This window comes from Pinus tabuliformis, chromosome 8, assembly GCF_031772625.1.
Source record: "Pinus tabuliformis cultivar Carrire ecotype Pingquan chromosome 8, CPIR1, whole genome shotgun sequence".
In the NCBI taxonomy this organism is placed as follows: Eukaryota; Viridiplantae; Streptophyta; class Pinopsida; order Pinales; family Pinaceae; genus Pinus; species Pinus tabuliformis.
In genome coordinates this window covers 1,318,657,328-1,318,801,506 of record NC_142294.1, presented here as the reverse complement: position 1 = coordinate 1,318,801,506, position 144,179 = coordinate 1,318,657,328, and positions in this window count along the sequence as shown.

Genomic DNA, 144,179 nt, shown 5'->3' with positions numbered 1-144,179 from the left:
TCGAACAACAAGGATAAAGATCAACCTAGTAATTTGACAACAACTTCGATCGAAGTTGTGCTGCCCATCACTCCAGAGCTAACAATAAAGCCGCCAAAGGGAGTAGTACACAAATCAACGTTTAATCCTCATGCCAGAGTAGCACAACATTATAATATAGTGGAGGATCTGGCCCAAGCACTGTCTGCTATGTCGACACTTGAGGTACTGCAAAGTTGCCCCTCCCAAAAGCAGGCTTTATTATCAGCAATAGATAGGATAGACCCAACGGATTCCAATCTTGTGTCCTTTAATCACAAAGGATATGATCCTCAGTTACCATCTCAACTAGCTTTCCTTATTCAAGTGAAAGCCCTCAAAGAAACTATTCATCGAACAATTATTGATGAGGGGGCATCTACATGTTTTATGTCGATGAGTTGTTGGAAAAATTTAGGCTCACCACCCTTGTCGCGATCGTCAACGACGTTAAAAGCATTTGATGGACGAACATACACCCCATATGGGATATTAAGTAACTTGCAAGTTGAACTAGGGGGAAAAATAATAGAAATTGATGCTGAAGTTATTGACGGAAACCTCGACTATAACATCCTACTAGGAAGGCCCTGGATATATGCCATGGCCGCCATTGTGTCGACCTATTTCAGGAAGATTCCATTTCCCTTCCAAGGAGGAATTATAATCGTCGACCAACAAACATTTCTCCCCAACATTTCACAAGTTATGGGAAGAATTCCAATGATCCATGGAAGTTCTCAATCGCTTCAAAATGTCAGAGTAGGCCTACTAAAAGACCCTACATTAATGGGGACATTTTCCCTACTGCCTCCAAACAATCTAGCGGAAGTGGCCACAGTGGAAACCTGCAATATGAAATCTTCTATATCTAATGGATTCGAAAGATTCCTAAACATTTTTTCAGCATGGATCATCACCATTTTAGAAATATTGTAGCAATCAATTTTCTTGGCTTGGGGGGCAAACCCAAATCAACGCTCATAGAGTGTTTGGATAGATAGGTCTAAGGAATATGGTACTTCTTCAGATCCTTGGTTGCATGTACATTCTACAGACAGAGGAATCATCCAGTCAATGATGTTAGGAAAGGCACCATGGGAATATTTCCACCATCGTTCCCATCTTCCAGATTACGACGAAGATTATTCCAGTGACCTTAATCATCCTTCAGTTTTTGATTTTCTATAAAATACTGTAAATACGGTGGATTTCGACGACAATTCTTATGTTGTGTCAACCTCATTAAAAATGAAAGAAGGAGTCATGAGGATAGTTCTTTTACTGTGTCAACCTCATTAAAAAATGAAACAACTCCCTTTCCAAATCGAGTCTTGGATTACGATCCCGTGAAATCCAGGTCGAGTCTTTCAAAGATCTCGAAGGTAAACCTTCATTCCAACCACCGCATTGAATGCAATGAATCTTGGGGGGCATGCACCTCGATTTGTGTTATTATGTTGGGGGCATGCAAACCCTCCACGAGTAGTGTTACCACAGGGTTCAAGCTCGTTAAAAAATAAACCCGCCACGTGAAGTTTTTTTGTTGAGTTCAAGCACGTTAAAAATTAAACATAAGCAATGAGCAAATGTTTCCCCCAAAGTTTAGGCTCATTAAAAAATGAACCGTTTTCTGGTAAATAACCATTATGAATGTATTATCGTCATCTTTTACCCCTTGGTCGTGTTCTCATCATCACCTCCACTCTATATTGGCCGATCATTCACCTCCATTTTATTTTTTACCCTTTTGAAGAATAGTTGCGAAAAGTGATACAGTTAGCCATCCTTGTGACACTGCCGTGATTGGAAAATTCCAAACCTTACCTAGAATCAGTTGCTATCCGAAATTATCACTCGTTCCTCAAAAGGTGAGCCTCCTTTAAGCTCTTTTCATCTGACTCGTAAAATATGAAAAGATTGCTAAGCAATTGGCCTCTCCAGCTCGTTAATGCGACCGAGAGTGCTATCCCTCCTTTAGATTTTTATCTTTTTGGACCCGAGGGATTATTACACAAAAATATCAAGCGCTTGTCTTGTTCGGCTCGTTAAAATTACCAAAAATTCAACCCTTTCGTATTGTTTTATACTTTTTTAGACCTAAGGGATTATATGAAGAAAAAGGGATTGTTGGAGTTTCCTTTACATCCCTTTCAAAATCTCTAAAATTGAAAAGGACCGAGTTATCTTTCTCGTTAAACTCGTTAAAACCTAATAGCGACAAACTTGTCCTTACAGGCAAGAACAAGTTTCACTATCGCTAGGCTCGTTAAAACATAGCGATGGGTTTTCCTGAAGGGCAGATTATAGAACAAACATATGCTATCCTCCTCAAGCTTGACAAAAATAAAGAGGTACTAGTCAGCAATGACTGGGGAAAATTGGGAAGAAAACTTGAAAAAACTATGTTGGTAGCAAGTCGCTCTTGAACATGACACTTTCACTCCGCATCCGAGTCGGGTTGGGTTGTTCTGTTCACCGGTCACATCACCATTGGTCAATCACACCATCCACATTTGGGGTTAATGCTACCAATCCATCATGTCAGTTTCACCAGTATGTTCAAGAGAAGTCACTCAGAGGATTCACCTGTGTCTCACCCACTGCAATACATTCACACTCCATCTTTTCATGACCGCCACCCTGAACCTTGTATCCTCAAATCGTTTTCACCTCCATTAAAATCATTTTCTCCATTCCGTGTCATAGATGTGGGATTCATTAAGGCCCTCTTGTGATGAATCACTTCTTGTCGACATCAGCTCAGTATCCAAGAAGTTGATTTAGGAACAACCCTTCCAGTACTTTGAAGCTTGCATGCCTCATTGGCAAGTTTCTAACTTCCGGCAACAGGTTTACATCACCGGCCTTCGACCGAAAGATTTTGCATGGTGTTCGATGCCAATTCCCTTTTTCACACCATGCGAATTGTACTACAGTACCTTGAGGGTCATCATCATTATCAGTGATTCCTCTCGTGCTTGTTAACAACTTACATCATTGGCTGGTAATCCGGCAATGTCTTTCCATGTTCGACTCCAGAACATCTCTCACATGGATTGACTTGTACTTCGAGTGAAGATCAAACAAGATTGAAGAACCTACATCTAGTTTCATCCATCTGGGCTGTGAGATAGATTCAGGGAAATAAAGACATCCAATGTACATCATTGCTGCATAGATAATCATCCAACCTAAGGTATGATGGCTCTACTGGGATCATGAGTCTGCACTCAGATGATTGTCTGTCCTATGTACATGAAAATGAATTTATAAAGATGAGCATGGGAATGCCCGACTCAGCCAAGAAATGAAAAATATTATGAAGATAATGTATTGTATTGTATCTTATTACAGGTCACCTTCTAGCTCAAAAAACTTCAGATCCTCATGATAAAGCATTTCACCCGACATCAAAAATTAATTAACGACCTCATGCTTTAGGGGGCAACTATTATAGACATTTTTGGGAACTTCAATCCCAATCCTAAATGTCCATAAACCAAGGGCTCCTAAGTCCCTAAAAGTGTTGTTCCAACCCCTAAAAGAACAAGGTCACTTGATCACAACATCTCCCAAAAGTTCTCCATGAAAAACTACTCTGAACTGGTCAAAACTGGACCATCTCACCTGCTCAATGGACAAAGTGCACTGCATCCCACCTAAATACACATAGAGGGTGTGATGCATACTGAAAATCCCTTCTATTGGGTGTGATGGGTGAGAATGGACAAATGGCAGAGGCAGTGTGCGAGGTGGAAAATCATGGAATCTTCTAGAAACTTCTCCTGTGACACTTGCCTCCCTAAATTTGCCCAGGGATGAGTAAGAGATCATCATCCTTCAAGTGGAATCAAGAACTATTAGAGAGAGGACACTAATCAAACCCCAGAAGCTGACTCACCCCCCTGTGCAAGCATCTATATATGGATCGCTCATCCCAGAGATCCAGGCACTGGAATTTTGTATCTTGTGAGGAAGTGTTGTTGGTTTCTTGTTGTAACATCATAGTGTTGGGTGATCTAAGCTTTTCATGAGGTGAAGAAGGGCTTCCTGCTGACAGGATGATGTTGGGTCAGAACAATTGGTTGTAATCCTCCCTGCTTTTTTCTTGATATCAATAAAGCTATTCAAGTTTTCCTCCATATTCTTGCATATTTTATGATATATGTTTGTGTGTGGTCAATATACATCTGGTCCAATATTGTTTATTCCAGTAGATCTCTGTTCTCAGATAGTATTGTGCTGCTTTGATTCCACAGGTGCTCTTTGAAGCTAGGCTGACGAGGAAGCAAGCGGCAAGGATCTATTAGAAGGGAGAGGAATCAAGTGAGGAACCAAGACCAAGATTGAGGTTGGTGCCCTCGTTCCCCTCTTATCTATTTGTCATAAAGGAATATGAAAGTAGCTTTACTTTGTTTGTTTCTAAGGTAGCTACCACCCTTGGTGGGACTAGTAGTTCTGCATAGACACTAGATTTCCCAGTAACAAAATGGCGACTCCACTGGGGAGCGACTAGATTGTTTGTCAGCCTATCTTTGTTTCTTTTATAAACTTACAGATGGAGCCTAAAGCCAAGCCAGCTAGCCTTCGAACTACATTTGTTTTACGAATGCAAAGTAGATCAATGCTGCTTCAATCAATCTCGGAGTTTTGTTTACGAATTAAACAATCAATCTACAAACAGACTAATTGCCCTGAGTGGTAGCTCTAGTAACCTCCTTAGGTCTACCTCTGTGATTTGCATATACTAAACATCATTTTCTTAGCTTAAATCCCCAAATTGGATTGCAAATTGTGAGAAAAGACTTGTTTAAAGTCTCGTACTGGTACCATTGCACCCTGCCTTGAAGGCAGTCTATATGCATCGCACTTCCCGAGTGCAGTAGGTGCGCTGCATACTCAGTTCACTGTGTAATAGGTGCGCTGATCAGAGAAGGTTAACTTTACCTTCAGGCTTTGGTTTTTCCCTCACTCTTTTCAGTCCTATTTTGGAGTTTAAATGTTTTTGGTCAGTGTATCTCTGTAAAAACCCCCTTCCTTTACATTATTCTGCCTCCATAGTGCAAAGAGCTGTAAGTGTTTTTATCTATTTTGCATCATTTTCGGTTCTCTTTTACAAAAAAGTAGCACAATCGAACTGTCGTTCTTTGATCTGAAAGTGTCATAGCTGTCGTTTTCAGCCATAGAAGATAATCCCATTGTTCTTGATAGTCAATTATACAGTTACTATTGTATATGATTTGAATTAGATGTTTTTAAAGTGTCAAAAAGAAATTTTCATTTCGAAATCGCAAAGTATCTCTCTTACTTTCACTTAATTTTGAAAAGAAATTTGTTGAGTATTTTCACTTTGGAAATAATTCAGATTTTCACTTAGCTTTCTTATCATCACATACACTGAGAAGGCTGAAAACAAATACATGCATGTGCATTTTCATTTAGACTGCTTGTTGGTTTGATTTAGGACAGTGCATATAGTGTGTGCTCTATGCTCTATGTTGAAAGAAAATCATCCCTCTTTCTTTAGTAGCTAGGATTTTCATTGCTAAAAGAAGATTAAATGATTGTTTATCATCTTAGACTTCATTTTAGGAATTGTACATGCACATCACGTGGTGAACCTAAAAGGAAAATTTCTTAAGCAATATCAACTATAAAATAAATTCAATGAATCTAAAAACACTTTGGAACCTAACGCACAACATTTATAAGTCTAGGCTAGAGACATGTTCCAGCGTCGTAAAATGTGGTAACTATTGTTTTCATTGTTGGTTGGGTGATTCCTCCACTTTGAGATGACAAGCGCCAATATGGACTTGTGCTCCCATGTACCGTCGAGTATATATTGGTAGACCACAATAGGCTTTATCCTTTATCCATAGGAAGCCGTGTCTGCCTCCCTATCGATCGCAATGCACTGAACACAACATTCGGGAGGATTGAATGCCGTACCGTCAAAAGTATTTTGTAGTTTTGCGATTGGTTTGGTAATCCCTCTGTCTAGATTTCCAGAGTAGTCTTTTTCGTTCCTTTTCAGACTCCTTAAAGGAAAAGGTCCATCTAAGCACTTGTCACTTCAGGCTCATTAAAAATCGAAGGCGACTAGAGTCATCTTTTGTTTTTTATAGACTCTCAAAAATTGAAAAAAAAAGTTGTGTCAAATTGTCATAAAATAGATTTTAATCGGAATAACGTCACTGTTCCCCCATTGGTCTTAGAAGTTAGTCTCCCTTCATCGCAAGTTCTTGTAGAATCGCTAGGAAATCTTTTGGATGGACTATATATGTTTGAACAACTGTCGACATCTAAGACTGTGCCATCCGACACAGCAGTGGTAGAGACTCCTGCTGCTACACCAACAATGTTCACTGGTATACCATATGTCCCGGCAAGTTATCAACAACAAGCCAGAGTCTAATCAGGGACTGTTTAGACAACATGGTTAGTTCCTATTTCTTCATCCGGATTCTCATTTGGTATTTCTTATGTTGAAACTCAACAAATTGATCCAATGTGTCTTCAAAGGCTAATATACCCTTTAAGTACTGGATTGCCACCATATGGAGGACAATATGCCTTTTCATTTTTCCCTCCCAAAGAACAACCATGTGGGAGTTTACAACAAAGTTCAAGTCAAACTAGAATGACATCCAGCGGTTGGGCACCAATATTGCCTCAGCAACCAAGGGTTGTCTATTCAATGCAACCAATCCATCATGTGTCGAATACTCCCACTATACCTGCTACTGTGACTACATCACAAGTACAAGCGTTGCCTGTTGTATGTCAACCCCAAGTTTCTTAGGTTGCAATACAACAGCCTCTCATATCAGCGACTCAATCACAACCTCAGGTTAGTACCTCCTTATCTGGAGCGACTCAGGCCCAAACAAGTGCTATGACTCCTCATCTTGGTCAATCGTCCAGTATTGTACAATAGAAAATGGTCCGACAACCATGGCTGGTTCAATCTCAACAACTGCAATTCCAACAATCATATCAAGGATCTGAGCAACAAGTCTTTGTCAATAATGGGCAACCAAATTTCCAAAGAAATTATCAACAACCATACTATAATGGTTATGCCCATCAACCTTATTATGGTTACCAGCATCAAATACATTATGCTGGTATGCAAAGACCCACTACTCAGGTGATTCCATATTATCCCGGTATGCTTCGCCTAGCCTAAATCAATAGTTGCCCTTTGTGGCAGCTCTAGAATTACCAAATCTAAACCGACTGATGAATGATCCAATTGCTTACGCCCCTTGGTGGCCGGCGATTCCACATAAACTTCAGTCAAATATTCCTAAATTTAATGGAAATCCAGGTGAAGACCCATCGAATCATGTGATGACATTTCATCCTTGGTGTTCATCTAACACTCTAAACGATGATTCAATTAGGCTTCACCTTTTTCAAATAACATTAACTGGTCCGGCAGCAAAATGGTATATCGAATTACCTAGAGCTTCGTTTGATAACTTTGGTACCCTAGCCACAACCTCTTTAACCCATTTTCAGTTACCTATAAGGGTAGAAATGGGAACAGAAATTTTTACCAATTTCAAGCAAACAACAACCACTCACATATCCGATCATATTCATGAGTGGCAACGTCGTCGTAGAATGGTAAAAACGTACGTTCCTAATCAGATTTTAGCTGAATGGTTTATTAAGTCATTATTACCTTCCATTACAGAAGATGTGGCAAAGGGAGGAGTCATCATTGAAGAGCAAGTTATTGCTCGTGCGAAATATTCAGACTTGATTTATACTCAGTCTGGCATTCTCTACGATAAAATCCCTGACGCTCCCAGACCGGAATTGTCCGTTCCTCCTCCTCCTAAATCGAACAATGACTCTCATGTCGGTGATGGTGTGGTTGGTACAACAGACACGAAATCAACGAAGGCTATGTCTAAAAATGCCTGTAAGATTTCTAGTCAAAATGCAAATAAGGAACTTCTTGCCTCAAAAGTAAATGCCGTCTCAAATGACAAAGGCAAAGAAACCAAGCAACCAAGAGGCAAGAAGAAAAAGAAATAAAAGAAGAAAAAATGAGAAGAGTTTTCTCCTGTAAAATCTTTTACAAACCCCTCCGGAAATAGGAAACCGAGTCATCCATGCTTTATATGTGATGAGGATCATTGGACAAGCGATTGTACACATAAATCTAAGCTTAAGAAATTCTTCAAGAGTTCAAAAACCTCGACGGTATTGACAGATCCATTTCTGAATCCAGGAACAAAACTTGTTGCTAGTAACAATGCTTCCCTGTCCCAAGTGCTAATGTTGTCTATTTCAAAGCAGCAACATGATGCTTTGATATCGACAAAGAATAAAGATTACGGGAATCCACAGCTGTCAAACAATAAGGATAAAGATCAACCTAGTAATTCGACAACAACTTCGACTGAATTTGTACTGCCCATCACTCCAGAGCTAACAATAAAGCCGCCAAAGGGAGTAGTGCACAAATCGATGTTTAGTCCTCGTGCCAGAGTAGCACAACATTATAATATAGTGGAGGATCTGGCCCAAGCACCATCCGCTATGTCGACACTTGAGGTACTACAAAGTTGCCCCTCCCAAAAGAAGGCTTTATTATCAGCAATAGATAGGCTAGACCCAACGGATTCCAATCTTGTGTCCTTTAATCACAAAGGATATGACCCTCAGTTACTAGCTCAACTAGCTTTCCTTATTCAATTGAAAGCCCTCAACAAAACTATTCATCGAACAATTATTGATGAGGGGGCATCTACATGTATTATGTCAATGAGTTGCTGGAAAAATTTAGGCTCACCACTCTTGTCGCGATCGTCAATGACTTTAAAAGCATTTGATGGACGAACATACAACCCATATGGGATATTAAGTAACTTGCAAGTCGAACTAGGGGGAAAAACAGTAGAAATTGATGTTGAAGTTATCGATGGAAACCTCGATTATAACATCCTACTAGGAAGGCCCTGGATATATGCCATGGCTGCCATTGTGTCGACCTATTTCAGGAAGATTGCATTTCCCTTCCAAGGAGGAATTACAATCATCAACAAACAAACATTTCTCCCCAACAGTTCACAAGTTATGGGAAGCATTCCAATGATCCATGGAAGTTCTCAATCGTTTCAAAATGTCGGAGTAGGCCTACTAAAAGACCCTACATTAATGGTGACTTTTTCCTTACCGCCTTCAAACAATCTGGCAGAAGTGGCCACATTGGAAACCTGCAATATGGAATCTTCTATATCTAATGGATTCAGAGGATTCCTAAACATTTTGTTAGCATGGATCATCACCATTTTAGAAATATTGTAGAAATCAATTTTCTTGGCCTTGGGGGTAAACGCAAATCAACGCTCATCGAGTGTTTGGATAGATAGGTATAAGGAATATGATACCTCTTCAGATCCTTGGTCGCACGTACATTCTAAAGACAGAGGAATCATTCAGTCAATGATGTTAGGAGAGGCACCATGGGAAGATTACCACCATTGTTCCCATCTTCCAGATTACCACGAAGATTATTCCTGTGACCTTAATCATCCTTCAGTTTTTTATTTTCCATCAAATACTGTAAATACAGTGGATTCCGAGGACAATTCTTATGTCATGTTGACCTCGTTAAAAAATGAAAGGAGTCATGAGGATAGTTCTTTTACTGTGTCAACCTCATTAAAAAATGAAACAACTCCCTTTCCAAATCGAGTCTTGGATTACGATCCCGTGAAATCCAGGTCGAGTCTTTCAAAGATCTCGAAGGTAAACATTCATTCCAACCATCGTGTTGAATGCAATGAAGCTTGGGGGGCATGCACCTCGATTTGTGTTATTATGCTGGGGGCATGCAAACCCTCCATGAGTAGTGTTACCACAGGATTCAAGCTCGTTAAAAAATAAACCCACCACGAGCAGTTTTTTCGTGGAGTTCAAGCTCATTAAAAATTAAACATAAGCAATGAGCAAATGTTTCCCCCAGAGTTTAATCTCATTAAAAAATGAACCGATTTCAGGTAAATAACCATTGTGAATGTATTATCATCAGCTTTTACGCCTTGGTCGTGTTCTCATCATCACCTCCACTCTATATTGGCCGATCATTCACCTCCATTTGATTTTTTACCCTTTTGAGGAACAGTTGCGAAAAGTGATATAGTTAGCCATCCTTGTGACACTGTCATGATTGGAAAATTCCAAACCTTACCTGGAATCAATTGCCATCCGAAATTATCACTCGTTCCTCAAAACGCGAGCCTCCTTTAAGCTATTTTCATATGACTCGTAAAATATGAAAAGATTGCTAAGCAATCGGCCTCTCCAGCTCGTTAAAGTGACCGGGAGTGCTATCCCTCTTTTAGATTTTAATCTTTTTGGACCCAAGGGATTATTACACAAAAATATTGAGCGCTTGTCTTGTTCGGCTCATTAAAATTACCAAAAATTCATCCCTTTCGTATTGTTTTATACTTTTTCGGACCTAAGGGATTATATGACGAAAAGGGGATTGTTGGAGTTTCCTTTACATCCCTCTCAGACTATCTAAAATTGAAAAGGACCGAGTTATCTTTGTCGTTAAACTCGTTAAAACCTAATAGCGACAAACTTGTCCTTAAAGGAAAGAACGAGTTTCACTATCACTAGGTTCGTTAAAACATAGTGATGGGTTTTCCAGAAGGGCAGATTATAGAACAAGCATATGTTATCCTCCTCAAGCTTGACAAAAATAAAGAGGTACTAGTCAACAATGACTGGGGAAAATTGGGAAGAAAACTTGAAAAAACTTTGTTGGTAGCAAGTCGCTCTTGAACATGACACTTTCACTCCGCATCCGAGTCGAGTTGGGTTGTTCCGTTCACCGGTCACATCACCATTGGTCCATCACACCATCCACATTTGGAGTTAACGCTACCAATCCATCATGTCAGTGTTGCCGATATGTTCAAGAGAAGTCGCTCAAAGGATTCACCTGTGTCTCACTTGCTGCAATACATTCACACTCCATCTTTAGATGACCGCCACCCTGAACCTTGCATCCTCAGATCATTTTCACCTCCATTAAAATCATTTTCTCCATTCCATGTCATATATGTGGGATTCATTAAGGCCCTCCTGTGACAAATCAGTTCTTGTTGACATCAGCTCATTATCCAAGAAGTCAATTTAGGAACAACCCTTCCAGTACTTTGAAGCTTGCATGCCTCAATGGCAAGTTTCTCACTTCCGGCGATAGGTTTACATCACCGGCCTTCGACCGAAAGATTTTGCATGGTGTTCGATGGCAAGTCCCTTTTTCACACCATGCGAATTCTACTGCAGTACCTTGAGGGTCATTATCGTTATCAGTGATTCCTCTCGTGCCTGTTAACAACTTACATCATTGGCTGGTAATCAGGCAATGTCTTTCCATGTTCGACTCCAGAACATCTCTCACATGGATTGACTTGTACTTCGAGTGAAGATCGAACGAAATTGAAGACCCCACATCTAGTTTCATCCATCCGGGTTGCGAGATAGATTCAGTGAAATAAAGACATCTAATGTACATCATTGCTACACAAATAATCATCCAACCTAAGGGATGGTGGCTCTACCGGGATCATGAGTATGCACTCAGATGATTGTTTGTTCTATGTACATGAAAATGAATTTATAAAGCTGAGCATGGGAATGCCCGACTCACCCAGGAAATGAAAAATAATATGAAGATAATGTATTGTATTGTATCTTATTACAGGTCGCCTTCCAGCTCGAAAAACTTCGGATCCTCATGATAAAGCATTTCACCCGACATCAAAAATTAATTAACGACCTCATGCTTTAGGGGGCAACTATTATAGACATTTTTGGGCACTGCAACCCCAATCCTAAATGTCCATAAACCAAGGGCTCCTAAGTCCCTAAAAGTGTTGTTCCAACCCCTAAAAGAACAAGGTCAGCTGATCACATCATCTCCCAGAAGTTCTCCATGAAAAACTACTCAGAACTGGTCAAAACTAGACCATCTCACCTGCTCCATGGACAAAGTGCGCTGCATCCCACCTAAATACACATAGAGGGTGTGATGCATACTGAAAATCCCTTCTATGGGGTGTGATGGGCGAGAATGGACAAATGGCAGAGGCAGTGTTTGAGGTGGAAAATCATGGAATCTTCTAGAAACTTGTCCTATGATACTTGCCTCCCTGAATTCGCCTAGGGATGAGTAAGAGATCATCATTCTCCAAGTGGAATCAAGAACTGTCAGAGAGACGACACTAATCAAACCCCAGAAGGTGACTCACCCCCCTTTGCAAGTATCTATATATGGATCCCTCATCCCAGAGATCCAGAGGCTGGAATTTTGTATCTTGTGAGGAAGTGTTGTTGGTTTCATGTTGTAACATCATAGTGTTGGGTGATCTAAGCTTTTCATGAGGTGAAGAAGGGCTTCCTGCTGAGAGGATGATGATGGGTCAGAATAACTGGTTGTAATCCTCCCTGCTTTTTTCTTAATATCAATAAAGCTATTCAAGTTTTCCTCCATATTCTTGCATATTTTATGATATATGTTTGTGTGTGGTCAATATACATCTAGTCCAATATTGTTTATGTCAGTAGATCTTTTTTCTCAGATAGTATTGTGCTGCTTTGATTGCACAGGTGCTCTTTGAAGCTGGGCTGACGAGGAAGCAAGCGACAAGGATCTATCAGAAGGGAGAGGAATCAAGTGAGGAACCAAGTGCGAGATTGAGGTTGGTGTCCTCATTCCCCTCTTATCTATTTGTCATAAAGGAATACGAAAGTAACTTTACTTTGTTTGTTTCTAAGGTAGTTACCACCCTTAGTGGGACTTGCAGTTCTACATAGACACTAGATTTCCCGATAACAGTCACTAGTGGTGAAGCTGAAGGCTTCGAAATCAGACGCAGGTTCCAAATCTAAATTAGAACCCAACAAGGGAATTGAAAATGGGAAAAAAATAATTGATACAAAGCCTAGTGCTATCATGGCCACCACCAAGATCCAGAATATTGAGCCTAAAGATCTAGAGGAGGGGGAATGCCTCTTCCACTCATTAATGTGGGCGAAGGGTTGTCCGCTACAGTTAATTATCAACAACAGGAGCCAAAAGAACCTCATATTAGTAGAGGTGATGAAGCAACTGGCCCTAAATACTATAACACATCCACAACCATACACCATTGGGTGGCTTCACCAAGGACGATATCTTCGCATCAACTAGCAATGCCACCTTTCCTACAACGTCAAGCCCTTCATGGATGAGGTACTGTGTGATGTTGCTCCTCTTGAAGTTTCTGATTTTTTGTTAGGAAAACCATACTTGTGGAAGAGACATATTGTATATGAGTTTAAACCTCGCTATGTGATTATTACTTTTTCCAATAAATTGTACAAGATACCGAAGGTATTAAAGAGGGAGTCCATACAGGTTGATAGAATTTTTATTATGAGGAAAAACCTGTGAACATTTTTGAAACCAACGTTTCAGACTAGCTTAGTGAGTCCATCTTCAGGGCAATGAGGTTTGTATTTGAGAAGAGAGAGCGTGAACATACGGATCTTATTAATAGTTATTTGGAAAATATTAGATTTTTATTTGTGGTCGGCTTATAAATTATAAATTAATTGATAATTTTATAATATATTTTTTTTTTTGATAATTATTTAATTTTTTTTTTTTTTTGGATAAGTATTTATTTTATTTGTTATATATTATTATTATTTATTTTTTAGCTTTAATTTTATTATATTCTTGTATATTTTATTATTTAAATTTTGAATTTATTTATTTATATATTTTTATCCTATTTATTTATTTATTTATCATGTGGATACATCTATGTTTATTGCTTTTTTATTTTATTTAGAAGGGGTTTCCAGGTGTCACTTAACTTTAGTCCGTCGTCTCTATTCATATTATTGGAGGATTTTTCGATTTCAATTTCTTCTTTTACCCTTATTTTTAAATAATGGTCTTCCTTATGAATTAATTTAGCTTGTTCCATGCAAATATAATGTGAGGAGGAACAAGCATGTTCATCTAGACTAGATTTTTCTGACCTATTTCTTGAAATGTCATTAATATGCTCCTTTAGCCTAATGCCAAAGGATCTTCCCGTTTCACCTATATATACTTTGCCATAAGAGCAAGGAACTGAGTAAACTCCTTTGTGATTTTTTGGGTCTATTGGGTCCTTGGCAGAATCTAGCATGTTTTTGATGGTGTTAGGGGGTGTGAAGGCAACCATAATGTTATGCTTGGTGAGAATTCTAGCAATTTTGTCAGTGGTTCCTTTGATATAGGGTAAGGAGATTCTAGGGTTTTCCAGATTTTTCCTTTTTTGGTTATTGGTTGTGGATTCTTTAAATATCTTTTGGATAATGTTTTTCTGATAGCCATTGTTGATGAAGACCTTGTAGAGATGGTTAAGTTCTTCTTCTAAATGTTCAGGGTCAGAGATTCTTGAAGCTCTGGTAGCTAGGGTTTTGATGACTCCTACTTTTTGCTTCGGATGGTGGTGGGAATTAGAGTGAAGATATCTGTCGGTGTGATTTTGTTTTCTGAAGACCTGGTGGCTTAGTTTGCCATTTTTCTTGGTAAGGAGGACATCTAGGAAGGGGAGCTGGTTGTCTTTTTCAATCTCAATAGTGAATTTAATGTGTTCTAAGAGGCTGTTTAAGTGGGATAAGAATTCATTAAGTTTATCTAAACCATGTCTCCATTTAGCGAAAATATCATCTACATATCTTTTCCATTCATCAGGGGTAAAGGGGAAAGATTTAAGGGCCATTTGTTCAAAATGTTCCATATATAAATTGGCAATCAGAGGAGATAAAGGAGAACCCATGGCGACTCCATGAGTTTGCTCATAGATTTTACCTTTGAAGCTGAAGTATGAAGATTTTAGGCAAAAGTCTACTAGTTCTACAGCTTCATGGTCTGTAATATTCTTCAAAACTTCTATGGCTTTATCTACTGGAATCATAGTGTAGAGAGACACTACGTCAAAGCTAACTAGAAGATCATTATCACTAATTTCTGGGTTTTTAATCCATTCTATGAAAGAAGCAGAATCTTTGATATAAGAGGGAGTGTTACCCGATAAAGGTCTAAGCTTGTTTGAAAGGTATTTTGCTAACCAGTAAGTGGGTGATCCTATGGTGTTCACAATGGGTCTAAGAGGAATTCCAGAATTATGGATTTTGGGAACCCCATAAATTCTAGGGATGATGGCACTATTTGGAATTAATCTGTTCTTAATAGTAGAATCAAGAGAGGAGTTTTTGATTTTGTTACTAACGAGGCGGAGAATTTTGTTGCTGGGGTCTTTGTTAAGCATTCTATAGCAGCCACTCTTATTCAGGTGTTCTTCCATCTTATTGTCATAATCTGTCCTATCCATAATAACAGTGGTATTTCCTTTGTCTGCTTTTAAAATTATGATGTCCTTGTTCTTCCTGATGTTTTTTAAAGCTATGGATTCTTCTTTGGAGATGGTTCTTGGAGGAGGTCTGGCATTTCTAAGAATTCTAGCCACATCTTATCTTATTTCTTCTGCAACATTTTGATTAGTGTTTCTGATGATGACCTCAATGTTACTAATGATATCATGCACAGGTATTTTTGCTGGAGGTAAAGCAAAATTAAGGCCTTTTTCTAGAAGCGCTTTCAAGTTGTCATCTAGTGCCAGATTTGACAGGTTGATAACTGTTTCTTTTTGCATATTATTTATTCCTTGCGCTGTCTGACTGTTTACTTGTGTGAGAGTATCTTCAACCTACTTCCATCTCTTTGATCATTGCAAAGCAATGCAATAAGATCATTTACCAGACCAGAAAATTTAGTTTCCTTATGATTCTCCCCCAGGGAAAGAAGAAGGTTGTGGCCATGGATTTCAAGTAGGGCTCCTTTGCACAACAATGGTATATGGACAAGGTTGTGGAGGAGTACAAGGATATTTTCGCCTCACCCATAGGTGTACCTCTGTACTGTCAATTCAAGCACTCCATCGATTTGACCTCGGGCATGCCACTACCCAATGGACCGATCTATAAATGCTCTGTTATAGAGAACGATGATATCAAGAGGAAGATTCAGGAACTAATGTAGAAAGGGCACATACGGCCAATCTTATCACCTTGTGGGAGCCCGATTGTATTGGTACAAAAGAAGGATGGGACCTAGAGGCTCTGTATTAACTATTGGGCACTGAACAAGATCACCGCCCCGAATAGGTACTTGATCCTACAGATTGATGATCTTCTAGACCAGATCAAGGGGGGGAAATATTTCAACAAGATTGACTTGAAGTTAGGTTATCACCAGGTGCTTATCGAACCCTCCAATGTGTGGAAGGTTGCCTTCAAATCCAAGGAGACCTCTTCGAATGGTTGATCATGCTATTTGAATTGATGAATGCCCCTGCAACCTTCATGAGACTGATGGATGACATCTTGCAACCCTTCACCAATGCATTCATGATGGTGTATTTGGATGACATCTTGATCTTCAACCAAATTTGGGAAGATCACCTCCACCATATTCGACAGGTCCTTCAAACCTTGGGACAATTCAATTTGTGTGCTAACTTGGAGAAATGCACCTTTGGCCTGACCCAAGTTCAATATATGGGGTACATCATTGATGAGAAGGGTGTACATGTGGACCCATCCAAAATATAAGTCATTCCGGATTGGGCAGCCCAAACCACTCTAATGGAGCTCCATAACTTTTTCTTTCTTTCCAATTTCTACTCTAGGTTCGTGTTGGTGTTCTCTCATATTGCTTGGCCTTTAAGTCAAGTCACCAAGGAAGAAGCAAAAGAAAAGTTATTTTGGTGGGAAATCCAACAACAAGCATTCTCTAAGTTGAAGAATCACCTTTGTTCTATAGGAGCGCTCACATTACCAGACATGCAACAACCATTTGAGATTGAGACAAATGCCTTTGACTATGCTATTGGTGTGGTTCTTACTCAACATGGGAATCCAGTGGCTTACCACCATGAGACACTTTCTGAAATAGTCCAAAAGTACCCCACATATGACAAAGAAATGTGTTCCATTGTGCAGGCCTACCATCAATGGAAGTAGTACATTCCGGGGAAGGAAATGGTCATCCACATAGACCACTGACCTCTACAGTTCATACAAACACAAGGGAAGTGTTAGAATGATCACCATCCGAAATGGTCCACTTATTTGAAAAAATTCCATTTGAACATTAAGTATAAGAACAATAGAACCAACAATGTCACTGATTGCCTCAGCCAACCACTGGTCATAACGTTGATTTCTATGCTCGACTCCTATGGGCACAAGACATTTGGGTGGCCGCATCTTTACAAGAGTGATCCAAAATTCAGTAGCATATACTAGACACTCCTGGAAGGGAAACAAGTTCCAAATTTTCACCTTCAGGATGCACTATTATTCCACATGGAACACATCTGTGTTCCTTCAAGTGAGCGTGCCAAGATGATCTGGGAGCTGCACTACAATCGGGTCGCCAAAGATTTCAGAGTAGAGAAAATATTGGTGGTATTACAAAAGTATTCTTATTGGACAAAACTTCATCAGGATGTTCGGAAGTACATTATATCCTACACCACGTGTGACATTTCCAAACCAACCATCAAGAAGAAAAACTTATACACTCCTCTACCTACTCTTAGCCAGCCTTGGGAATCTATCTCCATGGATTACATGTTGGGCCTTCCTTCTACTAAGCATGACATCAATTTCATTTCCGTGGTCGTTGACAGATTCTCTAAGATGGTCATCATGGTAGCCTGTGAGAAGAGTATCACAGTAGAGGCCACTGCTAAGCTCTTCTTTTATTATCACAGTCTGGGACAACAGATTCCTAAGTGCATTTTGGTCAAGTCTCTAGTTGATGTTGGATACAAAAATTACTAAGTCCATGAATGTCCATCCTCAAACTGATGGCCAAACAAAGGCTGTCAACAAGATGATTGTACACATTCTACGCATGTACAACTAGAATCATCCACGCATGTGGGATGAGAGTCTCCCCTATGTCCAACATAGTTATAACAAATCTCTCCACAACTCAACAAGCCACAACCCCTTTCATGTAGGGCTAGGATTTCAACCATTATGCCCCATTGATGTGGCCATACCATTTGTAGACACTCAGGTAGATTCAAATCGCATTTAGTCCAAATATGAAAGGGATAACAACTTCATTGAGTGCATTCCACACATCCATCAACTGGTCTATGATATATTGGAAAGAGCCAATGCTAAGCACAAGCAGTGCCATGATCAACATCGAGTGTTGCACAAGTTCCATGTCAGCAACGAAGTTTGCCTATATTTGCAGAAGGAGAATCTTGTTGAATCTGACCGCAAACTTTGCCCACTTCGATATGGTCCATACACCATCACCAAGGCCATTGGTGTTTTGAAGCGTCAAAAATAATTTCCTCAACATGGGGGAAAACCACCCGGTCCAGATCTTGGTTGGCAACTCCTTTTCCGTTTGGTGTAGTGGCTCCAACTAGGGATAATGGGACTACTTTCCCAATCTATTAATGCTTGTGCTAATGGGGTGATGTATGATGTTTTAAAGTAATGTCTAAGCTAAAAGTAATCTAATCTAAACTAATTAATCACAATTCATTTTATTCTAATTTAAGAAATATCTAATTATAAATATACCCAGAATTAACATGATATATGCAATCTATAATAATTTCTAAAAACAATTGGTAATAAAGATCATTTAATTGCGATTAGAAGTGAATCCATTATAAAAATAACCATTTATTATAAAAAGTTAGGTGAAACGATTGTGAAAGATATATTGCATAAAGAATTATTCATATATTCTACATAAAATAAAGATCATCATCATACAGAAGTGAAATAACGATAATCAAAATTCACATTTTCATACATAAACAATTTGAAAAGAAATGATTACTTAATACATAAGTAAAAAGGATTATGAGATAAACGTACCATTTATAATACGTCCTACTCATGTGTTTCTGCAATATTGATCTATCTTCAACCCATTCAACATCATCTAAGAGTACAAAAGTGCAATTTCAGTAGAAGATGCTAAGTCAGATAAAAATAAATCATGTTCCATATATTTCACCAAAACTTCCTCAAAGGGACAGAAATGCATGTTTTGAAGAGAGTTTCTATTAAAATTTCTATAAATTTTGAATAATAAACACTTATTCACAGAGATTATCCCGATTATACACTATTGTGAAATACATGCACAATACATAATCTCCTCTACGTTGATCATCAATTTAGCAACATAAAAAACAATGAAACATCAATCACATGCACACATTAACACAGTAGGTAACTCGGGGAAATCATACAGCTAAAAACCCCACACCATCTGTATATTATAATGATTGAGAACATGTAGCAATACATAGTACAATACTCCTCACAAGTATCCAGCACTATCTCCACCTGTTACACACAAAACTAGCTCAGATCCGAACAAGTCACGGGTTCAAATCTCCTCCGCTACTTTGCCTGCCTCTATTGCATAGGACCAAGTGAAAATCACTCACACTGAAAATCACGTGAGCACAGGCTATTTCACTGGGCATATACTGAGCAATCCTCATGGGCATACTCAATCCATTGACTGTGCAAGATCTCATGCACAACTATAGTCACAACTGATAGCAATATCAACCTCTAACACCTGTCTCCATTGAACTATACATGCACTGAGTTAACGAATGTATTCTTCAGTTGCATTATGAGTTAATAATTAGTGAATTAATTTAATCAATTAATTCACATCACTCATCACTAGTATATTTGCAATTAGACTAATTACAACTAGTTTAACCAAGTCAAATTGAACATAACTCCATCAACTCCACATCCAACTCCACAGAACTCACATGTGTGAGTTCTAACTGATGTCATGCATGCAATAGCTCAAATGACTCAGAAGAAAAGTGTATTTTATTCTGATAGCTGCATGTGCCACATGTGTAGCTCAAAATAAAGTGCTCTAAGAGGATAAGATAATGTTTATAGTCTAAATATTATTATGAGACAATAATATTTGACTTTTCTATTTTTAGCCTGGCAGTCTAAAAATAGACTTTGATCACTCTGTTGTGAACCAGAAATAGAAGTCCATATATTTTTCCCAACATGACCAATCATCCATAAAAAACATCCTGCAACTCATAGACCATGATCCATATGTCTGAAAATAGACATAGTCTAAAAATAGACTTTGCGCCAAAAATAGCCTACGGACCGACTTAGTGAAGGCGTCTCCTTTCCACTAAGCTCCATCATCTTGTTGCATTCTCAACAAAATTCCGGACCCTCTCTAAATGCATGAGAGGGGTTTAGATACTACAACCATAAAACTAAAAATAGATTATTACAAAAATAGTTGAGGAGGTTTAAATGACCTACCTCAATTTGTGCAAAAATAATGTCAGACCAAGTAGTAACTCCACAAATTTAATTCATATTATTCCTTCAGGTAGGTCTTTATTATATACATGAGGGAGATTGTTCACTTCATCTCCTGATGACTGTTCATGTTTCTTATTATTTATTTACATCAATTGTATTTATTCACCCAATCCTGATGATTAAGTATCAACATTCCCCCCCTTAATCTGAAGGGATGTTGGCGAGTCCAAGCATCATTCTGAATAGTTCAAGATTTTCTCTTCCAAGCGCTTTGGTGAAAATCTCTACAATTTTCTCATTAGTGGAACAATGATGGAGATGGATTGTCTTGGCCTCAACATGATGTCAAACCATATGATATTTTTTGGGTATGGAGCCTGATTATCTTCTATAGTACCGCCACATTGGACCCCAGTTCAAAATGGGGGCAGCAACGCTGCCCATAAAATATTCACTGCAAGGGGGGTCCGGGGGGGCCTGCAGCAAATTTTGGGAGCCCGCCCTGGCGGGGGGTTTCGAGGGCAGCGGCCCCGAAGCTAAAAACAACTGTAAAATTGCCTTGTAAAAGTATAGTAATTTCTAGTCAATCTGGGCCGTTCATTAGGCGGATGATCTAACGGTAGAACTTATGTTTAGTTTAGGGTTTTTTTTCCCTAGAAGGAAACCCCTCTCTTTATATGAGGGTATTGTATTTGAGGCTGTGATATAGGTGTGTATTTTGTGAGCGAGAAACAGAGAGGTGAGACTGTGAGAGAAAACAGAGGATATTACAACGGATTTGCTCTAGGTTGTGTCTCTTCATTTTGCTGGATAATAGAAAGGAAGGACTGGCTATTCGGGGTGGACGTAGCCCAAACTGGGTGAACCACGTATATCTGTGTCTCTCTTGTTGTGTGTGTTTTCTGTGTTTATATTTCTGCAATATTTTATGTGTTCCATTGCTCTGTAATATATAATAGTCTAACAACTGGTATCAGAGCTGAAGGTCTATTTGGCTGATAAACTCGCAGGAAACAAGGGTTCCTGGTTCAAGTGGGAGCAATGGCGGAAGATGGTAAGTTTAGGGTCGAGAAATTTAACGGCCAAAACTTCTCGCTATGGAAGATGCAGATGGAAGATTATCTGTATCAGAAAGATATATACCTACCATTGGGCGGAAAATCAAATATGCCGACGGGTATGAAAGACGAAGAATGGAACCTTATCGATAGAAAGGCACTCGGAACAATACGGTTGTGCCTTGCTACGTCAGTCGCCTTCAACATTTCGAAGGAAACCACGATAGAGGGTTTGATGGAGGCATTGTCGAAATTGTATGAAAAACCCTCGGCCTCAAACAAGGTATTTCTTATGAAACAGTTATTTAATATGAAGATGTTGGAAGGTGGATCTATTGTAGACCATTTAAATGATTTTAATACAGTTACAAGTCAGTTAAGTTTTATAGGGGTAAACTTTGATGATGAAATTAGAGCTATGTTATTCTTGTGCTCATTACTAGAAAGTTGGAATGGTTTGGTAATGGCCATTAGTAACTCCGTTTCTGGATCTAGTACTTTAAAGTTTGATGATGTTGTCGGTGCTATCCTTAGAGAGGAAATGCGACGGAAAAGCTCTGGTGAGACATCGAGAAATGCTTTGAGTGCAGAGTCTAGAGGAAGAAAAATGGAAAGAGAAAAGAGCTCAGGATATTGTAGTAAATCAAGGAAAGGCAGATCCAAGTCCAGATCGGGGATAGTGTGCTGGAAATGTTGAAAGAAAGGACACCTAAAGAAAGACTATAGATCTCGGAAGGGAAAAGAAGGAGATGCACAACAAGAAAACAATCATGAAGCAAATGTGACAGGTGAGGTGTTACAAGATGCTTTGATTCTTTCTTTCGAAAATATTACTGATTCCTGGGTGGTAGATTCAGGGGCCTCATTCCCTGCCACACCTGATAAGAAATACTTTCATGACTATGTTCAAGGAGATTTTGGACAAGTTCGTCTGGGTGATGATAAGCCTTGTAAAATTGTTGGAATGCGTAAGGTTCTTGTAAAACAACAGAATGGAAACCAGTGGCTACTAAATGAGGTAAGGCATGTTCCAGATCTAAAGAAAAAACTGATTTCAAAAGGGCAGTTAGGCAGTGAAGGTTGCGTGACAAATTTCAGAGATAAAGCTTGGAAGGTCACCAAAGGAGCCCTGGTAATAGCAAAAGGCGAAAAGGTTGGTACATTGTATTTATGAAATGGTATTTCTAACTCTGTTAATGCTTTGACTTCCAAAGGAGTAGATGCAGCATTATGGCATCATAGGCTCAGACACATGAGTGAAAAAGGGATGAAGATTCTTCACTCAAGGAATTTGTTGCCAGGTTTGAAGAATGTTGGTTTGGACTTCTGTGAGAACTACATTTATGGAAAATAGAAGAGAGTCAGATTTCTTAGAGTTGGGAAAGAAAAGAAGAGAGAAAAAATAGAGCTTGTGCATACAGACGTATGGGGACCTGCTCATGTATCATCTCTTAGTGGCTCTTGTTATTATGTTACTTTTATTGATGATGCAACTAGAAAAACTTGGATTTATTGTATTAAGAATAAATCTGATGTATTTGATACTTTCAAGAAATGGAAAGCTTTGGTTGAGATTGAGACATGAAAGAAATTAAAGTGTCTTAGATCAGACAATGGAGTTGAATATTGCAGCAAAGAGTTTGATAGATACTGTTCAGAGCATGGAATTCGCAGAGAGAAGACAGTTCCAAGAACACCAAAAGAAAATGGTGTGTCAGAAAGGATGAACAGAACAATCATGGAGCGTGCAAGGTGCATGAGATTGCATGCAGGATTGCCTTTACAGTTTTGGGCAGATGCTGTAGATACTACTGTTTATCTAATAAACAGAGGACCTTCAAGTTCCTTGGATGGTGGTGTTCCAGAGGAAGCATGGACAGGTAAAAAGGTAAACTACTCTATTTTAAAGCCTTTTGGTTGTGAGGCCTTTGTCCATATTGATAAAGAAAATAGAACAAAGCTTGAGTCAAAGTCAAAGAAATGTACCTTTATTGGATATGGTGTTAATGATTTTGGTTATCTCTTATATGATTATGAAAATCACAAAATCATTAGGAGCAGAGATGTAATATTCAATGAAAAGGTCTTGTATAAGAATCAGTTGCAGGAAAAGAAACAAGAAAAGGAAAATAAGGAATACGTAGTTCTTGATGAAATCACTGAAAAAGTAAAGGTGCCTGAAAATAATAATAATCAACAACCACAACAACAGGCACCCCAAGCACCTGAAAGTGGTGTTAGAAGATCTACCAGGATAAGTAGACCTCCTGAACAATACTCTCCTTCATTATACTATTTATTTTTGACTGATTTTGGTGAACCCGAATGTTATGAAGAAGCAATGCAGGTTCAAAGAAGGAAGAAGTGGGAGGTAGCCATGGAAGAAGAGATGGACTCCTTAATGCATAACCAGACTTGGGATTTAGTCAAGTTGCCTGCAGGAAAAACTACATTGAAGAATAAATGGGTTTACAGGTTGAAGGAAGAAGATGGAGGAAAACAGAGGTACAAAGCTAGACTTGTGGTGAAGGGGTTTGCACAGAAGAAAGGTATTGATTTTGATGAAATATTTTCTCCTGTTGTTAAAATGACTTCAATCAGAACTATTTTAAGTCTTGTAGCAGCTGAAGATTTGCATCTTGAGAAGTTAGATGTAAAGACAACCTTTCTCCATGGGGATTTGGAGGAAGATATATATATGCAGCAACCACAAGGATATGAGGTGAAAGGGAAGGAGAAACTAGTGTGCATGTTGAAGAAGAGCTTGTATGGCTTAAAACAGGCTCCAAGGCAGTGGTATCTAAAATTTGACAAGTTTATGTCTGAACAAGGTTATACTAGATGTCACTCTGATCATTGTCTTTATTTGAAAAAGGGAAATGATGGCAGCTATATTATATTGTTATTGTATGTAGATGACATGCTTGTTACAGGATCTAACATGCAGGAAATAAATGTGCTCAAAAGAAAACTGGCAAATTCATTTGCAATGAAGGATTTGGGAACTGCAAAACAAATCCTTGGTATGAGGATAACTAGAGACAGGAAAAATCATAAATTAACATTGTCTCAGAATGAGTACATACAAAAGGTGTTGAAATGATTTAACATTCAAAATGCAAAACCATTTAGTACACCTTTTGCTAGCCATTTCAAACTTAGCAAGGAAATGTGCCCAAAGACCCAAGAAGACATGGATTATATGTCTAAAGTTCCATATGCATCAGCAGTTGGAAGCTTAATGTATGCAATGGTCTGCACAAGGCCTGATATTGCACATGCAGTGGGAGTTGTAAGAAGGTACATGAACAATCCAGGAAAGGAACATTGGATGGCAGTGAAATGGATTCTCAGATATTTGAAAGGTACCACAAATCAAGCATTATGCTTTGGTGGTTCAAACATTTCTCTACAGGGATATGTTGATGCAGCTATGGCAGGTGACAGAGATAACAGGAGGAGCACTACAGGATATGTATTTACTGTTGGAGGAACAACTGTCAGTTGGCTTTCAAAAATCCAAAGTGTTGTTGCACTTTCAAAAATAGAAGCAGAGTATGTTGCTACTACAGAGGCTAGTAAAGAAATGATTTGGTTAAAAAGGTTTATGGGTGAATTGGGTAAGGAGCATGATATGGGCACGTTATATAGTGATATTCAAAGTGTCATTCATCTTGCAAAGAACTCAGCATTTCATTCCAGGACTAAACACATACAGCTCAAGTACCATTTCATACGATCAGTGTTGGAAGATGGAGAGTTGAAGCTGGAAAAGATACACACTAGCTAGAACCCTGCAGATATGCTAACAAAAGTTGTAACCAGGGAGAAACTGAGAATACGCTCAGTTTCAGTTGGTCTTCAAGGATGACGATGAAGATGAGAAATAGCCAGGTCCAAAGAGGAGTCATTGTCCAGCAAATGGAGCAGTGGTGGAGTTGCTACAATCAGTCTCCAAGTGGGAGATTGTTGGGTGTGGAGCCTGATTATATTCTATAGTATCGCCACATTGGACCCCAGTTCAAAATGGGGGTGGCAACGCCACCCGTAAAATATTCACTGCAAGGGGGGTCCAAGGGGGGCGGCAATGACTTTTGGGAGCCCCCCCTGGCAGGGGGTTTCGGGGGCAGCACCCCTGAAGCTAAAAACAACTGTAAAATTGCCTTGTAAAAGTATAGTAATTTCTAGTCAATCTAGGCCGTTCATTAGGCGGATGATCTGACGGTAGAACTTATGTTTAGTTTAGGGTTTTTTTCCCTAGAAGGCAACCCCTCTCTTTATATGAGGGTATTGTATTTGAGGTTGTGATATAGGTGTGTATTCTGTGAGTGAGAAACAGAGAGGTGAGACTGTGAGAGAAAACAGAGGATATTACAGCGGATTTGCTGTAGGTTGTGTCTCTTCATTTTGCTGGATAATAGAAAGGAAGGACTGGCTGTTTGGGGTGGATGTAGCCCAAACTGTGTGAACCATGTATATCTGTGTCTCTCTTGTTGTGTGTGTTTTCTGTGTTTATATTTCTGCAATATTTTATGTGTTCCGTTGCTTTGTAATATATAATATTATAACAATATTTAGTATTGATGTGCTTCGTTTGATCATGGAACTTTGGGTTCTTGGCCAAATTTAGTGCAGAGGTATTGTCAATCATGAGTGGGGTTGATTGTACTTGTTTTACCTGCAAATCTTCAAGAATTTTCCTGAGCCATACAATTTCTTTTGTTGCCTCAGCTGCTACCACATATTCTTCTTCTGTTGTGGAATCTGTTGGAACTGATTGTTTGTGTGATCTCCATGAGACAACTTCTTATCCAAGACTCATAGCATATCCTGAAGTAGATACCCCAGTTTCTTTGTCTTCATCGAAGTCTGAATCAGAGTATCCAATCAAACTAAAGTCGTCCACCTGTGTATACTTGGTTCCAAAGTCTTGAGTTCCCTTCAAGTACCTTAGAACTCTTTTTGTAACAGACCAATGTCCTTCACAAGGTTTTTGCATAAACTTGGAGAGGATTCCAACAACAAACAAAATGTCTGGTCTGGTAGTAGTTAGGTATTTGAGACTTCCTACAAGATGTCTATACTTTGTTGCATCCTCAAATTCTTTTCCTTCAATAGATGTGAGCTTTAAGTTTTTTTCCATTGGAGTAGTAAGAGGATTGCATTCTTTCATGCCAAACTTGTTCAACAAATCTCCAATGTATTTCTTTTTAGAAAGAAATATGGACTTTAGATGTTCGGTTACTTCAATACCAAGATAGTAATGAAAATAGCCCAAATCAGTCATTTCAAAACTTTTCCCCAATTCCTTCTTTATGGATGCAATGTAGCTTTCATTGTCCCCTGTCATCAAAACATCATCTACATATACCACAAGATATACAATTGTTTTTCCAACTTTCTTGACAAATAAAGTTTCATCATCAAGATCATAATGTTTGGAATTGAGTTTCAGAAGATGCTCAGTTAGTTTTTCATACCAGGTTTGCAGTGCTTGTTTGAGGCCATACAAGGATTTCACAAGTTTGCATACTTTTCGTTCATGTCCTTTCACAACAAATCCTTCAGGCTGGGACATAAAAACATTCTCTTTTAGATCTCCATTCAAGAAAGAAGTTTTTACATCCATTTGATGGACTTTCCAACCGTTCTGAGCTGTTAGGGCAAAGAGTGTCCAGATGGTAGCCCATTTTGCTGTGGGGGAAAAAGTCTCCTCATAATTTACCCCTTCCTTCTATGCAAAACCTTTTACCACAAGCCTAGCTTTGTGCTTTTCAAGTGAGCCGTTAGCTTTATACTTGTTCTTGTAGACCCACTTGCAACCAACTGGTTTGGTTCCTAATGGAGGATCAACCAGCATCCAAGTGCCATTTTTTATGAGGGCATCATACTTCTTTTGCATCATTTCTTTCCATTTATCATGAGAAGCAGCTTCTTTGAAGGAAGTTGGCTCAAAATCTGTAGACAAGTTCAATTCACAATCATAAGAAACATCCATATCATTAGGTGAATTAGAGTCATCTGCATCACCTCCATTTTGTCGGTTTGAATTTCTAGTTCCTGTCTTTCCAACCTCAACATGATGAAAACTTTCAAGTGTCTTTGTCAGCCACTTTGGGGGACCTTCGCAGATGGTCGAGGCTGCTTCGTTGATTGAGTTGGGACTGAATCAAGATTGAGTATCCCAATACTATCAATCACATCACTTAAAGCATCATCCGTTGTTGGAGTTTCATGCGAGGGAGAGAGTTCTTCAGAAGAAGATTCCACATGTTGATCTAGTATAGGAATCTCCCCATCAAGATGTGGAATCTAATTATCAAATTCTTGAAATGATTTTTCATTTGCGAATCTATCCAAGTGATCAAGTTGCCACTTAACAACATTGTTAGTTTTGGATGATTCAAGAAAAAATACATCTTTAGATATAACAAAATTTTTATTGACTTCATCATAGAGACGATATGCTTTGGAGGTGTTTGAATACCCTAGGAAGATACACTTACAACTTCTCGCACCAAGTTTGTTTCTATGTACCTTTGGGATCAAGGCATAACAAGTGGAACCAAAGACCCTGAGATGCTTTACTAAAGGAACATGCCCATACCACATTTCATATGGAGTCTTGTTTCTAATAGCATTAGATGGACATCTATTCTTTATCTATGTAGCACATAGAACAACATCAGCCCAAAACATTATCTTTACATTTTTGAAGAAGAGCATGGAGCGTGCCATATTTAAGATTTTCCTATTCATTCTTTTAGCTACACCATTTGTTGGGTATTATAAGGTACAGTTGTTTGATGTTTGATCCCATGTTGGCGAAGATAGTTTTAAGATTCATTTGATGTGTATTCTTTTCCATTATTAGTGCGAATAGATCCAATATGAGATTGTGCATCATTTTCAATCCATTTATGAAAGTTCTTAAATGTTTGAAAAGCATCAGGTTTGTTCTTCAATAAATAAACCCAACACATTCTGGTGTAGTCATCAATAAATTCCATCATATATTCATTTCCATTTGCAAAAGGAACACGCATTGGACCACATAAATCTGAATGAATGAGTTCAAGTTTTCTATGTGCTCTTGAATGTGAATCATGAAAAGACTATTTGCTATGCTTTCTAGAATGCAAGCATCACATTGCTTAGGTATTGTAGGAAAACCAACAACACCATTTTTCTTCAACAAGTAGAGGATGTCATAGTTCAAATGTCCAAATCTAGCATGCCATAATAAACTTGATGGAAGTGTACCTTCTTCATAATGATAATTGTATGAGAAATTTTGTGCATGAGCAGAGGTACCTTGCAGCTTGAGAATCCTTTCTTCTTCTATTCCCCTCATGACAAGTGAGTGGTCAGATGCTTTTCTCACCTCAAGCTTGCCATCAAACATATGAATGGAGTGACCTTGCTGGCGGATGTGAACCAAGGACAACAAGTTTTTCTTCAGCTGTGGGAGATAGAGAACATGATGGAGAAGAAAGTCTGGAAGACCAGGCAATTTAAGCCTGATTGTGCCAAGCTCTGATGGCTTGATTTTTTATTGGTATGCAAAGTATATTGCTCCATCAACATTGTTAGTAAATTCTTCAAAAATATATTTTCTATGAGTCATGTGGCAAGTTGCTCCTGAATCAAGCAACTAGTCATTTTTCCAAGTAGCAAGTGAAGAATTAAATAAATCTTCATTTACTCCAATATTACATTGTGCCACAACATAGTGAGCAGACTCAGGTGCTTTACCTTTGTCTGTGTCATTAGTTTTACCTTTATGTTGATTTATTTGCTGCTCAATTTTGTCCAATGGTAACTTGCATGTAGAGGCATCATATGGTCCATTTCTTTTGCAGCGTATGCATGCAGATCTGCCTTTTCTCCTTGAGAGTGTTTGCCCCCCTTGCCTCTGAAATATCTTCCTCTTCCTCTTCGACCACCTCTTCCTCTGGAAGAATCTTGAGCAGGATTATTTTCTTTATGAGCAAGGCACACAACCTCTTCAGAAGATTCAGGGGCTATCTTCTTTCCAAAATCTTTCTCTCTTTCAGAAATTTTTTTCACAAGAGAGTCAAAGGTAATATCTTTGAGATTTCCATTTTCTTGTAATGACTCAAGATAATTGGAGTAAGTAGGATAAAGTGCCTTGAGAAAAGCAATAAGAGGAATATTCAATTCAACCTTAGTGGATTTGATATCATGCATTATAGATTTTACTTCAGATGCAAGAGCAAGAGGATCATTATTTTGTAGTTCAAGAGTGAAGAGTTTAATCACGAGTTGAACAACTTTAAGTGCATAATGTGATTCATAGAGTTCTTTCAACTTTTGTAAGGCTTTGAAAGAAGTTGAAAATGGAAAAATATGGCAACTCACCTCTTCATTTACAGATGCTGCGATTAATGCATAAGCTTTGTTGTTATTATTTTCCCAAATGGCGAGCTCTTTGTCTAAGTTAGGCTGTTTTGGCTCTTTGTCTCCATCTCCAATGCACACTCCTTTCCATAACTCATTGAAAATGAGGGTGTTTTTTATCATCCGGGACCACTCAAGATAGTTCTCCTTGCCAGTGAGAACTATTCCCATAATGGATATGATTGAATGCATACTGTAACAAAAACATTATGCTGCAATTTTTTACTCCTAATGGGAAAAAATATAATTCTAATATGACGAGACAACGAACTCAGATGTCAATATACATTCAACTAGACAATGTTAAAGTATAGAATATATATGGTGAGTGGCAGCCTAAATATATTGTGGAGAAATTCCAATACATAAAAAAACTGTACAGCGCATTCAACAGAGGTATCATATCAGAGGTATATATCATCGGTATATATCAGTAGCGTATGGACAGCGTATTCAATAGAGGTATCATATCAGAGGTATATACCATATAGCGTGAGACCATAGCATTCACAACGCTTCATGCCATAGTGCTTTGATACCAACACATTTCATGGATTTGACCCACGACCTTGTTTTAAAAAGACTTTATTCAACACATGGCATTCAACGATTTTTATATGCCAAAAATACTTCAATGCATACACGAGTCTTGGACTACCAGTTCAACACAAACGAACTACTGGTTTAATGACTTCCAATTTTTTTATTTTTATTTTTGCAGAGATTGACCATAAAAAGAACTCACCGCAACATTTAATTAAACACAGTCATGCCCCCGTCACGTATACTTCATGCACAAGCCAATTTATAACCCAGGTTCAACATACTTCATGCAGAAGCATGTATGGTGGTCCTTCATGTAGCACAACCAGAGAAATGCACTTCAATAAGACACGTAGCACAACACCTTCACCTTGTAAGATGAGGGAAGATTTTCTGCTTTGCGACCATAGTCGATACCCACAATGACACCCCCAATAGAGACAACGATAGACAGAACCACCACAATTGCAATCAGCACCGAACTCGTCCAGAAGTTCATGTTGAGCAAAGAAACTATAACCGACCAAGCTTCTTTCTTTTCTCTTCAACTTCTTTTTGCATTGAACTTTTACTTGGAATTTCTTTTGCTTGGTGCAATTCTAACGTATGACCTCGTTTACTACGCTCAAGTGCTAACGCTTTGAGCTGTCACTTCTCACATACCAGCACCATTCATGGAGGTATGGTGTGTAGCACTCCCTCACACTTCAACAACACATCGGTCGCATGGGTTGGCTCACTTGTTTCTCCTTCGGGCCAGGCCAAGGAGAGGGGCAAGTAACGGGTAAAGAAAACGTTACGACAGAGGGCTATTACAACTGTACATAAATACCATGCCAACTATTAAGAGGGTGTAGACAAGGATTATGGCAGAGAGCCTAGAGAACGCAGAAAGGACAATTATGCACAACTCAAGGAGCAAAGAGAGCATAGTCAAGGAGTTACTACTAATTTTAGGAACTTGGCTCTGATACCATGTCAGACCAGGTAGTAACTCCAAAAATTTAATCCATATTATTCCTTTATGTAGGTCTTTATTATATACATGAGGGAGACTGTTCACTTCATCTTTCAATGACTGTTACATATTTCTTATTATTTATTTACATCAATTGTATTTATTCACCCAATCCTGATGATTAGGTGTCAACAAATAAAATCAAAATGGAAATAAACAAGGTGACTAATTATCCTGCATTTGATCCTTCAAATTACAAATATCCATCATGGGCTTCAGCTGTGTTGGTTCGCCGATTTCATCTTTCAATTGTCCAGCGAATATGACATCGATCAATGCTGGTGCCATTTTCTTGGTGGAAGTGGTTAGGCATCGCAGGGTCATCCATTGGCTATGAGGCTTGACCAAATGTTTCCAATATGCCTCCCAGTCTAACCTAGTCATTTTCCTTCTCACCTCTGCTTTTTCTTTCGCTTCTTGTTTCCATTTTTGTTCAAGCTGTTTCGGATCAGGAAGGGAACCTAGAATGGAATCTGCCACAAGATTGAAACTATTCAAATTTTCATTGATATTTTCTATGACACAGTTTGTTTCTGCCTCCATGTCTGTTGTTACCTTTTATGCTTCTTTAAGCCAAGAATCCCCTCTTGCAAATAACATTTCTTTATGTGATTCCTCTAGCTTGGGTAGGTTGAATTTTATCCCATCCTCTTTTTTTTGCCAGAAAATGAAATTAGAGACATTTTTAAAGATCTCATCATATTCAAGTCGCATTTCTATGAATTGACTTGTCAATTTATCGCTTGCTTTGCAATAAGATTTCCAATGTGAAATATTCTGGCACATCAATTCTTTCTGATGCATCAACTGGGGGTTAAGATCGAGTGCTTTGGTAACAAATTGATCAATTTTTGGATTGTATTTATGTAGATCAGTTATTGCCTACACCTATGCTTCCTTCTTAGCTAAGCTAGTTCGATGTTCTATTTGCATATGTTCAAATCCCTATTGAAGCTTAGCCAACTCTATCTCTTCTTGTTGGTCGGATTTGAATTGCTGTAGTTGTTCTCAAGTGATGCTACTTTATTTTCTTTTTCTCTAAGCAACATTTGGATTTATGTTGCTTTGTTTATGGTCATTGTACCATAAACACCTATAAACTACGAGAGTCGAGTAAGTTTGTTGCATGGATCAACAGGCGAGTCCTTCCATAGAACATCCATTGGTTCATTTCCAGGGGTAGTAGTAGCTATAGAGTCCAATTTCCTTTTACTTCTTTGCCTTTTCACCATGGCCTTATGTTGTGGGCTACAAAATACATCCAGAGGGGGTATTTCTTCAATTCTCAAAATTATTTCAGAAGTAGGGGTAACAGGGATATGCTTTACCTCTTGTGTATTTGCAGTTTCTTCCACTGTAATTTCCAGGGCTATTTTTTGTTATGGAATTTGCAACTCTGGAACTTGTTCCTCTACATTGAGACTTTTATTAAAATTGTCCCACTCTTCCTCTAAGTCAATTAGCATGGGTTTTATTGGCTGTGCAGAGGTAGCAGGGATTTCAGCTTGTTTGCTAGCTAAATATTCTTCAGCTATCTTCTATGTAGATTGGGTTGTATCCATCACTGACTCAATGTTTCTTCTTTTCCCATTTTGTGATGACTGTTTCGATTCCCCGATAGATTTCTCTTGAGATTCGACTCTAGAATTGAACTTGTAATTTTCTTTGGGGTCACCTTCTATAGTTACACAGGGAGTAGGCTCCTTTATTGGTTAAATCAATAATTGGTCCAATGGGACCGTTGCTAGCCTTCTTTCTCTGTAACTATAAAAAAATTCCAGGTCTTCATGGTCAAAAAGTAGTTATTCCATATGCTTCACCTCTGTTAAGGTGTTCTTCTACAAAAAGATGTCATCAAAAACATCCTCCTCATTACTTAATACTTTTATTTTCACCAAAGTAGTGAAATCCTTGACAATGTCAAACGAGTCATATTTTCGTCTAGGGAATTTAGGTAATCGAAGATATAGCATGTTCTATGCTTCTTTGAACACACACCCTAGGTCATGTAATGAAAATTATCCACACTGTACAAGGAATGTAGGCCAAATCACCTTTTTTGATTCTTTCATTATTTTTCTCATTCCTCCCTCACTAGTTGTTTGACAGGCTATATCTATAACCATTAATTTATCTAGAACATAGTATGGGAGGACAGGGGGGGAGATGATGTAGCCAAAAACTATAATGTATGTAAATTTTTCCTCCCCAAACCATTTGGCCACTGGGAGGATGTCAACTTTAGCTTCTTGGGAAAACCTGGGGGCATCTCACTTATAAAGCCACTTGTGAATAGGGAGCATAACTCTATGGAAAATCTTGAAAAAATGTGGTTCAAAACTTGATTCCCACATGTCCTTGTGGTATATGTGAATAACGAGTGGATTTCGGACAGTCCATTTCCACCCCATGATAGGGAATTTTTAACTAAAACAAATAGCATCCATGACATAGGCTCTCATAAAAAATGGACGGTAAACCTTCGACGCAACACTTCTTTTCCTTTAATAATCGATAATTGTTTTTGCTAAATTGTGTAACAAAATTTTTGCCCAATTCACTATAGTTGCGTTAACAACTGCATCTATTAACAACAACCACTATGGGGAGAACTTAGTACTATCAAGTCTGCCAAATAGTCTACAAAACATAGCCGCTGCAAAACTATAAGGGGGACAAATAGACGAAGTAGTGTACATACCATTTTTCTCTTTCTTGATTTTCTCTTCATTATTTGACCAGGCATGGGTGTAGTTTGTTGGGCCATCGTTCTCTTTAGCAAAATTCTCCATAAATTGCCTATTGAAATGACTTGGGGCTCTGGTAGGTGGTACATAAGTTGTAGGTTGTCTGGGGTAAAAGACCCCATAAACTCTTGGCTTATTGTCTTGAATTCTCTGTCTGAGATGTCAGCTTCATCGATGACCCATTTTACCATGTCGGTATAAGGGATTATCTTCAGCCGAGTGGCTATGCGGTGCAAAAACGAGCATGTCATTTCCAACATTGAAGCATCTGAGGAATCACACCCGTCAACTGTAACTTTTGTTTATGTAATCCTCAACTGTTCTTCCTCATAATCCCCAGTTGTTCTTCCTCCAGTACATTATACATAGCCTCCCATGTAGAGGTTCCTCCCTTTCTGTTGCATATGGTATCCATGAATAGGGGAGTCATCTCTGTCTTCTCAGAGGCAAAAACCTTGCCTTTCTTCACCATTGTTCTCAATGCTTTTCTCTACGGGTTTTTCCTAAAAATGGAGAACAACAACTATCAGATACACAAAGATGAATGTAAAAATGAAATAATGCAAATAGCTTGTAAAGGTGGCAAAAAGAGTTTCATTTGAACGTGTAGAAATTATGCAAATTCTTTACAAATCTCACTCTTAGACCGCTATAGAAAATCTGACTGTAGATTAACCTGATAATGCAATATAACCAAAGAAAAATACTATAACCTACTTCTACTATCAATTTTTGGAAGCTTAAAGATTGAGCAAGATCAAGCTGAGCACATATAAATAGAAGAAGAAGAATCAATGCACAATACACATGAAAATACTTTGGGGAAAGTCTCCCCCGAGATCAGTTTTTGGTTTACTCTATTGTCATAGGTAGAGCCTCTGCTGCTAGTAGGCATTCATAGCCTCAACAGGGTTACCTTTTAACCAACAATGGTCCAGTATCCCAGTTAAATCAGAATGCTATTTTAAATATAAGCTCGTAAGTATACTTATTGGTTTCTTTGTTTTCTAAAATAATTTGTTATTGCTTCAACCCTTCATCTTTAATTTCTTAAAGGATAAAGTCTTTGTTTGGTTACCAACATCGACAATGTCATTCACTTGAATTGTAACTTAACTGAACAAGTTGGCTCGTGATGAGACCCCTTGTCTTTTGATCAATATAATCCTATGCCATTACCCTGCTTTGATATGCAGTATTGGTAATGTCATTTAGTTATAATATTATGATCATGGTAAGTTGACTCTTGATGAGACCTCTTATCCTTTAAGTTTTAAGTATATTTTAGAATTACACTCTAAAAATGAAAACTGGTTAAGTGGAGAGGATCATTGGCTCCCTAAGAGCTTCTGGACGACAAATGTAGAGTTTTTTGAAGATGCCTTTTTGGAGAGGAACTTTGCTTTGTTATAGATACTTTTCTAGACTGATGTAAAGGAGCAATTTCTCTCTTAAAGCTAAGTTTGATAAAAAATCAGATAATTAAGAGGGAAGACAAGCAATTTAAGAGCAATCAAACTTAACTATACATTTCATATATGAAGATTACTTTCATAAAAATCTTTACTTATACAAGCAAAAAGTCAAAATAAAAAAGAGACTATCCTCTGTGAAACCATAAGTAAATTCTTTTGAATTGGTATTATTATTTGTAAAGGAAACTTTTAACTAAAGGAAATAATATATAGTGAACAAAAGAGATCATCTTCTATGGAAAGTATTTCTTTAGAACCTGTCCATTAAAAGGTAGATATTCTCTCTTACCTGATAAATCTTGTAGTAGAAAAGTCGATGGGCCTAATTGTTCCACAATTTGAAATGGACCAAGCCACATTTGTTGGAACTTGGTATGCTTACCTTTCTCTTCATGGGTTTTATCCCATTTTAATACTAGCTCTCTGAGTTGAAAATATTTTGAAGCTACAAAATTTGAATCAAACGAGGCTTTGACTAACTGCTAATGATGTGCATGCATGGTCCTGGCTTTTTCCCTTTCCTATTAAAGCTTAAGAATTTTTTAATAGTCTAACCTACATAGATGAAGAAGGAGTTTCTCCAATGAATTGAACTAAGGCTAAGGAGGGAATAATTACATTTGTTGATAAGACTGCTTCTTTCCCATAGACCAAATTAAAAGGAGAAGCTGCAATGGAGGCTTTCTGAGTTATTCGATCTGCCCATAGAGAAAATACTAAAGACTTATGCCAATTCTTTTGTCCTTGGTCAACGGTTTATTTAATAATCCTGATGAGATTTTTGTTTGTGGATTTTGCTAATCCATTTCCTTGCAGATAGTAATTGGCCAAATACTAAAGCTTAAAACCTCTTTTAAGAGAAAATTTTGCCATAGCGTGGCTTGAAAAATAAGACGCATTATCAAACATTAAAGTAGATGGTAAGCCAAATCTGGTGATGATAAATTGATCTATAAATTCAATAATATTTTCTTATGACTCAGTTACCAGAGAATCCACAGTATGAACCATTTTTCTATCAACGTTTCAAATCCCAACTGGGATCCATCATCCAGACTTATGAATAATGATATAAGAAGAGCTTATTTGAAGGAAATAAATAGTTATGAGGAAATAGAATTAAGGATCAGCTGAATGTCAGCTTGATTTTTAATATTTAATTGTAGATTTTTGAATAAATTATTTTTTTATTTTTACTGCTGAGTTTAATATACTGAAATGTTTATTTATTTATATATATATTAGTATTTAATAGAAAATTAGTATATTGTATTAATATTTAAAATTATTTAAAATTTTTTATTTGAAATTACATTAGTATTAATAATAATAATTAATATATTAAAATAATTAATATTAATAAATGTTAATAATGTTAATAAATCAATATTATTAATGTTAATAACTCAATATTATTAATGAATTTTATTTTGTATGTCAAATGTTTATTTATTTTCAAAGAAATGGCCTGTCTGACCCTTAGGCATCTCATACAGGGCTTGGTACCCAGGTGTAGGGTGCCAAATAATTGGACTCCGAAACCTATACCCTAACTAGGATGGCCCTACCCTCAAAATGACTTCGTCATAGAGGTGCAAGTAGTTGGCGGCTAATTTAAATTTTTCATACTTAGATGGCTCTCTGAGCTGGATATTTGGATTAGAGATTTGATACCGAAATGTGGCCGCATCAATGGTAAGGTCTTTGATAGAGAAAAAGTATTCTAATCCCTGTTGAACGGTTGCCTCATGCATGGGTCCTAATGCTCCAATTACACCTGGAGTCTTCATGAGGGTTCTATGTTTTCTCCACAATTGCACTAGATCCCTAGGCTCGGCTCTGATCCACAAATCTAACCCATTTTCTTGTCTTTGGAAAGCGTTATAGGCTTTAAGCCATTTAATTTGATTCACCCCGAATGAAATAAACATCTGTAATTGAATATCCCCAACAAAAGGTCCAGGGTTCAATTCAGTCTCCTGGTCCAATACAAGGTTATGTAGGTAAAATTCACACAACAGTCTTTGAACTTTTACCCCGTAATGCTTACAACAATTTATAAAATCAGCAAGGGTATTAATTTGTATGGGAGCACTTGCTTTAACAACCTTTATTTTTAATTGCAAACATTGTTCCATTAGAAACAAGCCATAATTCTTGGCAGGGGCTCTACATGTTAAAACGTCATTGTACAAAGAACACAAGGTATCCATCTGTTTGATAACTACATCTAACCTACGAGTTACCTTCACAGCTTTTTCTTCTTCTCTTCGCCACCCTTCAAAGGCCTAGATTTTAGATAGATTGACATTCCTAAGCTGTTGTTGTAGCTCTTCGTACTTTTCTTGAGGGACCATTTGCTCTCTAAGCTCTTCATAGTTCTCTCGGGGGACTATTTGTTCTCTAAGTTCTTCTGCTGCTTATTGAGCTTGCTTCAAATTCTTACGTAGGGTTAACATTTTTGGATCTCTTTTCCATGCAGCAGCGGAGGCCGGGAGTTTTACCTGAACTTTCTTATTACGTTGTTTTGAACTCATGACCCTGGCTACTCCTGAAGCTGGTGTCTCCATCTGAATTTCCTTATCGCGGGTCAAAATCTCATCCATTTCTATCTTAACATGGATATCAGCCCCTTGCTATTCCTTTTTAATTAGAACAGCAGTCTGCTCCTCAGCATCATTTGGAACAGTGGCCTAGTTTTCGACACGGTTTTGAAGAGTAGGATGGACTCTGGTCCTCTGCCTCTTTTTCTTGAGGGGTTTTGCTGGTGTTGTTTCATTTTTCCTTGCCGAAATCCTTCTTACCCTTTGCCTTGCTTTCAGAATCCTAATTTGCTGATAGAGCTGGACTATTATCTTCAATAATCTCTGTTGTTCCTTTTGCAGTTACCTACTTTCCAGAATTTCGTTAGAAGGAACAACGGGCGGTTCACTGCGACCTGGACTGTGACTAACTTCCTAATCTTTTGATTCCTCGTTGCTCTTCTCTGGTTGTTCTGGGGCCAGAACCCTAACTGGTTCGGTTATTTCTTGGGCAATCTCCTTTTCTTCCCCTGTTTCCTTTGGAATTTCTTCTGGTGTCTTCTGGCTAGGAACGAACTGTTCATGTTCAGCATCTCCTGTCATGTTCTCGTCATAAACCGGCAGATTTTCTTCTTCTGCCTCCTTAGCATGTGATTCTTCTAGTGCATTTTACTCCTAAGGTTCCTCTTCAGCATGGAGGTCAGATGGACTGGAAGATTGGCCATATTCGCCCATATTGGCCAAAACGTTAGCCAATTCATCTTCTCCCAATGGGTCCTGCAATGGGCTATCTTCCTGCTATTCCATTTCCTCCTCCTACTCAGATTGCTCGACTTCTTCCTCTTTTTCTTCTTCTTCTTCAGACTCCTCAACCTCTTCTTCTTTAGATTGCTCAATTTCTGCTTCAGTTTGCTCGGCTTCTTTTTCTTCTTTCTGTACTCCTTTCCCATTGTCTTCCCCTTCTGATTGTGGGGATTGCTCATCTTCTAGTTCCACCAACTGGCTAATGTTTTCCTGGGGTTTCTCCAGCCTCCCTCATAGCCGTGCTAGTCAGGCTGATTCCCTTCGTTTTTCTGGACGTTCTGATGTGCTGGTGGCATGCTTACATTTTGGGGACAATCAGGCCGATTTCCTGCGTTTTTCTAGACGCTTAGGTGTGTTGGTGGCGTGCTTACATTTTGGTGATGGCTTGATCAATCTTCCTACTATTATGGGAATTAGCTCTTCCCAGCTGCTCTGCTACCGGGTAAGGCTATGGCTGACTATTAACCGTATCAACCCATGATGGCTAACAACTGACTCTACATGTTGTGCCATTTTCATACTCAGTGCAACATCATGTAGTAATGAATTCAAGAGTGCAGGTAAATTTACAAAGCATTTTTGCTTTAGTACAGCTAAGAGTTTAAGATGTCGGGGTTTTACCACGTCCTTTCTGCCCTCACAGGTGATGTACCTTTGAATGGTCTTCACCAATTCTACCCATGGCTCTCCTAGTGCTGCTAGCAGCACTCCCTTTCCTCTAATTATCAGGCTCTGGCCTTCGTCCTAGAAGATTTCTATGATCTTATGCAATCTCTCCTTCCTTAGCATCCATACAGGCACAGTGGCTGGTAGTCCTGAGATTTCTGCAATTATGTCATCAGTGATTGCTATGCGTTTCCCCCTTACTGTGGAGTAATCCTCTTGCAGGTTCTGCAAGAATTCAATTACTACAGTCTCATTGGATTCCTGTAAGCGATTGAAATAAGTTAGCCACCCAGCTCTCGCCAGGATTTCTCGTGCGTCATCAGAGACTGCTAACACCAGTGGTTCTCTCTGAATTGATCTCCCTCCCATGCTTATGTTCTTTTTGTGAAATCTCAGAGTTTTGACAATGAAACGAAAGTTGTTCACACGGTTAAAAAAAAACACAGAGAGGCTGATAGACGCGAGAATTGCTCAAAATCTAATGCTACAGGATAATGGAAATGGCTAGTGAATAACAAGTCATGCAGAAAAATAGAAATAATATGAAAATAGTATACCATTGAGCCACTAAACCTCAGTACACAGCTTCTCGAATAGCAGTCTGACACGTCATTCAAGGAATGATGAGGTTAACCTCCCCCTGTAATGTGATAGGCTGTCCCGACCATCAAATAAAGGAGCGACATGCCAATTTGTTCTGAAGCAGAGTCATAAAGGAACAACGTATGGCAATATGCCATGTTTGCAAGGGTAATAGATTTACCGAAATTGAGGCGTGAAGTTAGATCGCTTTAATACATAAGAGGCTGTTGTGATATGATGTGAGGCTAGAAGGATAGGACATCTACCGTATATTCTGAGTTTTATGCGGTCATTGTCAACTGCTCTATTATGATTAGTGATAATAGATATTCATGCATTGTATGGTTTGGGAAATAATATATAAATAATAGGACATAAGAAGAAGAAGGGTGCTAATAACTTCCTATTGGTGTAATTAATGTGACTTCAATACCATTAATAGTGCTCTGCTGCCGACAGGTGCCCATAACCTTGGCAGAGTTATTTATTTCACCCATGGAACCATGATCCTTTGTGTATGCTGAGGAAATGTTGTAGGATGTCAAAATGTAGGCCATTATGCTCGCTTGGTGACTAGTTAGCCATAATTCCATTCACGAGGAAGAAGCAAAAGGTGGGCAAGCCGACTCGTAATGAGACCTCTTGTTCCAAGGTTTTGTATTTGATATACCTTTTGGACCATATCCCTGGTGTGGTGGACAAAGTGGGAATGCCACTTCGCTTTCGTCCTCATGATCATGGTAGGCTAGCTCTTAATGAGATCCCCCATCCTGCATTTGACAACTTATAAATCATTAAAACATCATTTTTTGCTCTTTTCTTTTGTTTTTTTCATAAACTACTTCCTTATTTATACACAAAGGGTGGTTCAACACTCCTTAAGAGTAGGAATGGTGGAAGAAGTCTTATCATCTCAATAGGAAGATATGAACCCTTTGTTCTTATTTTTGAATAATAATGAAAGAGGAATAGAAGGAACCAACATGATAAATATAACCAATCATAGCAGAAATAGTCGAATAATGTTAGCAAAAGATAATGAATAAACATGTCCTTCCTTCTGTCCGCTTACCAATTCAGAGCAATTCCTTGTAAAGATAATGATTTTATAATTCACCTGATTTCAGTATGTTATGATTTTGCATCGATTGCATAAGTGCATAGCTGTATTCCAAATGACTTGAAAGAGTAGGAACAATAAGCATCCTCTATTTAAAACAACAAGGGAACAAGCATAAGAAAAGGGGAGGGCAAAGGAATGCAAGTGGTGTTCCTTTTGGAAGAAGGAACAATGAAAACACAAATGTTGTTCCTTTGGAAAAGGAACAACATAAAACACAAATGTCGTTCCTTTGTAAAAGGAATAGTAGAAATTGGGAATGTTGTTCCTTTTGAAAAGGAACAGCAGAGCAGAAATCAAAAATGTTGTTCCTTTAGAAAAGGAACAACATAAATAAAAATTGTTGTTCCTTTAGAAAAGGAACAACAGAAATAAAAAAACATTGTTCCTTTGGAAAAGGAACGAAAAAACACACAGATGTTGTTCCTTTGGAAAAGGAACAGAAAAACACGCAAATGTTGTTCCTTTGGAAAAGGAACAGTGGGAACAACCAAATGTTGTTCCTTTGGAAAAAGGAATAGCAGAAACAAATAAATGTTGTTGCTTTGGAAAAGGAATAGCAAAACTCAAAAATGTTGTTCCTTTGTGATAAGGAATAGTAGAACTCACAAAAGGAACAAAATTAAAGCGGAATAATGGGCGATCCAATAGGTGTTGTTCTTTTGAAAAGGGAACAGCAGAACAGAAAATTCTGTTCCTTAAAAAAAAAGGGAATAGCAAGAATAATAACATTGCTGCTGGTTTGAAAAGTAACAACAAAACAATATGTACAAGATGTACAAAATGATTCAAGAAAGTAACAGAAATTATGTAGAAGTTGTAAAAAGAGATGAATTACTTAATGAATCACAGGTGAGGAAGACTTCTCTCCCTTGCCCATGCTGACAGAAGGACTCCCGAGTGAGTGGTTTGCGATAAAGGCGAACTTGATAGCCATTTGCCTTGAAGGCATATCCAGAAACGTCAATAGTGATTAGAGTAAGAGTACCATTGTCATTCACCTTCTGGATTTTGTATGGTCCCAACCAACGAGTTTGAAGTTTCCCGGGAAAGTCCTGAAATCTAGAATCTTACAAAAGAGCCCAGTGTCCTTCATGGAAGACTTTATTTTTAATGAAAGCATCATGCCATTTAACTCGCTGCTATTCAATAAGTGTAGTGTTTTGGAGTGCAGAGAGCCTGATCTCATCGAGCTCATTGATCTAATGTAATCGATTAGTTTGTGCCTCTGTTAAATCTAAACCAACTTCCTGTGCTATTCACAGTGTTTGGATTTCAAATTCTATGGGAAAAATGGGTTTCTTGCCAAACACTAATTGATAAGGTGAGTAACCAGCGATACTTCTCCATGTTGTTCTATAGGACCATAGTGCCTCTGGTAGTCTGGCAGCCCAATCAGGTCTATGTGACGCGATTCTTTTTGTTAGAATTGCTTTTATTATTTTATTGTTGCTTTCTACCTGACCATTTTCTTGTGGGTGGTATGGAGTAGTGATTTTGTGCTGGACATGATAATTTCTGAGTGTTTCAGCTACTTTTTTTTCCAGCAAACTGAGGTCCACCATCTGTAATTATATCTCTTGGAAGGCCATAACACAAAAATATATGGAACAAGAACTATATGACAGAGTCCTATGTAGCTCTTGGCAATGCCTCTGCCTCAACCCATTTGGTGACATATTTTGTTGCCACCAAAATATATGTTTTCTAATTTGAGGGTGGGTTAATTGATCTGAAAAAATCAAGAGCCCATCGTTCGAATGGTTTAATGACTAACTGAGGGTTCAAGGGCATCTCATCAGACTGAACAGGGTGTCCTGCTCTCTGGCAACTGTCACAGGCTTGGACAAATTTCCTTGCGTCTTTGAAAATCGTGGGCCAATAATACCCTATTTGCAACACCTTATGTCCAGTTCTGTGATCGACAAAATGTCCGCCACATGGTCCATCATGGTAGGCTCTTAAAATGTCAAAGATTTCATCTTCTCGAATGCATCTCTTGATATGCATGCCTACCCCTGTGTAGAACAAATAACCTCTAATCCATGAAAATCGAGTACTACGTTGAACAATCTGTTTTCGCTCATTAGGGGTTAGATGTTTCGGTAGTTTACCCACTACTAGGTAATTGGCAACATTAGCATACCAGGGTGTTTTAACAAAAGCCGCAAACAGGTGTTCATCCAAAAATTGATCTTCAACTATTGCTGCATCGATTGGCTTTGGCACTCTTGAGAGGAAATCAGCTACAGGGTTTTATTTTCCAGGTCGATCCTTGATTGTAATATTGAATTCCTGCAATAAAATCAGCCATCTAATTATTCTGCCATTTGTGATAGGTTTGTTTGCTAAATATTTGATGACAGAATGATCTGTATACAAGATAACAGGGTATCCAGTAATGTAATGTCTAAACTTATTGACAGCATGTATTACAGCTAGAAATTGTTTTTCAGTAATAGTGTAATTTAATTCAGCAGGGGATAAATTTTTGCTAATATAATAAATTGCATATGGTTTTTTATCCTCTTCCTGCCCAAGGACTGCTCCAATGACTGTGTCTAAGGCATCAGATGATATCTGAAATGGAAAATCCCAATTTGGTCCTCGAAGGACTGGGGCCATGGACACAAGCTTCTTTAGATCCTGGAAAGCCCATTCACATTTTTCTGTCCAAAGAAAATCAACATTGCCAGTTAGTGCATATAGAGGTGCAGAAATATGTGAAAAATGTTCTATAAACCTCCTATAATAACCAGAAAATCCAAGAAAACTGTGTACCTTTGTTTGAGTGGTAGGGGTAGGAATAGGCAAGATTATTTAGATTTTAACTGGGTCTACCTGAATGCTAGCTGCTGAAATATAGCATCTGAGAATAAGTCCTTCAATCATCATCCTATAGCATTTTTCATGGCTTAAACAAAACCTGGTGTTGTGGGGAAAAATGCCTATGCAGGACAATCCTATCCACCTAAGGTGCGACAGTGCCTTAGCAACAAACAGAGACAGCTATTCTGGTTTCTTCCTTTATGAAATGCGAAATAGGAGAGATCAATAGACTTACCGGTGTCTTTCGTTTGTCCCTCGATCTAGATCCTCTTCTCTTTGGGTGTTCACAGCTACTTGCCTCCTCGCTCGCCCAGCGTCAACAGATTCCTGCGAGATCACAAGAGAACAGCTACTTGCGACAAGAGAACAGCTACTTGCGACAAGATAAGAACACAACACAAAGGAAAATATTCATATTCATAAATGATTCAGGATTAGAAGTAAATCAAATACACTAATGCAATCATACATCAAAGGTACACGAGTATATAGGAGAAAACCAAGATAGCTTTATTGATAAATAACAAGGTTCAGGAAGAGATACAACCCAGAGGGCTCCAATCCAGCATCTCCTTCCCAGCAGAATGGAATTCCTATCTTCACCTCCCTTCAAAGCATTAAGCACCCAATGATTCCAGTCTCAAACCAACAGGAATTCTTTGCAATAACAAAATTCCAGCCTCTAGATCTCATGGAAGAGAGATCCATATATAGATGTTTTGGAGAGAGGATGAGTCAGCTTGAGATCTGACTAGTGTCCTCTCCCTCTATCAGTTCTTGATTCCACTTGGAGGTTCTTGCTTCCACTTGGAGATTTGGAACCTCTTACTCATCACCAGTCGAATTCACTGAGGCAAGTGTCATTTTGGAAGCTTCCTGGGTTCTGACACCTTCAGGAATGAGCCTGCCACATGTCGACTCTCGCTCAGCGCAGGTAGCCAGTGTTGGCTTTGACATTCAGCGCAGGTAGCCAGTGTTACAGTTGACATTCAGTGCAGATGGTCAGTGGAGCCATTGACATGATCCTGATTTGACTTGTTTTTGAGCAGTTTCTAGTGGAGAACTTCTGTGAATTGTTGTGGTTTGTTAGCCTTGTTCCTCTAGGGGTAGGAACAACATGTTTAGGGCATTTGGATCCCTTAGATTATGGACATTTCATGCTCAATGCTATAAGGCACAAAAATGTCTATAACAGTTGCCCCCTAAAGTATGCGGCCATTTATCGGGTGAAATGCTTTATCCAGGAGGTTCCGAAGTTCATCCATTTGCTAGGAGGAGACCTGTAATAAGATACAATACAATACATTATTTTTCATACTGCTTTCATGATCTAGCTGAGGCGGGAATTCCCATGCTCAGATTTATAAATTCATTTTTTGTACATAGAACAGACAATCGTCTGATGGTAGACTGATAATTTTGGTGAAATTATCATCCTTTCAGTAGGATGATCATCTGCTGCAATGATGTACATGCCAAATGTCTTTATCTTTCCTGAATATATATCGCAGCCCGGATGGATGAAACTAGATTCAAGGTCTTCAAACTCGTTCGATATTCACTCTAAGTACAAGTCGATCCATGTGAGAATTGTGCTGAAGTCGAACATGGAAAGACATCGCTTGATTACCGGTCAATGAGGTAAACCATTAACAAGCGCGAGAGGAATCACCGTTAATGATAATGACCCTCAAGGTACTGCAGTACAATTCACGTGGTGTGAATAAAGGACTTGGCTCGAACACCATGCAAAATCTTCTGGTCGAAGGTCATTGATGTATACCTGTCGCCGAAAGTGAGAAACTTGTCATTAAGGCATGCAAGCTTCAAAAAACTGAGGGGTTGTTCCTAGATCAACTTCTTGGATAATGAGCTGATGTCGACAAGAAGCGATTTGTCAAAGAAGGGCCTTAATGAATCCAACATCAGTGACACGGAACGGAGCTAATGATTTTGATGGAGGTGAAAACGATCTGTGATATATGATTCAGGGCGGCGGTCATGAATGGATGAAGGATAATGTATGGCAGTGGATGGGACCTGGTTGACTCTTTTTGAACGACTTCTCTTGAACATATGGCGACACTGATGCGATGGATCGGTAGCATTACCCCAAATATGGATGGTATGGCGAGACCATGGTGATGTGACCGGTGAATGAAACAACCCAACCCGATTGTGGTACGGAGGAAAAGTGTCATGTTCAAGAGCGACTTGCTACCATCAAAGTTTTCTTGAGTTTCTCCCAATTTTTCCCGAGTCATTGCTGACCAGTACCTCTTTATTTTTGTCAAGCTTGAGGAGGATAACATATGCTTGTTCTATAACCTGCCCTTCGGGCAAGCCCATCGCTATGTTTTAACGAGCCTAACGATAGTGAAACTCATTCTCGTCTAAAGACAAGTTTGTCGCTATTTAGTGATTTTAACGAGTCTAACGACAAAGATAACTTAGTCCTTTTCATTTTTAGAGAGTCTGAAAAGGTACGTAAAGTCAACTCCAAAAGTCCTTTTTCGTCATCTTAATCCCTTAAGTCCGAAAAAGTATAAAACAATACAGAAGGGATGAATTTTCGATAGTTTTAATGAGCCGAACAAAACAAGCGCTCGATCGTTTTGTGCAATAATCCCTCAGGTCCAAAAAGATTAAAATCTAGAGGAGGGATAGCACTTCCTGTCCCTTTAACGAGCTGGAAGGCCAAGGACTCGGCAATCTTTTCATATTTTATGAGTCAGATGAAAAGAGCTTAAAGAAGACTCGTCTTTTGAGGAACGAGTGAAAAACAGGGTTAGCAGCTGATTCCAGGTACAGGTTGGAATTTTCCAATCACGGCAGTGTCACAAGGATGGCTAGGTGAAATCACTCTTCGCAGCTGTTCCTCAAAATGGGTAAACAATCATATGGAGGTGAACGATCGACCAAATGAAAAGTGGAGGTGACGGTGCAAACACGACCAAGGCTTTAATGGCTGATAAGGTTACATATACAATGGTTATTTACCGGAATAGGTTCATTTTTTAACGAGCTTGAACACAGAAAAACACTGCTCAAACTTATGTTTATTTTTTAACGAGCATGAACTATGCGCTAAAACTGCTCGGATCTTGCGTTTATTTTTCAACAAGCATGAACTTTGTGCTAAAACTGCTCGATTATACCAGTCATATGATAATAGTGTCTCATTGGAGATGCTATTTTTTATGGAGCTTCATCTCACGTAAGCTTTGCTCCAGATCCTTTCGTTATGCAAGTTCAGAAACGACTAATCCTATGAGTTTAAAGGGTTAGAGGTCCTAAAAATTTAAAAAATAAATAGTCGCCCCTTGCTAGCACTCCAAAAGGTTTGCATGCCCCCATGCATAAAGTACGATTTCAAGGTTACCTCTACTTCACTTCTGCCAAAACATTTGTTTTAACGAGAGAGGCTTACCTCTTTCAGGTTACCCAAAGAATGTCTCGTTAATATTTCAAACAAAACACTTCCTCGGCAATGTCTACCGAAATAGACAAAGGTGAGTGACGTAGCCCGCCAACTCACATAAATTTGACAAAAGAATCTTATTCTAGAACAACCCTCTTCCTAGACGGACGGGGTACGGACTAGTCATATTCTCCTGCGGAAACCTACTCTATACCCAAAGTTTCCCTGCCGAAGCAGACTAGGATGCATGCCCCCTGGGTTCCAGTCATATCCTCCCGGATTACTCGCACTCATCAGGAGGACGGACTGTGGGTTGAGACACTTCTTGCGTAAACAGACCATTTAGGGATGGTATATGACTATTTGCGATGCGTGATCCGAGAAATGAAAGTTGGTCCACGAGCTTGACCACTCTTCCTTCATGCGGAAAACACATTACTCTAAAGAGTGAGGAGACGAGGGCCTCCATGCAATATATATAGTCTCGTCCAAGGAGTAGGTTATAATCCAAGGGTCCTTGAACGACCATCACGTTCATTTGAACGGTCTTCCCTTTCAATGTGATTGGCACATTGGGGAGGATCCCTAAAGGGCGACTGGTTCCTTTATCAAAGCCTGATAGATTTCTCATTTCAGGCAAAAGCGCAAGCGAACCAAGCGCTTTCCAAGCAATAGAGGAAAGGATACTCACAGATGCCCCTTCATCAATGATATTGCCAGCCATTACCATCCTGTATATTTGGACAATAATTCTGAATGGTATACTGGCTAGCAACCGGCGTCTGCCTAGTTGGTTCCAGTCGAACGAGACAACTAGGTTGCTTGGTGGTGGGATCGAATAGACGGCCGGATATCTCTCTAACGAACCTCCTTCCTGCAATAAAGGAGTGGTGGAATTTCCCCCTTGTTCATCAGAGTCAGTGTTGATGAAGAGAATTTGGACGGTGTCGTCTTTATTCTCCTCTGTGATGGTATCATTCGAAGATAGAGCCTCTGAAGACAAAACTGGGTCAACTGCCACATCAACCTTTAGACTTTCATCAGGTATGGATTCAGATGGTTCATGTTCAATGACAGGTGCTTCGGCTGACCACCTGAGCGGGCCAGTCGGGTTCTCAACTAGCGAAGGACTTGGCAGGAGTCTTTGATATCCAGGAGGAAGTTGCGCTCGTAAAATCGGGCGATCTTCCAGAACTCTTTTTGCCTCGTCTAAGAAGGGACAATGGTGGATGGCATGATCGCCTTCACACAGTCTGCAGGGAAATTTAGCTTTCCCTCTCTGCCCTAGGGCTTCACTCCCACTAGTTGACGGTGAGCAGTCAACATGGCTATCAGAGGTCGACGCTACCGAATTGTGCAAATGGGGGGACCAGTCCCTTAGTATCTGAGGGATACAGGGACAATCTCTATGGAAGTGGTCTCCCTTGCATATGACACATGGCGATTTAGGCCTCACGAGTGCTCTGTGTGGATTTTTATCAGATGACACTTGTTTGCCCCCAGTCGCCTTAGGCTCCTTCTTCTTCTTTTCTTTCTTCTTCTTCTCCTTCTTCTCTTTAGGAACTCGGTTTTTGAACCAGTTCCATCAAGCGAAGAGGAAGGAGGAGAGGAAGATGAAGTGGAAGGCTGGTGGGAAACTCTTGTCTGATCTAACTGTTGAGTCGACTGTTCAGGAATGGGGGTGTTCTGAACGACATTGGTTGAAAAGAGCCAAACTGGTAGGCCAATTGTTAGTCCTGGAAGCGACAATGTGGCCATGTGGGGTGCACCAACATCTCCCCAAGAGGAGAAGGGACTAGGATTTCCACCAAGGGGAATTCCTTGGTTGGTGTGCTCCATCTTTTCAACCCAAAGATCAACGTGGGAATAAAGGGTGATTATTTTGTTTAAAATAAATTGTTAACGACGCTTTAGACACAACTTGCTTTTTCACTTTTAAAGAGTCGAGAAAAAGCTAAATATGACTCTAGTCTCCTTCGATGTTTTAACGAGCCCGAAGTGACAAATGCTCGGATGGACTTTTTCTGTTATAGAGTCTGAAAAATGCCAAAAGAAACTGCTCCGGAGTTCTAGGTAGAGGGTGTGCCAAACTTTTCGCAAAACCACAGAATACTTTTTAAGGTACGGGCGGTCGATCTTCCTGAATGTTGTGTTCAGTGCATTGCGATCAATAGGGCGGCCGACACGGCTTCCTAAGGATAAAGGTTAAATTCCTATAGGGGTCTCCCAATATATACGCGACGGTACGTGGGAGCACAATCCGTACTGGCGCTATCGTCCCTCAGGAGGAATCACCCACCTTCTACGAGATCGATAGTCACCAGGCTTAACGACGCCGGAACACGTCTCTAGCCTAGACCTCTATGTTGTGCGTTATGTTGCAAAGCGTTGTTAGGTTCATTCAATTTATTTTAAGTTGATCTTTTTAGAAGTTTTCCTTTCTGGATCACCACGAGATGTATGGTACAATTCCTAAATGCAGTCTAAGATGATAAGCAAGCTTTATATCTTTCCAACTTTGAAAATCCTAGCTACTAAGGGAAAATAAAGACACCATCTTTTCTCAAAGAGCAATCAACACAATCTAATGCACTCTTCCTAAATCAAGCATGCAAACTGTCAAAATGCAAATGCACAATGCAGGTGTTTGTTTTCCGCTTTCTTAGTATTGATGCCTACAAAGAAAGCTTTTTGTACAATTTTGAATTTGCTTTTAAATGACAGATACAAACAAGTTTACTTTTTCGAAATCAACAAGGGTAGAAGAGATTACAACACTTTGCGACTTTCAAAATGAACACTTGTTTCGACACTTAAAAGTGACAAACTCAAACCAATAAGCAAAAGCAAATGTATAATCAACTGTAAACAACCAATGAATTCTCTCCTAAGATCACAGTCAACAGATCTGAATCAAGGGCTACAGGATGATTATTTCACTCATGCAAACGAAAACTATAAATGACGCCACAAACACATAAAAACACTCACAGTCTTTTTGTACAAAAGGAGGCGGAATTTAAGCAGAGAAAAGGAGTTATCAGACTGGTACCTATGCTGGTTACAGGCTGCAAAAACAGAGATCAAAACAGGGCAACAGAGAGCAAAGAACCCCAGCTGCACAAGGCCACACTGGTTCAGCGCAACCTCAACACTGTGGTTTTGACATTCAGCGCAGGTAGCCTTCACGGGACCTGCGTTGAAATGCAGAATGCCTTCACAGCAGTTGCGCTGAAAGAGAAACTCTCATTTCTCACTGGGTTCTGGGTCACAGATTGCTCAATAATCAATGGTTTCAGGCCAAATCAGAAACACAAGAAAGGTACAATCAAAGGGATGCTTTGAGAGGGTACTAAGATCTATCACAAAGGATCATCAAATCATTTGTGAGTCCATTGTTCAGATCATAGACAAAATCCAGTGAAGGATCAAGGCAGCAACTGTCTACTTTGCAACTGAGAATAGCAGAAGTAGTTCGATTGTTGCTGTTGAGTCTATGAAACAAATAATGATAGAGACACAAATAAAATGACTAAAAAAAATCTCCCCAGCGGAGTCACCAATTTCTTGTGGGTAAAAATGCCTATGCAGGACGATCTTATCCACCTAAGGTGTGACAGTGCCTTAGCAACAAACAGAGACAACTATTCTGGTTTCTTCCTTTATGAAATGTGAAAGAGGAGAGATCAATAGACTTACCGGTGTCTTCCATTTGTCCCTCGATCTAGATCCTCTTCTCTTTGGGTGTTCACAGCTACTTGCCTCCTCGCTCGCCCAGCTTCAACAGATTCCTGCGAGATCACAAGAGAACGGCTACTTGCGACAACAGAACAGCTACTTGCGACAAGAGAAGAACACAACACAAAGGCAGATATTCATATTCATAAATGATTCAGGATTAGAAGTAAATCAAATACACTAATGCAATCATACATCAAAGATACACCAGTATATAGGAGAAAACCAAGATAGCTTTATTGATAAATAACAAGGTTCAGGAAGAGATACAACCCAGAGGGCTCCAATCCAGCATCTCCTTCCCAGCAGAATGGAATTCCTATCTTCACCTCCCTGCAAAGCATTAAGCACCCAATGATTCCAGTCTCAAACCAACAGCAATTCTTTGCAATAACAAAATTCTAGCCTCTAGATCTCATGGAAGAGAGATCCATATATACATGTTTTAGAGAGAGGATGAGTCAGCTTGAGATCTGACTAGTGTCCTCTCCCTCTATTAGTTCTTGATTCCACTTGGAGGTTCTTGCTTCCACTTGGAGATTTGGAACCTCTTACTCATCACCAGTCGAATTCACTGAGGCAAGTGTCATTTTGGAAGCTTCTTGGGTTCTGACACCTTGAGGAATGAGCCTGCCACATGTCCACTCTCGCTCAGCGCAGGTAGCCAGTGTTGGCTTTGACATTCAGCGCAGGTAGCCAGTGTTACAATTGACATTCAGCGCAGATGGTCAGTGGAGCCATTGACACGATCCTGATTTGACTTGTTTTTGAGCAGTTTCTGGTGGAGAACTTCTGTGAATTGCTGTGGTTTGTTAGCCTTGTTCCTCTAGGGGTAGGAACAACATGTTTAGGGACTTTGGATCCCTTAGATTATGGACATTTCATGCTCAATGTTGTAAGGCACAAAAATGTCTATAACACTTGGTAGCAATACAGCATTGTAGGAACTTTTCTAATGTATCCAATGCTAGATCGAAGTTGTCTCCATAAGGTGTGAAGTCATCCATGTATACTTCAAGTCCTTCATTTATTAAGTCTGCAAAAATGCTGAGGATAGCTTTTTGTAATGTGGCAGGAGCATTACATAAGCCAAAAGGTAGAAATTTGTAGGCAAATGTTCCCCAATGACAAGTAAAAGTGGTTTTGTCTTGGTCTTTAGGGGAAATCTAGATGTGATTGTATTCACTGAAGCCATCCAGGAAGGAAAAGAATTTCTTTCCTACCAAAGTGTCTAATACTTGGTTTTTGAATGGGAGAGGGAAGTGGCCTTTTTATGTTGCTTTATTTAGTTCTGTGTTATCCACGCAAATTCTCCATTTCCCATTCTTTTTTGGTACCACCACAAGCGAAGAGACCCATTTACTATCAACGATAGGATAGATAAAGTTGAAATCTAGAAGTTTTTGAAGTTCAGCTTTCAACACATCTTTTAGATGAGGATTAAGTCTCCTTTGAGGCTGACGAACAGGTCTCGCGTATTTTTCTATGTAAATGTGGTGTGTACATAATTGGGGGTCAATTCCTTTCATATCAAGATTGTCCCATGTAAAGGCTTCTTTATATTTCCTCAAAAGATGGATGAGCTTCATTTCTTGCTTAGATGTGAGGTTAGCATTAACATTTAAGGTCTTTCCTGGTTCAATTTCCACAATTTTACTATTTACAACAGAGGTAACATGTATTGTTTGGTCATTTGTATCTTTAAGAGGATCCTCTTCTAATTCATTATCGAATGTTGCTTCTATCATGTCTAATGAAATTATTAATGGCATCATCTTCTGTTTGATATTTAAAATCAAGTGCCTCTTGTATGGTTAATGGGGATCTAATGTTGGTAGTAAGATATGATACAGGGTGCCTATTAGTTTGATCATTGTGGCACTTGGCTGTGTTGGAGGATATAAGGCTAAGTTCTTGATATTTGGTCCTCTTATTATGGTCATATTTCCTTGCCAACAACCAATATAGGCATCAACAATGGCAAGCCAAGTTCTACCTAAAATCAGTGGATGTCCATCAAGTCGGGTTTTGGGATTTATTATCAGAAAATCGGTTGGGTATTCCCAGGAGTCAACAGAGACCATGACATCATGTAGTGTAACCTCTGGCCTAACCACCGATTGGTCAGCCAATTCTAGCAAAGTAGAAGTGGGCTCTACAGATGTAATGCCTAACTTTTGGAAAGTAATAGTTGTTAAGATGTTAATTGTAGCTCCTAGATCAACTAAGGCATTAGGGAAGGTTTGACCATAAATTTGGACAATTACTATTGGATTTCCTGGGTCTTCATATTTAATAGGTGTATCTTTTCCTGATAATAAATCAGATAAAGTGTCAACTACTTGGACTCTTGGATTATTTGCTGCATTCCTCCTTGTTTTTTTTACACACAATTCTTTGACAGTATTTTCATATATCGGAATGTCTTGAATGGCTTGGAGGAATGGGATTTTTATGTACAAATTTTGTAAGTCTCCCAGAATTTCAAAATCAGGATATTGTATAGGTAGAGGTATGACTAATCGTTCTGGGAATGGAGGGGAGGATGTGGTCGTTTGGTGATGAGTTTGTTGTTTGTTCATGTCCTCTTCTTGTGTCAGATGTTCTATGGGTAACTGATTTTCAATATGAGTTGTATTTTCTCCCTCAGTTTCATTAATATGCCCAGATCTTAACTGAAGATCATTACACTCCCTCAGATCAGCTCCTATTTCTAATGTTTCTATTATTTGGATAGATTGGACTGGTCTGTTATTTGGGTTGGGGTTGGGTTGGGCTAGGAGTTGTGGTCTCAGATTAGGCTGGGGATTTTGTTGTAAGGCTAGCAGTGTAGGTTGAGGAAGCGGCATAGTTCCTACTGGCTGATGCATCGATCTTTTCCAGTTTATCTGCCAGGCTGAACTTTGCAAAGTGGGTGGAGTCCATTGTGGTGGGTATGCGTTGCTTTGCCAGTATGGTGAAGTATAGGGAAAGTTCGGCCAACTAGATGGGTTTGGCTGATTCATCCATGGGTTTGATGAAGGAAACGACTGAGGTCACTAGTTTGGGGGCAGGGGTTGGGATTGACTTTGCCACATATTATATTGCCGAGCATTATACTGCAGAGAATGAAAAGAAGAGGTTGGGTCCAGAAACATACTAGATTGGGATGGCTACCACTGAAGGCGCTGGTTAAGCAAATACACTGATTCTGGCTCTTCTTCTACTTCCTTATATACTGCTTTTAATCCGGGAAGTGAGGGACAACTTTCCATAGGGTGATATTTTGTGCAGATGGCGCATATCTAGATTGCATCTAGTGGACACTCCTTATGGCTATGTTTCTCCCTGCATCGGTGATAGAAGATTTCCAAATTCTGTTCTGGCTCCATTTGCTTCTATTTAGCCTGCATAACATCAAGTTGAGTAGTTAGTGTCCCTAGTATATCCGTCTTAAAATTTTCCAATAGATTTCCAATTTCTGCACGCGTTCCTCCTTTTGTTGAGATTTTATTATCTCTTATAAACTGATCATGTTCTGCCGGTTTTACTCTTGTGATGCCTCTTGAACTCCTGATACATAACTTTATGATGTTAGCAAAATTTTCCTGATAAATATCCCCTTTTCCCATAATATTTAATGTTTCAATCCATTGTTCCTTCATGCCCCTAATTAATGTTGTTTTTAACACATTATCAGGTAAAGCAAGTGATGCATAAGGAGATCTTTGGAGGTTATATTGAAAACGCTCCACATACTCTTCTAATGTTTCATTTGGTCTGGGCTGCCATTTGGAATATCTCATCTTTTAGTTCTCTAGACCTGCAATAGTCATGATATTTTTTTAGAAAAGATTCTTTCATTTGATCCCAGTGATTTATCACCCCACCACCTAATCCCCTAAACCATCTTAAGCATCCCCTTTTAGTGTAGAGGGAAATAGTTTTAATTTCTGAGGGTCAGTGGTGTAATCATATCCCCTGCATAGCACATCAAATTCAAATAGAAATGAATTTGGATCTTCTGATGTAAGTCCGTTGAATGTAGGGATATGTTGAAGATGATTGCTTTCATGGGCGCATTTGCTACAGAATCCACTATAGGGTATTGTAATGTAGAGGTTTGAGTGTTTGGCTGGTTTTGAGCCATTGGGTCGAATATATGCCAATAACCTTCTGGGATATCTAGGAGCGTATTTCTAGGTTGAGAGGGAATGGTTTTGACAGGAATGGCTTTAATAAAACTTCCTCTGTCTAGGATAATGAGAGTACCTGATGTCTGAGGAGTTCGTGTTTCTTTAACGATGATTTTTTCAACACTTCCCTTGTCTGGGCTTCTTAATGTCTAGGTTATCCCAAGGGGAGATTTTGGTTCCTTAGTTTCCCCTGTTTCTCCTCCTCCTTCACAAAGATTATTGAAACTCCCTTCCTGCAATAGTTCTGGAGTAGAATTTTGAATTTCTTGAAAGTCTTGCTCTTCAGTTTGACTATGCACCTTAGCAAAGTCTACAGATGGTGATCCTATGGCCTGAAGGGAACTAGTAAGCTGTCTAGAAATGACTTTCCTGGGTCCTACTAAGGGTTGATATTCTACTTTCTTGAAGATTTCGTCTATGAAGGTTGATTGGCCAAGGGTCACCACCCCCTTAGCTTTTTCTGGCTTGGGTAGAGGTTTGGAATTCTTTTCTGTCTTTTTCTGCTTAGTCATGCACACAAGTCGACTGCTAAATTCTACCCAATAAAACAGAAACAAAACTGTAGGAAAGCGGGCAGGGGAGCACGGCTGTTACATGCTCCATGCGTAAGTTCTTACCTTCCATCTTTAAAACCCAATTCTTCCCTAACAGGTTCTTACACTACTCTGGAAAAAAAACAAATGGCTACACTTTTTCCAAGGCAACGATGCCAAAATGTGGAGCTATAAAAAGGGTCTCTTTCACCTCTAATTACCTCACATTAATATGTCAATCCGGGAACGTTTTGTTATTTCAAAGAGTGTCTCAGTCTGAGGCTATCATTTGCCAGAGAAATTCTAGTAGTATAGTGTTTAGAAATGCAAGAGTGAATGGATGCTTTTTATAGCTAACTACTTTAAAAGATTCAACCACACATTCAGAAAGCTAAGCAATTTATCAATCAAGGGTCTAGTAGCAGTAACTCATCCCTATTTAAATTGATGGAACTAAGGTAAATTAGGGAACAGATCATGGATTTGGGAGCCAGATAGTAAATGTCAACACTCATTATAGCCTGGGATCATTCTTTACACCAAAACGACAATTGGCAAGAAATGAAACAGCAATCAAGAAATAGAACAACAACTCTGAAATGGAACAACAAAGCTGAAATGGAATGACAAATCTAAAATGGAACAATAATTAAGAAATAGAACATCAACTAAGTATAACAAGCAGTAACTCCTTGGTATATAATATCAAATGCACTAATCGTAGTCTACAAGAATCAAATGGAAATTCTTCACTCTTAAGGACCAATTGAATGACACACCAAAATGGAACGGCTCTGATTAATGATGAATTATGGAACAACACTCAAAATCATATATGCACACAAGAACCCTTAATAATAACTCAATCTTGGTAAACCAATTATCACTCTCAGCTATAAAAGATTACAACTGCGTTTCAGAATGGAACAACAATATCTATAAATACAACAATCGCAAGGAATATAAATGCTAAGATAAATTCCGTGATAAGTATACAACACAGAGGCTCTGTAATTGAAAAACAAAATATTCTACAAAGATTAACAATATTATATCAACATTCAAAAGAATAGTGATTCATTGCAGAGTCAATATAATAAGTCTGCCTTTAGAACTCTTACAGGATTAAATATAACAGAGCATGTAATGTAAAACTTACAAAAATGCATCAGATTACCAAATAACATCAATACACAAAACCACGCATGAACCAAATGTAATGATACAGAAGCAAGTGTCCTCCAGGGCTGGGCCCTTAGCCTCCAGGGGTACACCGCTCGAAGTTACTCCAGACTCAGAGATAAAATAGTGACCAGGTTTGTATTAATGCATAAAGCGAAATTACAATGGATCAGTTCTTAACTAGACTTGGTGATCAAAGTTCTGAACTTAAAGGAAATTACATAAAAGTGTCCAACTCCCCTTTTTAGATAACAATTCTGCCCCTTTTATAAGGGTGAAGGCGGAGATATCTAAGTGCAGAAATAGATAAAACAGCGATCCCTCAGGATCAAGGATCCTGAGGGATTCGCCAAACTGTTAATCCTCAGTCATTTCTTTCCTTTCCTGTGCCAAGCCGGTATCTCTACTTCCTTCCCAGGGCTGATTCGTTTTGATTTTCTTAGCCTGGTTTGCATACGGTCTCCTGTCAAAGGGATAACAGTTATCCCGTCCTTGTCTTTTCCTTTGGAACTACAACTCCTCATTTTTCTTCCTTCATGTATAAGGAAATGGCAGTTGTTAGTGTTTTTGTTTAGCGTATTAATCTCACATGTTTTATTACAATTCCTTATTGTTTTCTAGTTCATGATACAAAAAAATTGTGAGTTCGAATAAAAGAAATGCTGAAATAATCGTCAAAAACATACCTTTTTTAGTACCCCACAACAATCTAAAAAAACAAAAGCGACAGAAAAAGTAGCAAAAGGCGCCAAAAGAAAACCTCACCCCGAAAAGCAATGGTAATGCTTTGGAGGCTCCTTAATCTCCTAGGGAAGCTAGAGATTTATGATCTAATGTATAAGTGAGCTCTAGAGGTGTGCATTACATATATTTGAGAAAAATGGAGTTCATGATGTGTATGATTAAGATTAAGGAAAACAATGACACTTGGCAGAAACTTCTAAAGATGTCAATGTGTGACCTTTGGGAAACTAATAATAGATCCCTACTTCCTAGGGATGATTCTCCTCTTATCTTATTTCCTTTTGGGAAAAATGCGATGCAATAATTGGAAAGATTTTTCATTTCTAGGGAGAACCTATAACTCATTGACACATGCATCAAGCAACAACTGAGGGAATGCTTCTAGGCAATTCCTCAGTTGAGTGGCTCTAGATTCCTCTCATGCACTACGCAATTTTCCAACTAAAGACAAGCTGCATGTTGGGTTTCTGCAATTCTAGAGCTGAAGCTCATTGTTGGGTTGAACTATGCATTTCCTGAAGGCAAGGCTAATTGCCCTCTAGGATTGTGCAGATCATCAAGGCAGTGCTAGAACTGGAATGAAACCAAGTTAGAGGTCATCTTATGGTTAGAAATCAAAGCAACTAAGTGAACACAAGTTTTAAAGAAAAAGATAAAACTCAATGAAATCACGAGTTCCTGGGTCATTGCGAGATAAGCTTCTAGGAATTTAGTAGGGAGGCTCTAAAGGAAGAGCAGGAAAAAATTTGGAGGGTGGTTGTAGGTGCTACAACAACATGTTAATGGGGTGGAGGCATATTGAGGGCATGGAGAGTTGGAAAATTTTAAGGGAAATATAAAGGAAAGAGATTAAATATGTTCATCACAATTTAATTTAAGTGGGACATAAGGGTGCATAAATCAATGAAAAAAAAATTTAATAATCAAAAACACTATGAATTGAAAATAAATCAATTGTTGGAGAACGAAACATGTTGATGAAGTGGAGAGTTGGAAATATTTAAGGGAATTATAGAGGAGAAAGAATAAATATGTCCATATTTAATTGACTTAAGTGGGCGTAAGGGTGAATAAGTCAATGGAAATTTTAAATTACTCCAAGGTTGATGAGATATTTGTATTGAATTGAATTCAATTGGATGAAGAAAGTGGGGATTTTGTCCTTAAAAAACATCACTTTATTTTGAATATTTCCTTATTCTAAGGCTTCAGTTCCTCTCAAACTTTATGAATTGGAGTGCGAGAGTGGAAGAAAAATAAAGGATGTGATAGAATTTGGAAAATTGTCAGATAATAAAAGGAAAGTAGGAATGTTTGTCTTTACTTGGGAAATAGAGGTAAAAAAATAGATAAGCAACTTTGGAAACTTGGTTTTATTGGTTGGTACCTATTCACTTTTACAACCCCATCTTAAAGGATATTTCAATAAAAAATGACAAAACTAAAACCATGTTAAAACTTTACAATATGTGTGCATAAAATCACTACGACATTTCAAATATTTTTTTTTTTTCTCGGTAAAACTAATCGATTATTCACATTAACAGAGTACATTTACAACATAACTGGTAGAAAGAACCAGCTGCCCAGAGGGAGTGACAGCATGGAACAACGAATTTCAGAAACTGAGAGGACGTATCAATCCAATTGGCCTTCCCGCGCAGGGGATCAAAAAAAGTATTGACAGAAACAGTTACCCAACCACCTAGACAAAAATTCCAGAACCTGGACGCCACAGCATTAACACAAAAGCATAGACAAAAATTTCAGAATTGACTAAATGCCCTCACTATCAGGCCGCAAAACCAGAGAAGAAGCCTCAGTAATTGGGTTAGGCCTTAGGAGTCTCCTCCACAATCCTGCACCATCCAAAGTCTACCAAGTCCTAAGCCTGGACCTCCTCCATAGCAGTTGGACCTAGGGGGACAAGCTCCATCTTGACGTCCTCGTCATGGCTGACCAAGAACTCCCTAGCACTCGTAGAACCTGCAATTGGCGTTTCCATATCCCTCATGGGACCTGCAATTGGCGTCTTCATGGCTCTCGTAGAACCAACAATTGGCATCTCCTCCCGTTGAGCATTGGATTCGCCCTCATCTTGGACCTCCTCAATGAAAAGCACCAAAACATGGGTGCTAATCCGGGGACAGTTCAGTGAACTATTGAAAGTGAAAATTGTTGAGCCAAAGGAGGGCAAGGATGAGGACCCTGAGGAGCTAGCGTCGAGAAATTGGCCGGGCCTTAGAAAGCTTGCTCTTTCATTGTGAGGGCAATGATACTGACAAGAAGTGTCTTCGTCGGTAGAAGGGCGGGTGGACGCACCTCGGGAGGTGCCTCGGTGGCTGAGAATTCTCTGTTGAAGCTGGGGCATGACTGCAGGGCCGAACGGAGCCTCTTTTCCCAATGCAGAATTGGAGCACAAAACAGCTGAGGTTAAACCCAACAAAGTCGGGGGAATAGACCAAACAGACGGGTTAAGACCATACTTGAAGACAGATGGACGATTGCTTGAAACAACCACAAGTGTCAGGGGAATGGCCGGAGGCTTCGAGTCAGAGCCCAACCCCAGTAGCGCCAGAAGCAACAGATTGAACCTAAATAGAACCTGAAACAGCATGCTGAACCCATGGCTGAGACTATATATAATGTGCCAACCTTTGCCTCAAGACGCTCCTGCCATAACTGTGGCATTCGTGGAAGCTGAGGAGCTAAGCCGAGCATCGCGTGCAAAGGTGAACAGAGCATTAATGCTCCCCTACTGCATTCCTTTAAACCGAGTCATGCGCCGCTGGTAATGTCCCTTCCCTCATATGGAGACAACACTTCTACGCATGGTGGGCAGGTGGCATTCATTCATCACCAACTCCCATCCCATCGCCTTGAATGTAACCTCAATCACCCGCATCCAGGGGGGCAGCGTCATTTTGGACCAGACGATTGCATTCCTGTGCCTGATCATGATTCAATATAGTGTCTAGAGTCCCTGTGATTAGAGTATTCTCATTTGCCACGCCCACATTGGCCATAAGGTCAGCGACCTTATTGCCTTCCCTCTTAATGTGATTGAAGGTGATGGCCCTGTTATTGAGAAGCGCTTGTTCTATGGCCTCCAGTATAGCCTCGAGCCTCAAACTAGTCGCTATTTTCCTTGCATGGGATCCATTTAGGAGTTCTTTGGCCATTTTGATTAAGATCTAGGAATCTCCTTCAACCTCCAGGGGATGGAAGTTGTGTTTCCATGAGAGAAGGAGACCTTGCCATAGACCTTCTAACTCGGCCAAGTTATTGGTGTGCCACCCAATGTTTCCATAGTAGACCAAAAGAGGCGAGCTTGCATGATTCTAAAAATTCCGCCGAAATCTGCAATTCCAGGGTTGCCCTTTGAGGTTCCATCAAAGTTGAGCTTGAAGGTGTGCTTTGGAGGGGCTGTCCAGGAGTCCTTTTTTATGTTGCTGCTTTTAAGGGGGGATTTATTATGAGATTCCTGAGGGAGTTGCATATTCCAGTTATTCCAGATGGCTTTCTCATTATCTAGAGTCGGAAGGTCCAGAGTCTCTTTGAGAGTCGCACAGAACTTGCTCCAGATAATTTCTAACGGGGAGCTTTGTTCTTTGAATATGCACTTGTTCCTTTCTTTCCATATGCCCCATAGGAGGAGCCCGAGAATTATCTTCCATAAATGGTTGAGAATTTCAATTTTGTATGGATTCTTTTGCCAATGACGTAAGGAGTTTGTGATGTTGTCCGCCAATCTGCATCTTCTTTGACATCTGAAGCTTTCCTTATCCCACAAATGATTGGCTAAGGGATAGGAGTCCAAGAGGTGTTGGAGTGTTTCCTCCTAGGATTTAAAATTGACACAGATAGAGGGGCCATGGTAGTTTCTTCGTCTGAGTTTATCCCAGGTGAGAATTTTCTGATGTTCGACTAGCCAAAGGAAGAGGGAGACTTTAGGCCATGAGCCTAACTCCCAGATTCTGCTCCAAATTGGATCAGGGGGCAAAGAGTCTGTGCATATAATTTTGTAGGCCTCAGAAGTGGTGAATGAGCCTTTAGGCTTGTAACCCCATCGAAGAATGTCCCTGTCTTTAGAGTATCTTATGCTCCTTTTTCGGAGCTCCCTTTCCAGATCTCCTAAAAAAAGGTGATCCGCATTTCTGATGAGCCGGTCACCTTGTTTCCATTTCCTGAAGCCTTGCGGTGTCTCCTAGGTCTAATGATTCCAAATCTTTTCCTGTTGCTGTTCCTCCCTGATGTAGTTTGGAAGCGTATTTAGAGTGTAGCTTAGCTTTGGAATTTGGTTCCAGGCATCTGTCCAGAATTGGTTGTTCTTCCATTTCTTACTTCCCAAAAACTATGCTGCTGAATCAATAGGAAGTGTTGCTTGGTAGCATTCCATAATAGTGAACCTTTTACATTGGGAGTGAATCTGATGAGCTCCTCATGAGGTCTGTGATTGGCATATTTGGCTGTCCAAATGGCGGCCCAAGGTTTTTCCGGGGTGGAGAGCCATTGCCACTAGATTTTGGCGCACATGATAGCATTGCTATGATTAGGATCCCTCAGGCCAATGCCACCTTTTTCCTTAGGTATGCAGGTTGTGGTCCATTTTACCAGAGCCCATTTGTGGATTGTAGCTGAATTTCCCCAGAGGAATCTATGCTGTAGATCCCATATTCTTTTTATTACCCATTTAGGCGCCGCTAGGATTGAGAATAAGTAAAGCGGCATTGCCTGTAGTACTTCTTTTATGAGCACCACACGACTAGCAATGTTCAACATTCTGTGCATCCAAAGGTTGAGACGACATTCAAGCCTCTCGATGAGAATGCACTAGGAGGAGTGCTTGATGGCCGAATCAAGAAGGGGGGCTCCAAGGTACTTGGAAGGGAGAGTGGCTTTGGGGAAACCCAATATCCGAGCTACAACATGCTTTACAACAGGGGGGGTGTGAAAGAAAAATATTTGCAACTTGGTATTGTTGATGCTGGTTCCTGAGGCCTCAGAGAAGTCATTGAGCAGGGATTTAAAGCAGGAGGCTTCCTGGACTGAAGGGTAGCCAAAGAGCATGTTGTCATCAACAAACTGCTGATAAGTTATGGCTGGGGAGTGGTGAATAGAGAGACCTTTAAGCTGTTCGGAGAGGAGGGTTTGTTTGATGTGACGTCCCAGGCCTTCAACCATTAACACAAAGAGGAAGGGGGAGAGAGGGTCGCCTTGACTGATTCCTCGAGAGGCACTGAAAGGTCGAGAGGGGATATCATTCACAAGAATGGAAAAGAAGGATGAGGAGATAATACTCATAATCCATCGAATCCACATAGGTGAAAATCCATAGGCATTTAACATTTTTTGAATGTAAGTCCAACTGAGCTTATCAAAGGCTTTAGCAAGATCGAGCTTTAGAATCATACCTACCTGTTTGGTGTGCTTGAGGGAGTGTATAATTTCATGCGAGAGGATAATGCCATCCAAGATCTATCTCCCTTCCACATATCCAGATTGTTCAGGCGATATGAGCAAGGGCAAGAGTGGCTTTAACCTATTGGCGATGACTTTAGAGATCACTTTTGTATATGACGTTGCAGAGAGCAATCAGACGAAATTTGTCTGGGGTGTTGGATTTCTCCTCTTTTGGTATGAGAACAATGAAAGTTGCGTTGAGTGAAGGTAGCAGCCAATGGAGAGCTCTCGATTCCTCCACCACTTACTAGACCTCAGTTTTTATCAACTCCCAGAAGGCGTGAAAGAAGGTGGTAGTGAAGCCATCCGGGCCAGGGGCTTTGCCCTCCTTGAGTTGGGACATGGTTGCATCCACCTCCTGAATCAGGATAGGTCGTAGAAGTAGCTCATTGTGTTCCTCAGTGATAATTTTTGGCACATTTTGGGTAATTCTTTTAATAGGAGGTCGCCTATCTGCAGTGGGCTCTTGAATGAATTAAAAATTCTATATTTTTTTAAATAGTGGAAAGTTTTATATTTTATTAATGATTACAATTTTCTTTTAACTTTAATTAATTAAATAAATGTGTAAATCTTTAAATAATTTATTTTTTAAATTTTATGAATATTTATAGCTCTTCTCTTAATTTTAAATTTCATATATTTATTTATTTTATTAAAATATATAATGTTTGTTATTATAATATTTTTTATTTATAAATATTAATGTTACATAACTCATCCATATATATTAACAAAACAAAAAAGTCATTTTATCAAAGTTAATTGTCTCTTAGAGATTACAATTTAGAATTGAAAGAAGAATTTCGTAAAATGAAAGATCACGATGTAGTTGAAATGTTGGAAGGAAAGAAAAATGGAAATTGAAAGATTGTAATAGAATTGAAAAGCTGGAAACAAAAATAAATTTTGGAAATGGAAAGACAGTGATGCAGTTGAAAAGTTGGAATGAAAACAAATTTTGGAAATTCAAGAAACTGATGAAGTTGAAGAGTTGTGAAGAAAAAATATTTTGGAAATTCAAAGATAGCGATGGAGTTGAAAAGTTGAAAAGAAAAATCAATTTTGGAAATGGAAAGTTGGCGATGGATTTGAAAGATGGAAAGAAAAATAAATGGCAATTGAAATATGGTGATGGAGTTCAACGGTTAGAAAGGTTAAGGAAAATACAAAGGAAAGAGATCAAAGATGCACATATTGACTTGACTTGAGTGGGGTATAGGGGTAAACAAATTAGAGGATTTTTTAATAATGTAGTTCAAAGCATGGGAGGTATTTGTATTTAGTTGACCCCTGTGGGGATACAAAAGGAGGAAGTTCTTTCTATAAACATGATATTACCATAGTATGAGGTTTTAAGTTTTTTTCTAACTTTGTGAGGTGGAGGGACAAAAAAATAAAAAAAAGATGACGATGGAGTTGGAAATATGTGACAAAATTACAAAGAAAGAGATAGGTTGAACTTCACTTGGGGAATAAAGGAAAAAAAAGTGTGAGTTTTTTCAATAGTTGGTTTGAAACTTGGATTTAATGGTTGGTATTAGTTCACTTCAGTAGTCTTACTTTAAGGGTATCTTCATTAGAAAAGGTAAAAGTAAAATATATGTGTAGAACATTTACTATACTTTTTTCATAAAATCGATGTAATATCTATTAGAAAGTTAATCTATAAAGTACCAAGAGATAAAACAAGAAATAAAGATTGTAATTCTCTTTTAGCTTTATATAAAATTTTATTAAATAAAATATTGTACAAATGTGGCCCCTGCCTATTAGATAAAGTTAAAGAGGTCCATTGTAATACTCTAAGGGTATAGTAATTATCACTTTACAAATATAGATGCAATTTTCTTGGAAAAAAAACTCTAAAATATTTGAATAGAAGTAAACACCTACATGCCTCATGAATTAAACTAGATATGATGTATCTATATCTAATTCAGAAGAAAAATTTCTTCTAATGTTGTTTTTTATTCATAGAGCTTCTTCTTGGTGCCTAGTGACTTGGAGGGCTACTATTAGTCTCCACTAGATGATGGAGGAACCAACTATAACCGAAGCTAATGGGGACTTGTTACAAATGAAGCTAGAGGAAATTTTCTGAAAAATCACATTGACGTTAGGAAATATACCCATATTAATTCTTGAACCATATTCTCCAACACATATAACCTCCTAGTTTTTTGCATTGGAATTCCCATTATGATTTCATGCTTGAAAGTAGAGCCAATTTCCTACTTGATAAGAGTGTTTTAGTGTAAATGAAAGGAGGATGATAGATTAGCGAGGGAAGCTTCAAGCCACTAAAGGGAGAGGTGAAAGTTTTCATAAGTCCATCAAAATTGGTCCAAGGAGATTGTTTATAAAAAAAATTAAGTGGAGGGATGGACGAATTATTTAAAGAATCCAAATGGGAAACCTTCTTTCTTGGAATAGGTTCCAACATGGAACTTCATCTTACTAAGACTAAAACAAAGTAAAAAAGGAAGATAAAAATAAGGGAGGGAATTTCCACTAAAGTAATATTGGAACCAAACTAGATTGGTGGAAGAAGCATTTTCAAAGAAAGAGAGAAAGGGAATAATTGTGTGCCCAACGTTGCATCTAGAATCCATTCTTGAATTCCAAACAACACGCCAAGGATGGTTGGTTTGAAAATGAATCTTGATTAATTATTTTCCCAACATCACTCCTAATAAAATCTTCTAGGCATTCTTTATATGATATGTTATTAAATCGAATCATGCAACGTAAAAGTACTTTCCTTGTCATAATTATCCTTATATGAGAGATGATTTTATCGTGTAGCTGTGTTTGTTTATATCGTTTAAAATTAAGTGATGCAAGTTGGATGTTAAGGAATAGATTGATTAGAAGGATGGTCATTAATATAAAGGACATCCCATTTTTTCCTTGAAGCCTTATTAGCACTTGTATCAACAATTGTATTGAGTTCACAAAGAATATGATAGCACTCCAACTCTTCAAATTTTCCACAAGTCTTTGAGATCTTGGTTGGGATAGTGGAAGGTGAATATATAAAGGTGAAGATTTGAGACCATGTGCTTGATAATCAGATTTGAGCCTCCAACCACTATTAGCTTCCTTATTTTAAAGCTATTGGATAATTGAGACCTAGTAATAGCGCATAAGGTTTTGTTGAGTTAGTAGACATGGATCCACGAATTCATTACTAGGAATAAACTATTACCCCCTTCAGACAAAAAATTACCCCTCTTGTACCTACCTCTGTGAAAAATTGTGTGAAATTTTCTATTTAGTTAACACTTAAGAGAGAGTGAATGTAAAAAATTTGTTAGGTGAATTCAATTTTTCTTTCTTTCTATGCAATTATAAAACTTTTTAATATCACAATTTGGTTAATGAAATAATTATTCATAGACTATAATCGTGTATTGATTTTTCCTTCACAACATTAATTAATTATTACATTATTACAAAGAAATATACAATATTTCCTAGATATTTCTTGACATTAAAGTTAGGGTTTGACTTATGTGTCTTCTTGGAACTTCAATATTAGTTTGGTATTCATTATTTCTATTTAGTCATAGTAGATATATTTTTCAAAAATTGAATTTTACAGAATTTATAATTGTTTTGTAAATTATTAAATATACATGAAGGATTCATTATTTTCACGCATATAATGAATTTCTTCATATAAATTTAGTACATTTTCTACTATTAAATGTATGTGGAAATACTAACATTATGGCCATTTAGCTTTAATATATATGTCTTCTTTTATGCCAGTGGATACCAATAGTATTCACTTGGGCATATATTTTATTTTTATTATTATATACCATCATTAATCTAGCAATATAACACTTTAAATGATTTTTCTAAAGTAATCTGAGACAATTATAGTTTGTAACATGTCAAGGGTTACCCCTTCTAGTCCAACGGGATAACTTAGGACCTAAAACAGGGAAGTTTTGTAAAATTCAATTGGATGCCTTAGAAACAACCTTTAACATGGTCAATATAGGGAACAAAACCTTCTCAATGGTGTTAGGATATAAATATAATTTTTTTTGTAAAGTTATGCGCACGGGTTAGACGAAAAAGACAACACAATATAAAGAAATTGTTGTAATATTGAAATTTATTGTAAACAATGATTTGGAAAGAAAACAACGATTGAAGAATGAAACATGTTGATGGAGTTGGAGAGTTGGAAAATTTCAAGGGAATTTTCTAGGAGAGAGATTAGATATGTGCATTTTGAATTGATTTAACTAGGTCATAGGAATAAATAAATCAAAGAAAAACTTATTTAATAAATAAAAATATTATGAGTTTATGAGGAAGTAATTGTTGGAGAATAAAACATGTCACTGGATTTGACGGTTGGGAAAGTTTGATGGACTTATACAGGAGAGATATTAGAGATGCCCATATTGACTTGTCTCAAGTGGGGTATAGGGGTGAATAAAGTGGAATTTTATTTTTAATAAATAAAAACACTATGAGCTAAAATGAAAACAATTATTGGAGAATAAAACATATGTATGGAGTTGGGAATTTCAAAATTTTAAGTGAATCGTAGAGTAGAGAGAATGAATATTTCTATATTGACTTGACTTAAATGAGCAGAGGGTTGAATAAACCAATGGATTTTTTTTAATAAAAAAAGCCAGTTGACAATAAAACAACTATTATAGAATTAAACATGTTAATGTGGTGGAGGCGTGTTGATGGGGTGGAGAGATGGAAAAGTTTAAGGGAATTATAAAGGAAAGAGATTAAATATGTTCATAACAATTTAATTTAAATGGGACATAAGGGTGCATAAATCAATGGAAATATATTTTAGTAGACAAAAACACTAAGAATTGAAAGGGAATCAATTGCTAGAGAATAATACATGTTGATGAGGTGAAGAGTTGGAAATTTTTAAGGGACTTATAAAGGAGAGAGAATAAATATGTCCATATTTACTTTACTTAAGTGGGTGCAAGCATGAATAAGTCAATGGAATTTTTCTTTAATAAATAAAAATATTAAAATACTCCAAGGTTGATGAGATATTTATATTGACTTGACTTCGGTTGGATGAAGAGAGGGGGCATTTTGTCCCTAAAAAGAATCACTTTATTTTGAATATTTCCTTATTCTAAGGCTTCACTTCTTCTCAAAATCTACGAATTGGAGTGAGAGAGTGGAAGAAAAAGAAAGGTTGTGATAGAATTGGAAAATTGTGAAATAACGAAAGGAAAGTAGGAATGTTTGACTTTACTTGGGAAATAGAGGTAAAAATATATATAAGAAATTTTGGAAATTTGGTTGTATTGGTTGGTATCTATTCACTTTTACAACCTCACCTTAAAGGATCTTTCAATAGAAAATGACAAAATAAAATCACTATGATATTTCAAATATATAAAATTAATGTATCAAGTATTACATGAAATAAAAATATAAAAATTTAATAATTAAAAATTCTGTGTTTTTTTAAACGGTGGAAATTAGTTCTATATTTTACTAATGTTTACAATTTTTTTTGAAATTTAACTAATTAAATAGATGTGTAAATATTAAAGAATTTAATTTTTTAATTTTATTAATATTTATAATTCTTCTCTTAATTTTTTTGTTTAGTATATTTATTTATTTTATTAACATATATAGTGTTTGTTATTATAATACTTTTTATTTATAAATATTAATGTTACATAACTCATCAATATATATTAACAAAAACAAAAAAGTCATATTATCGAATTTCGTTGTCTCTTAGAGATTATGAGTTAGAATTGAAAGAACAAATTTTGGAAATTGAAAGATGGTAATGGAATTGAAAAGTTGGAAAAAAAAAAAAATTGGAAATGAAAAGGCAGTGATGGAGTTGAAAAGTTGGAAAGAAAACAATTTTTGGAAATTCAAAGACACACTGATGAAGTTTAAGATTTGGAAAGAAAACAAATTTTGGACATTCAAAGACACACTGATGCAGTTTAAGAGCTAGAAATAAAACAAATTTTGGAAATTCAAAGATGGTTATGGAGTTGGAAAGTTGAAAAGAAAAATAAATTTTGGAAATCGAAAGATGGTGATGGAGTTGAAAAGTTGGAAAGAAAACAAATTTTGCAAATTGAAATATGGTGATGGATTTGGAAAGTTTGAAAGAAAACAAATTTTGGAAATTGAAATATGGTGATGGAGTTCAAACATTTGAAAGGTTAAGGAAAATACAAATGAAAGAGATAAAAGATGTACATAGTGACTTGAGTTGAGTGGGGTATAGGGGTAAACAAATTAGATGAATTTTTTTTAATAATGTAGTTCAAAGCATGTGAGGTATTTGTATTGAGTTGACTCATGTGGGGATATGAAATGTGGAAGTTTTGTCAATAAAGAGTAAATCACCATAGTATGAGGTTTTGAGTTTTTTCTAAGTTTGCTAGGTGGAGAGAAAATAAATAAATAAAGATAATGATGGAGTTAAAAATATGTGACACAATTACAAAGAAAGAGACGGGTTGAACTTCACTTGGGGAGTAAAGGAAGAAAAAAAGTGTGATTTGTTTTCAATAGTTGGTTAGAAACTTGGTTTTAATGGTTGGTATTCTAGTTCACTTCAACAATCTTACTTTAAGGGGTTTTTCATTTGAAAAGGTAAAAGTAAAAGATGTGTAAAAAATTTACTATATTTGTGGATGAAATCGATATAATATCTATTGAAAAGTTAAACTATTAATTGCCAAGAGATAAAACAAGAAATAAAGATTGTAATTCTTTTTTATTTTTACATAAAATTTTATTAAATAAAATATTGTAAAAAGGTGGCCCCTGCATGTTGGATAAAGTTGAATAGTTCCATTGTAATACTTTAATGGTACATTAACTACCACTTTACAAATATAGATGCAATTTCCTTGGAAAAAATATCTCTAAAAGATTTGAACAAAAGTAAACTACTACATGGCGCATGAATTAAACTAGATATTATGTATCTATTTTTAACTAGGAAGCAATGTTTCTTCTAATGCTTATTTTCCTTCATCAAGCTTCTTCTTTGGATAGTTACTTGGAGGGCTACTATTGATCACCACTCGATGATGGGGGAGCCAATTATAATTGAAGCTAATGGGGGCTTGTTACAAATGAAAAGGAAATTTTCCAAAAAATCATCTTGATGTTAGGAATTATCCCCATATTAATTCTTGAACCACAGTCTACAGAACATATAACCTCTTCTTTTGTTGCATTGGAATTCCAATTATGATTTCATGCTTGAAAGTGCATCCAAATTCCTACTTGATAAGAGTGTATAAGTGAAAATTAAAGGAGGAAGATAGATTAGTGAGGGAAACTTCAAGCCACTACCGTGAGAGGTGAAAGTTTGCATGAGTCCATCAAAATTGGTCCAAGGAGATTGTTTATAAAACAATATAAGTTGAGGGATGGAGGAATTATTTAAAGAATCCAAATGGAGGATTTTCTTTCTTGGAATAGGTTCCCACGTGGAACTTTATCTCATTGAGGCTACAAGAACGTGAGAAAGGAAGAGAAAAATAAGAGAGGGAAGTTCAACTAAAGGAATATTGGAACCAAACTAGATTGGTAGAAGAAATATTTTCATAGAGAGAGAGAAAGGGACTAAATGTGTTCTTTGAGTTGCATCCAGAATCCATTCTTGAATTCCAAACAACAGCCAAAGGATAGTTGGTTTGAAAATGGATTTAGATTAACTATTGTCCCAAAATTACTCCTAATAAAATCTTCGAGGCATTCTTTAGATGAAATGTTATTAAATCAGAGCATGCAACATAAAATTACTTGTCTTGCAATCATTATCCTTATCTGAGAGATGATTTCATAGTGTAGTTGCATTTGTTGATATGTTTTAAAATTAAATGATGCAAGGTGGATGTTAAGGAATATATTGATTAGAAGGATGGTCATTAATGTAAATGACATCCCATTGAAGCCTTATTGGCATTTGTATCCACAATTGTGTTGAGTTCACAAAGAATATGATAACACTCCAACTCTTCAAATTTTCCATAAGTGTTTGAGATCTTGGTTGGTATATAGGAAAGTGAATATATAAAGGTGAATAATTTGAGACCATGTTCTTGGTAATCAGATTAAAGCCTCCAACCACTATCAACTTCCTTATTTTCAAGCTATTGGCTAATTGAGACCTTGTAATAGTGCATAAGCTTTTGTGCAGCTATTAGACATAGATATAAGAATTCATTAGTAGGAATAAACTATTACCCTCTTGAGACTAAAAATTACCCCTTATGTACCTACCTGTGTGAAACTTGTATGAAATTTTCTATATAGTTACCACTTAATTTTTTTTGAGAGTATATATTTCCATAGCTATTCATATTGACATAAATTTTACAGGAAAAATAATGTGACGAATATTAAATCAAGTCCAACGTTTCAGGTAGACACTCCAAACATTGTCACAGACCTGAAAATAAGTATATAAATCTAATAATATTTAAAAATCTCTTGATATTTAAACTTTTATTATTATGGTATTTGTTTTCCAAATCATAAATATAAATATTAATGTTACCCATCTTATATCTTATATTCATGTGATCCCATTTTTCTAATTTTATATATAATATCAAATATTTTAATATTATTTATACATAAATTTTACAATAATTTATTTTACACTAAAGTGCCTTCATAACGTAAAATTGAAAAGAAAAACATAAAAGCAATATTTGAGTTTAAATTTTAATTTGTTTCATAAGGATAAAAGTAATATGCTCTTTCCTTGAGAAAGGAAATTAGTGGGTTGGAATCTCAAGATGGAATGGAAGGGGAAGTTCATTCTAGCTAAGAGTTTTTATTATGTATTTAAATATTTAAATGAGAAATATGTGCTGTTAATCTGATATTTATCAGCTAGAAAGAACTTTTTTAATATTTTCTCCTTTTCATGGAGATCATCACGGTAACATTGTATGAGTTGATACCACAGAAATTAAATGGAAATTTTCCATGCTTTTCCTTATCTCTGCATTCTATGGAATTAATCGTTGCCATGACTTTGTTTCATCTCCACCCATTCGTGGAAGTCTTCTAAGCGCTTCAGATTTGATGTATAAATATGTATGCACCCTATAACATACACCTCACATGGATTTTGTGAAAGAGGTTTTTAGTGGGCTGACAGAGAATATGACTCCTCTCTTTATTTCATTGCTTCTCTACATCACCGTCTCTCTTCTTATAGCCACATCTATGAGGAATCCATATTCCCATCTTCGTTCCATTCCTGTCACTATGTATGCAGTAATGTCTATGAGGAACCCATATTCTCATCCTCATCCTCCTCCTAATTCCAACCTTCGTTCGAATCCTTTCTTTATGCATGCGTTAATGTCTATGCAGAACCCATATTCTCATCCTCATCCTCCTTTTGGGGTTATAACTTTGGCATGTCATCTTCATTTGACACGTATAATAACTCATTAGAAAGATCTATCCAAGGTCTAATACTTTTGAAGGGAAAATTTTAGGTGCACACTTATGATTTCCCCAGTTTTCCAAAACAAACTTCGTTTGGGGCCTCAAAATGGCTCTGGAAATTCAAGACCTGAAAAACTGCCAAAAATATTAAATTGTGCCATAATTAAGGAAATTGAAAAATTAAAAGAGACAATGGTGGGGGTCCAAGAGGAATAAGTGGGTGGCCACCAACATCCACCTATATTAGTCCTCCCCCCTTAGGAAGCAGTGGTCCCCATTGCATTGAGTGCCTCCATAAGATGGGGAAACTTGTACTGAACTTGGTCCCTCATGAGCCACATGCCTTGGTGCAGGAGCTGGCGAGCTCTGAAAACCCGATATATTTGGATATTCTATTGGAGATTATTTATGATCCATGTAAATAATTTGGTCACTTGTGACCCGTTCCATGTAATCTAGGTTTAACTCTACTCGTGTGGATTGTTCTGGAATTTATGATGTGTCTAGTAGTGGTGGGAATTATGGTCGAAGGCAGTTCACATTGAACAGTGGGTGGAGGCTAAGGAATGGGGGAACATTGATCTCAAAAGAATTATCTCTACAACCGTGGTAATGGTGTAAGGACCATATTAGAGTGGTTTGAGATTTTGATGGGCTCTAGTAAGGCATTGTTTCTACAAATGCAACCAAACTTTGTTGCCCACCTAAAACTTATGGGGCACTTGATGTTGATCATGTCATTTCTTGTACTTGGAATTTGACTTCTCCAAGATTTCATGAACCCACTAGAAAATGTGTTGGATGTGTTTAATAAATCTGGTCACTTTATCTGCCTCAGAAAATACATGTGTGGATTCTGTTTGTGTAGTTGCATGAGGCATGACAACACCAAACAGAAACAATTCTTGAAATCCTAGACCCACTTGAAATAGACTATGACCAGTCGAGATATGGAGAGCTATGTTATAACTATGATGTACATATGGAAGACTCTCATCATAGGTTCATGGGTGCTTGGAGTTGAAAATATAGAGTATGTGCACTATCATCCTATTAACGACCTTCATCTAGCCATCAGTTTGGGGATGGAAGGTAGTTGACTTGGTGAGCTTGGTGTCCAATAGTGTCCAAAGGCTTGAGGAGAATGTGATCAGGAACCTGTTATCCTGATCTAATATAATGGTATGCGGGATCCCAAAATGTACCCACACTCGTTCAAAGAAGAGTTTGGTAGTGTTCCCTGCTGTAATACTCTTCTTGCAGGCCACCAATATAGCCATCTTAGAAAATATTTCCATGACACAAACACAAATTCATTACCATGCTTGGTAGAAGGGAGGCTAGACATATAATCCATGGATATGGATTCCTATGGTTGGATGGGAGTAGGAATAGGAGTGTATAGTCCTTTCTTCTTAATAGTTGGCTTGGCGATGGAATAGGTAGTGCAGGATTTGATATTTCCCAACATCTAGTCAGAGTTTTGGTCAATAAAAGTACTTTTTTAATACAACCAAAGTTTTCTCGACACCAAAGTGTTTTGCAACCTGAATATACTGCACCTCCAAAATGAGATTAGCACGCTTTCTTGAAGGACCATAAAGGTGGTCTAGGTAGCATATAATGTATCTTGGAGGTGGAAATCAAGAAATTTCTTTCCATATACTATCATCTAGTATGTGGAGGAAACTTATGGATCAATGTTGTATAGTTGCGGCCATCCAGAGGCCCAATAGCCACAAGCGTTGAGAACAATAGTTAGTGCTGCAACTGGGGGTTGGCGAAGGTAGTCTGCAACATGATTGGTGCTTCCCTTTTTGTATTTAATGTTCAAGTGGAATTGTTATAGATATGTAGACCACTTTTGATGGTGATCGTTTGATATCTTACCTTGTGTCTATATAAAATGAAGAGTCAGTGGTCGGTGTGGATGACCATCTCCTTCCCCATAATGTAATTCTTCCATTATCAACAACCCTGCACGATGGAATACATATCTTTTTCATAGGTGGGTTACTTTTTAATTGTATCAGAAAGTGTCTCACTATGATAGGCCACTAGATGACCATGTTGGGTAAGGACTGCACTAATAGCATAGTCGAAGGCATCTATCTCAATTTCAAATTATTGATGTAGGTCTGGTAGTGTGAGTACTTGTGTTTAGCAGAGGTGGTGCTTCAACTCAACAAATGACTTCTCTTGGGACTCAAACTAGGAAAAAATTTATTTCATCCCACCTTTAGTAATCTGACTCAAAGGCTAGGAGATATTAGAGAATCCCAACACAAACCTCCAATAAAAATTTGTAAGGCCCAAAAAGCTACAAAGCTTTGTTAGATCAGTCGAGGCTGGCCAATCCCAAATGACTTGGATCTTAGTTGAGTCCATATCCACGCCATGCTCATCTATGATTTAACCTAGACATTGGACCTCGCTCATGCCAAAGGTGAATTTCTCCATGTTGGCACACTGTTTGTGCTGCCAAAGCATTTAAAGGACTTGTTGAATGTGTTTCAAGTGTTCTTTTGAAATCTTACTAAAGATGAGGATGTCTTCTAGATAAACAAACATGAATGAGTTGGTGAAGGGTCACAATATGTCACCCATTAGCTGCATAAAAGTAGCAAGGGCATTTGTCAACTTGAAAGGAATAATTAACCATTAAAAAATGGCTCCCTTGGATTTGAAGGTAGTCTTCCATATATCTATGGGCTGTGTTGGAACCTTGTGACAGCCAGACTCCAGATCAATCTTTTTTTGAAATACTTGGCCCCCTTGAGTTGATCCAGAAGGTTATCAATCTGTGGGATTGGATACATGTTCCTGGAATGATTTTTTTAGTGCTCAATAATCAATGCAAAGCCTCCATGTCCCATCCTTCTTCTATAAAAGTACAGTCAGGCTCCCACAAGGAGAGGAACATTTTTCAGATGTTCCCTTTTTGTTGCAACTCCTGAAATTTCCACTTGATCTCTTCATTTTCCATAATGGAGTGGTGATATATCAACCCATTGGGTATAGGAGCTATGGGGGTTAGTTCAATCAAATGCTTGACTTGGTAGTGCAAGGGTACCCCTGTGGTTGAGGAGATGATGTCCCTGTATTATTCCATGACCATATCCACCTACTTTTGCTGCATGGAGGAACCTTTCCCGGGGGCCATGGATGTGGCTACAATATTCACCTTACTTTGAGAGAAAATCAAAAAGAAAAAAAGATTCCAATTTCAGGATATGATCTTACTTCATTACTTAGTAGAGATGAAAGAGATGGCAATAGGATGGGTTACCTCGGGTATCCTGTATAACATATTACCCAAATAAATAATAACAGAGCGAGGTCTGCACTCATATAAAATATGTTTCTTCCACAAGTATGGTATTCCTAATAATACATCACAAACTTCAAGAGGAGCAACATCACATAGTACCTCATTCATGAAGGGCTTGATGTTATAGGGAAGGAAACACTGTTGGCTAACGTGGATTAGGGAAGGCGACATTGTTAGATAATGTGGATATCTCGTCCTTGGTGAAGCCACATGATGGTGTATGGCTGTAGATTTACGATAGTCGGTAGGCCCAAACACTTCATGAACTTTGATGAAATGAAGTTCTTTTGGCTCCCACTGTTGATAATGAACTGCAGTAGAGAACCCATAGCCGACATCTGTGATTGGAAGAGGCATTGCCCCTCCTCTGGATCTTCAGGATCAATATTTTGGATCTTGGTGGCGGCCATGGTGGAACTAGGCTCACATCAATGATATGCTTCCTTTTTTCATTCCCCTTATAATATTCTGACTCAGAGACGGAACATGTTTCTGATTCAAAAGCCTTTAGCTCAGCCACTAGTGATTGCATGGCTTGACACCCACTTGTGTTGTGAGTTGAGCTCTTATGGAACTCACTCCACTTCCTCATGTCCTTATTTGTGTTCATGGTGTTGTTCTTTTCTTGAGGCTTTGACGGGTTATCATGGGTCAACATGCCTTGGCTTTGCCCTTTGCTTTGTGGTTTGGGGGCACCTTTCCCTTGCTTATGATTCACAATTCCAAAGTTTGACTTTTGTGTTTAAACTTCTTCTTGATCTTAACAGCATATCGATACACCATTCCGAACAAGGAGATGTCCAAGAAATCCTTCTCATCCTAGATGTACCTATGTAGATGGTCACGGTACTTGATAACAAAATTATGTTCAGAACCCTTGATACCCAAATTCATACGAAGGGTATGAAAAACATTGGTAAACTACGACATGTCTTCGTCCCTTCCCTGCCGTAGTGTGGTCCACTTTATGTATTTATCCTCATACCTCCCGAAAGGGTAGTACTACTCCTTGATGGCATCCTAGAATGAATTCCAATTGGATGTGGATGAAAATAGTGAGGGTGCAAGTTTCCCACCAGTTCTTGACATTGAGGGCGCATTTGAGAAGTGTAAAAGTAATTTTTACTCAGCCGGAAAAATCACGAAAAAAAATATCCTTCTAGCATATTTAACCATTTATCTATGGCGACTGCATCTATCTGATCTTCAAACATGGGGATGTCAAACTTAACTTGTACCATGAAGGGTGCGGCACTTCCATAGTGGCTACTGGAAGGAGATGTGTTGCCTTTGGGTCGCTGCTAAATGATCTCGGAAGGTTGTCCATCATTGCATTCCTCTGTCACTCTAGGGCTTCTTTGAGCAATATTTTGTATAGATATCCTACCCCCTCATGTTTCTTATCTTCCACCATGGGAGGTCATCAGGGTTTGTGAGGTTTCTCTTGCAAAATTTCGACCAATTCGAGCCCTAACTCCCTATATTCCGACCGCGTTGGGGACATGCAAATAAAAACCAAGAATTTTGTCACCAAAAAATGATCACCTAACCATTTCTAACTATGTGGATTGAAATACACCATGTAGATTTAATTTTACCATAATAAAATTACTTTCACTATGCAAAATAATATAGTAAACTACTTTCATTAAATTGTTCTCTAATTTAATAAAAAAAACCATGAGAATAATTAGATAAATCATTATTTATTTAATTTTCTCTACGAATGATTACTAAATCATAATTTAATAATTATTCATTGTCACATTTGACTAAATCCCTTAGGAATATTTAAATAAATCATTATTTATTTGAATTTTGTTATTTTAGTTATTAGAATAATTATTAAATCACTATTTAGAAATTATTTTGATTTCACATCTTTCTTGTTTCTCATGAGATAATTAATAAATCATTTTATTTGTTAATTATTTCTAAATAAATATATTTAACCATTTTAAATTTCGTTTCCTTCTCCAATAAATATAATAAAGTATTCCAAGTAGTTAGGTTTGAATTTGGTTAATCTCGAAAATGGATAATAAGGAAATATTATTAACGAAATTCAGATCTAACTACTTGGAATACTTTATTATATATATTGGAGAGGGAAAAGGAATTTAAAATGGCTAAATACCTTTATTTAGAAACAATTAACAAATAAAATGATTTATTAATTATTTCACGAGAAACAAGAAAGGTGTGAAATCAAAATAATTAGTAAATAGTGATTTAATAATTATTCTAAAAAAAATTAATGATTTACTTACATATTTCTAAGGGATTGTTGATGTTGTTGGACCCGAAAACATGTCACAGGATCTCCCCGGTAAGAATTCCAAACTAGACTTCAGTCCGTTTGGTGTAGGAATTCGAGCACTGGGTCATATGGTATCGCCTTAACCATGGTTAGGTGCAGAGGCAAGTAGGATTTCCTTGTTGGTAGCAAGGGTGTGACAGTTGCAACAAGCCAAGGAAGGTGCATGAATGGTTCTGACATACGAAGAGTGAGGTGAGTGCTCCCCTTGGAAACTTGTGGAAGCATGCTACTTGGAAGGGAACACATGATCGACGATGCATAACAAACTCAAAATTCAGTAAGCTAACAATCCAAAGAGATGGTTAAACCAGTAACGCACTTCAATAAGAGAAAATAGATACATATATCATTGGAGTAACCAAGATAGCTGAAAAAAATAACAACATATGCATGAAACATGTTGGATCTATTATCTTAAAAGAGAAAGTTCCAATTGTATAGTACAACCATGACCGACCACTAGTCCCGATAGTGGAACGTTACAGTCACTACCACCTACTCCTCCAAAGAGATGTACTAGCTCTGCATTGTGGAGAAGCAAAGGCTCGTTACAATACCGCCCAAGCTTTCTCTAAGATACTCCTATTAGAAGCTTGGTTGATGAAAAGCCTCTATAATGAGTTATCGGGTTATATTTATAACAAAGGGTAGGGTGGCCCTTGAATTTCCCCTTTTTGACTCTTCACCTACCCTCATGACTCTTCAACTACCATATGATTGTTACATTCAACTATCGACACTTGGACTTCCACTTTATAAGATGTTACATACAATCTTCACATGTACCTATGTCAGACCAAATAGGCTTGAGAAAGCCATGCAAGTTATCACTAAGACTTGGACAGTTGTGGGAAGATCAAATCTTTGACATCCTTGTGATGATCAATGATGGAGAATTGATGCCAATCTTGGTCATCCATGATGGTGTCTATGTGCTCAATGGTGACATCCTACTGAAAGTGAACTCTTGCCTCCGTTGCATCTAGGTACACCAACAAGGCTCCTTTGTCAAACTTGTCTAATAATATGCACATCACTGTCTTGAGTGCAGCTGAACCAACAACATATTTATGCACAGTGTATGTGATAATATTCAAATGTGTGATGGTGACCATGAGCATCAACTTGTTGAAATACATGTCCATCTACAGTCCAAATTTCTTCTTGTCTTTGCTTTAGTGAGTGTGCTAATGGGTTGGATCACATGCATGCACGTAATAGCATCCATGCTCCTAAACACCCTTGCATGTGATCATTGACACTACTCACCCTGTCCAATCTGTGCCAGCTATTGGGCTCGGTCTATAACCTGTATGGGTGCAATTTCATCAGTTTGTGGATGTTGTGCCTCCTACTATACCTGTTCTTGTTGCAACTCCATCTCTCGTCTGTACAACTCCTGTTCTTTCTTGAGTTGTTGCTTCAACACCTATAACTCCTTCTCTTTTTCTCTCTCTTCCTTCGTGTGATCCTCATGTTGCATTGTTACCTAATAGCCTCAATCTCCAAAGTTCTTTTCATCATAAATGGATCTTCTTGAACTTGAAACCTTTCTCCACCTCTATGTTGTCAACAACCTTCCTCTTGCATTTGATGCATGTGTGTGTGCTACCTTCTACTGTTGTTGATGGTGCCACTCATTGTGACGCCACTTCCATTTCATCTTGATATCATTTTCCATGAACAACTTGATGTCTTCATAGATAGGCAAGTTCATAAACACTTGATCGACTCCATCCCTAGTTGTGCTCTAAATGGTGTCTTCAACTCTTCTCTCTTAGAAGTCATTGTACCTATGTTGCTAAGAGGTAGACGAAAACCTGAGATACCTAGAGACATAGAAACACTCATGGCAAGAAATATCTCAGTCAAAAACCAAAACAAATTGGAGGGCTTCCATGCAACATACCTGTGTGACTGTTTGTGAAGATTGTGCAATTTTCATTGGGAGGCTGGGAGACTGACTGTCAAAACTATGCAAGGCACACTCTAAGCTATCATGAGGCTAACTGACTATTGGAACTATGTATTGCACAATCCAACCTGGCTTGCTCAGGACTGAAACTACGTAATGCACAATTTCAGTCAGTAGTGACATGCAAGTCAACAAACTACATTGCATAGTTTCTGGGGCTAGCAGGGCACTGCCTTCCATAATCGTGCAATGAAATCCCCCAGGTTCTTCCAGAATTGTGCAATGAAAGCCCCCAGGTTAGTGCTGGGCCAGACTTACACAATTTTTGGAGGGAAGGTAGAACCTTAACTTCCAGAAATGTGAAATGCTAGCCGAGAAAGGAAAGGTCCAGGCCAAGGTAGCCCAGACCCAATAACGAGTGACATAAAACATGAGAAATCTGAATGCATGGTGATACTGAGTGTAAAAAAGAGTGAATGATCATGCATGCAAAGAACAAGTATAGGATTCAAAAAATGGGAAAGCATGCATGTGTTTGAAGTGAGTCAGCACAACAACAACTGTCGGTGCACAAATAGTGTCATACATGCGATAATAGTGAGATGTGAACAAAAACTGAAACACTACTTCTACAAGCTAACATACATTAAACAATAGCAAGTGCTCACTAAAATCAAGTAGACATGACTTAGACAAAATGAAACACAAAAAACGACAGAAACGAAACACAAGACATGAGAAGCAGACTGACCCTAAAATAGCTAAGTTGAAAGTGTCAAAGACTCTTGGATGAAATGTGGGATGTCAGAGCTACAAGGTCGATGTGAGGTTTGAGATATGCAGTTTCTAATTCATGAGTTTTGATAATATCGAGGTTATGATATGCATGCCACAAATCTAGGAAAAAGTGACACTTGGCGAGAGGTTTCTAAAATGATATTTGCATGTAACCTCCAGCTACTAAGAATAGATCCATAGATCTAGGGATGAATTTTGCATACTTCCTTTTACTATATTAGGAAGAGTAGCCCATGCATGAAAATTATTTTTTCTCGGTTCCGAAGCGAACCAGTCAACCTAAAGGCACATGCAACAACCTGCTTGACTAAGAGAGGAATTTGTGCAAATTCTGGGAGGAACTAGGCTAACCATCCCAGAGGGATTGCATAATTTCTGGGAGAAGCAAGTGACTGCTACCCATAATTGTGCAATTTTATGGGATGAGTTGGTGTTACACTAAAAAATGTCACCATGACTATTTGCAGTTAGTATGGCTCCATCAACTGTCATACTATCCTCCTTGGCAATTCTCATGCCTCTACTTCCCATGTCAAACTCAAAGAAAGAGAGAAAAGTCATTTAAAGTCAATTATATCTGGGTACGCAGTTTCTCTCAGCCTTACCTGCGGGTACGCAATCCAAGTTCACAATACCTGCGTACTTGTATGCTCTGGCTGTAAAGCAATGGGTGCGTACTCCTGTAAAGGTCAAAAGGCGCAAGTTTCACTCTAAAAAAGTTACTTGTGGTCATTTCTAGAGCATTCTAGAAGCTTGTTTGACGTGTATGGAGCGTCTCCAGATGGTTCATGTATCCCTATGGAAGAGGAACTTATCTCATCAAGAGGGGAGCTAACCCACCCAAAGAGGGGCTTATCCCATTGATGGTGGACCTGATTAACTTCCTCTACAGCACTATAAATATATGCATTGGGCCAGAGGGAGGGGAGGTTGAAAGCTGAAAATTCCTAAGGGTAGATGATGCTGAGATTAGGACTTCCTTATAGAAGCTTGTGAGGAGAGATTGTCATCCTTTATTGTTTCATTTGGAAGTGGGTGAGCTGATCAAAGTAAAGGAAAACTCTTGCTGGACCCTGGGAGGAACTTGCACAACACCAAGGCTCAGGTTGTAATGGTTTCTTTTGTTTCCTATTAATACAAATAAGTCCATTCTTCTCAACAATTTGTTATTTATGAGTTGTTTCATATACTCCTTGGTCTGTATGTTAAATATGTTTTGTTTTATGAGATATTCAGGTGCTATTTAATCGTTTGATTGTTAGTGAATGCAGGTTTTGAAGAGAAGGAGGAGCTCATCCGGATCGACGAGGCTAGACTACTACAACAGCGTTGGGTTATAGGTAGGATCTAAACAGTTGATTTCTTGTATGATAAATGCATATTTAGGGAAGGATTGCTCTTAATTGTCTTGTTTGTCACTAGAAAGCCTTAAGCTTCTAGGGAGGTTGGTTGTGTCCGCACTATCGACTCTTTCTGCATGACAAAATGGTGACCATACAGGGGAACTCCATTGATGTGAATGTTTTTTCCTTTGTCTGAAACTTTGATCTGAGAAAAGTCTTTTTCTTTCTGGTTTTTGGTTGTCTGACTGTGTGTTTGGGTGGGCTAGCTTAGGGTTAAATTAGATTTTAGTTTTTCTTAGTTTTTCTAGAAGTACGCAGGCTCTGAGTTCAGCAAAGTGCGTACTTGTACACACTGCGACTGTGTGCACAGAGCATACCCGCACCTATGTAAACAGGTTGCCTGCGTACCCTGTCAAAATTGAGAAAATTTCAATTTCTCCTTTTTGCCTCTTAGATTTTGCTTTTAATTTTTTTTTTCCACCTAGATCCACTGGTCACCTACCAAAGATCTTCATTTGAACTTGTTTCGTCAGTGTCAAGTGTTTTAGTGGAATTCATAGAGATTTTTCCTTAGGGTTTGATTTCTAACTGGTCCTGTAGTGACTTTGGCGTTAGAGGTTGTCAAACTTTGGATCTGCCTGGTTTTGTTCAACCCTCTTAGGAGTTGGGCCTGCCATAGAATTCACCCTTGTGAGAGACCTACCTTTGTGTCTTCTCTTTGTGAATCTCAAAAAAGTTTGTTGATTGAACTTTGAATTTTATTTTTGAGAAAAAGAACAAAAGATTTTGATTTTTGTTTTTGACTGGTTTTTGGTTCTGCATTAACTAGTCCTTAGTTGCATTTTGACTAAGTAAAACATCCAGGAATCATCTTTAGTAGGCTTTTGCCTCATTAGGTTTGCTTATTAGGTGAATTTCGTTTGATTTGCTTTTAAGTAGCTTTGATTTAATTGTCATAGATTTGTAAAGGTTTGCTTTTTGATTTTTAAATGCTTTGTTAAGTAGGAAAAAATCCAAAAAATCTCCTTTGAAAGAAAAGTTTTCTTAGTGGCATTTGAGTCTTTGAATGAAAAGGGAATTTTCGCAAAATAATTAGTGATCATGAGTTGCATGTTTTGGAAAAGATAAAGAGATTGTTTCTTTGATTTTCTGTTAATAAAGTTGCTTTTATCAATTTTGCATTTTCCAACTCTCTTAGCTAGGGAATTCATTGCAAAAGAAAAGTAGCATAAATCATCCTAAGTGCATCTTTGTAGTGGTTTGAGTCGAGTCTACACACCATCAGTTTCATCTCCACTACCTTTTGTCTTAAAGAAAAGCCATAAAAATTAACGCTTAAAGTAAAATCAACTTAGTAACTTTTTTATTTACTAGGGCTCTGAAACACCAATATAGATCAGGCTAGTGTCTTGGAGTAGGAGAGTAAATAACTCTCCAAGACAGCAAAACCAAACAAGTAGCTTATCTTGTGGTAGGATAAATCCAACTGTTGCATTTATACTCTGGGAAAGCTCCTCTTAAAGGAGAAGCACGAGCTCGTGTCCGAACCAGTGAGGGGATCAATCCTCCCCCATTGGGAATGACGCCAGACACGCACGTATTACAAACGGTAAACCTTGGATTAACCATTGTCGAGGAGCCAGGGGTCACTTGTCGGTAAACCTTGGATTATTGTCAAGGAGCCGGCAAGGGGATTGAGCTTGATACTCTGCCCTTACGTGCTGTCGGAGTGTAGACTGTTCCCCCAGGTGTATTTGTTGCTGTTGGTAACCTTATTGACCATTATCTTTAGGATTCTACCTGAGGTGACAGTGGAGGGAAGATCCCACTGTACCTGGAGCAGACGTCAGCTAGACTCACTGGGATTTTCTGGGGGGTTCACTTCACTCGAGACGATTAAAGTGGAGGAACTTGTGCCAGTCTATTCATTAAGCAGGTTGCCGGGGTAACTGTTCCACCCACCACTTCTGTACTGAATTCAACGATGTTGGGCTTCATCACCAACTAGTGTTTTCGGTCCGGAAGGCTACTGTTTGTGCATGGTTTGACGCCCTAGATTCTTTAGGCGTGTGATTCAAATTTGTTTGGTTCTTTAGAGACTTTAGGTGGTTTGTTTTGAGATTTTTACTTTGTTTGCGTGTGCGGTAGTTAAAAGTTTTTAACTGTGGCGGAATTACCGAGACAGTCCCGTAGACTTCGGGGCCAGTCTCCTGAGATTGTTTCCGTGGCCGAATTGTTGAGGAAATCCCGTAGAATTCGGGGTGAACCTCCTCAAGACGTCCCGAGTCATTACGAAGGTTTGAAAGTCCTTGTAACTCCTCCTAGTGGCAGTAAAGTAGGTTCACCTGAAGAAGGAGAATCTTCGTTGGTAGTCCATCCAGATTACCAAAGTCTAGAAACAGGTTATAATCCTGAAGCTGTTGCAGTTTCTGAGCTTTCTAGTAGTTTTTCATTTACTAGTGATATAGGCGAAGAACCTGAAATATCTGAACCTGTTACTCCAACTTCTAGTGTTCCTGATTCACCTAGGGTAGAAAGAGTCATAACCGAAAATCTTCCTTCTGGTTTGATAGCTATTGAAGAACTTGCTCCAGAAGAAGAAGTAGGCCCTATTCTTGAAGATCAACCTACTATTGATCTAAGAGAGCGTGAATCTATCTTTTACAGTCCACCTAGAAGTACTACTTGGTACCTTTCGTTAACTAATTACTTAGACAACTCAGGGATAAGTTTTTCTCCACCTCGTACTCCTTATCCACCCGGAGGTATTTATACTCCTGTAAATATGTCTAGTCAGTCGTCCATGTTTACTCAACCTCCTGAATCTTTCTTGTATGGTGGTCCTTCTGTTCCTGCTGGGTATCAGTCACTTTCTGGTACTTTTGCAGGAGCATCTCCTCAACTCATTGGACATGGGCCATTAGCTGGAAACAATGGTAACAAACCATTGGGTGTAGGAGAAATTTATATGATGTCAGGTTCAATTCCCGGTTCTCAACCTCAAGGTGGTCAATTACCACCTGGGGGGCAGCCTCAATTAACACCTGGGGGGCAACCTCAAGGTACACAACTTGTGTCTGGGGGGCAACCTCAAGGACAGTATGTACCCATGGTACAGTACATTCCTCAAGGTCAACCCCAGCCTCAATATGTACCCTAGGGTCAACCTCAGTACCAATATATGCCTCAAGGTCAACCCCAGTATCAGTACTTACCCCAAGGGTATCTACCCCAAGGTCAGTACTCGAGTCAAGGTTATCAACCACCTCAAGGTCAATCTTACGTTCAAGGTATGGGAAATGTACCTATCAATTATCAATCCTACCCTCAATCCGGTTATGGATCTCAATATCCTCAACATGTCATGGGTCAATACCCTAGAATAATTGTAGTGTGGGATCCATCGCAAGTTCAACAAGTGTTGCAGCCAAGCGTACAATTGTCAACTCAAACTAGACAACCTGTGGTTTCTGGTCCACCCCAGCAACCAGTCCAGTCCAGTGTTCAAACTTCTGTACCTTCGGTAGTTACTCAGTCGCCAATTGCACCTAGTACTCCATCTCAAATGACTGCTGCAACTACCGCAACATCTGTTCCTTCCACCACACCTACTTCTGGAGTATCGACAGCTCCGGTTTCTACTGTCTCTGCCACTACTCCGCAGACATCTTTACCATTGTCTGGATCTACGATTCAAACTACAGTTCAGATGCCTGTGGGGCAGCATGGTTTAAGTACAGTTGTTACTTCTCAACCACAATTTGTTTATTAACCGTACCAGGGATAGTACCAATACGGGCCTACTGTCCAACAACCGGTTTACCAGTATCAACCATATCCTGGGTACACTTATCAACAACCACAGCAACCCCAGTACGGTCCGGTTAATCCTGGTTTTCCTGGAGGATACAATATCCCGAATGCGATTCCTGTTCCAAGTTATCCTGGATATCCTCCTCCTGGGACTGGTCTTGTGACCCAGAGTTTTAGGGATCCTAACCGGAAATTGTCGTTTATCGCAACTTTGGATTTACCAGACTTGACGCGCCTAACGAACGATCCAATAAATTATCTTCCGTTCTGGACGCCAATGCCAAATAAGTTGCCCAGCGACATACCCAAGTTCGAAGGTAAGTCGGGAGAGGATCCATCAAATCACGTGATGACTTACCACCTCTGGTGTGCTTCAAATTCTATCTCGGATGATTCAATCCGTTTACGTCTTTTTCAGCGTACGCTCATTGGTCTCACGGCCAAGTGGTACATTGAGTTACCACGGGCCTCTTTTTATAACTTTAGTCAGTTAGCTACCTCGTTCTTAACACATTTTTAGTTGCTGGTCAGATATGATAATGGCACCGAGTTATTAACTTCATTAAAACAGTCGACATCCACTTATATTTCTGACCATATTCACAAATGGCGATGTCGAAGGCATTTAGTGAAAGTTTTTATCCCGGACCAAATCTTAGCTGAATGGTTTGTTAAATCATTATTACCGAAGATTACTGAAGACGTAGCTAAGGCCGGAGTAGTTGTTGAAGAGGAAGTCGTTGCTCAAGCGCAGTACCTTGACTTAGTTTACACTCAGTCAGGTACGTTACACGAAAAGATCCCATATCTTCCAAAGTCGAATCAAATCGCTGCTGCTCCTTCGGGATCTCATACTGCTGATGGCATGATTGGTACGGTGAATAATAAAAGCAAGAAGAAGTCTTCAAAGAATTCTTCGCCCATTATCACCTTACCCGACTCCCCGACAGGAGAATCTTCTCTTGGAATTTCTGTTGATATTCACGCTGTAGAGTCATCTACGACCAAATCAAAAAATGGTGGGAAAAAGAAAGGTAAGAAGAAGGATAAAGCAGGCAAGGCACCAAAGGAGAAAAAATAAAAGTCGGAAACCAATGACGAAAAGCGCAAACATCGATATCCTTGTCTTATTTGTGAAGAGGATCATTTTACAAGAGATTGCCCTCATTGGGCCGAGGTTGTGAAAATCGTCAAGGGTTCCCCAACTCCTGCTGTTTTGAAAGATCCATTTCCAAAGCAGGAGAGTAAGATGATAGGTTCTTCCTCGAGTGCCAGTGAAGAACCCATATTGATGTTGTCTCATGTACGGATTGCGACTCGATCACATGATTATGGTAGTAAAAGTCTTGTTGATGGATCGAAAGAAGCAGAATCTTCTCAGTCAAATCCATCAACCTCAGCTCCTGGTTCCGATCCACTACAGATCGAGAAACCTAACCCTGACTTAGTAATCAAACCACCCGCTAAGGGTGTACTTCGAAGGTCTGCTTTCAATTGACATGCGAGAGCGGCCCAGAATTACAACATTGTTGAGGATTTAGCTGTTTCACCCTCAGCGATGTCGGCTTTAGAAGTGCTGCAATCATGCCCAGCACAATGAAAATTAATTTTGTCAGCTATAGGAGCTGTTGACGTTCAGGACCCGAACCTGATAATCTTTGATCTAGAAAATAGTACACCGCGTCTCCCTCATCAGATGGCTTTCCAGATTCCAGTGATAGTCAAAAACAGGCCTATTCATCAGACTGTAATTGATGAAGGAGCTTCCACGTGTATTATGTCGATTCAGTGTTGGAGATCACTTGGTTCTCCTTCGCTAAACCAATCCCTGACAATTCTTAAGGCCTTTGATGGCCGTGGGTTCCATCCGTTTGGCATTCTACAGGATTTTCCTATAGGGGTTGAAGGAAAAACCGTTAGTCTAGATGTGGAGGTGGCTGATGCCCCTCTAGACTACAACCTTCTCTTGGGTCGAAGTTGGTCTTATGCTATGACAGCGGTCATCTCATCGGTCTTCAGAGTTTTAAAGTTTCCACATAATGGCAAGATCATGACAATAAACCAGCTGGTTTTCTTTTCATCCGACCCAGCCTCTTCAGAGAGTATCCAGCATGTCGGTAAAACGACTATCCCTTATAAGGATGTTGGTGTAGGATTAGTTAAAGACTCTGGTTTACTAGGAACTTTTCCTTTTCCTCCGATCAACGCAGACCCTTCATTCGCATTCATTCATATGATTACATCAGATACTATTATTTACGATGATCCATGGATTGTCCCATCTGAATCTGAGATAGACTCATTCGATGATGCTATGCCTTTGAGTCCATATGAAATTTCTTATGAGGCCGTGTAGTCTTTTACCAACCCGCGTTCAACCCAAATCGACCAAATGAATGTGGTCTGTGAGGAATCACTTTTCACATGAACCTCAGAAAGGGATAGCATTTCCCGAAGTCATGTCATCTGACGAGCAACTTCGCGAGATCCTAAGTGTAGACGATCTACCATGGGAAGATCTCCATCATAGATCTTCGTTTTTACCTGAGGATGATGGCTTTGAAAATTATTTTTCATCAATCTTTATGGCTGAATATGTCAAGGACGCTCAGAATCCCATGAAACATCCTGATTCAGAGTTGAATTTGGGAAACATTTCCCAAACTATTGCCATTGACATTTCCGTCAAAACTGGAATTGTTGAGAACATTCATATAGGTGCCTCGTGTATAGATGACGAGATTCAAACATACAAGGCCCTATTTCAAGAATTCCGTGACGTGTTTGCCTGGTCCTATGAGGAAATGCCAGGAATTGATCCCTCTATTGTTGTTCATGAGATCAAGACTTACCCGGACGCCAAACCCGTTCGGCAACGTCTGCGTCAGATACACCCTAGGAAAGCGGCTGCAATTAAAGCAGAAGTTGAGAAGCTGTTGAAAGCATGTTTCATTTATCCGATCCCGTTAACGGATTGGGTATCGAATATTGTTCTGGTTAACAAGAAGCAAGGAACAATAAGAATATGCATCGACTATAGGGATATTAATCGTGCTTGTCCAAAATACAACTATCCCATGCCCTATATCGATCAAATAATTGATGATTGTGCCGGCAGTGAAATATTTTCCTTTATGGACGGTTTTTCCAGTTACAATCAAATCAATATTCTACCTGCCGATCAACCAAAAACGAATTTCATTTGTCCTTGGGGGACATTTGCTTATTGCAAATTACCTTTTGGGCTTGAGAATGCCGAAGCCACTTTTCAAAGGGCAATGTCTTACGCGTTTCACGACATCAAACACATTGTGCAACCGTACCTCGATGGTTTTCCTGCTCATTCCTTACATCGAGCTGATCACCTTGTCCATTTGCGAGCAATTTTCATGAGGTGTAGGCATTATCGTATACGTTTGAACCCACACAAATGTGTCTTCTGTATAGAAGTGGGACAATTGCTGGGATTTGTAGTTTCAAAAACCGGCATTCGCGTCGATCCCTTGAAGGTCGAAGCTATCATCAAATTGCCTCCCCCTTCGAGTCTTCGCCAACTCCAAAGTTTGCAAAGGAAAGCAAACTTTCTACGCCGACTCATTCCTAACTACGCCGAGGTTACAAAAGGTTTCACACGGTTATTGAAACAGAATGCTCAATTCTCTTGGGATGAGATATCTCAGCAATGTTTTGATGCACTTAAACATGCGTTGACCCATGCGCCGTTGTTGCATCCTCCCAACTACAACCAAGACTACTTTTTGTACCTCGCTGCCTCTCATTCCACGATTTGGATGGTATTAGTTCAGGAAGACGAATTCGCCATGGAACATGTGATATATTATCTTAGTAGGACGTTAAATCCTACTGAGCTAAAATATTCGCATGTGGAGAAATTGGCCCTGGCAGCTGTTCAGGCTGTCCAACGTTTTCTTCATTACATTCTTCTCCGTAAAACTACAGTTATTTCGGATTGCAACCCTATGATCTACATTTTGACTAAACAATTGCTAGGGGGCAAGTACTCTAAATGGATCATTATCCTACAAGAATTCGACTTAGAGTTTGAAAAATCTAAGTCTAAGAAATCTTTAGTCTTTGTAGAGTTGATGTGTGACTTCCCGCGTGCTCACACGGAAATTGTGGCAGAGGAACCCATTGCAGACGAATCTTTGTTTCTCATCAGCACTTTAGATCCGTGGTACGGGGATATAATCATCTATCTCCAAATCCAATCCTTTCGGCCCGAAGCTTCTAAGACGGAACGTTGGAAAATTCGATTCCAGTCCCAGCAGTATAAAATTATTGGAGGTACTCTTTATCGCCGTGGGGCGGACTTGGTTTTCCGACGTTTCTTAACTCACGAAGAGGCAGAAAGGGTTTTGAATGACTGTCACTCTGGGGCGTGTGGCGGTCATATGTCTGGGTATGCCACAACTCAGAAGGTGTTGCGTGCTAGCTATTTCTGGCCGTCCACGTTTAAAGATTGTATCATTGCGGTCCGAAAATGCCACAACTGTCAAGTGTTTGATCGCAAGATGCGCACACCACCAGCTCCTCTCCACCCTATAATTTCCATTGGTCCTTTTGCTAAATGGGGTATCGACTTTATTACATGTAACCCTCACTCGGCCGGGGGGCATGCCTATATCATCCTTGCGGTTGATTATTTTACTAAGTGGGCCGAGGCGATGCCTACATTCGAGGCAGATGGCAAGACAACTGCGATTTTTGTATTCAATCACATTATTGCTAGGTTTGGTGTCCCACAAGTGATAATCACTGACCATGGGTGCCATTTTCGAAACATTATGATGACAGAACTTACATGCCAGCTTGGTTTGCGCCACGATAGCTCAACTCCTTATTATCCACAAGCCAACGGTCTGGTTGAGTCCATCAACAAAGTTTTGGTCATCATGATCCGACGAATCATTGGCATTCATCGGTCGAATTGGCACAACATGTTATTTTCCGCACTTTGGGCATATCGAACTTCGGTGAAAACATCAACAGGGTTCACTCCTTTCCAGCTAGTTTATGGTTTGGAAGTCGTGCTACCCATTAAATGCGAAATCCCATCACTTCAAATGGTTGTCGAATTACTTCCGGCTACTTCCGAAGAGGAGAAGTGTTTATTGTATTTAGCTCAATTAGATGAGACTCGACGTGATGCTGCACTGGCAATCGAGACTCATGCAAAACGAATGAAAGCTCAGTATGATCGAAATGTGACCCCTTGAAATTTTTCGGAAGGAGACCTAGTGCTATTGTATGATCAAGCTAACGACAAATTAGGTGCTGGAAAATTCGTTCCTATGTGGCATGGACCCTACATTGTTAAGCGAAAGCTAGCAAAAGGGGCCTATGAGCTGGTTGACTTTGATGGGGACTCTTTGGGTAAACCCAGAAATGGACTTTACCTAAAGACGTACTATGCTTAAATGGTGGGTGTGAAGATTTTTTGTTAGGATAGTTAGGTTAATTTTCTCTTTCTAGCTAGTGTGTTTATTAGAATAGACAGTGTGCTTAGTTTAGAAAGTGTGTTTTTCGTCGTTGTTCTGCTTATCTTGGTTTTACCTTTGATGTTTGCAGATGTCGATGCCTCTCCAAACATACATTGGATTTGCTGATGGTGCTTGTCGTAGTACACGGAATATCTCTTCCGCAGCTTGGGTTATCTATTCGTCCTCTGACGAGTTAGTTTCTATGCATGGGGTGAGCCTCTGTCAAACAACAAACAACATTGCAGAATACAGTGCAGTGATTGAATTATTATCTGAATCCATTTCATTTGGGATTCGGAGTTTGATAGTGAGGTTAGATTCTGAACTCATTGTATTACAGCTTAATAGAGTTTATGCCATTATAAATCTAGTGTTATTAAGGTTATTTTTGAGAGTGCGTCTTTTGGAACGTGAATTTGATTACATCGAATATCAACATATTCCAAGGTATTTTAATACATTAGCAGATGCAATTGCTTCTCGAATGTTAGACGGACATTTGCGATAATCATACATGTAAATTTAAAAACATTAACATTTAATCACACATGTTTAACAAGATAAGCCGGTCATAATGATATATATAGATAGGAGTGTGTCAAAATATACATCGTCTTCGATCATAGGTTGAAAAACACCTTATGATTGGCAAAAATGATAAGTACAAAAAACCAAAATGTCACATGTGTCTACAAAAAGTGACTAGCCAATCATTGGTGGTGCTCTCTATACGACACCACTACCCGCGCTACTCTACACAGGAACCTCCTGAAAGGTCCTGGGACTGCGACCACATAGCGCTGAAGTCGGATAGGAATATCGTCTATAGTCGTCTCCGGTATACCCGCCGTAAGACGCTCTAGGTCTTGTTCCAACTCGGCTAAGGTCTCTGCGCCCGCATCCTGTGGAGCCGGTGCTAGTGCAACTGGTACTCTTCTCTCGAATGGCTGGAGATTGGCCGGACACTGTGGGCCTACATCTGCATTTTGAGAATTGTCACTGTCAGTTTTGAGACGATATAAAAACAAAAAAAAAATAGATAATTTAAAAAATTGTGAAAAATGAAGTACCTCTGTCGTCCCATTGTTCTCCCTGTGGAAGAACCATGTCCGGATCACCGCGAAAATCTACTCCGGCATAAGGAAAGTCCTGGATCGCAAAGACCTGGTTCTCCAACCAGTGAAAGTAACCCGCAGGAAATCGGACAACTCCCGCTCCCTCATCAGGATGTCGGGCCATCACCGCAACCCATCGCATCAACTTTGGCTCTCGAGGTGGCCCAACTGCAATAGTGAGATGCTGAGGGATAAGCATCGGAACTCTCTCTAGGGCAAAGCTCACAACTAAAGGCCCATACCCAAAGGTCTTTAATTTCCCGTTCTTTGCCCTAGTCAGTTGGCCCTTCATGTTGGCCAACACAGCATCGCACCAGTTGAAAATGGTGCCTCGGAAGCAATCAATCGCCATCCACATTTGGGACCCGATGGCATTGTGTAAAGCGACCGCGCCGCAGAGTCTGGTAACTGTAAAGGCAATTACCATAAGTTCAGGTCAGGATATGTATTTGATTTCTATCCCCTTCTCCTAGTTTTCATTGTTGCACCACTCTAGTCGGAGACTAGCAAGGGATTGGCCACCCGGCCTGGTCCCGAATAGAGACAGTTGCTCGCCCCTATTAGGCAAACCAGTGAGAAAATATATGTCAGAGGGCTCTATCTCGAGCTGGTGCCCTCCGATGTAAAAGCAGTGTTCCTGGACGTTCCACCTTTCAACCAACCACTCTAAGAATGGCACCTGGGCCCTCATGCCAGGTATGACCCAGTACTTGTAGAGACCGCATACCTTCAAAGCATCAATGGAAGGTTGATGATCTATTGCGGCCAAATCAACATCTTCGTGTTCTCTTTCGCGCCAATCTAGCATGGTGTGCAATCTACACACCAAAAAACATTGATTAGAATTCATTAAATAAAAAATTGATGGTTAGATTTTGAGTTAGGGGTTTGGAAAACCGCTTTGCGCGAAGTACGCACCCCGCGTTCAGAAAATAGAGCGTAGGTACGCAGCTGTTCTCAGGGTGGGCTGCGTACTCCGACCTTTTTCCCATATACGAAAATGTCGGGTACGTAGGTCACCCATGGGGCACCTGCGTACCCCGAAAAGCGTATCCTAAAACCCCAAACCCTCTAAAAAAATCAAACTAAAGCTTGAAATGAAATTCTAAACGGATGAAATTGAAGAGGAGGATGTTGTGAAATACCTGAAAGAGACGGCGCTCGATTCCGACGGTCAGATTCTCAGCAAAGTCCATGGGAAGTTTCTTGTCAAAAGCCCTTTTCTCTCCCTCAACAGTAAAATGGTAAAAATGACATGGTAAAAAGTCTTTTTATAGGTTTTTTGGATAAATGAATGCTAGGTTTGTTTATTTTTCACCATAGAGAGATATTTTTCAATGTATTTTTGCCTATCTTAAACAGGTATGAGTAATGTGTTGTTTTTGTGCAGGACAAAAGGACTTTCAGAGAAAATTATCATTTTTCACGAACCAAAACATCAGAGTCATCTTTTAAGCCCTTTTCTGACTCCTAAAACATGAAAAGATTGTCGAGCATTTCTTTTACACTCGTTAAAACGGAATTAAAAGACAGTCCCCTTATAGCCCTTTTTTGACTGTAAAAACATGAAAAGATTGCCGGGTTTTTGTCGTTTCAAACTCGATACTAGAAATAAAACGACGTGTCCTTGATCGCTTTTTACTTTTCAGGTCAGAGGCACTAATCATGAAAGTACTCCTTGGTCGCAAGATCAAGCGGTTCTCTCAGGTATTATTTTATACTTTTTCGGGCTTGAGGGACACAAATTTATGAAAAAGTTCAACCATGGAGTCTTCTTTAGTTTTTTCAGACTCTCTAAAATTGAAAAACGCCGAGTTTCTCCTATACTGGACTCGTTAAAATTTCACAGTAAAGGACCTGTTCGATTACAAACAGGAATGAACCACTCCTTCTTAGGGTTCGAATTTAAACTAAGTTGGACTCACCCAAAGGATGAGCTTATAATCAAGCATATGTTATCCTCCTCAAGCTTGTAAAAAAAAAAGAGGTACTTGCCAGAAATGGTGAGGGAAAAGAGAGAAGAATGAACCTATTTGTTATCCTTTGTCACAGAAGAACCTTATTACCACTCTTGAACACGACACTTTTCATTCACCTCGGTTGGGAAATCCGTTGTCTTAAAGTTGATTAAACCACTATTGAAAGTCTTCAACCGTTTCCGGGTATTAACTTTGGGTCAATCGTCGCCAAGCCATCTGTCATGTCGTTATGTGTTCAAGAGGTTTCTGCAAATAAACCATTCATATGCAAAATACTTGTCATCCATTTTTGACCATCCCTGAGTCAGTCCTTACAACAACATTTCTTCAACTTGAACTATGATTTCGTGTTGTGGGCTTGCCTGCAACGGGTTGCTTTCTATAGACATCAGCACATTATATAGAGAGATGACTTAGAAATCATCAGTACCTTGAAGTCTGCATGCATCAATGGCAGGTTTCTCGCTTTTGACGACAGTTTACATCATTGACTTTCGATCGAAGGATTCCATGACGTGTTCGACATCGACTCATTCATTCACATCTCATGGATTGTACTGGGTACTTTGAGAACCATTGACATCACTGGTGGTCTCTCTCACACTTGTTAACGGTTTACATCATTGACTGGTAATCAAGTGGTTTCTACCATGTTGGACATCAACTCATTTATTCACATGGATAGAATCGTACCAATTTGGGAAGTAGAAATGAAGACCCTGGATCTAGTTTCCACCATCCAGGCTGCGAGGAGTTTTGTATTCATTGTATAAGTAGACTAACTATAAACAGATGGCTGCATCCATACTGTGTCTACATGAGTCTATGATTATGATGTACTGCGAAATTGTTCTTGTATCAGAGCAGTAGTTAGATTGTTAGTTAAATTTTTCAATCTGAGTATGGGAATGCCTACCTCAGCGATGATATCATCTTATATATGTATTTTGTGTTGAATATTTGCAGGTTCTGACCAGGCTCTCCACAAGATAATCCTTGAAATGATAAAGTACTTCACCCTTCCTAGATTTGAAACCCTAAATCTACTTCAGGCTTCGCACTTTAGGGGGCAATCTGTTACACTAAAAAATGTCACCATGACTATTTGCAGTTAGTATGGCTCCATCAACTGTCATACTATACTCCTTGGCAAGTCTCATACCTCTCCTTCCCATGTCAAACTCAAAGAAAGAGAGAAAAGTCATTTAAAGTCAATTATCTCTGGGTACGTAGTTTCTCTCAGCCTTACCTGCGGGTACGCAATCCAAGTTCACAATACCTGCGTACTTGTATGCTCTGTCTGTAAAGAAATGGGTGCGTACTCCTGTAAAGGTCAAAAGGCGCAAGTCTCACTCTAAAAAAGTTACTTGTGGCCATTTCTAGAGCATTCTAGAAGCTTGTTTGACGTGTATGGAGCGCCTCCAGATGGTTCATGTATCCCTATGGAAGAGGAACTTATCCCATCAAGAGGGGAGCTAACCCACCCAAAGAGGGGCTTATCCCATTGATGGTGGACCTGATTAACTTCCTCTACAACATTATAAATATATGCATTGGGCCAGAGGGAGGGGAGGTTGAAAGCTGAAAATTCCTAAGGGTAGATGCTGTTGAGATTAGGACTTCCTTGTAGAAGCTTGTGAGGAGAGATTGTCATCCTTTCTTGTTTCATTTGGAAGTGGGTGAGCTACTCAAAGTAATGGAAAACTCTTGCTGGACCCTGGGAGGAACTTGCACAACACCAAGGCTCAGTTTGTAATGGTTTCTTTTGTTTCCTATTAATACAAATAAGTCCATTCTTCTCAACAATTTGTTATTTATGAGTTGTTTCATATACTCCTTGGTCTGTATGTTAAATATGTTTTGTTTTATGAGATATTCAGGTGCTATTTAATCGTTTGATTGTTAGTGAATGCAGGTTTCGAAGAGAAGGAGGAGCTCATCCGGATTGACGAGGCTGGACTACTACAACAGCGTTGGGTTACAGGTAGGATCTAAACACTTGATTTCTTGTATGATAAATGCATATTTAGGGAAGGATTGCTCTTAATTGTCTTGTTTGTCACTAGAAAGCCTTAACCTTCTAGGGAGGTTGGTTGTGTCGGCACTATCGACTCTTTCCGCATGACAGTTGGGCTCACTTTCCTTGAGGGATTGCACAATTTTTTGGAGGAGCAGGTGACTTATGCCCAGAATTATGAAATTTTTGGGCTGAACTATAGTGCTGGCTAGATTGTGCAGTTTTTCCAAGGAATCATGTCTCGCTGCTGTACGCAATTTTGGAGCTCAACAATCTTCCCAACTGATTTTCACAATTTATAGGCTAAGCTACAGTGTTGGACCAGATTGTGCAATTTTCCCAAGGAATACTGTCTGACTACATTGTGCAATTTCTGAGCCTAGCAAGATGCCAAGCAGATTTGCGGAATTTCTAGAGGGAAGGTTGGTTCCCCTCTAGAATTGTGCAATTTTATGAGGGATATACTCAGCCACCAACTAGCCCAAGTATAGAGTGGAAGCTTGTGAGGGGAGTGAAGCATACTAACATGGACAAGCTAGAAATATGCTAAAAAACCAATGAAGCCTATGTACTTGATAGTGTAAGACATGCTGCTAAGGAGGGTTGGTAGGGAAGCTCCAAAATGAAGCCAAGGAAAAAAATTTAGGGTGGTTGTAGCTGCTACAACACTTGGTAACACACTAGTAGAACTCCAACTCTCTGAATGGACCTTGTTCATGAAAAGAAAGTCTAACACCTCCAAAAGTATTGTTTAGTTCTTCGTTCGTCTTGGCTTCCACACTTGCTTTATTGTAACATGTAGCATCTGCCAAGCTCTTGGTCGGTTGACACACATTCCAAGCCTAGCCAACATAGTTGTTTCGATTGGGGTGAGGGTTATATTAGTGCACATGCCATATAATAGTTACAGTTTAATTTTTCATCTCTGGGATTGCTCCGTTGCCAGTAGGACTAGAGAGTGCCCCTGTGGAGTCAAGCAAGAACACAAGCATCCTTCCACTGCTAACGAGCTTGGTCAGTACCTCAACGAAGATACTTGATTCATCTCTCTACGAAGGAATCCTTTCTCTTCTTTCACCTTATTCATTTTCATTTCTTTGAATTTTTTTCACACTGTCACCTTTTCATTTTCATTTTCATAACTGTGCATAACACTTATTCATTTAAGAGGTAGAAGAGGTTGTTTCTTCAAAGAATTATTTTATATATACCTCTGATGTTCCTATTAAGATTTTCCCCCTCAACATACTCTACTTGACTGAGCTGACAAGGATTAACCCAAAAAAAACTGACTAGAGTAAGTGATACTGGTTAGCATGCAAGCATTGTGTTTTCAACAAGGTTCAATTCGAACAATACGTACTTTCCATTGACTTATCATGGGCTGAAGATAACAAGTGCTTCATACAAAGACAAGATGATAGATGACCAAGTATTGATAACTACACAAGTCCTCTTGTACGTTACCCATCTTGTTTCAAAAGTCGCACACAGTTTCATATGAAACTATCCAATGAACATAAACAAGTGAAAAATCACAAAACAAAGTAGAAGCAGAAGTAAATGTGTAAGAAAAGTGAGTAAGAAAATAAGAAAGAAAGAAAAAAAACATGAAAGGTAAGAAGAAAACATGCATGCAAACAAACAAACCAAAAGAAAACACTACTCCTACTCCTAAGCTAACGATGCACGAGTCTGCTTATGTAAAGTAATACTTCCAATGCAACCATCAATGCATTGGTTGGTCCATGTTGGTGAAGGTATGGCTCGTCAACAACACAATAGTGTGAACCAGAAAACATGAAAGATATAACAATGAAGATAAACACACTTTTAGTTTAAAATCATCCACAAAACATAAGTGAGTGAAATCGCATGACATGCACTTTGTGGACTTGCCGTGGTGTAGTGCTACAGTGTGTGCAGATGTTAAGTGTATGCATTCTCTTGACTGTGACATGCAAGAAAATGTGAGAAAGGTATACCACTTACGTTCCATGAGTTTCTTACTGTGTAAGATTACCCTAATGCACGAGTGATGGGATTGTGTAGTTCAAGTGGAGGAAGGAAAATCTGGGTGTTTGGTTGATCTTCAATTCAAGATAGAGAGTGATGAGGAGCCTTCCGTGTTTCAAAAATTTCCTGATCGGAAGTGAGACCAACCTGAGGATAGCGAGGGCCTAACATAACCATCCTTTCGAGCTAAAGTGCCTCAACAACTTGCGGGGTTTTAACTGCGTTGATAGGTAGTGTTTGTGCACTAAGATGTCTTTCTAAAGGAAATATTAATCTCTACATTAATTGTCAACCCAAGGAAAGTCTTTTTATTTCAAGAGTGTCAGCACTATATATGCAGTGAATTGGGAGGTTAACTAATAAAAAATTGTTTCAATTTTTAATGAATATCTTCTTAAAACTCAATCCGAACAACTCTGAAAGAAGTAACTCTGAAATAAATTCATAACACACTCAGGAATTCTACTTAACCTATCATGAAAGAAAATGGATTTGAATACAACTTATAAAGAATGACGCTTGGAAATCTTAGATAGAATTGAAGCTAACTCGCTCACTCATGAAAGATAACTGTAAAAATTGACAATAATGGTAATCAAACAACAAATCTTAATTGAGCAACAAATCTGATTTGAACAACAAATTTGAATTGAACAACAATTATGAATTAAACGATAAATTTGAATTGAACAACAAATGATACTAGAATAACAAACGATATCTGAATAGAAAATGACTGTAGAAGCATAAATCGATCAATTCTATCTCTGAAATCTATGATAACATTACTTGAAATGAATAACGATATGAGATGGAACTAGCATAACCAATTCAATAAAAAGTATTACTCACATGTAACACATGGATCAATATGCATCTCGAATGAACAACAAAAGAAAACTGAATCGACAATCCTTACGATAATAAAAACAAATATTAAGTTAACCTTAACAAGAAATAAAGAATAAAATAGAAAAGATTATGACATAGGTGAAGTAGTAGATCTTCTCTTGACTAGGTCCAGAGTCGCTAAAAGTCTCCGCTAAGAGATACTCATAATATAAGGATGAGTTAAACACGGTCTTTCTTCATTAAAACAAGGAACCAGTTACAACATCCAAGATAACAATATTATATGTCCAAAAGAATAATTATAAACTGTGAAATTATGAACTCCCTACAGTTTTTCCTTTTGGCCTTATACATTACATTTAGAAAGTAAATAGATAAAAGCAAATCCTGAGGATTAGGGGATCCTGAGGATTTCGCCATACTTGATCTGATTCTGTCATAAAATAGTCATTGGTTTGCCTGGTCTTTCATTATCCTGCCTTGCCTCTGACATTGTCGCTTTCCCTTATGAGATGCTATCGTTTTGTCGATTGAGCAACTATCGATCAATTCGCATCTTCTACACATAAAGATAGTAAAATTTAGTTTTTCCTGCTTAGATTCATCTAATTTGTTATTGATTACTTCTATTGGACTTTAGCTATTATTTCCTCTACTTTTATTCATAAATAGAGATAATCATGTGAACATGAGTGCTAAATAAAGCTATTACCAAGGAGAAAACTTTCTTTTGTCTTGACCCAACATACTACCCAGCTTACTTTGTTGCATGAACTCATGCAATTAAATGGTTTAGGTGGAGCTGAGTTAGGGAATAGGGAGGATATACCTCCTCCTTATAAACTCTAAAGTAGTTTTTCCTCTTAAGTACAACAAAATCCCGGTTAACTTCTTGATCCATCAAGTTGTAGTCACTGCAATACTTATCTAGAGCATACCATATGATTGGCTTTCTATATCGACATCCTATCCATTCAGGCCCCATGATTAAGACCATGTTACTATACTTATGGAAATGAGAGGAGGTGGCTTTAAAGTTCTGGCATCCAAATGGTTCTCGGTTTCTAACAGTAGTGTTGGAGACTTCCCACCTTTATCTGGCTACAGACAAGGCTTCCTCTTTAATATCTTGGAAGTACTCCTTTCCATCTTGTATAATATATGTGTGAAATGGCCCCATTTGGCCCACAATACCATCTTGCTTCATGAATTGCTTGTGCTTGACAGAGATATGCATGGGTTTTATAGGTTCCCCTCTAACCCATAGGTCGATTCCATATTCATGCTTTCTAAAAGTATTGTGAGCCTTGGCCCACTTGAGTTGGTTAGTAGCAAAAGAGAGAAATTCCTAGAATTGGACATCCCATGTAAAGGGGTCAGGGTTGTTGTCTCTGTCATCTTCTAGAAAGAAATTATGCATATAAAGTTCACAGAGGGGGCATTTTACCTGCTCATTCAGTTCTCTAAAGAAATTGAAAAGTTCTGGGGTAGTTTTGATTTCCACAGACTTCCTAGCTTTAATATCTTTGATTTTTAGTGGGAGGTAAATTTCCAGGAGGAACAATGCATAATTTGTAGCAGGGGCTTTACATGACAGGGTGTCTGAATAAAGAGAGTAGTAAGTCTACAACTACTCTTTAGCCTTTTGTAATTTGTCCTATTCTTTCTCAACCTTCTTTTATTCAACCTTGTACTAAGCGAAGGTCTCATCCTCAGTCACTGCGAGTGCCTCAAACTTTTTCCTTAATTCTTGATGTATACGTAGGGGAACTACCTCGTCCTTGTGTTGAGTTAATTCCTATCGAACCTTCAATAGTTCATTCTGTAGTCTCCTAGTAAATTTCTCCCTTAATAAGGGAATGTAAGCAGGGGTCTCCTATGTTAGGCTTCATTATCTTGTGTCTCCATAGGCTTAGTTTGGACAATAGCCTCGATTGCTTCTTGAGTTATGCAATAATCAATTGGGATTCTTTCTTTAGCATCAGTCTAAACGTCAATGTTCATAGTAGGGTAGTCTGTTTGGATCTCCTGCAAAAAAACACAGGGGTCTTCAGTCTACATTTCAGTGTCCTCTACAGGACATGGCTCTATTTGAGTTTCCTTTGAAAAAATGAAAAGAATCTCATTTTGGGTTACAACATCCTTTCCAGAACAATGTTCTGTCTATGTTCCTATGGTCTCTCTTTCCACTTTCAATTTTCAGGCTCTGATGGCCTCTTTTAACCACTATCTTTACTACCCAATTATTCACTTCTGTTTTCCATATTTTCTAAGAATTTTTATGAGCCAGTCCTTGTAGGACTTCTTTATCCTATGACTTCCAACCAATAGTGCTGCAACTATATTTCCCTTAGGTTCATGCTTATGTGGTATTGTGTCAGCATCAAGGAAGGTTTCAACTGGAAGTGTGTCTCTCGATGGAGCTTCACCTTCTAGTTCTTCTTCGTCATGAATTTTTCTCTTAGGAAACCCTAATAAAATGGTGTCTCCTGAGCAATTATCGTTCTCTGGGTTTTCTTCTAGATATGCCTCGTCCTTAGGGGACTTAGAAAAAATAGTATCTCCTAGTTGATTTTCATCTCCCAAGGTTCCATTTGCAGTATTTTCTTTAGCTAGGGAGTCCACTGGATCTGTATCTATTGTCTGATTTTATTCTCTAATAACTTTCTCTTCATGCATCTCAGCTTCAAGGGGTTTTTCCACAGAAGGGATTGGTTCTCTATGTTCTTCCAAGAAATTAGTAAATGATAGGGTTTGATCACAACCACGACTATTAGTAGAGGCAGACTGGTTGGGGGTATAATTTTGTCCTTCAATATTCTCATATTGTTTTCTTCCCTCGCTAAACATCACCATGTTTTCCAATACCCTAACCACCTCTTCCTCATAGCCTTGCAAAGGGGTATTCTATGAACTTGGAGGTGGTCTGAGTGATGGTCCGACCTCATTTGTTTGAATTGGGGTATGTCACCAAGACTTCACCTGCACAGAGCACCAACATTTTGCTGGGTTCAAGGGCACAGAGGAAATTTTCCTCTTTAGTGTCCTTCTCGGACCCGGGGTTCTAGGCCCTTGTTGTTCTATTACTGGGTTTTCTGGAGGTTGGGCTAGAGCAGGTGTTATAGCTCCAAATCCCACTCTTATGGTTTGTGATGCTGCACTCATGGCCTAGGGCAACCCCTCCTTCCAGACCTGGTCCAAAAATTTAAAAAAACAATGTTTTATTCCCTATACGCAACATTGCCCTGAGTTAAACGCGTGTACACGCGGGTCTGTCATACCCAACCCGCGTGTATCTATTAAAACACTTAAAAAATATATAATTTCCTCTTTTTCGGGCGGTGATCGCTGGTTTACCTGCTGGATCACCTGTTAGTGCCCGTGGCCCAACTGTTCCCAACCAACTCCTAACTAAAAAACTACTTTGGAGAGGGTATAAAAAGACATCAATGGGAAGGCCAAGGGGAGAGAGAAAGGAGAGCAAGATTATTATGCTGAGATTTTTCCCTTAGATCAGGTCTGAAGTCCTTGGTGCTTTCTGTACTTCCCCCATCTTGCATAGGAAACCCTTGTTTCCATGTGTATTGGTGATCATTCATCCTTGATACCATCATTGGAGTAGGACTTGGAAAGAGCTCTTGTCGGAGGCTTGAGGCTGGAACGAATCCGGGAGGAAGCTTGCTTGGAGCCTGCTGAAGGTGTTCAGGTGATATCTTTCCGATATTTGTACTTTATTTGCCTTTATTTATAAAGAAACACGTCTTTGTTCCCGAATAATCTTTCTTTATGCTTATGAAATTCTTGTGTTGAATTCTTGTGAAAGTGGTTACTTAAAGATCTTTTATAACTAACTTTATAGCATGAAGATGATTTATACATAAGTATTTGTACAGGTACTGTTGTGTTCTTTGATTTGTTTGTCTTGCAGGTCAAAGAAAGAAGAAGGGAACTCCAAGGAGGGTTTGCACCCTAACGGTCTTCTCGAACGTAGGACCATAGGTATGTGCCCTAAACCTTAGAATTTGCTTAAAAGTAAAGATGATGGCTGTGTGTGTGTGTTTCTTTAAATAAGCAATTTTCAGTCTGGTAGAGTCTTAGCCCAAAGGACCCTAGGGGTACTTTCCCTTCAACTAGAATTGGCGACTCTGCTGGGGACAACACTCTTGTTGTTCCTAGTTTGGGTAGTCCTCAAGCCAATCAAGGCTCAGCCCCTCTGTTTGTTGGCTTTGACTGTCTGATATTTTCCTGAAATCCAAGCTTTTCCAGTTTTTCAGTCTGTGTTTTTTATTTTTCTTGAAAGACTTCAGATACGCTCTTTTTCTGGATTACAGAAGCGTATATACGCTAGTTTCACTAAGTGAACCCGCGTATACGCAGGTTTCCTTAGTTTCAGTCGCATATACACGCATTCTGCAAATAATTGCAGGCGCGTATATCACATTATTTTCAAGATTTATAATTTTTCTTTTTGCTGAATGTTTTTCTGGTGGTTTGGGTCAGTGTCAAGCAGTTATTTCTCCAGTAACAGTTCCCTGTTTGACAGGGGGCATCTTGTTCTGAACTCTCTCTCTAGTTATAAGGAGTGCTAGTCTTGTTTTTCGTTGATTGCAAGCGTCATTGATTTTTGACACACAAGATTTCTATCTAAGAATCTTGATTGCTCTGTTTCAGCAGAGTGGGAAGATTGTTTTCAATCTTTGTGTCCATCTTGTTTTCGTGACACTTGTGTTTGCTTAACGGAATCATTTTTGTGACCATTTGCTCCTTCTTTTCGGGAAATTTGTTTGTTACCATTTTTCTTGAAACTTGTCTTTTGGTATTTTGGACTTTCATTGCTGCTTTTGGTTGTCAAAAGTGATTTCGAACACAATTTATTTTTGTTGAGTTTTCCTCATTTGAAAGGTGTTAATTCACAAAAGTGTTTGGTTGCTTGTCTATCAATCATTGGTGTCAGTTTTTGAGAGCTCCCCCCTTGAAAAAGACTTTTTGGTTTGGTTGAAAGAAAATCTTTTGAAAGTTTTGAGTTTCGCTTTCTTAAACTTGCTTCTCATTTGATTTCTTTTTTTTGCGGAGTGAAAGTGCTTTGTTTTTTTATCTTAAACTTGTTTTTATTGTTTGGACGAAATGATTGGTAACAAATCATCTTCTATCTAAGCATTTCAGTGGCAAGACAAAATTTGGTAAAGCAGCAACTTTCCTTCTTTGTTTTTAGAGTAGTCTTTGAATCGTGCATCCACATTTAGTTCTTGCATTAGAGTAAGATTTGCATCTCTTTTTAGGCATATTTAGTTTTGTTAGTTTTTGTGAGTGTGGGGTCTGAAAAGAAAAAGAAAATTTGCTTATATTACAAGTGTCTCTGAACCTCATAGAAGTTGCTATTCATCGAAAACAAAAGTGCATGTGCATGTAGCTAGGTTTTATTAATTTCTTTTGCGTCCATAAAAACACCACAAGTTTCATCTCCATAACCCTATGACTTAAAGAACAGCCTAATAAAATCAAGCGCTTAATTAAAATCCACTAGAACTTTTTGTTTTAGTTATTACACCAACAAGTTTAGGATTTTAGGGCCTTGGATTAGGTGAGTGGAGAGTTAACTCTCCAAGGCCACATTAAACGTCAAACATAAGAGTCTGATTAAAGAGAGTAAAATCCAATAGCGTTAGGAAGACCAAGAAAGCTCCGGATCTGGGAGTTAAGCACGAGGGTCTGTGAAGACAGGGAAGAGAGATACCCCCTCTCCTACTTGTCCGAACTTACCTCAAGACTGTTCCGCCTGGCTTCTGCGACGAGTTGGTACCCATAGTTGCCTCTCATAGGGATCTGCATAGGTGGCTGCGGAGGGGAATCCCATGGCACCTGAGGTCGACGTTGTATCACTCTCGACGGTACTTCCGGAGGGCACCCTTGCGAAGCTTGGGGGCTTGCACCGGCACAGGCTGTTGTTAGGAGGTCAGCGTAACTTCCTCTGATACCTTCGCTGATAGGACTGGGCCCTCATCATCCCAGACTATCTTCGGAAGGCCCTTTTGATTCACTTTCTCGTATTTTGGTGTCCGGTCTCAATCACCCGGAGCGGAAATACTTGAAAGTTGTTTGACTGGCTGTATCTTTAGGAACTTTATAGTGTGTGCTCTGTGCTCCTAGTCGGCTTAGCTTTTAATTTTTTGAGTCTTTAGCTAGATCATAACAAAAAATTCAAAGTGGCTGACCGGTCTCCAAGACGGTCTCGAAGACTTCGTGGTCTCTCGCCACCTAGTTTAGAGCCTTCACCTAGAAGGCGCAGAGGAGATATTACCGGTAGGGTCCGTCCCACGCCGGTTGACGCATCAGGGATTGATCCTCCTCTCAGGGATATTAGCGGCCAAGCAAGGCCTAGCACTTCTGAACAAGAGAGGGACACTCCAATCCTTTCTCGAGTTCGCTTTCAAGCGGAGACCGACGTAGAGGTAGAAGAACTTTCAGAATCATTAGTGATTCCAAATTCTCCACTACCATCTAGTTATCCGGACGTATTGCAATACGTTGGGACTCCGTCGAATAGACCTACAAGTCCAGGTTACGCTGCGCGCTTACCTTTTATGATCACTACTGGAAGCATGGCTTCTACAAGTGCTGCGACTATGCAAACCCCAATATCGTTGCAAGGGGGAGGAACCATTTCCATCCCCTCCACTTCCTTGTTTGGATCGTTTGCTAGCACATCTTTGGTGGGGTCCACCTCCATTCCGTCTACGAGTGGAAATGCCCAAACCAATGCTTTCAGTACTGGTTCCTTCCTTTTTGGCACCCAATCACAGGGTATTCCGTCAGTTCCGTTCAGTGCCGCTACGTCCATGATGGGCGGATCGGCTTCATTCCAGGGTTTCCCTTTCGAGAGTGGTCATATCCCGCATTCCAACCCAACGGTAGGATCTATGCCTTTTTCTTCAATAGGAAAAAGCAGCAATCCTTTCCAAGGTTGGAATAACCCTGGGGTTAGTAGCGCGGGAACTGCGAATCCATTTATCGGCCAACAAGGAGGTAGGCCGTATTCCACGGTTAGCATGTTCCAAAGTATTCCTCCCCTCGCTTCGGCTTGGAACCCATATCAGGGGTTATAAACCCCTTACCATTCTTTAGGAGGGAACTTTGCAGGCTATGGAGGTTATACGGCAGGAGTTGGTCAAACTCCGAATTTTGCTGGACCACAAGGCTTGCCTGTTGGTTCAGCTGGTTCTATTGGTCACTTGGGGCAGCCTGGTGCCTCTCAAATCCCAGGACAATCTTTTCAGAACTTTGGGAGTTCTGCCCAGTCTGGGTGGAATCCCCTAGGTCCTCCTAGGCTTCCATTTTTGGCAACGTTAAACTTGCCAGATCTCACTAAGCTAACGAACGACCCTATCGGATACAATCCAGCCTGGCCTCCGGTCCCAACCAAACTCCCTTCGGACATTCCAAAATTCGAAGGGAAGAGTGGTGAAGATCCGGGCGATCATGTAACCACATTCCATTTGTGGTACTCATCTAACTCCCTCATCGAAGATTCGGTTAGGTTGAGACTCTTTCAGCGCACCTTGACTGGTAATGCGGCTAAGTGGTATATAGAGTTGCCAGGGGGCAGCTTTACATCGTTCGCAGACTTAGCTAATATCTTCTTGAATCACTTCCAGTTGCCTGTCCGCTATGATGCCGGAACTGAACTTCTGGCTACCTTTCGCCAGGATAAGGCAACCCACATTTCTGATCACATACAGGAATGGAGATGGAGAAAAAGGCTCATTAAAGCCGAGATCCCTCCGGAGTACCGTCTAGAGTGGTTTTTGAAGTCTTTGCAACCCGAGATCTCCAAGGATGTCTCCATGTCTGGGGTCTATTCTGAGGAGCAAGCCATTTTCAGGGCCCAGCAGTTAGAACTGATTTACTCTCAGTCTGGGATCCTCCAAAAGTACTTGCCAGATGCTCCTGGATCTAAGGTTGATTTAGCTAAGCTGAAGCCAGGTCCGCACGCGGATGGCATCGTGGGGTCAGTAGACTCGACTACAGTGAACTTATTGAATCAATTGCAGCAGTTGTCATTACAAACTGCTCCTAACAACCAAGTCACAATGTCTAATCCTCAAGCTTCCCAAAATTCTTCCATTAACGCCGTCCAATCCGATAACCCCAAAGGAAATCAAAATTCCAATGGGAAAAAGAAAGGACGTGGTAAAAAGAAGAATTCGGATGGGAAGCCAGATGCAAATAAATCTGGCAGCAATGCTGGTGGTGGTAAAGGTGAGTCGAGAAAGAAAGTTAAGTTCCCTTGCAAGTTATGCAGTGGGGACCATCTAACTCACCTTTGCCCTCGAATTGAAGACGCTCAGCGCTTGTTAGGACAGCAAGGGACTTCTAGTTCGCAAGCTGTGTTAACTAACCCGTTTCCCCAAGGGCAGCAACTTCTTGCTGGCGCGAATTCGAATCCTGGGACCCCCTCAGGGGGCAACCATGAAGGGGAAAAAGCATCAAATGTTTTTATGATGGGTTCAAACATTAACGTGACCACTCGGTCACGCGATTATGGTGAAGCTGAAACATCTAAGGATAAAACGGCTCCCGGAAGTAATGACCTTCATATTGAGCGACCGCTTGTTGAGACTATACCTAGGATACCGAAAGGTTCCGCCAAACGCACGACGATTAACCCTAACGCTAGGGCTGCCCAAAATTACTCCATTGTGGAGGATTTGGCTCAAAGCCCGTGTGCTATGTCCGCTTTGGAAGTTCTCCAATCGTGTCCGTCTCAAAGAAGTGCTTTACTCTTCGCCATTGGAGCAGTCGATACAGGTAACTCGTTAGTGCTCTCTTTCGACATGTCAAGTGTCAAAAAGAGACTCCCTCATCATATGGCTTTCCAGGTAAAGTCAACATACCGGAAAATCAATATTTTTCGCACCGTTATAGATGAGGGAGCTTCCACGTGTGTCATGTCCGTGTCATGTTGGAAGGCTATTGGTTCACCTGCGGCTGTTCCTTCACCAACTGTCTTAACTGCATTTGATGGCCATTCTCACAAGCCGCATGGGATTATCCCGGCTTTTCCTATATGTGTTGGAGGAGAGGTCGTTAATATCGAAGTAGAAGTCGTAGATGCTAACCTAGATTATAATCTCCTATTAGGAAGGAACTGGGTGTACGAGATGGAAGCCGTTGTATCGACTCTGTTTCGTGTCATTTGCTTTCCTCATGAGGGGAAAATCGTTAAGGTTGATCAATTGGACTATGCTCCAATCGATCCTCAAGCAACTTCCGACTCTACGGTTCCTTTAGTGGATAACCCTCGCCCGCCGACTGAGAATTTAGGAGTAGGGATGTATTCCTCATTGATGGGTACGTTTGATCTTCCCTCTCCTTTTGCAAGAATCAATGCTATTTCATCATCCAAGGAGTCTTCTCGAGAAAAGTTCTTTCGAACTCATTATTTTTTTGACCCTTGGACCTTGCCTTCACCTACGACCACATTAGTTGAAGGACAAGTTAATGGAATGGCATTTCCTATATCTGCAGCTGAGCTTAGATATCAGTCTATCGTAGACTCTGCAGATAACCATTCTACTCCTTTTTCCGAAGAGGAATTAGATGGTCATGTGGCCCCCGCTTGGAGCTTCGATTCTAACTCTGTTTTGGACTGCTTAGATTCGGTTCTACTTTCTGAAGAAGCAATCCTCGAGGTGATGATGGGTATAGATCGACCTTGGGAAGACTTACACCATCGTTCATATTTTCTTCCTCCATTGCAGGAAGTGGAATCTAGATTCTCCGAGCTCGTTGGTAGTGATGTTTGTACGGTATCGAACCCTTTGGCTCCAACACACACACGTGCTGAAGGTAACATGTCGGTAATTTCAAAGACGATACCTATAAACATCTCTAAGAATCCTGACATCGTCGAGAATATCTTCATCGGAATTGAGTGTTCCCCTGAAGAAATTCAAATTTATACCGACCTATTCAAGGAATATCGCGATGTATTTGCTTGGTCTTATGAGGAAATGCCCGGCATTGATCCTTCTATCGTCCAACATGAGATCAAGACGTACGAAAACGCAAAACCGATTCGTCAAAGGCTTCGGCCGGTTAACCCTAGGAAAGCAGCAGCTATCAAAGCTGAGGTTGAGAAGCTGTTAAGGGCGGGTTTTATATACCCTGTTCCTCTTACGGATTGGGTTTCAAATCCAGTCCCTGTAGACAAAAAGCAAGGAACAATCCGTGTATGCATCGATTTTAGGGACTTAAACAAGGCTTGTCCAAAAGACAATTACCCCACGCCATTCATTGATCAGATTATCGACGAGTGTGCGGGTAATGAGATTTTCTCCTTTATGGATGGCTTCTCAGGTTATAATCAAATCTCTATTCGTCCTGAGGATCAGCATAAGACTGCCTTCATATGTCCTTGGGGTACCTTTGCATATCGAAAGATGCCCTTTGGCCTTAAAAATGCTGGAGCCACCTTTCAGCGGGCCATGTCCTACGCTTTCCATGACATCAAACATATCATCGAAGCATACTTAGATGATCTCGCTGCTCGTTCTCGAAAGAGGACTGATCATCCTAGTCATCTTCAATTAGCTTTTGAGTGATGTCGTTTCTATAAAATCCGGTTGAATCCCAATAAGTGCATTTTCGCGGTTACATCCGGTCGGTTGTTAGGGTTTATTGTGTCCCATGAAGGGATCCGAGTTGATCCCTTCAAGGTAGAGGCAATAGTTCAGTTGCCTCCCCCGTCATCAATCCGTCAACTTCAAAGTCTTCAAGGGAAGGCCAATTTCTTGAGACGGTTTATAGCAAACTACGCCGAGATCACAAAAGGGTTCATGCGTTTGTTACGGAAAGGAGTTCCATTTGTATGGGATGACTTTGCGCAGCGGTCATTTGATGCTTTGAAAAAGGCATTAGTCTCTGCCCCGCTTTTGAGTCCACCGGATTATGGTAGAGACTTCCTTTTATATCTCGCTGCAGCAGAATCTACCATTGGTATGGTTCTAGTTCAGGAAGACGATGCTCTCGTCGAACACGTGATTTATTATTTGAGCCGAGGCTTAATAGGTCCTGAACTTCGCTATTCTCCGGTTGAGAAGTTAGCTTTGGCAGCTGTTCATGCTGTCCAGAGGCTCCGTCATTATATTTTGCTACGCAAAACTTTTGTCCTAGCGGCGGTCAATCCATTCCAATTTGTCCTCAGTAGGCGAGTGATTGGGGGCAAATATAATAGATGGATAGTTATTTTACAAGAATTCGATCTCGAGTTCTTGTCCGCCAAGTCTAAGAAATCTATGGTTTTCGCGGAGCTAATTTCCGAGCTTCCTTGTGGAGAGGATATTGTTTATGAGGAAAGTTTACCCGACGAGCATATATTCCTCATCTCTTCACAAGACCCTTGGTATGGAGACATCATTGTTTATCCCCAGACTTCGAAGTTTCCCTCTACTTTCTCCAAGGATGAACGTCGCAAGTTACGTCACCTCGCTAAAAACTATGTTATCATTGGTGACACATTATACCATTGAGGAGTTGACTCAATTCTTCGACGTTGTTTAACCTTAGAGGAAGCAGAGTCTGTTCTTAATGATTGCCACAGTGGAGCTTGTGGTGGTCATCTATCCGGGCTTGCTACAGCCCAGCGCATCTTACGTGCCGGCTACTTTTGGCCTTCACTCTTTAAGGACTATGTGGAAGCGGTAAAACGCTGCCACCCGTGTCAAATTTTTACTCGCAAGATGCGCACGCATCCAGCTCCCCTCTTTCCCGTTGTCACCGTCGGTCCCTTCACTAAGTGGGGTATTGATTTTACGACTTGTAATCCGCCTTCAACGGCGAATCACAAGTATATTATCGTGGCCGTAGACTACTTCACGAAGTGGGCGGAGGCCATGCCTACTTATAAGAACGACAGTGACACGACAGCTTTGTTTCTTTTCAATCAAGTTATCTCAAGATTCGGAATCCCAAGAGAGATTGTCACTGACCATGGCAGTCATTTCCAAAATCAGCTAATGTCCGAATTGGCTTTTAAATTAGGTTTCCGTCAGGAGCATTTGTCCCCTTATCATCCTCAGGCCAATGGACAGGTCGAGGCGGTCAATAAAACTCTTAAGACGATACTCCAACGGACAATCGATAAAAATCGGTCCAATTGGCACATTATGTTGTATCCGGCTCTTTGGGCATACCGAACCTCCGTCAAAACGGCTACTGGTTTTACTCCTTTTCAGTTAGTTTACGGGATGGAATCTATCTTTCCGGTCGAATGTGAAATTCCATCTCTGAAATTGGCTGTCGAGCTTCTTCCTGAGACTTCAAGTCTCGAGGAGCGCCTAGTTCACCTGGAACATCTCGATGAGCAGCGTCGAGATGCTGCCACGACGAATGAGGCACATAAGAAAAGGGTCAAAACTCAGTATGATAAGTCTGTCCGTCCTCGTGTCTTTTCAGAAGGCGACCTTGTCTTGGTCTATGACCAAGATAAGGACGCCTTGGGGGCAGGCAAATTCAAGCCTATGTGGTACGGTCCTTTCATTATCAAGCGAGTCTTAGAAAAAGGATCGTATGAGTTAATTCACTTCGAAGGAAACAAGCTGGCGGAGCCCCGAAACGGGCTCTATTTAAAGAAGTATTTTGCTTAGTTTTAACAGGCAATGGCTTCTTTGTATTTTATGTATATTTGTACATATTTCATCGAGCGTTTTTCTGATATCAGCACTTTTTGGTCTGCTTTGGCAGGTGTTGATGGATGATTGGGTTTATTTTGGATTCGCCAATGGTGCTAGTCGGCACACTCAGAATCTTGCTTCCGCAGCTTGGGTACTTTATTACCCAACTGGTCAGTTGTTGACATCGAGAGGCGTGTGTATTGGTCCTGCTTCAAACAATATGGCCGAGTATACAGCTGTTATCAATTTATTGTCCGAGGCAATCTCGTATGGGATCGACTCGTTGGTAGTATATCTTGATTCACAATTGATAGTGTCTCAGTTAAATAACATTTATCGGGTTAGAGATCCATTATTATATCGCCAATATTTAAGGGTGAGGTTGTTGCAAAGATCATTTATTTACATTAATTATTTGCACATTCCAAGATCTCAAAATTGGTTAGCTGATTCTATCGCTAATCAAGCATTAGACTGGCATATCAATCATTCATCATCATAAAATCATGCATCAAAAAGTCGAACTGTATATATATATATATATATATATATATATATATATGTCGCAAAAGCGTCTCGAGTGTACATATGTGTGTCCAAAAATATACAAAATTGGGACTCAAATGCCCATAATCATGTCAGGCATATCTAACGCCTCGGCTCTGGATAAGCAGCTAAGTAAGTAACTATAGCATTGGCCACGCGCCGGAAGATGCGAACCCAGTCACGTGGCATTCCAACCACATGACGCTACATATCTGGAGGAAGGTCCTCCACCTCGGCCATTGGTACTTGGCAGCTCAGTCTCGCCAAGTGTCGCTGGACGTTGTTGAGGGTCCTTTCCGCATCCGCAGCCGCCTCTTCGGCTCCTCGGCCACGCCGTCCATGCCGCGGGAATCCATCTGGTCGCACAGGCCCAATGTCTGGAACATGATCATCATATTAGTCATTTGAATCTCATCAAAAAAAAAAAAATGTTTTTCAAAGTTCATCATTATACTTGAAAAATCCTAAAAATCATAAAAAACATAAAAATAAAAAATCTTACCGATCTCGCCCCATGCTGCATCTGGTGGTAACACTAGGTCAGGATCTCCGCGGAAATCCAGTCCAGCATAGGGGTAGTCGTCTATGGCGATGATCTGTTGCTCCCACCAAGCAAAAAAGTCGTCGTCGAATGCATTCCTGGGTACTTCCCCACCCCCCAGACGTTTCATCAAGTCAGCCCACCAGCCCATACGTGGATCACGTGGACTACTGATGGGAACTGCTACCCTGGGGCGGAGTGCGGGAACCTTCTCGAAGAAAAAAGTGCATAAAATGGTTCCGTACCCAAAGTTCTTGGTCTGTCCCCTCCTGATAGAAGCAAGTTGCTCCTTCATGTTGGAAAGTAGAGGAGTACACCAGTCAAACACCGTGGTGAGACAGTCCACTGCTACGCTCATGTTTACCCGTGATGTCTGATGTAGCGAGGATGATCCGTTCACTCGAGCTATAATGAACAAGATTATCCGCAAGGACAAACTCTCCACGTTTGGGATAGAGATCTGGCTCCCAACCTTCCGATGACCTGGACAGTAAAGCTGAACATAATCATCTACACTGAGACTATTTTGGGTCCTGCCCCGGGAGTGTACTACCTCTCCCCTTCGGGAAAGGCCCGTGATAAAATATATATCTTCCACTTCTATCCTGAGTGGCATCTGATCAATCATAAAAGCTTCTTCCTCGACATCCCAGTAATCAATGAGTCTCTCGAGTAGACGCACGTTTGCTTTCATATTCGGCAATTTGAAGAATTTTAACAATCCGCATCCCCGTAAGGCATCTAATGCCTCATCATTGTTCATAACTTCATTATCCACAGCTGAGTGCTCTCTTTCACGCCATGTGATAGTCATGCTGGAAGAAAAAATCATTTTCATCCATTAGTTTTTTGTATAAAAATGTTTCGCTGCGCACACGCGGGTTACCCTATACACAGTCGCGTGTAGGGCCCTCGTATACGTGATTTATATACATTCAACCTACGTGTATGCCGCAGAGAATTTTTTTGCAAAAATTGAACGGTGAAACACCAATAAAACTTCCTAAAAACTATCACAATTGATTGCAAGCCAAGTTTAGTGCTTACCTGGAAGTTTTCGGCAAGTTTGAACGGTTGAATAAGTCACGGGGAAGTTTGCTCCTCTTGCTCCACAATTTGCTCTCCAAGTCAAACGGTGAAAATGGTAAGTCCAAAATTTCTTTTTATAAGATTTGAAAATGCAAAATTTTTTCAAAATTTTATTTTGCTTGGTTTCATGTCACTTTTAACTTGGGAGCTTGGAATGTCGAGATTGAGTTGTTTTTCAGGACATTTTTGACATTTTTCGACGGTTCGAGACGGTTCCATGACTGCTGACCCGTCATGGCAGGTATCGTGTTCTCACTGGCATATAGGTTAGGGACACCATTTTTCCGTTGCATTATGCATACTAGCCTCCATTTGACCGATACATCTGCTGTAGGGTCGACCCCATCATGTTATGGTTCGTAAGCCATTTTCACTCGCTGATTTTTTAAATCATGACATGATGGTAGAGCCATCCTTTTACATGGGCATCCTAGTTAGCACCTCACTGACATTTCTTGCCCATGCTGCTTCGTTTTGAGTAGGCTCGGGAGTCCTCTGTAGTCCCGCCATGACTTACGCGTTGAAGACTCATTCCTCCTTGCTTCCTCGCTTCGTTCTGGCCCTATACCGTAGAGGCTCCTATGTGTGTTGAGTTGTACTTCTGCATTGCATGTTGACTATTTGCAACTTTTGGCCTATAGCCGGCTTCACTTGGACTCGTGTTTAAGCCAACTGTTGACCATGCCGTCTGCAAAATCAACCTTGCATCCCTTTGACTTCTGCAGCTTGACATACCTTGATCCGTGGAAGGAACATACCTTTGAGTGTCACTGACCAGTTTTTCACCTCCCTGCATTGAGCATAGGAATGTTCCTTTTCCCAGGAACTAGATCATCTGTTTCACCGACACTCGTTCTTTCCACTGTACCATAGCATTCTTTTATTCTTTTTTCGGCTTATCAGAAAAAGACAAAAAAAATTAAATATTCCAAAAAGAGCGGCAACAGGGACGTTATTTCCATTTATTGTTGGCAGCTAGAGTCAGTCGTGTCGCCCTTGAACAAACCACTCAAAGCAAAAGTCTCCTCCGCATGGGTGGGATTTAGTTTGACTTAGGTACGCCATAACCGTGTTATCGAGTCAGTTCTCCTCCGATTGGTTATCTCTTCCAGTCATATGGAGGGTTCGTTCATGCCTCCTGCATGACGGACTTATACAGATTCATTTTATGCTGCCACATAGTCATATTGAGTCGTGCTTTTGTTCAAGGGAAGTTAGCCTGAGTCGGCCTTTCTGCGGTGTCTCTTGACTCATTTTTCAGTCGGCCATCCCTGGTTGTCAGTGTCATGTCTATCATCACATCAGTTATATTGGTCCTTTACTCGTGCCGGTTTGAGAAGGTCCCCATTGACTTCTTGCTGGCGGGTCTTGTCCTTATCGACGACGACACATTGCTCTGAGGACAGGCCTAGAGCCGCACCCTGGCCCTATTTTCATTATTGATAGGTCACCTTGTGCTCAGCATCGATCAGTATCATGGGTCTTTGACTAAGTGGTTTCCCTTGTGTTCGACATCAGCATACATTATCACACATTGGGATTCGTGCAGTACCTTGGTTTCCATTTGACCCTATTGGTGGATACCTCGCCTCTGTGTCGGCTTTCATTATTGGTTGGTTCAGAGGGTTTCTACCGTGTGCTAGCCACATCTTGTGTACGCCGGAAACGTGCTTCGGTTGGGTTACTACATCTTTTTCGTCCGATTCCTTCCACATTATTGGCCTACGGGTTACACTCGCGCTAGATTGATGGAGGATGCCTTAATGCCTTCCTTCTAGCGGATCTTTCCCTATCGACTCCGACTCATTGCTCTGGGGCAAAGATCTAGAGTCCATTTGGTAGTACCTTGGGGTTTGCAGTCATTAGTGGCAGATTCCTCGCTATCGACAGTGGGAAACCATCATTGTCTCCTGATTGATAGATTCTTACAGGTGTTCAACTTCAGCTCATCCATTCACACTTGTTAGATTGTACTGGGTACCTTGACGCTCATTATCATTATCGGTGCGTAGTCTCGCGTTTGTTAACGGTATACATCAATGGCCGGTAATCAAACGATTTCTCACATGGTCGACTTCAGATCATTTATTCCCATGGTGTAGAAATGTACCACGGCGGTCGGTGAAGACCTCAGGTTGTATCAGCATTCATTGGCTCACTTGACAGTTGCTCCTGTTACTGCTAGTTGATACCACTCCACCTTATATGTTGCAGTCAGTCACGGCGACATCCTATATGCTGGCACATGAGTTTGCAGTGTAGTACCATCCTATTCCATCATGTTCAGTTGGTACCGTTTTTTGGGATCAGTCTTTGATATCAGTGATCCGTTGCATCTTTCAGCATCATTGACAGTCTTATATGTGATATTCAGACATGTACTTACTCATTATGATCAGATGATCCATTATGTATTTTCCAGTCATTTATACTTGTATACTTAGTGGATCCGCTTGTACTTGATATGCGGACATGCTTTACTTTTCCTGAGCATGGGTATGCCCGCCTCAGACGGTGTTTCTTTCTGACCTCTTTTCGGTGGCTTGGCAGGCTGAATTCTGGTGAAGTCCTCCTCAGTTTTTCGGCAGAGTTCCTTTCCTTGTACTTACTTAACATATTTCGGCCATCATGTTCCCCTTCTGACCTCATATATTAGGGGGCATCTGTTATAGCTCCAAATCCCACTCTTATGACTTGTGATGCTGCACTCATGGCCTAGGGCAACCCCTCCTTCCAGACCTGGTCCAAAAATTTAAAAAAACAGTGTTTTATTCCCTATACGCGACATTGCCCTGAGTTAAACGCGTGTACACGCGGGTCTGTCATACCCAACCCGCGTGTATCTATTAAAACACTTAAAAAATATATAATTTCCTCTTTTTCGGGCGGTGATCGCGGGTTTACCTGCTGGATCACCTGTTAGTGCCCGTGGCCCAACTGTTCCCAACCAACTCCTAACTAAAAAACTACTTTGGAGAGGGTATAAAAAGACATCAATGGGAAGGCCAAGGGGAGAGAGAAAGGAGAGCAAGATTATTATGCTGAGATTTTTCCCTTAGATCAGGTCTGAAGTCCTTGGTGCTTTCTGCACTTCCCCCATCTTGCATAGGAAACCCTTGTTTCCATGTGTATTGGTGATCATTCATCCTTGATACCATCATTGGAGTAGGACTTGGAAAGAGCTCTTGTCGGAGGCTTGAGGCTGGAACGAATCCGGGAGGAAGCTTGCTTGGAGCCTGCTGAAGGTGTTCAGGTGATATCTTTCCGATATTTGTACTTTATTTGCCTTTATTTATAAAGAAACACGTCTTTGTTCCCGAATAATCTTTCTTTATGCTTATGAAATTCTTGTGTTGAATTCTTGTGAAAGTGGTTACTTAAAGATCTTTTATAACTAACTTTATAGCATGAAGATGTTTTATACATAAGTATTTGTACAGGTACTGTTGTGTTCTTTGATTTGTTTGTCTTGCAGGTCAAAGAAAGAAGAAGGGAACTCCAAGGAGGGTTTGCACCCTAACGGTCTTCTCGAACGTAGGACCATAGGTATGTGCCCTAAACCTTAGAATTTGCTTAAAAGTAAAGATGATGGCTGTGTGTGTGTGTTTATTTAAATAAGCAATTTTCAGTCTGGTAGAGTCTTAGCCCAAAGGACCCTAGGGGTACTTTCCCTTCAACCAGCAGGATTTATAATATTATCCCCGATTAGCTGCTGCTGGGCCAGTCCGTGAATGATAAGCAATTTGATCAGTCCATGATGACTGATGATGATGCATGGGTCCTTAGATTTCCTAACTCGTCGAGTGACATCATGCAATAGAGAATTAAAATAAAATGGAAAATTAACTAAAATTTTCTATTTTAGGATGGATAACAATTTGAGATGATAGGGCTTTACCACATCCTGGCAATCATTGCATGTGATGTACTATTGCACAATGACTGCCAATTCTTGCCATGGCTATCTTAACGTTGAAGGATGAATCCCTTTCCCTGTTCAAGCTAGTTTCTCACCTGGGTCCTGGAACACTGTCACCATATTGTGAAGAAGGACATGCTTATCTATCCACTTTTTTCCCTCAACCAAAAGTCCAATGACTTCGGTTATGATTTCTTCAGATACCGTTGTATCCCTACCTCTTACTGTGGTGTCGTCATTCTACAAATTCTGCAAGAATTCGAGTGTCATTTCTTCGTGAAATCCTTGTAATTATTTAGATATTGCAGCCAGCCTATGTGTTTTAGAATTGCACAAGCCTGGTCCACTACCATGAGTATCGTGGGTTCAATTCGGATAGTGCTACCTCCCATGGTTGTTGTGTTTCTATGATTAGTTCTCTTTCATGGGTTTCTTTTGCACTTTCACAATTTCGAACAATAAAAAAGATCATTAAATTAATGAAGAGGAAAATGACGTTGATTTGGGAATTAACAACATATACAGTCAAGTCATTTGTCTCATCAACCATATTTGATGCAGCCTCACAATCAATTCACATGCCATCCATAATGGTTGCCATTGTTTCTCCACTTGGAAATACCTTGATAATTACTATGCATACCTAATCATCACACAGTCTGTACCTAGAAATCAATTTAATAATTCATTCAATTATCCATAATTGTCACTCCTGTTGTTCATACACAAACCATCCCCCCTCCAATGGGAAAAGGATGTCCATGTCCGCCAAGCATGTGAAAAGCAAGCGAATTAATTGATAATTCATAAATGTAGACAACCAATCCATAAAAGAGGCGAAATTTATGACAAAGAAATTAAAGCAATTCATATATCAGAGGTAAAAATGGTCGAAAAAAATAAAAACAGATATCTAAATTATTATGTGAAAAGATTTTCACCTTAAGCGGTATTAGTAATAAACGCATAATTTGTGGTAGGTATTAATGATTGTCTTAAAGTGATTAGACAAATACGATATAAAGAATATACAACATAAATTACCATGCATCTTGGCTTGTAAGAGTTTTGTTCAAATGGGAAATCTCCTTAGACATGAATCCATAGGTGACAATATAATAGAGAGCATTTGCTAGTGTAAGATAATACTCCAATACCATAAGAGAGCCACTACTACCACCGGGTGTTCATGGCCTCGAGAGGGTTCCTTTTTAACCCAACAAATGAGCTAGAGTCCTCCTTTTAGTATGTAGATGATTCTTCTTTTCCTGCCATAAAGAGGCCACTATGCTGGCATGGTGACCAGATGATCATAGTGCCATTCACCAAGATATAAAAGAATGATCAAGATGGCTCATGATGAGACCCCTTGTCCTTCTGACAATTTTTAATCATCAAGAAGATCATTACCTAGGTTTCGTGGCCAAAAATAGAATGTCACATGTTACATATTTATGATCATGGTAGGCTAACTCATGGTGAGACCCCCTATCCTCTTTAAGACAACGTTCATTTCATTTTCATATTCCTTTATTTTCATTTTTAATCTTCTGATGTTTTTGTAGAAAGAGGGAGGCCCATTTTCTCCTTAAGGGTCAAGGATGGTGTAAGAAGTAAAAGATATGCCAAGGAAAGTTTATACTTTTATCCCCATCTCATCATATCAAAGGGATTTGTGCATTTGAAACTGTGGTAAATAAGCCAGCATGGTTTGAAAATAATGAATCAGTTTATGAAGTGTCCAAAAAGAAAGATGTCTAGCGAGTCATTATAAAGATGCACCATATCATATTTTGAATAAAGATAACCATCAAGAGGCTTCATAGATCATAATAATGTTGACATCACTGTTTTTCTTTATGTTATGCACAAATCCACTCAGATGGTGTTTATTCAAAACATGAAAGAAAAAATGAAGATGGCACAATGATCGATAATGAATCAATAAAAGAAATCAATCATAGTCCGTCCTATAATAAGAAAAAAAGTGTTATTGAATTAATTGAGCAGCGATCATTCAATCATTTGAATGACAAAATCGATAAGAAAAAAAAATTGTTGTTCAATTGATTGAACAACAAAATCGAAAGGATAACATGCAAAAGTGTTGTTCAAATGATTGAATAGAAATCATTCAATCATTTGAATGACAGATATCAATAAGAAAAAATGCAAAAGTGTTGTTCAATTGATTGAACAACAATCACTCAATCATATAAACAAAAATTGAAAAAATAAAAAATCAAATGTGTTGTTCAATCAATTGAACAATAATCGTTCAATCATTTGAACATCAAAAATTGAAAGAAAAAAATTCAAAATTGTTGTTCACTTGATTGAACATCAAGTGTTCAATCCTCTGAACAAAAAGAATTGGAAAATAACAAATGCATAAGTGTTGTTCAATCGATTAAACAAAAATCATTCAATTGTTTGAACGAAAAATATTAGTAAAGAAAAACACAAAAGTGTTATTCAATCGATTGAACAATAATCATTCAATTGTTTGAACAATGAAAATTGAAGAAATGAAAAGCACAAAAGTGTTGTTCAATCGATAGAACAATAATCATTCAATTTTTTGAATAGAAAAATTAAAAATGCAAAGTGTTGTTCAATCGATTGAACAACAATTGTTCAATCGATTAAATAACAACCATTCAATCGTTTGAACATCAAAATAAAAATAAAAAATCGCAAAAGTTTTGTTCAATCCATTGAACAAAAATCATTTAATTTCTTGAAAAACAAAATAAAAAATGCAAAAGTATTGTTCAATCGATTGAACAACAATCGTTCAATCATTTGAACAACAAAAATTAAAAAAATGCAAAAGTTTTGTTCAATTGATTAAACAACAATCATTCAATCATTTGAACAGAAAAATAAAAAACGCAAAAGTGTTACTTAATCAATTGAACACCAATCATTTAATCGTTTCAAAAGGAAAATAAAAAACGCAAAAGTATTGTTCAATCGATTGAACAACAATCTTTCAATCGATTGAACAACGAAAATTGAAAAAACACAAAAGTGTTGTTCAATTGATTGAATAGCAATTGTTCAATCATTTGAACAGAAAAATAAAAAACACAAAAGTGATGTCCAATTGATTAAACAACAATTGTTCAATCGTTTGAACAACAAAATAAAAAATGCAAAAGTGTTGTTCAATTGATTGAACAACAACCATTCAATCGTTTGAACAACAAATATCAACAAAAAATGTAGAAGTGTTGTTCAATCGATTGAACAACAATCATTCAATCATTTGAACAACAAAATTGAATATGAAAAAATGCAAAAATGATGTTCAATTGATTGAAAAAAAAATTTCACACAAAAGAATAAGCGTTTTTCAATTGATTGAAGAACAATACTCAAGCAAAAATAAGTGTTGTTCAATTGATTGAATGAAAATTCTTACACACAAAAATAAGTGTTGTTCAATTGATTCAACAAAAATCGTTCAATCGATTGAATAATACTTACAAAGCACTTAAAATGAGAAAAATCCTCATATTTACATGGTGATACCTAACTGAATTACAATCAATCAAAAAGAATATATACATTATTTACAATTTAAAAAAAAAATAGTTTTTGAAAGAAAACCTGCATGGTCATCACTCTCTGTAGCTAAGATTTGCATGGAGGGGCCTCGCATATGTGGTGGCAGAAAGACTCCTTGGTGAGTGGTTTTTGGTAGAGACGCACCCAATGCCCATTCACCTTAAAAGAATGGCCTGACCTGTCAATGGTAGTCAAAGTAAGAGTGCCATTGTTATGTGCTTCTTAAATCTCATAAGAGCCGAGTCATCTTGTTTTCAACTTGCTCGAAAAATCCTGGAATGTGCAGTCGTAAAGGAGTGCCTAATTACATTTTTGAAATGTCTTATTTTTTATTAGGATGTCGTGCCACTTTTCCCTTTGTTGTTGAATAATTGTAGTCCACTGCAAAGCTAGCAATCGAGCTTCATCTAGTTCGTTGACTTGTTGAAGTCTCTTGGTTTGTGCTTCTGTTAAATACAACCCCCCTTCCTGAGCCGTTCTTAGAGTCTTTATTTCGAATTCGATCAGAAAATTAGGTTCTTTGCTGAACACGAGTTGGTACGAAAAGTATCCAATAGTATTCCTCCAAGTCGTGTGATAGACCCACAAGGCCTCTACCAGTCTAACATCCTAGTCTCACCAATGTGTTGAGACTATTTTGGTCAGAATCAATTCAATGACCTTATTGGTGCTTTTTACCTATTCGTTCGCCTGCGGTTGATACAGGGAAGTGATCCTATGTGTAATTTGATGGTTTCTAAGAGTGGTAGTAATCTTGTGTCCTACAAATTTCCCTCCCCCATCTGTTATCACATCCTGTGGTAAACCATACTGCACAAATATTCCAAAGAGGAAGTTAATCACGACTTCCTTTGTAGCTCTTGGTAAATCTACCGTATCCACCAATTTCATCACATAATATGTGGCAACCAATATGTAGGTTTTCTGATTCGGTAGTGGATGGAATGGGCCAATGAAGTCCAACGCTCATCATTCGAAGGGTTCTATGACTACTTGGGGTTGCAGCGACATTTCATTAGCTTCGCCAGCTCGGTCCATCCTTTAGTAGCTATCACAATCTTGGGCATACTTCTTAGCAACTTTAAAAATAGTGGGCCAATAATAGCCCATCTATAATACCTTATGCCCTGTCCTTCAATCTGCTAAGTGTCCTCTATAGGGCTCATAATGGCAAGTTTTCATGATGTCATAAATATCATCCTCGCAAATGCATCTATGTATAGACATATCAGACCTTGTGTGAAAAAGATATCTGCCATTCAAGAGAATCAGGCGTTGCGCTGAATGATCTATTTCCTCTACCTCGCTGTCAAATGCCTAGGAAACTTCCCTACTACCAAATAATTTGCCACATCTGCATATCATGGTGTCTTGACTGTCATGACAAACAAATGTTGATCTAGGAATTGGTCATTTGCTGCCAGTGGATCATTTATCTTTGGGATTCGAGACATAAAATCACCAACTGGGTTTTCCTTCCCTAGACGATCCTTGATAGTAATGTCAAATTCTTGTAAAAGAAATTGCCAATGAGTCACTCGACCATTTGTGATAGGTTTTTTAGCTAAATACCGAATGGCAGAGTGATCAATATACAGAAAAGCTTTGTAGCCAATTATGTAATGTCTAACTTTGTTTATTGCATAAATAACAGCTAAGAATTATTTTTCTATTATCATGTAATTAAGTTCTGCAGGAGTAAGATTTTCACTAATATAATATATAGCATAAGGCTTCTTGTCCTCTTCTTGGTCGAGGATCATGCCTATAGCTCCATCTGATGTTTCTATGGATATGTGAAAAGGAAGATCCCATTTTGGTCCATGTAATACTGGTGCCATTGATACTAGCTTCTTTAAACCTGTAAAAGACGTGTCACATCTTTCAGGCCATTTGAAATCAACATTTCTAGTTAAAGCATATAAAGGTGCAACAATTTGTGAAAAGTTTTTAATAAACCTGTGATAATAGCCTGCATATCCTAGGAAACTATGTACCTCAGTCTGAATACAGGCTGTAGGGAATAAAAGAATTACCTATATCTTTGTTGGATCTACCTGTATCCTTGCTGTAGAAATATAATGTCCCAAGATTACACCTTCGGTCATCATCATGTGACAATTGACATTGCTTAAACATAACCTAGTAGCAACGCATAATTCTAAAACATTTTCTAATGTTTGCAGTGCTTGATCAAATTCATCCCCATATGGAGTAAAGTCATCCATATATACCTCAAGTCCTTCATTTATCAGGTCGGAAAAAACGTTAAATATAGCTCTTTGAAACATGGCTGGGGCATTGCATAAACCAAATGATAATACTGTGTAAGTGAACGTACCCCAAGGACAAGTGAAGGTTGTTTTGTCTTGGTCTTCACAGGTGACCTGAATCTGATTGTAGCCACTGAAGCCATCTGGGAAGGAAAATAATTTCTTCCCTGCGAAGGTATCAAGGACTTGATCGATAAATGGGAGAGAAAAATGATCTTTTTGTTTTTCCTTGTTTAGTTCCTAGCAATCTACACAGATACGCCACTTCTCATTTTTCTTGAGAACGACCACTAATGGAGAAACCCATTTGCTATTTGAAATAGGATAAATGAAATTCACATCCAGCAACTTTTGTAACTCTTCTTTCACAATATCTTTAATGTGCATATTCAATCTCCGCTAAGGTTGCTGGATAGGTTGAGCATCCTTCTTGGTATAGATGTGATGTGTGCACAACTATGGATCTATACCCTTCATATCGAGATAATTCCAGTAAAAATCCCCATTACATTTTTGGACGAGCTGAATGAGATTTTTTTGTTGATCACGGTCCAAGCTATCATTAATGTATAAAACTTTCCCTAGTTCAATTTCCACCACTTTCTATTATGAACAATAGTTGTATGGATGTGTTGATCATCGGTATCCTTCAATGGATCTTCCAAGGCTTGATTATCAAGAATTTCTTTCAACAATTGACACTTTACATTGCTCACATTAGTTGACTAATTGATGAAATTGTTGAACATCATCTTTAGTCTGATCTTTGAATTCTAGTGACTCTGCTACTCTGAGTGGTGAACGGATTCTTTCTTCTAGGTATGCTAGTGGTTCTTTACATATTTTTACAATGGGAAGACTTGGTTCGGTAGCATGATATAAAACAAGATTTTTTACAACATCCCACTTTGCAATAGTCATGCTGCCCTCCCAATAGCCTATATATACATCAACTGTCACCAACTAAGGTCGGCCTAGTATCAAAGCGTGCACATCCAATCGACTCTTCGGGTTTATAACAAAAAAATCTACTGGATATTCCCATGAATTAATAGAAACCATAATATCTTGTAGATTTCCTTCTGGCCTTACCCCCGAATGATCAACAAGTTATAGTAAGGTGGTGTTTGGTTCCAAGGCTATAATACCAAGTGCTTTACAGGTTTCTGCTATTAAAATATTAATGGAAACACTGAGATCAACTAGCGTATTGGGAAAAGAGTAGCCATATATCTGAACTGTCACTATGGGATTCCTAGGATCTTCATAATTTATGAGAGTTTCCCCTCCCAAAAGTAAATCAGATAAGGTTCCTACAACATGAATGGTGGGTGAAGTTTTTTCTTTCCTCACAGACTTCTTTACACATAACTCTTTAATTTTTTTAGCATAGATGGGAATGTCCTGAATGGCCTAGAGGAGCGAAATTTTTATACAAATATTTTTTAGTTCCCCTACAAGATAAAAATATGGGTAAAAAATAGGCTTAGGTATTGTTAACCTTTAGGGGAATGGGGGAGAAGTGACTATGAGTTCCTCTAGATCGTTCTACTTATCTATCTCTTCTCCTTATTTCATTTTAGTATCAACTACAGGTGGTGGTATATGTACAAGTGGTGTTTTGATCTCAATTGATGGCTGATCCCTATTTTCCTCACGCGTGATGATACATCCTGACCTCAATCTAAGTTCATTACATTCTTTTTTCTCAATCTCATAGTCTGACCTTTCAACAATTTGCACCAGCTGGACCAATCTATTATTGGGATTCAGATTTGGTTGGGCTGACAGTTGAGAGCACAAAAGAGACTTAGGATTTTGTTGTAATGGATAAGGAGTTGACAATGCAAGTTGAGGTTGAGGACTTATCCCCATAGGAGTGTTGGATATTCCCAAAGGTCACTGCCATTTTTTAGACTAATTCAGATTTTGAGAAGTGGAGGCAAGGCACTGGGATTGATAGGGATTGACTTTCCAAACAGAAGTAAAATCAGAATTTGGCCAACCATTAACTAGAAAGGATTGAGTTGACCATGGTTTCATAGGGAATAGATGAAGTTTCCAATTTGAGTAGTGTGATTGGCCTTTCCATGCTACCCTAGGGTTTTGGTTGCTAATTAAACTGTGAAGAAGGAAAGAACTGGGATGCATCTTGTGACATACTTGGAGGTTTGTCCTACCATTTTCGACACTAGTTAATTAGATATACTGGCTTTGTCTCTTCTTCTACTTCCTTGAACAATGATTTCAACCTTGTGATTGATGGATATTGTTCAGTGGCGTGATCCTTGGTATAGATAGCACATGTTTAAACCATCTCTAATGGACACTCCCATTGGTTGTGCTTCTTCTGAGAACATGGGAAGAAAATGACCAAGTTTTGTTCTACTAAATCTTGTTTTTGTTTAGCCTGTAGGACGTGCAATTGTGTGGTGAGGGTGCCCAAGATGTCCATTTTGAAATCTTCCAGGAGGTTACCAATTTCCACTCGTGTTACACCTGCACTGTGTGGATTGCTTCCCTTGCTCATGGGATCTCAGCATGCTTGTTACAGGGAAAAGTGTCTATACAGAACTACTCTATCCCACTAAGGTGTGGCAGCTACCTTAGAAACAAACAAAGTAAAGTCTACTTTCATTTTCTTTTATGAAAGATAGATGAGAGAAGAATAAAGGAGACCAACCTCTGTCTTGCGCTTGGCTCCTTGTTCGGTTCCTCTCTCTTCTGATAGTCTTTTGCTACTTGCCTTCTCGTATACCCAGCTTCACAGAGTACCTGTAGGATCAAAGCAACATAAAACTATACAAGAACATGGATCTATTATCATAAACAATCTAGGGTCAGATGTAAATTGACCATACAAATGCACAAAACATAGATTACACAAGAGTATGGAAGAAAACTAGAATAGCTTTATTGATAATCAAGAAAGAGCCAAGAGAGTTACAACCAATTGTTCTGACCCAGCATCATCCTCTTGGCAAGAAAGCCCTTTTTCACCTCATACAAAGCTTAGATCACCCAACACACACTGATGTTGCCTTAAGAAACTAACAACAATTCCTTACAAGATGCAAAATTCCAGCCTCTGGATCTCTGGGATGAGGGATCCATATATAGATATCTGTAAGGGAGATGATTTAGCTTGTGTTTTGATTAGTGTCGTCCCTCTGGTAGTTCTTGCTTCCACTTGGAGATTGATGATCTCTTACTCATCCTTGGTCGAATTCAGAGAGGCAAGTGTCACAGGAGAAGTTTCTGGAAGATTCCATGCTTTTCCACCTTGCAGATTGACACTGCCATTTGTCTCTTCTCGCTCATCACACCCCATAGAAGGGCTTTTTGAAATGCAACGCACCCACTGAGTGTACTTAGGTGAGATGCATCGCACCTTAGCCATGGAGCAAGTGCAATGATCCTGGTTTGACCAGTTTTGAGTAATTTTTTCATGGAGAACTTCTGGGAGAAGCTGTAATCAGTTGACCTTGTTCCTTTAGGGGTTGGAACAACACTTTTAGGGACTTAGGAGCCCTTAGTTTATGGATATTTTATGCCTTGGGGTTGCAGGGCCCAAAAATATCTATAACAGTTGCCCCCTAAAGCATGAGGTTGTTAATCTTTTTTGATATAAGGTGAAATGCTTTATAATGAGGATCCGAAGTTCTTTCAAGCCGACAGGAGACCTGTAATAAGATACAATACAATACATTATCTTCATAATATTTTCATGATCTAGCTGAGGCGGGAATTCTCATGCTCAGCTTTATAAATTCATTTTCATGTACATAGGATAGACAATCGTCTGATTGTAGACTGATGATTCTGGTAAAGCCATCATCCCTTTGATTGGATGATTATCTATGCAGCAATGATGTACATTTGATGTCTTTATTTTCTTGAATATATATCGCAGCCCGGATGGATGAAACTAGATCCAGGTTCTTCAATCTCATTCGATCTTCACTCAAAGCACAAGTCGATCCATGTGAGAGATGTTTTGGAGTCGAACATGGAAAGACATCGCCTGATTACCAGCCAATGATGTAAGCTGTTAACAGGCGCGAGAGGAATCACCGATAATGATAATGACCCTCAAGGTACTGTAGTACAATTCACGTGGTGTGAATAAAGGAATTGGCATCGAACACCATGCAAAATCTTTCGGTCGAAGGACATTGTTGTAAACCTTTCGCCAGAAGTGATAAACTTTCCATTGAGGCATGCAAGCTTCAAAGTACTGAAGGGGTGTTCCTAGATTGACTTCTTGGATAATGAGCTGATGTCGACAAGAAGCGATCCATCATAGGAGGGCCTTAATGAATCCCACATCGATGACATGGAACAGAGCAAATGATTTTAATGGAGGTGAAAACGGTTTGGTGATATAAGTTTCAGGGTGGCAGTCATGAAAGAATGGAGCGTAAATGTATTGCAGCGGATGAGACACAGGTGAATTCTCTGAATGACTTCTATTGAACATATCGGCGACACTGACATGATAGATTGGTAGCATTAACCCCAAATGAGGATGGTGTGATGTGACCATAGTGATGTGACCGGTGAATGGAACAACCCAACCGGACATGGACACAGAGTGGAAGTGTCATGTTCAAGAGCGACTTGCTACCAACAAAGTTTCTTCATGTTTTCTTCCCAATTTTTCCCCAGTCATTGCTGACTAGTACCTCTTTATTTTTGTCAAGCTTGAGGAGGATAACATATGCTTGTTCTATAATTTTCCCTTCAGGAAAACCCATCGCTATATTTTAACGAGCCTAGCGATAGTGAAACTCGTTCTTGTCTGCCATGGACAAGTTTGTCGCTATTATGTTTTTTAATGAGTTTAACGACAAAGATAACTCGGTCCTTTCCAATTTTAGAGAGTCTGAAAAGGGACGTAAAGGAAACTCCAAAACTCCTTTTTCATCATGTAATTCCTTAAGTCCGAAAAAGTATAAAACAATACAAAAGGGATGAATTTTCGATACTTTTAACGAGCCGAACAAAACAAGCGCTCGATCTTTTTGTGTAATAATCCCTCAGGTCAAAAAAGACTAAAATCTAAAGGAGGGATAGCACTTCCGACCGTTTTAATGAGCTGGAGAGGCCAATGGCTCGGCAATCTTTTCATATTTTATGAGTCAGTTGAAAAGAGCTTAAAGGATACTCGTCTTTTGAGGGACGAGTGATAAAAATGGGTAGCAGCTGATTCCAGGTAAGGTTTGGAACTTTCCAATCATGGCAGTGTTACAAGGATGGCTAACAAGATCACTCTTCACAGTTGTTCCTCAAAAGGGGTAAACAATCAAATGGAGGTGAATGATTGGCCAATGTAAAAGTGGAGGTGACGGTGCGAAAATGACCAAGGTTTTAAAGGCTGAAGTATTACATTCACGATGGTTATTTACCGGAAATTGGTTCATTTTTTAATGAGCTTAAACTCTGGAGGAACATGTGCTCATTGCTTATGTTTATTTTTTAATGAGCATGAAGTCCGCGTTAAAAGTACTCGATTTGGTTAATTTTTTAATGAGCTTAAAATCTAGAGGAACATGTGCTCATTGCTTATGTTTATTTTTTAACGAGCATGAAGTCCATGTTAAAACTAATCGATAAATCCAGTCGTGTAATAAGAATGTCTCATTTAAAATGGCAATTTTTCAACTCTTTGCCCCACATCCTTTCTTTATGTAAGTTAGGAAACGACCAATCCAAAAAGAAGATAAATGATCGCTCTTTGCTTGCACGCCAAAAGGTTTGCATACCCCCAGGTATAAAACAAAGTTTCAAGGTTACCTCTTCTTTCTTTCGACAAAACATGCTTGTTTTATCAGGAAAGGTCTACCTCTTACAGGTTACCAAAGATTGTTCTATTCACAGCACAAACAAAACACTTCTTCGGCGATGTCTATCGAAATAAACAAAGGTGAGTGGCGATGCTTGCCAACCCACATAACTTTGACAAGAGAATCTTATTCCAGTCCAACTCCCTCTTCCAATCACGGATGGGAGTACGAAGGTCATATACCTCTTGCGGAAACCTATCCTATACCCGAAGTTTATCTACCGAAGCAGACCAGGATGCATGCGCCCTGGGTTTCAGTCACGTCCCCGAATCACTCACGTTCATCGAGCAGACAGACTGGGGATTGATGAGACATTCCTTGTGTGAAAAGACCATTTAGGGATGGTATATGACTATTTTCCATGTGTGAACCGGGAAATGAAAGCTGGTCTACAAGCTTGACCACTCTTCCTTCGTGCGGAAAACACATTACTCTAAAGAGTGAGGAGACAATTGTTCCCATGCAATAGATATAGTCTCACCCAAGGAGTAGATTATAATCCAGGGGTCCTTGGACTACCATCACGTTCATTTGAACGGTTTTCCTTTTCAATTTTATGGGCACATTGGGAAGGATCCCTAATGGTCGACTGGTTCCTTTGTCAAAGCTTGTTAGATTTCTCATCTCAGGGAAAAGCGATGGCGAACCAAGCGCTTTCCAGGCAGTTGAGGAAAGGATACTCACAAAATCCCCTTCATCTATGATGGTACCGGCCATGACCATTTTGTATATTTGAGTAATGATTCGAAATGGTACACCAGACGGTAAACGGGGTCTGCCTAGTTGATTCCAATCGAAGGAAACAACTAGGTTGATTGGAGGTGGGACTGAATAGACAGACGGGTACGAATCAGACGAACTTCCTTCCTGCGGTAAAGTAATGGGTAGATTGCCCCCGTGTTCATCGGAGTCTGTTTTCACGAAAAGAATTTGGACGGTTTCATCCTTGTTCTCTTCGGTGACGACATCATCTGAAGATGGAACCTCTGAAGGCAAGACTGGGTCAACTGCCACCTCGACCTTTTGACTTTCATCTGGTGTGGATTTATACTGTTCATCTTCAATGATAGACGCTTTGGCTGACCACCTGGGCGGGCCAGCCTAATTCTCAACTAGTGACGGACTCGGCAAGAGTTTCTTATATCCAGGAGGAAGTCGTAATGGTGAAACCGGACGATCATCCAAAACTCTTTTAGCCTCGTCTAAGAAGGGACAATGGTGGACGGCATGATCACCTTCACACATTTTACAAGGAAATCTATGTTTTCCTTTTTGTCCAGGGGCTTCACTTTCACTAGTCGACGGTGTGCTTTCAACATGATAACCAGAGGTTGACGACACCGGATGGTTCAAACGAGGAGACCAGTCCCTTAAGATCCGAGGGATGCAGGGACAATCTCTGTGATAGTGGTCTCCTTTGCAAATGACACATGGCAATTTAGGCCTGGTCGGTGCAGTTTGTGGATTTTTGCTAGACGACGTTGGTTGCCCCCTTTCACTTTTGGATCCTTCTTCTTCTTCTCTTTCTTCTTCTTTTCCTTCTTCTTCTCAGGTACTTGAATTTTCGCTTTACCGACCCCATCAAGCGAAGAGGAAGGAGGAGAGGAAGAATTGGACGAAGTGGAGGGTTGGGGGGTAACTCTTGAATTGTCTAGTTGCTAACTCGACTGTTCAAGAATTGCGGTGTTCTGAACGACAGATGTTGAGAAGAGCCATACCGGCAAGCTTATTGTCAATCCTGGAAGCGACAATGTGGCCATATGGGGTGCACCAATATCTCCCCAAGAGGAGAAGGGACTAGGATTCCCTCCAAGGGGAATTCCTTGGTTGGTGGACTCCATTTTCTCAACTTAAGACCAATGTAGGGAAGGTGATGATTATTCCATTTAAAATGAATTTTTAGACGCTTTGACACAACTTGTTTTTTCAATTTTAAAGAGTCGAGAAAAAACAAAAGATGAATCTAGTCGCCTTCGATTTTTAATGAGCCTGAAGTGACAAGTGCTCAGATGGACCTTTTCTGTTAAAGAGTCTGAAAAGGAATGAAAGGGACTACTCTGGAAATCTAAGTAGATGGTTTACCAAACCAATCACAAAACTGCAGAATACTTTTTATAGTACGACAGTCAATCTTCCCAAATGTTGTGTTCAGTGCATTGCGATCGATAGGGTGGCAGACACGGCTTCCTATGGATAAAGGATAACGCATATTGTGGTCTCCCAAAATATAATCGATGGTACGTGGGAGCACAAGTCCGTATTGGCACTTGTCGTCTCAAAGTGGAGGAATCACCCAACCAACAATGAAAGCAATAGTTACCATGTTTTACGACACCGGAACACGTCTCTATCCTAGACTTCTAGATGTTGCGTTAGGTTCCAAAGCGTTGTTAGATTCATTCAATTTATTTTAGAGTTGATCTTGTTTAAGAAATTTGTCTTTCAGGTTCACCGCATGATGTATATACACAATTCCTAAAATGCAATCTAAGATGATAAACAATCGTTTTATCTTCTTTATGCCATGAAAATCCTAGCTACTAAGGAAAGATAGACAGTATTCTTTCAACAAAGAGCAAAGAGCACACACTATATGCACTGTCCTAAATCAAACCAATCAAACAGTCTAAATGCAAATGCACATGCATGTATTTGTTTTCAACTTTCTTAATATGTAGATGATAAAAAGAAAGCTTATGTGCAAATTTGAATTACTTTTAAAGCGACAGTACTTAACAATTTTCTTTCCAAAATGAAGTGAAGGCAAGAGAGACACTTAGCGATTTTGAAATGAAATATTGCTTTTTGACACTTTAAAAATCACAAATTCAAATCATATCCAATAGTAAATCGTATAATCAACTACCAAACAAGAGGATTGCCTTCTATGGCTGAAAACGACAGCTACGTCACTTTCAGATCAAAGAACAACAGCTTGATTATGTTACTTTTTGCAAAAGAGAACTGAAAATGACTAAAAAATACACTTAAAACATTCAAAGTTATTTGCACATTGGAGGCGGAATAACAGCAAGGAAGAGGGTTTCAAATAGAGGTGTACTGATTACAGGCAGCAAAATTCATGAATAGAACTGAAAAAAATGAACACAGAAACCAAAATTCAGGGACAAAGCCTAGTCTGATCAGCGCACCTGTAACACAGGGAAACTGAAATGCAGCACACCTGCTACACTCAGGAAGTGTGTTGAATGTCAGTTTCACAGACCAGAGGGTGCGATGGACCAGGGACAAGACTTTGAACGCGCTCCAGGTCACAGTTTGTAGTTTAGTTCAGGGGTTTCGGCTGAGCAAATGGTAATCAGTAATTCAACAACAGGGGTAGATCTAATGAGGTTACTAAAGCTACCACAAGGGAAATTAGAGAGCTTGTAGATCAAGTGTTTAATTCATAAACAAACCCAGAGATTGACTGAAGCAGCATTGATCTACTTTGCATTCGTAAAACAAATGCAGTTCGAAGGCTAGCTGGCTTGGCTTCAGGCTCTGTCTGTAAGTTTATAAAGTAAACAAATGTAGATAAACAAACAATCTATTCACTCCCCAGCGGAGTCGCCATTTTGTTACAGGGAAAAGTGTCTATACAGAACTGCTCTATCCCACTAAGGTGTGGCAGCTACCTTAGAAACAAACAAAGTAAAGTCTACTTTCGTTTTCTTTTATGAAAGATAGATGAGAGAAGAATAAAGGAGACCAACCTCTATCTTGCACTTGGCTCCTTGCTCGGTTCCTCTCTCTTCTGATAGTCCTTTGCTACTTGCCTTCTCGTATACCCAGCTTCATAGAGTACCTGTAGAATCAAAGCAGCATAAAACTATACAAGAACATGGATCTATTATCATAAACAATCTAGGGTCAGATGTAAATTGACCATACAAATGCACAAAACATAGATTACACAAGAGTATGGAAGAAAACTAGAATAGCTTTATTGATAATCAAGAAAGAGCCAAGAGAGTTACAACCAGCTGTTCTAACCCAGCATCATCCTCTTGGCAAGAAAGCCCTTTTTCACCTCATACAAAGCTTAGATCACCCAACACACACTGATGTTGCCTCAAGAAACTAACAGCAATTCCTTACAAGATGCAAAATTCCAGCCTCTGGATCTCTGGGATGAGGGATCCATATATAGATATCTGTAAGGGAGATGAGTCAGCTTGTGTTTTGATTAGTGTCCTCCCTCTAATAGTTCTTGCTTGCACTTGGAGATTGATGATCTCTTACTCATCCTTGGTCGAATTCAGAGAGGCAAGTGTCACAGGAGAAGTTTCTGGAAGATTCCATGCTTTTCCACCTTGCAAATTAACACTGCCATTTGTCTCTTCTCGCTCATCACACCCCATAGAAGGGCTTTTTTAAATGCAATGCACCCACTGAGTGTACTTAGGAGAGATGCATCGCACCCTGGCCATGGAGCAAGTGCAATGACCCTGTTTTGACCAGTTTTGAGTAGTTTTTTCATGGAGAACTTCTGGGAGAAGCTGTAATCAGTTGACCTTGTTCCTTTAGGGGTTGGAACAACACTTTTAGGGACTTAGGAGCCCTTAGTTTATGGATATTTTATGCCTGGGGTTGCAGGGCCCAAAAATATCTATAACAATGCTGCTCCTGTGCATGAGCTTCCTTGCGAACACCTAATATACAAGCAAATAATTTCATCATAATATTCCTGAGAAACATCTCCTTCCCCCATTAAATTTAGAGTTTCTAACCACTCATCTTTCATTCCTTTAATTAAGATAACTCTTAGGAATTCTTTTGGTAGGGTGGTGTGTGGAGATTTGTGCAAGTTATAATGAAACCGTTCGATATATTCTTCTAGAGTTTCATTATCCTTTGTAGCCATATAAAATATTTCATCCTTTAGCTCCCTAGTCTTGCAAAAGCCCTGGTATCTTGTGATGAAGGAGGTTTTCATATCATACCAAGAATTAATAGTACATCCACCCAGACCCATGAACCATCTTAAATCTGCTCCTTTCAAAGTAGAAGGGAATAGTTTTAGCTTTTGTGGTTCAGTGCTGTAGTCATACCCTCTGCAGAGGACACCTAATTCGAATAGGACAACATCAAGATCCTCTATGATCATCCCATGAAAATTTGGTATGCTCTGTAGAGGAATAACCTTCATGGGGACATTGGCCACTTAGTCGAATATGGGGTATTCCAATGTTGAGGTTTGACCTTGAGGTGGTTGATTTTCCATTTGGTCAAATATGTGCCAATACTCTTTAGGGATTTCATGTGGTGCTTTTCGATTAAGCGGAGGATTAACAACCTGAGATGGCTTTGCAGCACTGCATAGATCTAGGATCATAGGAGACCCCTGTTCAGACAACTGAGGTCATACCTTAGCAGTTCCACTGGTTTCTCCTTCTCCTTCTCTTAAGTTACATGATTTTCCCTCTTGTAGAGGATAAAAATGCCAGCTTACTGTAGCTTGAAGACTCTGTTCAGATCCTCCAATTTGGCTTTGAATCTTAGCATAAACTATAGATGGTAGCTTGCGGCTTGAGGGATTACAATAGGACTTTTTCCAGATACAACTCGGAATCCTACCGATGCTTGAGACTCTTCTTTTCTCACAACTTTGTCTATAAAGGTCGTTCTCCCAAGGTTCATCGATCCCTTTGGTTTTATGGATTTTTAAGGGGGATTTTTTTATTTTTCTATATTTTTATTCCTAGTCATTCATAAAATCCAATTCCTATTTAACCTCTAAGTTTTTGTTGAAAAGCGGGCTGGTAAGCAAGCACTTTACTTGCTAGGTACGTAGGTTCTTACCTCACATTTTTAAAACCCAATTATTTTGCAACAAGATAAAAATGAAATCACCTTGGAACACTATCCCTAACAACGATGCCAAAATGTTGGTGCACTAAGATGTCTTTTTATAGGTAATCTTAATCCCTATATTAATTGTCAACCCAAGGCAAGTCTTTTTATCTCAATAGTGTCAGCACTATATATGCAGTGAATTTAGAGGTTAACTAATAAAAAATCATTGCAATTGCTAATGACTATCTTCTTCAAACCCAATCCAAACAACTCTGAAAGAAGTAACTCTGAAAGGAATTCATAGCACACTCTGCAATTCTACTTAACCTATCATGAAAGAAAATGGATCTAAATACAAATTATAAAGAATCATGCATGGTAGTGTTAAATAGAATTGAAGATAACTCACTCACTCATGAAAGATAACTGTAACAATTGACAACAATGGTAATTAAACAGCAAATCCTTATTGAACAACAATTCTGAATTGAACGGAAAATCTGAATTGAACAACAAACGATATTGGAATAATAAACAGTATCTAAATGGCAAATGACGGTAGAAGCATAAAGAGATCAATTCTATCTCTGAAATCTATGATAACATTAGTTGAAATGAACAATGATCTGAGCTAGAACTAACATAACCAATTCAATCAAAAGTATTACTCACATATAACACACAAATCAATATGAATCTCAAACGAACAACAAAAGCAAATTGAATTGACAATCCTTACGATAATCAAAAGTAATATTAACTTAACATTGACAAGAAATAAAGAATAAAATAGAAAAGACTATGACACAAGTGAAGCAGTATATCTTCTCTTGACTAGGCCTAGAGTTGCAAGAAGTCTCTGCTAAGAGATACTCATAATATAAGTATGAGTTAAACGCAGTCTTTCTTCATTGAAAGCAAGTAACCAAGTTACAACATCCAAGATAACAGTATTATATGTCAAAAAAAATAATTACGAACTGTGAAATTATGAACTCCCTGCAGTTTTTCCTTTAGACCTTATAAATTACATTTAGAAAGTAAATAGATAAAAGCAAATCCTCAGGATCTTGGGATCCTAAGGATTTCACTATATTTGATTTGATTCTGTCATAAAATGGTTATTGGTTTGCCCAGTCTTCTGCTATCCTACCTTGCCTCTGACACTGTCGCTTTCCCTTATGAGATGTTGTTGTTCTATTGATTGAGAAGTTATCGATCAATTCATGTCTTTTGCACATAAAGATAGTAAAAATCAATTTTTCCTACTTAGATTCATCTAACTTGTTACTAATTACTTCTACGCATCTTTAGCTATTATTACCTCTACTTTTATTAATAAACATAGATAATCATGTGAGGATGAGTGCTAAATAAAGCTATTACCAAGGAGAAAACATACCTTTCTCTTGACCCAATAGGTATATCATTGGAGACCAGTGACTTAGATGGATTAACAGCAAGTGAATCAACATTGTGATCAAATGAAGAAGTGCAGAGATAACGACAGCCACGATCAACAAATTTGGGATGTTTTTCAACATCCTTTTGATTTGATGAATCGTGCAGAGGGGTAGATGAGAAGCAAGGATGTTCACCCTATGTTTTTTTAGAAATTACAGATGACATATTGGACAAATTTTCAGAGGAAGATGTGTCATCTCCACAATGTAATGACAAAATGACATCTGATGTGTCCTGTGACCGATTAGAAGTAGAACCATCTAGAAATGAGTTTTCACAGGGGAAGTCAATAGTGGTGGAATGACAAGGGATGTCAGGATAGAGCGGGTGAGGAACATATGGAAGGGAGTCATCCTTCACCATGGGTTCTTCTTTAGATTCCTCCACACACTCATCATGAATTATGGCGTAGGTTCGTTGCATAACACCAAATCCATCAATAGCTTGATCCTCGTTCACAATAAGTGTGGAGTCCAAAATAGAATAGCACAAGATAGTACAATCTGGAGGATCAATCGAATGCAGAGATAGAGGTTGAGGGAATGAATCCATGTGACAACCAACAATCTTGCAAGTGAAATATACACATATATCAAGAGCAGGTAGGGTGGGAGGATGTGACAGTTCAACAAATGTGTGTGCATGATCTCCCACATCACTCTACAGTGGTGGAGCTGTTTGATGAGGTGAAGGTAAACAATCACTTGTGATAGAAATTGTTCCTTCCTATGATTGTGCAACTCCATCACCAAAGTTTGTTGAGAAGGGTTCAAATGATTTCAAGAATTGCAGCCTTTCGAACATGTAAGGAAGATACTCAAATATTCTATCAAGAAATTCCCAATAAATTTCATCTTCGGGAAATTGGTATGCAAGATTACAAAAGCTTGTGTGAAACTATTTAACAAATTCATTGGGTGCTTTTTGTAGTTCCACAATTTCTTTGTTGAGTGCTTTACGGATAAAGTGATTAAAAACATGTCTATCTCTGTGACCAGGTGAGAAAGAGAATGAATTAAATTTTCATGTAGCATGGCACACCAGTGCATTGGTTTCCCTTGAAGTGTGTAGACGAATAGTGTGTAGGTCATATATTCTTCAAATATTCCATGTCATTCAAATGAGCCTACAATGCCGATTACATGCCTAACCAAGGCAACATAGCCTCCACCATCGTATTTTTTATGTGACAATTTATCCCAGATATTTTCCGAGATTTAGAGGTCATATCCATGAGACATACACTTTGGAAGATGAACTCTGTAGTTAGTCATGATATATGTGCAAATATTCAAAACATATTGTGAGGACTCAGCTTGTCATCTGGCCCTCCTTAGAGTGCCAAAATGTTGATGGTGTTAGATCTTCCAACATGTAAGGGGATCTCCCTAGTAAGAAGTCCTAGCTAGACCTCACACTGTTTGGTGTAGGAGTCCCAGCATTGGGTTGTACAATATCACCTTGACTGCGGTTGCGCACAGAGGAAAGTAGGTTGTCCTTGTTGGTAGCAAGGGTGTGACAGTCACAGCAAGCCAAGGAAGGTGCATGAATGGTTCTAACACATGGAGAGTGAGGTGAGTGTGCCCCTCGGAAACCTATGGAAGCACACGGCTTGGAAAGGAACACACAAGCGAAGATGCATCACAAATTGGAAAGCCAATAAGCTAACAATCCAAAGTGATGGTTAAACCAACAACACATTTCAGTAAGATTCATACATACTTATACAGAAATAGTCCATACATGCATACGTAAGAAAACATATACATACATCATTAGAGTAACCAAGATAGCTGAAAAACAATAACAACATATGAATGAAATGTGTTGGCTCCGTTATATTAAAAGTGAAAGTCCCAATCATACAATACAATAATCACCAACCACTAGTCTAGATAGCAGAATGTTACAGTCACTGCTGCCTTCTCCTCCAAAGAGATGTACTAGCTCTGCACTGTGGAGAAGCCAAGGCTCATTACAATACTATCCAAACTTTCTCCAAGATACTCCTATCAAAAGCTTGGATGACCAAAATCCTCTACAATGAGTTATGAGGTTATATTCATAGCAAAGGGTGGGGTGACCCTTGTCATTCCCGTTTGTGACTCTTCACCTACCTTCATGACTCTTCACCTACCATATGACTATTACATTTAACTATCGACTCTTGGACTTCCACTTTACAAGATGTTACATACAATCTTCACATGTACACATGTGAGACCAAATAGGCTTGATTAAGACATGCAAGACATCAATAAGACTTGGAAAGTTGTGGGAAGACCAAATCTTCAACATCCTTGCAATGATAAATGGTGGTGAACTGATGCCAAGCTTGGTCACCCATGATGGTGTTCATGCACTCAATGGTGAAATCATATTGAAAGTGAACTCTTGCCTCCTTTGCATCCAGGTACACCAATAAGGCTCCTATGTCCAACTCGTTTGATAACATGCACATCACTGTCTTGAGTGTAGATAGACCAACAACATACTTATGCATAATGTCTACACTGATCTTCAAGTGTGTACTATTGACCATGTGCATCAACTTGTCGAAATACATGTTCATCTCCAGTCGGACTTGGTTCTTGTCTTCACCTCAGTGAGTGTGCCAATGGGTGGGATCGTATGCATGCGCATAATAGCATCAATGCTCTTGAACACTCTTGCATGTGATAGATGGAATTCCTCACCTTGTCTGCTATGTTCCAGCTGCTAGGCTGTGACTATGGGGGTAGTTTCATCAATCTTTGGTTGTTGCGCCTCCTTCTGTACCTATTCCTATTGCAACTCCGTCTCTCATCTATACATCTCCTGTTCTTTCTTGAGTTTCTGCTTCAACACTTGTAACTCCTTCTCTATTTCTCTCTCTACCTTTGCGCAATTCTCATGTCGCGCTGTCACCTCATATCATCAATTTGCAAAGCTACTTTCATCATAAGTGGATATTGTTGAACTTGTAACTTTGCTCCACCTCTATGCTATCAACAACCTTCCTCTTTCATTTGTTGCATGCAGGTGTGCTACCTTCTACTCTTGCTAATGGTGCTTCTCACTATGACACCGTTTCTATTTCATCTTGATATCCTTGTCCATGAAGAACTTGATGTCTTCACAGATAGGCAGGCTCATAGACACTTGACCGATTGCATCCCCAGTTGTGCTTTGAACAATGTATTCGACTCTTCTCTCCTGGAAGCCATTTTACCTATGTTGCTGAGAGGAAGAAGAATACCTATGATACCTGGAGACATAACAACATTCATGGCAAGAAATTTGTCAGTTGAAAATGAAAAAAAACTGGAGGGCTGACATGCAACATACCAGGGAAAATTTAAGAACCCCCCCTAAATTTATAAATATAATAAATGGGCGAATATCCATGGTATATAGGAAAAATGGAAGGCGATTTTATCAATAATATAATATGTATATTTAATTTTTTGGCGAATCTCTCACCAGGCATGGCGAATATTTTACTCAATTATAAAATCTTGTAAGATCTTGGCGAGTCTTTCACTAAATAATAAAACTTTGTAAAGTCCTAGTGAATCTTAGCATAGGCTACATGCTGGTTTAATTCCCCCATTTAAATAGGCTACATTCTACGTGAATACCATGGGTCAATACCATGTGCCATTTTGGTGAATACCATGGGTCAATACCATGTGCCATTTTTATTTTTATTATAATATTTTACACAATTATAAAATCTTGTAAGATCTTGGCAAGTCTTTCACTAAATAATAAAACTTTGTAAAGTCCTAGTGAATCTTAGCATAGGCTACATGCTGGTTTAATTCCCCCATTTAAATAGGCTACATTCCAGGTGAATACCATGGGTCAATACCATGTGCCATTTTGGTGAATAACTTGGGTCAATACCATGTGCCATTTTTATTTTTATTAATTCTAATATTAGGGTTAATAATGGTTTTTTGCATGGTATTAATAATAATCTAGTCCATGGTATTTGTCCCATAGTATTTTGGCCATAGGTTTCACCTAAATATAACCCATTTTTTTAGTGTTCGTAAATATAAGGTGACTTATGGAGTAAATATAAAAAAATGTTTTATTTGTTTACCATTATATTTTTATTAATTTACCATACATATTTTACAAATATGGTATTTGGCCCATAGGATTCACTTAAATAAAACCTCTTTCTTGACCCTTCATAAATAGAACGAGGGTTATGGACTAAATATAAAAAGAGGTTTTATTTATTTACGATATGTCTAGTTTATTTATATTTTTATTTATTTACCATACCTTTGCAGTAAGTATAAAAAGACGTTTTATTTATTTACCATACCTCCAGTTTACTTATATTTTTATTTGTTTACAACCTTACATGTATATAAGGTGACTTATGGAGTAAATATAAAAAATGTTTTATTTATTTACCATACCTCTCATTTATTTATATTTTTATTAATTTACCATACCTCTTTTATAAATATGGTATATAGGATTCACTTAAACAAAACCTATTCTTCAAAATGGGTGAATGGAAGGTTGTAAGTCCTAATTTCAAGGGCTAAATTTACCTTTTTTACCCTCTCCCTTAAAATAAGGTGGGCTATTTGAGGTGATTTGTAAAAATGTACTATGATACAAAATATTTGCCCACTAAAAATTTAAAACCCCTTAATTTCGCCAAAGGGCGAACAATCGCCCCTAAAATTATCCTTGCAACATACATGTGTGATTATCCGTGAAGATTGCGCAATTTTCACCAGGAGGCTGGGAGACTTACTGCCGAAACTGCACAAGGCATAGTCTGCGATGTTTAGAGGCTGGCTAATTACTGGAACTGTGCAATGCACAGTCCAGCCTGGCCTGCTAAGGACTGAAACTACGCAATGTACAATTTCAATCAGTAGTGACATGTAAGCCATCAAATTACATTGCGCAGTTTCTAGGGCTAGCAAGGCACTGCCTCCCAAAATTGTGCAATGCAAGCCTGGTGGTCAGGGTTGGGCTAGACTTGCACAATTTCTAGAGGGAAGACAGACCTTAACTTCTAGAAATGCGCAATGTTAGCTTGGCAAGGTAAGGTCTGGGCCAAGGCAGCCCAGACCCACCGACGGGAAACTAAAAACATGAGAAGTTTGAATGCACAATGATACTAAGTGTAAACAGGAGTGAATGATCTTGCATGCAAACAAAAAGTGAAGGATTCAGAAAATGGGAAACCATGCATGTGTGTGAAGTGGATCGCTGCAACGATGACCGTTTGTGCAAAAACAATGTCATGCATGCGACAATGGTGAGATGCAAATGAAAACTGAAATGGTGCTTATACAAGCTAACATACATTAAAAGGATAACAAGCGCTCATTGAAATCAAGCAAACAACACTTACACAAAGAAAAACACAAAAGCGACAAAAATGTTGTGCAAGTCATGAGAAGTAGACTCACCCTGAAACAGCTAAGCTAAAAGTGCCAAATACTCGTGGATGCAATGTGGGATGTCAAAGCTACAAGTTCGATGTGAGGAATGAGCTCTGCAGCATTCGGTTCATGAGTTTTGATAAGATCAAGGTTATGACATGCATGCCACAAATATAGGAAAAAGTGAAACTTGGCGAGAGGTTTCTAAAATGAGCTTTTCATGTAACCTCTAGATGTTAAGAATAGATCCCTAGATCTAGGGATTCCTTTTGCATGTTTCCTTTTTCTATTTCAGGAAATTTAACCCATGCATGCAAATCATTTTTTCTTGGCCCTAGAGGCAACTAGTTAACCTGAAGTCACATGCAACAAACTGCTTGACAGAGATGGATTTGCACAATTTCTAAGAGGAACTAGGCTAGTTGTTCGAGAGGGATGCGTAACTTTTGGGAGGAGCAGGTGACTGTGGCCTAGAATTGTACATTTTATGGGCAAAGGTTGGATAGCGTCCCTAGAGGGATTGTGCAATTTCTGGGAGGAGTAGGTGACTGCTGCCCAAAATTGCGCAATTTCTAAGCTAAGCTATAGTGTTGGCCAGATTGCACAATTTTTCCAAGGAATCTTTTCTGACTGCTCTGCATAATTTGGAGTTCAATAGTCTTTCCAACTGATTTTTGCAATTTCTGCGCTGAGCTGCAGTGTTGGGCCAGATTGCACAATTTTCCCAAGGAAGACTATCTAACTACATTACGCAATTTCTTATCCCAGCAGGCTGCCCAACATATTTGCACAATTTCTGGAGGGAAGGCTAGTTCCCCTCCAGAATTGCGTAATTTTCTAAGAGAGCTTCTCAACCAGCAACTAACCCAATTCTAGAGTGGAACCATGTGAGGGGAGTGAAGTATACTAACATGCACAAGCTAGCAAGCTGTTGAAAAACCAATGAAGCCTATGTACTTAACATTGCAGGACATGCTGCTAAGGATGGTTGGTAGGGAGGCACCAAAACAAAGCTATGACAAAATTTTGGAGGGTGGTTGTAGCTTCTATAATAGGGATT